Raw genomic sequence first — 144,179 nt, forward strand, 5'->3', positions numbered from 1 at the left:
TTCTAAAATTCTAAAATTCTAAAATTCTAAAATTCTAAAATTCTAAAATTCTAAAATTCTAAAATTCTAAAATTCTAAAATTCTAAAATTCTAAAATTCTAAAATTCTAAAATTCTAAAATTCTAAAATTCTAAAATTCTAAAATTCTAAAATTCTAAAACTCTAAAATTCTAAAATTCTAAAATTCTGAAATTCTAAAATTCTAAAATTCTAAAATTCTAAAATTCTAAAATTCTAAAATTCTAAAATTCTAAAATTCATAAATTCTTAAATTCATAAATTCTAAAATTCTAAAATTCTAAAATTCTAAAATTCTAAAATTCTAAAATTCTAAAATTCTAAAATTCTAAAATTCTAAAATTCTAAAATTCTAAAATTCTAAAATTCTAAAATTCTAAAATTCTAAAATTCTAAAATTCTAAAATTCTAAAATTCTAAAATTAAAATTCTAAAATTCTAAAATTCTAAAATTCTAAAATTCTAAAATTCTAAAATTCTAAAATTCTAAAATTCTAAAATTCTAAAATTCTAAAATTCTAAAATTCTAAAATTCTAAAATTCTAAAATTCATAAATTCTTAAATTCATAAATTTTAAAATTCCTGATTTTGAATTCAATTTTTGATAAAAATAGTGTTTTTGAATGTTAGAATTTCGGGTTTTTCGTTAATTTATTTTTTCGAATATCTAAATTTTAGATTTTTAAGCTTTTGTAATTTTGACATGTAATTTCTGAATAAAATAAATACTTTAATATTAAAATTATTATTCACTTCTACATAAATTTTGTTTAGAATTTCCAAATTTATTTTTTTTACTATTGAGTTTTTCCGTCAGTTAATAGATATTTGTATGATAACAGTCAAGTTTATTTTCACTCTGGTTTCTTTCATTTCCGTGTGGATCAATTGGACAGCGCACTGGACTCACAATCCAGAGGTTGCTGGTTGGTACTAGAAATGGTGGCCGACAGCTATAAAGACAATTTCTGTTTTTACCGAGGTTTTTACTCATTTCGACCAAAAAACTATATCTGTCCATTTAATTTCAAAATTCTGCATGAGATTTGGCGGGAATTTTCAATATTATTATATGTAAACGTTTATGAGTTTCAGTCGCATACAAAAAGGAAAATTCTTGATATATATTTGAATTTTAATACATAATTCAAAAATGTTTAAATTTTCTGTAATGATTTGCTTATATCAAAAATAGGTGGTTGATTATTTTTTATTTAAAAAATACTTAATAATGATAAAAAACGCAATTTTTCAATTTAATAAAGTCGTTTTGAATTAAAGTACTGATTTTTTCAATATTCATTCAAATTTGAAAATCAAAATAAATGCAACTTCAACCAAACAAAGACAAATAATTCTAAAAATCGCTGAAAACATTAGCCACCGGCAGCTCGGGGACTTCTCGAGCACCTATCTTGGCTACTCGACGGATCCCCGATGAACTTTTTCTTCGCTGAATGAACTCGAAGGCTAATTTAGCTTTAGCTTTGCTACCCGCGGTGCGAAAGTTGGGGTGCAAACATGTCGGGAGCAAATCGGATGAACTCTTTTAAAAATTTGAAAATGATATTTTATTGATGTAAGTAAACAATTTGGACATATAATGCAATTGGAAGCATGTTCTATCATGCTAGAATGTAGTTTTATTGATTCCGATCAACAAAACGGCTAGAATTTGAAAACAAATAAATTAGATCCCCGCGGTGGGCTTGATTCGGTTGCCAAATTAGCTCCCAGCGGTGCGAAAACGTGCATTAGGTACGGAGCAAAGCTAAAACTGGGGATCCAACCGATAGGTTTGTCACGCAATTAGATCTCTGCGGTGGAGATGCCCTTAGAGCGGCAGTGCAGGCCAAGTGCGAATGATGCTGATGATACCTCTTCAGTTGACGCTCAGGCGAGGAACATCCTGGAAGGAGCGTCACTGACTACGTCCGTAGTCCTGTTTGATCATTCTTGATCAAGACAGTATAGCTCTGGTTCCTTGCAAGTGTCCTATTTTCTTACCTCCACGTTGGCTTGGTTTTCATGATGACCTAGCTGGTGGCCTGTGGAAACGGCTCGTAAACCATTGACCGCCGCAGGTCAGAATCGAGACGGCTAAAAGAAAGGGGCGCGCCAATGTGGGACAGGGAAGTAATTTGTGATTGAAGACGGTATTGTTTTGATTCGCACTATGTTGAGTCAACTGCTGTGGATGTACCTGAAACATCGCACAACGGGGTTTCTCTTCTCTTAATTCTCAGCTACCACCTATCTTCTGTTTATTTTGTTTCACTGATTTTCTAGCGCGACTTCTGTTTACTATCCTCCATTTGATTTCGATTTTACTTTCATGATTCTCTTATTTCTCAACGCTTTTCCACTCTATTTACTAATTGATGCTGCTGTAACAAACTGTCTGTTTTCTCTAAATTTGGCAGCGATGTCAATTTTGTTTATCTTTATTTATCTGTTTGAATAATTTTTCATCTGCCCTATAAATTGCACTTAACATAATCTAAGCTTGTTTGTTACATCTATTTATTAACTAATGTTACGATGGGAAAGAGGTTTCGGAGTCACCAAGTCTCGACAGCAGGCGTTTTGATAGTGCCAGCTTCAAGCTGTAGGAAGTAGTTTTATTAGATGAATTCAAGGTTTGTACAATAAATTTAATTCTTACAGTTTTAGTGCACCGTAGGGGCGATTTGGAACGTGGGTCAATGTCTACTAGGATGTAACAAAAATGACTTTTTGGCGGGCATTCAGGGGTTTGTTCCGGTGGGCATACTGAGCCTAAATCCCAAATATGAGCATGATTGGACGTAACAGGAGCTGGCGCTCCGCCCTTCAATTTTAAATGGGATTTAACCCGTAAAAAAAGATTTTTTCAAAAATGTCACTTTTTGAGCATTTTGGCCACAATGCGTTTACCAAAACATCACTGGCTTGTAGGCCAGAGCATCATTGGTGCATTGGAGTATTTGAATCCTGGCTCGGTACAGACCTTCAAAGTTTGGCATTTTTTCGAAAAATCGGCCCCGGCAAAAAAGATATGCGTCGCACCTCGCGACGCCCGAGACGCCATTTGATTTTGCTGGGACCGATTTTTCGAAAAAATGCCAAACTTTGAAGGTCTGTACCGAGCTCCAGGATGCTCCAAACTTCAATGTTATATATACCAAAAGATGCGCAAGGATCTGGCCTACAAGCCAGTGATGTTTTTGGTAAACGCATTGGTGGCCAAAATGCCTCAAAAAGTGACATTTTTGAAAAAATCTTTTTTTACGGGTTAAATCCCATTTAAAATTGAAGGGCGGAGCGCCAGCTCCTGTTACGTCCAATCATGCTCATATTTGGGATTTGGGCTCAGTATGCCCACCTGAACATACCCCTGAATGCCCGCCAAAAAGTCATTTTTGTTACACTCTAATGTCTACCGTAGAACTAGCGATCGACTTGTGAATAAACTTTTTATGTTTACTTTCGCTCGGCTTCTGATCGTCGATCGCGTGACAGCTGAAGCTTCGGGTCCGTGGGACCATCGGCATCTGGGGTACCTTGCAGCGTCGCGATTGAATTGACGGCGGACTACGTCGCAACAACTAATGTTAATTTTTTTTATCTACTTCATAAATTACTATCTTTCTTTTACTATTGATTCTTTAAATAGTATATTTCTATCACTGTACATTGTTTTCAATCTTCACCCTTTTCTTCTAACAAGTGAGGTTTGAGCCCTTACTCAATTTAACACAAATATTACAATTGTACTTTTGAAAAACTTTTATAAAATGCTTAGGACCAAATATTGTAACAAAACACCGCGACAAAAGAAATAGCAGCATATAAACACGACTCAACACTAGGAAAGATTTCTGGTAAAAACAATACACAGTAAAATAACAACTAATTTTTGAACTCAAACTAAAAATAAAACAGTTTTTGTTTTAAAGAAAATTGATAGGCACACTATAAATGGTTAGGCGCTTTTACTTACATCAAACCCTACGTAATGTACCACCCCCGGCCGAGTTAAAATGCGTAACCGGAAAAGAAGGTGTGCACGCCTGGCACGAACACTCAAAGCGTGTTCTAGCGTGTTGCTCGTACCGACTCAGAGCAAGGGTGAGATGTAGGTGTAAGGGCAGTGCGTGTTCGTCGGGAACCTGGTGCATAAGATCGCTCAAGGCCCGTTCTTACACTGAAAAAAAAAAAAAATGCGAATTGCGAATGCAGCGACAGAACAAAATTTCGTCAAAATTAATTTAGGCCTTTGCAAATATTTTTTGAAGTTAATGTCCCTCGATTCTGACCAAAAAAATAAAAAAATAAAAGTTTAAAAAATTGAAATTACAGGCCACGGTTTCAACATTTGAAGGAAAAAAGTGTTTTTAAATGCATTATTTGGAAAGATTAGTATCAAAAAAAAAAATTTGTTGGAAAAAAAAGTTCAAAAAAATATAAAGATGAGAAATTTTTTATTAATTTGAGTGATTTGCTCATACAATATTTGAGAATATATTTCATAATTTTTTAAATTATGTTTTGCATTGTTTTTTATTTTTCTCAGTATTTATTTGCTTATTTTTAATTTGTAAAATCAAATTTTATATTCTGAAAACATATTTTTTCGTAAAATTCCTTCACTAATATTTTTTTTTGTTTTTGTCTGAAAAAAAAAAATTGTTTCTCATTACCAAAGCTTTAAGACGATTTAAAATGTAAACAACACCGCACAGTGTTCGGAATTGCAAAATTAAGTGGAATAAATTGATAACTCCTTTATTTGACGTCCCAGCTAAATGGTGTCTTCCGAAGAGTTGTTGTACTTGATAAGGGCTATCTTTTGAAGTTATTGACATACAGGGTGACGACATTCCAGGGTGTCAAACAAAAACTAACTTTGTTGGATGACGTTGTAGGGCTTTGATGTCATCTGCAAAGTTGTAGAGGAGAAAATTTTATGAAAGTTTGTCGAAGGCGCCAAATTTGTAGCTCTTAATCTACTCGAGATATACGCCATTTTTGCAAAAATGGTCCAAAAAAGCACTTTTTTGGTGATAACTCAAAATGTTTGCATTTTAGCGGCCTACTATGTTCTGAAGAGTTGCTTATAATATAAAATTACACATATTTGCCGAAGACAGCAAAATGTTTTGAGCTTTTATTGAGGAGTTATAACCATTTTGAAGTGATTTTGAGCTTATTTTCAAGTTGCCATGTTTTCAAATGGCGCATTTTGGCGCAAAACCCAACAATGCACCTGAAAGTACACACTTTCAATTACATTTCCTGAAAATTTCTCCGTGTCTATCGGTGTCTATTTTTAGATATCTCAATTTGAATTTGACGGTTTTTAATCAATTTATTTATAATTGTCAAGCAAAATCTTATTTAAAACGAGGTAATAATCGGTAAATTGAAGGGTAAATTGATCGATTTTTACGGAAAATACATTGTCTATTAAAAAAACGACAACCTTTCTAAAGTGACCAAATATAAAAGGAAATATTTAATTTTAAATACGAACAATTATTTAAAATTTTAACTAACATTATTTTTGGGCTAAACATGTTTTTATTCATAATTTTAGAATGTTTGTCATAATTTAAGCATAGACAATGTATTTCCAATAAAAATCGATCAATTTACCCTTCATTTCAGCGATTATTACCACGTTTTCAATAAGATTTTGCTAAAAAATTATAAATAAATTGATTAAAAACCGTCAAATTCAAAATGAGATATATTAAAATAGACACCGATAGAAACGGAGATATTTTAAGGAAATGTAGTTGAAAGTGTGTACTTTCAGGTGCATTGTTGGGTTTTGCGCCAAAATCGGCCATTTTGAAAACATAGCAACTTGAAAATAAGCTCAAAATCACTTCAAAATGGTTATAACTCCTCAATAAAGGCTCAAAACATTTTGCTGTCTTCGGCAAAGATGTGTAATTTTATATTATAAGCAACTCTTCCGAACATAGTAGGCCGCTAATATGCAAACATTTTGAGTTATCACCAAAAAAGTGCTTTTTTGGACCATTTTTGCAAAAATGGCGTATATCTCGAGTAGATTAAGAGCTACAAATTTGGTGCCTTGGACCAACTTTCATAATTTTTTTTTCCTCTACAACTTTGCAAAAGACACCAAAGCCCTACAACGTCATCCAACAAAGTTAGTTTTTGGTTGACACCCTGGAAGGTCGTCACCCTGTATGTCAATAACTTCAAAAGATAGCCCTTATCAAGTACAACAACTCTTCGGAAGACACCATTTGGCTAGGACGTCAAATAAAGGAGTTATCAATTTATTCCACTTAATTTTGCCATTCCGAACACTGTGCACCGGTTTAGCTAAAACTGAAAATGTAATGTGCTATGAAAAAACATTTTTTTCTTGAAAAAATAATGCTGGTCTTATTGGTGAAAATTTACAACAGTTTTCCAATTTCAAAATTCTAGTATTTTGAAGAAGAGTTTGCAAATTTCAATGCACGAAGTTGATTATAAAAGCGGTATACGCACTTCGGAAGGAATCGGTCAAGAATTTTTTTTTTTCAAATTTTCTTTACCTGATTTGTGAGCACCTACGACAACTAAATTGTTTATTTTTTACTCTTTGGTCTGACAGTCTTGGTCTGACGTTTTTGGTCTGACAGTTTTATCATGGATTTTGGTCTGGACAAGGCGAGGGATAGGACACAGCTCCCTCTTGCTCAAAATATGACCATAATTTGTCTACAATTTGGCTGATTGTGATTCACAGACTAATTAACGTGCAAATCGTGCTTGCCATTTCATTAGGGCACATAACTTTTTTAACCAAAAGTGTGTCCCTTTCACACCTTATGTAAACTGTCATTTGAGTGGAAGGGATACACTATTGTTTACAAAAGTTATGTGCCCTTTTGAAATGTTAGGCTCCAAATAACGTATAGTTGGACATTTTTTTAGTCCTGAAGGTATGACCACAGACAAACAGACGGGACACTCGAATGCCGAACCATCGTCCTTCTAAAACGGTTATTTCAAATGCAATTTTGTTTCGGCATCCACTCACCCGGCGCTGATGGCGCTGCTGTCGTGACAGCTCGCCCGTCTTTTCTCAGTGTGTGATGTGTGTTTTAAATTGAGCGTGAGCACGTGTGAGGCAGCAAATGAAAACAAAACAATTATGATGGAATTCAGGAATTCTAACGATGATCCACAATCCAGGCTTTGCTGGACAAGATTGGGGCAGTCTTGATCAGGGTCATTTGAGCAGCTGACTAACGAGGACATACCTTTGCCCCACTATTAACCCGGGAGGCCTCCTCAACAGCCCGCCGATGTTGAGGCTGCTGCTGAGGCGCCCGATACTGCGGAGGAAGCCGGATCCTATGGTGGAGTCATCTCCTTCGGAGCAACCTGATGCTTATCCCTCGTGGACTGCTGCTCAGATTGCTGGCGATGTTGCGTCTATCGTGGGCGCCACTCAATCTTCTTCTACAGTTAAGTTTCTTTGATTTTGTTTCGAAGTATGATTTTGTGGTAGCGTTTTTTGGAATCTTTGCGACTTTTTGCTTTTGTTGTTTGGGGCAACTTAACTGCTTCGTAGACACGTTCCCGCGGATGTTTCCAAATACTCATCATGGGGACCAATTCTGGTAGATTTGAATTGGATTTTCCACTACTGGTGTTTTCGTGACCAGGGGTATCGAGATTTCGGTGGAGGAGGAATCTTCGACAGAACTTGGAAGCAACGGGAGGACCAGTTTTTTAGTCTCTGTCGTTGCGGTTGTGGTGCGTCGTTGCTGATGCTGCCGCATGATTTGGCACATGAAGTTCTGCCATTGGAAACGGAACCAACCGTGGAACCGACCCACCGTCATCTTCGGCCATCGGTGTTTATTTTTATGTTTTTCATCGGGTACTGACTGGACGATCAGCAACAACAAAATTATACCGAACAGCTGTTAATGTTTACAATCGTTAAGGCTTGATTGTCTCACGCATACACTGACATGACACATGACAGTAATGGGTTTGTATTGGTATGTTTGGGCTGCGCTTCGGCATGAGCTCACCAGGCAGCGCTGGCGTCGCCGTGATTTGGCGGTTTGATGAAGGACGATGGATTTCAAAAATAATTTGTATGGAGTGTCACGTTTGTCTGTGGTATGACTTAAACTTCATTATACAACGGTCCAATCTTTAACGTGTATTTATTTTGAGAAGCTCTTCTAGAACTCCTTTAACTTTGTGCCACTTGAGCGCCCCTTCTTTGATGAAAAAATAAAATTAGCATGAAGTATGAATTTTCAAAACCACTTCAGTAGAAATATAATTGACTTTGGTTATTTGAAATTCTATTTTATAATTCGGCGCCCTTTCTTTTTCAAATATTTAATGAGGATGTTATAGCTGACATGAAAATTTTGTACAATCATCGATTTAGGCGCCCCCAAGGGCTGGCGCCCGTGGCGGTCGGCAACCGCGCCAACCCCTAGGTACGGCGCTGGTCTTGGGTAAATACGATCCATCAGGCTCAAAATGGTTAAACGATATGGTCTGTTGATAATTTCCTTTTATTCCTTTCCTTCCAGTCTTCCTCCGCTGTCCCCTCCACCGTCCCGCACGCTGGTAGATCCGCGGCTGATCAAGGGCGCCCACCGCAAGCCGCCAAGTATAATCGACACAAATCAAGACTCCCCAGCACTCAGCTCGATGCCGCAAAGTCCAGCTTCGCAGTGCTCGTTCTCCAACAATCGGGCGGCCTCCGACGACGAAAGCGAGTCTTTCACCAGGAACCTTATTCGGTTGCGCATCGGTCCCGTACCCGGTCACTCGAGCTCAAGCTCAATACACGCCGCCAAGCAGAAGCCCCGCCGCCTCCAGCCGTACCCGAAGAGCCCGAAGCTTCGACCTCCTCCGACAGTGCCCATGGCACGGCAGTACTCGTTTCAAACGCTTTACCTTGGTCCCGAACCGCCGTCGGCGCCGACCACCCTATGGAAGGATCCGCTCATTTACCCGGTGGACGCGTGTAAGTACATCGAGCAGCGCTTGCAGCCGGTTCTTTGCGAGGCAAGACTGCCCACGCTGCAGACAACGTACGGCAATCCGTGCTGGTTTGTCTCGTTGAAGGCGGCGTTCAAACTGCTGTTAGATTTTACCGGGGATGTTGGGGAGAAACAGGGCACAGCGAACATGGCGGTGCCACGTTACCCGCAGTTCTCGCAGGAGTTTTCGCCGATTGCCGCTCCCGACGGTGCGAATCACTTTGTCGACGACGAGGATGATGGTGAGCGGGGACATGACAGCGGGTCGGACGTGCCGGATGATTAAAACGTCCATTCGCCACATATTATTCATTGCTGTGCAATTTTTATATATTTTCTATCACTTCATGGAATAAAATGAAACTCGGGCATCGAAAGTTACTGCAAACGGGTTCAATTGGAAGAGCTTTTTAAAAATTCCAATCTCATAATCGATCATTGATATTCAATTGGCGCCGCATTCCCTAGTCGTCCCATTTTGGCTAAGATATTAAATATTGCAACTTAATTATTTTCAGATACCAGAAACGTACCATTCAGCGAATTCTGAAAGTTGCAACTCTTTAGGCTAGTCTCCATAAAGTGTCAGCCATCTTAGCCTGTATAAAATAAAAAAAATATTAACACTTTTTATGTTTAGTTAAAAAAACGGACAAGAAATGTTCAGTGTTTGTATTCTTTACAAGTTGTGAAATAGTTGAGAAATGTATTTTAGTATAAAGCTCGATATATAAATAGCAAAAAAACTGAAAACCTCTATGATCATGTAAATAATCCGCGCTCACGATCGACTGATGATGCCGGCAACATAATAACCACGTCGCTTCGACGCTCGCAATCGACTGTAATTGGGTCCTAAAATGAAGCTTAGATTGCTGATATTATTGTTTACAGCGATAAAGCTTATTTTTCTGAGTACAATGACCCTTTGTACGACCACAAAGAGTTTAAAATGGATTTTTAAATCAATTTTGAAAAATTAACCACGCAGTCCTTCTTGACAGAAAAGCTCCTACTTGACAGCTCGTTCCAAAGGGATCATAGTTAATCCATCAAAAAAATGTTGTCTTGCAAAAAAAAAAATGCATTAAAATAAAAAAAAGTGATCAGAATTAGTATTTATTCGTGTTTTTTTACCGTTGTACATAAAAATTGACATAGGGCTTTAGTACCCAATTTACATGTTACAATAACTTTGACAAACACAACCAGCTGCGTGCCTTCCGATCAACGGTGATAAAGAAAGGACTGATTTTATCAGCAATAGGGTCCTAAAGCTCTGTGAAAATTTTTATGTACAGCGGTTAAAACACGATTTAAAACCATTTCTGATCACTTTTTTTCATTTTAATGCAAAAAAATTAAATTGACAAGACAACATTTTTTAGATGTACCAACTATGGAACCCTTGGAACGAGCTGTCAAGTCAAACCTTATCTGTCAAGAAGGATCTTGAACAGCCCTCTGTCACTGCCGCCATGTTTATGAAACCAAAACATTCGATAACGAACATCAAGAAAACAAAGAAGAAAACCACGGTGTCTACTGTCAGATTTTGAAAAATAAACAAAGTGCAGAGACGTTTTTTAAATTATATTCTTTTTCACACGTTACACTTGCTGCATGTCCAGGACTCTTTAAAAAGTGTTACTACCGAGTGGAAATTTTCGATCCCCGGTCCCAGATTTTTCCGGTCGAATCGGATTTTTGCTTTAAATTGGTTAAAACTACTCCTGCTTCTTTGGCTGCTCATCCTGCCATCCGATTCAAGAGCTCCTTCGATTCCGGCCTCATACACACACATAATATGTCCGGAAATCTGCCCTAGATAAACAGGACCACTCGCGTGACCACTTCAACCGAATTTTGTAAAAAAATGACACCAAAATATTATTTTTGGTTAACCTCTTTCGCGTTCGCCATTTCCCTATTTTGATGTAAACAATCAGAATACACCAATACTACTTCATCCAAAGCTTTGTTGATGGTGGGCTCTTCACACATACTTATGCACATTCTCTATCTAATGCATTGTTTATGGTGGGCTCTTCACACATACTAATGCGTGGGCTCTTCGAGGTTTTGGTGACTGTCAAACGTTCCAGACGTTTACAGTGGTGCCAGAGGGCTGATCTTGAAGTCAATTTCTCAAAATTGATTTAAAAATCCTTGGCGGTCGTACAAAGGGTCATTTTACTAAGAAAAAGAAGCTTTATCGTTGTGAACAATAATATCCCAAATTTAAGCATCATTTTAGGACCCAATTCTCTACCAAAACCGGAAATGGATTTTAATTGTACAGTAGTTGTTCGGTAACTGGGCTGAGAACGTAGCCCAGTCACCGAATGGTGCTCGTTAACTGGGCTGAACAAAAAATAACGAGGAACCACCGATGAATATTTTCCAGATGAAATATAAAAATAAAAGTTACTTAAATTTCTTTACAATACATACTTTTCATATTTCATATTGAAATTAAACAAAAGTTTTTTTTTATTTATTGAATATGATTTTTGCATCCATCAGGGATGGAATAATCGCGAAAAAATCAATTTCACTTGCGATCTTTCTCCACCCGCGAAAGAGAGAGGAGGCAAATCACGCAAAAGAAAATCGCTCCCTAATTTCGCAAAAAAAAAAAAAAATCAATCTGCTGATGATTTTTATGAATTTCCTTGTCAGCACCACTCAAAAATATTTATTTCACTTTGTTTACACACATTGCCCAACTGCAAAATGTGACAGGTCGTTTTTCGACGTGTGACGTTACACTTGCAAGTGTAGTAGTGAAAAAGAATTTCCGCAGAATAATCAAGATGATGAATTTTTTAGATTCTTTTTACCGATCTTTCGTACGCGAGAGAGGAGAGCCATGCTTCCTTCGGATTTTTTCTCTTGATGAAGTTCCAAAGATTTTCTTTTGATGATGATTATTCCATCGCTGGCATCCATTAACCCAGGGGTGACCAAAGTATGGCCCGCGGGCCAAACGTGGCCCGCGAACCCATTTTGAATGATCAAGTTAAATGGCCCGTTGACCATCTGTAGAATGATTTAAAACTTTTTCAAAATTAAACTTTATTTTAAATTTTTAGTGCTAATCTGTTTTTGTTTTTTTTTTGTTAGTATTTAACTAATGATTTATTCTTTTTTTATCCTAATTTTACGATACAAAAATATGTTTTTCATAAATCTTTCTAATTGAAACTTTTTTCACACGTTTCAATGTGAGTGAAACTCGTGGTGAAACTAGTAAATATTGTCAAAATATTCATGAAATATTTTTGGAAATGTAAATTATACGTTCAAAATTGACTTAGACATAAAACTGGGAGGGCCTCGTGGCGCGGTGGTTAGCGGCTTCGGCTGCCGATCCCTAAGTTACTATGGGGCGTGGGTTTGATTCCCGCCTTATCCTTCTGGCCTTCTATCGGATGAGGAAGTTAAATGTTGGTCCATTTGCGTAAAAGAGGTTTTGGGTGACATAGAAACCGTTTTGATTGCTTTGCTTTTTTTTTATAAAACTGTAATAATTGCAAAAATATAGGCATTACATATTAATTTAAAAGTCATTATGACCATTTCAAAAAACTGAGCCTTAAACTTACTTTGCACTTAGAAACATTCCACCTCGGGATTCGAACTCATGACAATTCGATAACGAAACTGATTGAATACCACTTTGTTGCGACGGAGAGCGTCCGAAGCAGTCCCTTGTTCTGCGTCAGTGTCAGTTTTTTTATGTATTGTTTGACTGGTGCCCGTGCTGTCGCTTGAAATTGAATAAAGTTGAAAACTATCTGAGCAAGTGGGAGCACGGGCGCAGCTGGACAGGTCAGCTGCGTAAAAACACCAAATCTGTGAGTAAATGTAATATTGTGAACTGTTGAATGTTATTAATTAGGAAATAAACATTTTCAGTTTTGTAGCATGTGGAAAATAAAAGAGTTTTATTTTGCCCTGCTTATGAAATCGGTGCACGGAGGAGCATCTTCCCGCCTGTCTCAACACACTTGATTCAGGCAGATTTTTAAATCGGAGGAATAAGGCGGTTGCAAATATTTTTCAAAGCTTTTGTTTTTTAAGTGCAATCAGCTGAAATCCATTTAAAATGCATTCCTCTGTGTTTAGAACCATTTTGGGCATGCTCGGGTTTATTCAAAAATAATTTGAATTTTAGTAAACATTCGATTTGCAACAAAAAGTGTTTTTCGCAAAAATATAATTTCTTCGTCGAATCTTACATATTTTGAAAATTTTGATTGTAAATCTAAGTCTATTTTTCTAACATTTGCCAACAATTTTTTTATTGAAATGTTGAATATTCTGGCTTGTATTTTAAATTTTTATATTTCTTTATTTTTTTTTGCCTCCCCTCGACTATGGCCAGAATTAAGGGACAAAATCTTTTTTAAATATTTGCATCGGCCATATTGGTGGAAAAAAAATTGAACCATTTTTCATGAGTGTAACAATTCAAAGATAAAATTATGACGTAGCATAAATTGTTCTGATGTTATGCCATCATTTTCAAAATATAGACAATGCTTAAAATTCAAATGAAAACACAAGTACATTCAACTAAATACCATTTTTAAAATACTCAAAACAATTATTTCAACAAAACTGATGGAAAACTGTCATGTTACGTTTTCTATTACTTTTAAATAACGAAAATGTTAAAAAAAAAACAGAAATTTAAACAAAAACTTCAAGTAATAGATGTATTTTCTTAGTTTTTACATTTATATAACGTAAATTCTTAACATTAATAACCAATTTTATACATACGGCCCGCAAGCTCATTTGAGCTTCAAAATTGGCCCGGCATCCAAAAACTTTGAGCACCCCTGCATTAACCGCTCGGTCATTTTGGTTTGTTTTGGTTTGTTGACGTTTGTCTGCTTTTTAACTGGGCTACGGCCCAGTTATCGAGCGCCCAGTTAAACAACGCCCAGTTACCGAACAACTACTGTATTTTTTATTTGGCTCAAACTTTGTGGGGGCCTTCCCTATGACCAAAGAAGCTATTTTGTGTCATTGGTTCACCCCTGGGCGATGAATAGAGAAAATGCGTACGTGATTTTCGAATGATCCCACTTTGTTAACATCTACAAAGTAGGAGGCTGTTCAAACACAAGCATGACTTTTTAAATGAGCTGTTTTATAATCAGTGGAATGTGTCTTATTTTTTCTAGTTCTAGATTTTTTTTGCTGGAAAATTGTGTGTGTTTTCAAGTTTCGATCGTTTAGAAGAGGTTTTTCCTTTTTACGGGTGACGAAGAACTGTGACAAAAGTGTCATTCTGTGATGTCGCAGATAAATTCCCTGGCTGATTTTGGAATCCTGCAGCTCTTCCTGATCTAGCGAAAAAAAAATCGCTAATTCTAGTGAAGCTGATCCACAAAATAGAGAAGATTTCCACTAAACCTGTAGATTTACAAACGGTATCCTCGACGGTATCAAACAATAAAAACAGCTTTTAGATGGATACAACCGCATCGACTCCATAAACAACTTCCATTCATAGTTATACAAAATTACGATCTCGCCTTCAACTTTCTTAAGATTTCTTGACTTCAACTCCAGGTCCTCAAAAGCCACACATTTTTCATTCTTGCAAAAAAAAAAACATTTTTTAATGATCGATAACAATACTCTTTACTTTTGGCGAACAGTAAATTGGTTCCACTTTGACAGTTCAAAATTGAGGCCGTTTTGCGAACCACTATTCAGCACCCAGGTTCACCCATACAAGTCTCTTATACAATTTTGGCAGCTGTCCATGAGAGTGACAAGAAAAATTGAAAATTTTGGAAAATCTGAAGAGATACCCCCTGGTTCGATTCTTTAGGCAATAACTGTGCCAATTTTGAGCCAAATCGGTTAAGGTTAAGGTGGTAGATGGTGTCCTTCACTTTTGGGGCAATGAAGGTTCTGAATTCAGGGTCCAGAAATAGTAAATTGAAATGAAAAAAAAAATCACTATATGTAAAATGCTTTTTTGATTGAAACATTTTGAATCAAGATTTGAATGTTTTTCTAAAACAAACATGGCCGCCAAATGGCCGATTGTGGATGATGCCTTCCAGAGCCTTAAAGGGTAGCTTTTTATCGTTGAACTTTATATGGAAAAAAACCCCTAAAATGTATGGGGAAAAACATCGCTTCAAGGTTTTGGCAGCAGATGTTGCAGGTCTCGCCCATTTCAAAAGGGCCAAACATTCAATATTACGCCCTTTTGAAATGTTAGTCTTGAATAATTTTATTGCGAAAATATTTTTTTTCGAAAAGATCGGAAAATTTCACGAATGTTTCATATTTTAACATTGAAAATCGGACCATTAGTTGCTGAGATATCGACATTAGAAACTGTTTGGGTTGTTTGTTTGGGTGAGGCCGTTGCATCTCAGCAACCAGAGGTCCAATCTTCAATGTCTCTTGGACAACTTTATAGAAAAGTTCACTAATGGTCACTACTTTTAAAAATCGAAAAACTGGCTATAACTTGAAAACGGAGCCCTTTGTCAAAAAAATCTGTAGACTTTTCGATTGCAAACTAAATTTTACATAAAAAACAGATAATTTTTTTAATATGAAATTTAGATTTTTTAAATAAAAAAATCGGCAATTTTTTTCTTCCGTGTTTCTTTTTTTTCTCAATAGTCTTCCACAATACCTACAACTTTGCCAAAAACACCAAATTGATCAGAAAATTCACTCAAAATTTACAAATTTTTGAATATTCACGTACCATTTTTGTATGGACAGCTGCCAAAATGTATGGAGACTTGTTTGGGTGAACCAATGACACAAAATAGCTTCTTTGGTCATAGGGAAGGTCCCAACAAAGTTTGAGCCAAATAAAAAAAAATACTAAAAAATGCTCTAAATCGACCGATTTTGTAGAGAACTGCTCAGCTAACCAATAAAACGGACGCCGAAAACAGTAACAATCCTGCCGAGCAACAACCACGCTGCCCCGCTGCCCGCAATCGATTCTCAATTAGAACAATCACTCACTCTATGCAGCACACGACCAACGACACAAAAGAAATGAAAATTAAAACGACAAAACAGAACTGGGCGTACTCAAAGGCAGCGCAATGATGGTCCTATCCGCACAAGCAAGAAAGAAATAGGAAATCTCAGGATTTAAAACGAATTTTGGTGATCTGTGAAGGTCATTAGGGTGAGTCATTGAGAGCTGCACAAAATGGCGTCCTTAATCCAAAATTAATTTAGCCAAGAATTGAAGTGCGACAAGATAGCGCGATCACGACGATGCATACAATAAATGTTACTTGCATAAGAATGTGTAATATGGAGAACGTAAAAAAGTAAAACACATAAGTACGTTTTTGAATATTTTATTCCTTTTTGCACATCGGTCCGTTTCTTTAAAACTCTCCGCGTTGTTTTCTCCGTTGAACTAATCATACATTTTATCGTTCATAAACATTGAACATGCGTTTGCTTTATCTTGGGGTGTTCCCTCCTTCTCTTGAGATCATTCGAGTAACTCCATTTTTTTTTTCATTCTTGTTCGCACCTTTCGAGCATTTGTAACTTTCTTCGACTATTTGATGTGTGTGTGTGTGTGTGGTGAGTGTTGCACATGTATAACTTGTTCCTACTGATAGACGTTTTTGTTCCGTTAAAACTACGCTACATTACACTACACAACATGATGGTGATGATGACGATCGATGAACATTTTTCACATAAAGACACATTCATCGTGGCTGACTGACACATGTATTGGTTTGCTTCACTGTATTTTTACTTTTTTTATTTTGGTTAAAAACATCACAGTTATTCAAAAGGCAATATGAAAAACGAGTAGAAACTGGTCTGGCCTTTGAATATGAAAACATATGAATTTTAAGACAATTGCTTTTTCCTAGCTTTGGTTTCGAAAATAGTTGTTTTTTTTTAGCTTTTTCATTGTTCAATACAACAATAATTGGGGATAACACTTTCTCAAATAGCTGCCTTGATGCATAAGGTTTCGAATGAAACTGATATACGATATTTCAACAAATGATTTACAATTTAGGAAGTTTCACCATGACTAGCTAAAATAGTTGTATATCTATTATGTTACCTTACATTTTCACAGTATCTATTGTTTTGAGTTTCGGTAAATACATTTCCTATAATCCTTACTTTTTATTGCATGAAATATCAAATTTATTGTTTTTTTTTGCAGTATTTGCACATGTGATGATGGTTGAAGACTATTTCTCTCCTTGGTTGAATAAATAAAACATGACTATATTTATACTTTTAGAAGAAAAACCATGGATTTGATAAGATTTTTAAAAATATTTTCAGTAATCTTCAGAAAAAATTTAACATTTTGGGACATCGTTTCCTTTTTATGATATTGAGTTTTTGTTTAAATCTTCAAACCTTTACTACAAAGTCACTTTTCAAATACAGGGAAATCATTTCGACTCACTTGAACAAATTAAATTAGTTTTGCACATTCATGTTTTAAAACACAAGATGCACATTTTGTGTCCCATTTTATTGTTCAGTAGTATAGTTTGTTTCGTCTCTAAATGTATTTGTTTGGACTTGATCACATTGATTACATGTACGACTAGTTTAGTTTTACCTTTTTTTGTTTAGCTACATTTACACAGTTTTTACGCACACTTTCGGTTTGTGATCACCACATGCATACGATGGACACTTAGGATTTGCTTCCATGTTTTGCTTAATTTTTACCCAAATATTTTTCTGACGGTGTCTTTTCAGCTTTACATACAAGATTCGTTGAATTGGTCGACTCAGGTTTAAGAAGATTCATTCAAACCGCTTTCAAGTAATGGCACGAATCTCCGGAAACTCTATTCGATTTACTCTTTTGTTGGTTAATCCGTTTCAAAAAATCCTTGTTGAGGAACCTAACCTTCTACTGTATGTGTGACAAAGTGTTCATTTTTGGGGAAGCATTGTGGCTAGAAATGATCAACCGATCGTAACATTCACTTTCAAACTGATGGGAACAACTTTCTCAGCCCACGTGTTGGTGAAACCTTCGTCCTCACTAGCCAGAACAAAAGATAAGCAGACCAAACGTTGTTCGCAAAATGTTACCGTATCTGAATCAATATTCAAAATTGCGATCTGGTTGTCTATGTCCTGGAAGAAACTTTTCGCCCGGAAATACTTGTGGGTGGAACTGAAAACAAAAGAGAACGAGGACTCTTCCCAATGGATTTTGCCGGCAGCGGCTTATACCTGGAATTTGTCGATGATGGATTTAGTGAAAGTTGACTGTTTGGAAACAGTGGTTTACCAGCGTAACCGTAACACAGCCTCCGGGGGGGTTGTTTTGCAAATTTAATATCCTCGCAAAAGTGATTGCTGCTTCTCGGGGTGAACTTGAACTTAAAGTTTGTCTTTTGGTGGATAATCTTTGAAGTAGAATTATTTTCCACAGCTTGACTCGTTAGTTCAATACTTTCAAAGGCTACCGATGTCAAGGAGAACACTTAATGAGTTTGAAACAGAAGCTTGCCTGACATTTCGAGCTCAATCGGGTAAGACCGTGGGGGATCACAATGGGGCTGAAGTTTAAAAATATCAATATAACCGTAACTTTCGGAAGGCCACACTTAAGTCTGTTGTACGGGCATTGTTATTAATGAGTTCGAAATGAAATGTACGGTACGGTACGGTATATTAGGGTTCCCAGAAAAAATGAACCCTAGCTCCACAAGCGGTAATCGGTTTTTGGGTTATTTTAAGCATCTGTGCAAATTGGTTTAGATTAACCCATTGATACCCGAGCCTGAAGTTGGCGAAAAAAGGTTTTTCATATTGCCAATTTTGCACCTAATTCGACGCACAGCCAGAAAATATTCACACCTCAAATATGCACACATCAGAATGCACCAACCGTCCCCTAACATGACAGTTTTCGTGAGTTGCGCGTATCCACCGACAGATGGCAAGTGGACCCCGTCGGAGTACGCCCATCAAATACGCAACTCGAAATTTGCATAGGAAACATTTTTTTTCGTGACGGCTTTTGTGTCACGCTCACTTCAGCAGTTCTAGACTAATATTTGAACGTGGCGTATCTCTAAACAAGTTTTTAAAGAAAATGATTCCACATTGCTTATTTTGTCGTTTTAAACCAAAACAAGGCAAAAACTATATTTAATTAAACTATTCGCCATTTAAAAAAAAATGGCTAGATAATATCGAAGGCTGCCATCTTAGGCCCACTGGGCCCACAAAACGGGGTACGCTCAGTTTGTATGGGAGCTGTCAACATGCTCTCGGGCTGGAATGCACACCCCCTCTCCACCCCGCTTGCCTACTATGGTGGGTGTCTAGGATAAAAGCTATCATCGATTTGAAGCAAAGCTTTCGGGTGTGTGTCTCAAACAGTTTTTTCTACTGTAGTTTGAGGTGTGCACATTTGTGAAGAGCTTTCTACAACTTGCTCGAATGTCAAAAAAAAATCTTTGCAATCTGCAATACAAAAATGACTTTTTTTAAATCGCTAATAACATTTTGGGATCAAGTTTTACAGCTTTGGCATGAGCATGAGCATGAGAGACCACCCATGGTTGTCCTTCTCCGTTGCTGAACAGAACCGTAATATCCTTTCAGCACTACTGATCATAGGCTTCGACTATCAAGTGGTATTTCCCTTATCAACAGCATGTATGAATGCGCTGAAAAGATAAAACACCATGATTTCCAGAACAAGATCAGTTGCGAATAGGTAACAGTCATTGGCCACCAACTGCGCCCGCCATGTCAGTTTGTAGATCTCGATTTTAAGGGACGGAAATGTTAGTTAGCGCAGGTTGCTACTAGGGCAGCTGATTTACTCTGTCCTTACACCCCACGAGCGCCAGGAACCTGAAAATTGTTTAGTAGGATAGGGTGTTTGGTCAGGATTCATCATAGAAGATGATGATGCGACCCAAAATCATAGTGTATGTTGAAAGGTATTATATTTTATTCTCAAGGCAAACAATCGGTTGCTGCGCATGAGACATTTCCCGTTTAACTGTTGTTAAATTTTAAATAAAATGGTTTAATCTTAGACAGCCGGCTGTAGAAAGATATAACCAATTAATATTTATTTATAAAATGAGGTGTTAAACGCAAGGCTGCAATGGTAGCGTAGTCTGATTTTTAATTATATAATCATTTAGTTCATGAATTTGTTACGGAATAGACGCGACGAACTTTATCATCAAGTGCCTTCCGATCTTCTTTCTGTTAGCTAGATAAGGTATTGATTTTCGTTGCCTCTCGAGCTACGATGCTATGGAGAGGGCTTAACACACAAACAACCGACGTCGAGCCCTCCGAGCTACAGAGCTATGGGAAGGTCTTTTCAACACAAAAAAGACTCGCGCACCACACGACGTTCTTGATGAATCAAAATAATTTTGTTACGCGATAAACCTAACGAACTCGGATCGTTTTTATCGAAAACTAGGGTATATGGCCCTATTTTGGACCTACTATGCAAAGCGTCAACATATTTGGCATAGTTCTCAGGAACGGTCTAACTAATTTGGCTCGTTTCAGGATTGTTTTGTGCCTTAATTTATGCTTAACAAAGTGTACTATTGAAAATTTAAAATAATTTAACCATTCCATTGTAATAAGCATTTCAAGTAAAACATTTTTTGGATGCTTTTTGGACTTATTGAATGTATTTTGGAGACATCGCTGAACCCATTTTGGACCCACACTCTGATTGGTTGAAATTTGGACAACTCGAATTGCGGCGTGCGGCGGCAACACGCACACTTACAAAAACTCGGTTTGATAAACCAAAGGGCCTATCCACGATTATAATTTGGAAAATATTTATTTCAGAAATTAAACAATTATGATGAAACAATGGATTTGAATTTGAAAACGTGTTTTAATCATATTGAATGGAAACTCACGCATCTTTAGCAGGTCTCTGTCCTATTTACAATTTGCATATTCTTATGACCTAATTGTTCAAGCATTAGAACATTAAAGGCAACCCGTTATTACTCGCAATAAAAACACCTTATCTTAAAATTAAATGAATTAAGCTACATAACAAGTTACAATGAAAAAAGGTTCTAAATTTTACGCAGAGCTTATGTTCAAATATTATTAAACAATCAAGAAATTTTAAAGGGAGATTATAGCTTGTAACTTGGTGTGAAACTTTCTCATCTGTCATGTTAAACTTTACAGTTGCTTGACAAAAAGTTTAACTACACAATGTAAAATTTGAAAAAAAATCTTTGTTTGACTACCAGGGTGCCTTTGATAGTCATAGTTTGTCTTGTTAAAAGCAGATTTGAGGTTTTCAAACATTATTTTTACTTCGAACTTACCATCACTTAGGTTGTTGATATAATTTTTAAGAAAATCATTTATGTCAATACTTAGTTAATTATGTTTATAAACTTTTTAATATGATACATATAAATTTTAGGTAATATTGTTAAAAATTCAGAACTTTGCCTGAAATTCGATGAAACTAGTTTTGTTTATTGAATTATGGATTTGAATTACATGTATAACTGAATTTAAAGAATGAATCAAAAGTTTTCACATTTTATATGAAATTTGTTTTACTGGAAATGCCTTTAAATTATGAGATTTTATAAAGTTATGTATCAAAAACAAATAATATTTAATAATATTTATATTACTTATTTTACCTTTTCCTAGTACCCTTTTCCTAGCAGAAGATTGTCCGAAGAATCCGAAAATGCATTCCGTTTTACGATTCAAAATCAAATCATGTTCATTGAAAAAATCATGACACGTTGAGAAGATGAAAATAATGCTATTTATCAACATTTTCTTAGTTATAGTTAACTAACTTTCTAAACTTTTCAAAATTTCATGAAAAGTTCTTCATGAGGTACTTTGAGCACTTCTCTACCACGGTCAGTATGATTCCATACCATTCCGTACGTATTCAAATTTTACTCTTCATTTTGCGGAAAAATATCAAACCTATGAAAGTCACTGTCTGTCTCAAATCATAAAATTCATAATGTTAACATCGCATTAACCTCTTATGCTTATTTTTTTCGAAGATTTTTATTTTTCTAGCTGGTTTAATTGTGTTTCTAACATGATTGACACGGTAAAATTTAAAAGTGTAATTTATTATAAACCAACGCTGCCAATTGTGAAAAAAATCGTTATACCTGTATTTTTAAAAATTATATGCAGATAAATATGCCAAAAATCATATATATTTTCCGTATGTATATTTCTCTGATTAGTTAGCAATACGTCTTAAAAGCCATCACGATCTCCGACACATTTTTGATTTTTTTTTCTGAACCAAACCAAATTTTGTTTGTTTTCCAGTAAAGAGCATTTAAAAGACATGCAGATGATAATTCAAAGCATTTTTTATTTATAATTCGTAAATTGATCGAGAACTAATCAAAAAATTGATTTGTTTACAACTAGCACTTAGGATCTTTTTAAAACTAACTCAAGATTTTTTTAAATTTAATTCATACGACTTTTTCAAAAACCACTCTTAAGCGATGTTGACAGCGTCTGTCACGGTGACAGCTGACGATTTAATGAACTAGACCCTTTAGGTTTTTCAATCGTTTCCCCTTCAATTCCAACAGAGTAGCCAGTTTGCATTTTCTGAAGCAAAAATTAAAAATATATGCGGCTAAATTGGTGATAATGATGTTAAGACAAAAATAAATCAACATCAGTTCAAATTTTGGGATACATTGCAATCGGTCCTAACAATCATCTAAATCTCTAGCTTCAATTTGCATTTTTATCGTTTAAAAAACATATTTTCATTGTTTCTGTTAATCATTTGCTTTTAAAAGCTTAGATTTCATTCAAATAATTACAGTAAAGAAATTCAATTCAAAATATTAAATTAAAAAATTTCAATCAATTTCAATGAAATATCGAAATAAATTGATAAACAAAACTGGCAACACCTTGTTATGCATGTGTTGGTGATAGCCTTGAACCGACGTCAAAGTAGCTCCAAAAACTGATCCAACGCGGCTGATTTGAAAAAATATTTTGAAATGAGTTTTTTTCGATAATAGAATAGTTATTTCAATGGTTTAGTGACGGAAAACAAGAAAGAATTAAATAAGCAACAGTTACATTGCTCGGAAACCGGACGAAATTGCTTGGTGTCAGTGCAAAACAGAAAAAATCATCAAGGTGTCGCGAGCCAAATCTGATAAGCAACGAGGCTGGAATTTTTGGACCTAATCGATGTGCTAGGAAAATGAAAGGAAGTTCGAATGGCGTTGGAAAAAGTGGCTGAAAAAGCGGAAATAATCAAAAATGTTAACATTTTTGGAAGAGGTAAGATACAAAACGATCCTGCCTACACTTTCTGTTGGTTGGATTCAGTGAATTCGTACTTTAAAAGCCTGAACTACCTCGATTAATAAAAATAGGTCCAAAATAGGTACTAGGTCCAAAATAGGATCATATGCCCTATATCACAATTCACGATAAAAATGCGAAACAAAAGGCACACACAAAAAAAATCACTTTTCACTCCGAATTTTTTTTACGACCATGCGCTCCCTTTGCCAATTATGCACTGATGACGCTGCATTTTCGGAGGGTAATCTTCTCCTCGAAGCGCACACTTCACGACAAAAATGCGAAACAAAAGGCACACACAAAAAAATCACTTTTCACTCCGAATTTTTTTTACGACCACGCGCTCCCTTTGCCAATTATGCACTCTCAAGTTTTACAGCTTTGGCATGTTCTACAAAGTTGTAGAGCATTAAATTTTCAATATAAATCTCACTTTTGAAATTTGTTGAAGTAGTCCACTCGGCAGACAACATGGTGTCGATTTCTGGAAAAGTCAGGGAAAACCTGGAATTGTCAGGGAATTTTATTTGACCTGGAAAAGTCAGGGAAAGTCAGGGAATTTTAAGCTGGGTCAGGGAATTTTGATGCTCTTAAAAATATTACTACAAAATTTCATTTCTTTTTGTAAATTCGCCCTTGATGATGTATTTGAATGTCTTCCAGGCCAAACTTTGCAACATTGATAATATTTATTTTTTTATATTGGTCAGTCCGGAAGGAACGCGAAACTCCATATAAAAAAGGTTATGAAAAGGGTCACGAAAAAAGGAACAGCAACGAAAAATTGCATTTGGCATTACTTTGTGCGTTGCTTGTTTGCAGTATGTTTAGGTTTAAAAATCAAATAATTAATATTTGCTTTGGATTTGCGTTCAACTGAAAAATAAATATTACTAGCGCACACAGGGTGGGACAATATGAGGTAGTTGCCCCACCATCCTCAGAGATTTGTTCTAAAATTTGTCGTATGTTCAACATATAGAGACCATAGAGAAAATCATACATTTTGTCAGAAAAATTGAATGATTAAAAAATCAAAAGTAAAAAAAATCGAACATTTGAAAATTTTAAAAAATATAAAATTCAAAGATTCTAAATTTTTAAAATTTCTAATTCTAATATTTTTTGAATTGTTGATTTCTTAAATTTTTAAATTTTTATCCTAAAATTCTAAAAAAATTGTAAGGTTAGAATTTTTTTCTAAATTTCACATTATTCGTTATCTAAATTCTTATTTATCTCGAAATTAAACTGAACTATGATTTAAAAATGATCCAAAGTTATCTAATTTTGTGTAATCTAAAATGTACGCAAAAAAAAAAAATGGAAAAAAATTAAAGAATTAAATTCAAGAATTAAAGAAATTAAACAAAAATTAATGGAGGGGTTGTTACGGACGGCGCGAATTTGGCGCGGATTTCGCGCAGCAGCAATTTTAATTAAAAAAATTATAGAGAGATAAAATTACTTTCAACTTATAAAGAAAAATATTATCAAGAATCAGGATAATGTTTTTTTTCGTTGAGTGTAAAAACTTCGATTTCTTATTAATTGAATTTTCTTCTGAAAATTTTTGTTTGTATTTTCTCAATAAGAAACGTCGAAAGATGTTGTTGAGGATTTCCTAAATAAATGTATTACTACACTCAACTCATTTTTAAACATACTGACTCTGAATATTTAATTTCTTTTAAGTTTAAGTAATGTTTTTTACCCTTATTTAGTATTATTTTATACTGGATACATTCAATTTTAATCTTGTGAATCTTAATCATAATTTAAACTTTTCCTGAAGATACAGATATTAGCATGTAACAAAAATTATTATTGGGGCATGCTCCAGCGGGTGTAGTGTGTTTATATCCCAAATATGAGCTTCATTGGACGTAACAGAAGCATACATACCAATCAGCTTAGAACACCATACGCGGTGCCCGTGCTGTATCAAGAAGGTTGTTCCATGTTGCTCGGTTCTGGGCTGCAGCTCGCCAGTCTCCTAGGTTGCAGATCTTTCTTAGGTCCGCCTCGATCTGATTTCCCCATCGTGCACGCTGTGCTCCTGCTCTTCGGCCTGTGTCGCCATCGGGTCGCGCGCGGTCAAAGAGCATCCTGACAGGATGGTCTTCGTCCATCCTCGCGGCATGGCCGGCCCACCTGAGCCTCCCGATTCTCGCCAGGGTAACGATTGTCGGTTCTCCCAGCAGCGCGTGCAGTTCATGGTTCATGCGCCTTCGCCACTCGTTCTGAGCTGTACGTACTCCACCGTAGATCGTTCGCAGCACATTCCGTTCGAAAACTCCAAGGGCTCGTTCGTCCTCTTGCCGCAGCGTCCAGGTCTCATGGCCATAGAGGGCAACCGGTCTAATCAGTGTCTTGTACAGGGTCAGCTTCGTGGCGCGTTGCACTCGATCAGATGTCAAGGTTTTCCGTAATCCAAAGTAGGCGCGATTCGCGGAGTGGATACGAGTCCGGATCTCTAAGCTGGTGTCGTTGTCGGCCGTTACCAGCGATCCCAAGTACACGAATTCGCTCACCTCCTCCAGCACATCACCATCCACAGCTAAAGGGGTGAGTCTTGGGGGGTCAACGTCCTTTGAGCCCCTCCCTTTCATGTACTTTGTTTTCGTCGTATTCATGGCCAATCCAATCCGTCTTGCTTGCGTCTTTAAGGCGGTGTAAACCCTTTTCACCGTCTCTAGGTCTCTTGCTATAATGTCAATGTCGTCCGCATAAGCAAGAAGTTGGACTGTCCTGTTGCAAATCGTGCCTCTCGTGTCTATACCCGCTCTTCGCACAACTCCCTCAAGTCCGATGTTAAACAGCGCATTGGATAAGCCGTCACCTTGTCGTAACCCTTGGTGCGATTGGAAGGGTCCGCTAGCTCCCTGCCACTCGCACGTGACACATCACACGATCCAAGGTAGCCTTGATCAGCCGAGTCAGTTTGTCCGGAAATCCGTTCTCGTGCATGATCTGCCATAGCTGTTCGCGGTCGACTGTATCGTACGCTGCCTTGAAATCGATGAAGATGTGATGTGTGGGCACGTTGTACTCACGACATTTCTCGAGGATCTGCCGGAGCGAGAAAATTTGGTCCGTGGTGGCCCGAGCGCCAGTAAACCCCGCTTGATAGGGGCCCACGAACCTCCGTGCGTACGGTGTCAGCAGACGGCAGAGGATCTGGGAGAGGATTTTATAGGCCGCGTTGATAAGCGTGATGGCGCGGTAGTTGCCGCAGTCCAGCTTATCGCCCTTTTTGTAGATGGGACACACGACACCATCCATCCATTCTTCTGGTAGTTTCTCCTCCTCCAGATCTTAGAAATCACCAAGTGGATCGCCCTCGCCAACTGCTCTCCTCCATATTTGAAGAGCTCACCGGGTAACCGATCTTTACCGGCGGCCCTGTTGTTCTTCAGCTGCCTGATCTCCTTCTTCACCGTCTCCAGATCAGGTGCCGGGAACTGTTGGTCAGCAGCGGGCGGTCAAGTTGGGTTTCAAAGCCGTCTCCATGCGCTACATCGCCGTTGAGGTGCTCGTTGAAGAACTGCTGCCACCTGTTCAACACCTCGCCTTTGTCCATAAGAAGGTTTCCCTCGGCGTCCCGACAAGTGTTGGCTTGCGGCGCATAGCCTTTGCGGGACCGGTTAACCTTCTCGTAGAACTTTCGCGTCTCGTTCTGCCGGAACAGCTGCTCCATTTCGGCGCGATCGCGATCTTCCAGCTGGCGCTTCTTGAGCTTGAAGACCGTTCTCTGCTGTTTCAGCGCTTGTTTGTATCTGGCCACGTTCTCATCAGTTGCGGCTCTCAGCTTCACCGCGTAAGCTGCTTTCCAACTCGGACCGTACTACCTAGCGCGGCTTCAGCGGCACTGCCGATGGCCGAGCAAATTCTGCTCCATCCATCGTTGAGCGAGGCAGCGCCGAGTTCCTCCTCCGTTGGCAGGCTCGCTTCCAGCTGCTGCACGTAGTGCTGAGCCGCAGCCGTGTCCTGCAGCCGCTCGGTGTTGAACGGCGGTGGGAGCCGGCTCCGTCGTCGACAGCTTTGAGTGCATGCTTGCACCCACCAGGTAGTGGTCCGAGTGGATGTCCGCACCGCGGTACGTGCGGATGTTCCGTATGTCCGAGAAGAATCGGCCGTCGATGAGGACGTGGTCGATTTGTGTTTTTGTTCGTTGGTTAGGCGATGTCCAGGTGACTTTGTGGATGTCTTTCCGGGGGAAGAATGTGCTCCGTACCACCATACCGCGGGAGGCTGCGAAGTTGATGCACCGCTGGCCGTTGTCGTTCGTGACGGTGTGCAGGCTGTTCGGCCCGATCACCGGCTTGTACATCTCCTCCCTTCCTATGCGGGCGTTCATATCTCCGATGACGATCTTGACGTCCCTCTGCGGGCAGCTGTCGAACTTCTGCTCCAGCTTCGCGTAGAACGCTTCCTTCTCGGCATCGGATGATTCCTCGTGTGGGCAATGTACGTTGAAGATGTGATAGTTGAAGAAACGGCCTTTAATCCTCAACCTACACATCCGGTCGTCGATCGGCTCCCAATCTATCACACGACTCCGCATCTTGCCCAACACTATGAAGCCGGTTCCCAGCTTGTTTTCGGCTCCGCCGCTCTGGTACATGGTGAGCTCCAAAGCATCATCCTCCCACATCTTCGCTCCCTTCCAGCACATCTCCTGCAGTGCTACAACATCGAAGTTGCGGGGTTTGAGCTCGTTCAACAGAGCGTACTCATACCCATCGAAACGTAACGATCTGCAGTTCCATGTTCCGAGTTTCCAATCGGTGTCCTTTTCGTGCCTAGGTCTATGCCGTTTGTTCCGGATCCTTATTCCTTCTTGATTGTTCGTAATGTTTTTGGTTTCGGTATGCAGCCGGATTGGGGCTGCGATACCTAGTCTCGGGGTGGGGCTGCCACCTTGAAGCTACCGAGACCCAGCTCCGGTTTTCTCTCGACACCGTAACAGAAGCTGACCTCCGCTTTTGAATTTTAGATGGGATTCAACCAGTAGAAATATTTTTTTTAATTTAAACATTCTTGACAAAAAAAAAAACAAAACATTAAAAAAATACAGCTCCAACATTCAAAATTAAATTATTCAGATTTTAAGAAAAAAAAATTAGGAAAAATAGTATTAAAAAACAAAAAAAAACATATTTAAAAAATATAAAAGATCCGAAATTTTCAAATTGAAAACTAAAAAATCAGAAAAAAATCAAAAATATCAATAATTAAAAATAATTCAAGAGAACAAAAAACTTATTTTCTTTAATGCTTAAATTCTTAAATTCTTAAATTCTTAAATTCCTAGGTTCTTGAATGCTGCCATTTTTGTAACCATCTTAGATTACAGAAAACCTGATAAAATTTGAAGTATTTTTGGAGTTTTTTTTTCGGCTAGAGAAATTTTGAGAAGAAGATGTAGGAAAATTTGCTTCGATTTTTCTTAGTGACGCTTTCGTAAGATCATCGAGTATGAACTGTATCTTAAATTTAAAATCTCAAATCGAGGATTTATTACAATTTTTAAATTTCATTATTTTTCTTTATTTATATTTGATTTAGTTTTAAGATCTTAATTTCTAAATGTTGAATTTTTTTATTTTTTTTTTGTCAATATGTTTGTTTTGGCTTTTATCTCTAGTTTACCTAATTCTAGCAAAAATATATTTTCAGCGTTGCAAGATTCTGCGTTCTGAGATTAATAAAAAGTGAATTTATTATGATACTCTTTTGTATGTTTATCGCATAATTATTTTTCTTAAAATGACGCGGATTTTGCGCTGATTGGGTTTTGGAATGGCGCGGATTTTTGTTTTATTTCTCCGTAACAACCCTGAATAAAAGAATTTGAGAATTCAAGAATTTATAAAATATGGTCTCTTTGAAAAAGTTGTTTCAACTTTTATTAAGATACAGCATCCGAGATTTCATTGGGATTGTACAACTACATTTTACATATTTTTCCCAATCAACATTCAAGGGCTTACAAGGAGGAGTTCCCGTGGTCAGATCGAGCTTAAATTTGGAATCTATTCCAAAACACCCAAATATCTAAGTTTGAGAAATAATGACTTTTTGAAAAGCTCGAGCAGGTTGTTTTTTTTATATATAAAATGTTTTGATCTTGTGAATGATCGTCTGTAGGCTCTGGTCAAGATAGATAACATTTTTTTTTAAATTTTATAGCAAAAATATTTTTTTGTAAAATTATTTAAGATTATGTTTTCTTCAAATATCCAGAAAACCGTTTACTTTAAATACAAACATTGTTGAAAAAGACCTAGATCTATTTTAAAACCTTAAACATGTACTTGAAAAATTCACATTTAATTTTACATACATTTTTCCTAGTTTTCCAGTTTTTTTTTAATCTTTCTTAAGGTTCTGTAAAATTACTTAGTTTTGCATCGGGCTAATTCGTTTAAAAAATCCGGCAAAAGGCCTCAATTTTAAAATTAAACTTGATTTTTTTCTATTAAAATCAAATTTTCAATTGATTTTTTTTTGAAAACTTTTAATTTTAAATTTTCTTTAGGAAATGAAGTGAAATTAACTAATCGCAATTTGAAATTCGGAAATTTGAAATTTGCAACAATTTTGATTATTAATTATTTCTAGAGTTTTTTTGAAAAGGTCCAATAAACTATTGTGTTTCATATGTTTATAGGCCCTTTTAAAAAAACTCTAGATTTTTTGTTAAAGGGCAACATTTAAAATGACATCAAAAGATTTAGAAACATAGGACATTTGTATGGTTGCTCATTTTGGATGTTCGATAAGAAAAAATGATTGCCAAAATAAAAAAAAGTTTTTTTTAGTTTTTTGTAGAATCCATCGTTGAAAAAATAAAAAAAAAAAGTCATTGAAGTTTTTCAATATCTTAAATTTCCAATATTCAAAAAGGAAAATGCATGAAACCATAAAAACGCTCTAAACAATGTGTTAGTTAAAAATAGAAAAAAAATGGTGGTCTGGAGAGGTCAGGGAAAAGTCAGGGAATTTTATTTTGGGATTTGGATCCACACCATGCGTAAGAAAACTGAGTTTTTCATATACATTTTTTCGATTTTTTCCATACAAACTGCACGTTCTAGTATTAACGATTTTGCTCATATTTGGCACAGAGTCCTAAAATAGCTCAAGGAACAATATTCAGCTTGTGAAGCGAAATTTTGAGGAAAAGTCCCATATTCGGGTGATTCGGCAAGTTGATTTGTCTTGGAAATCTTCTACCGTAAAAATCACTATCAACAACTACCAAGCGTCTTCATCAAAATGTTTCAACGTTAATACTGTGATGGAGAAGCTTGGTTGTTAAATTTTCCAAAGAAATGTGCTTTGCTACAATTCAAAAATATTTTTCGTGGAAGCTCTTGTTTGATTTAGTTTTCAATATAGCGCATACAATTCATAGAAAAAAAAAAACAGTAAACTGCCAACGGCGATATTTGGAAGTAACGAGATTTGAAACGAAATACCCGAGAAAAGTGTAGAAAACAAATTGTACGGTTCAATCATATCAAATGTGAAATTATTGCGAATTTCAAAGGTCAGATGTGATTGATGGATTTTATTTACCGTAGAATTTTGCACATTCCAACGAACTCCAACCGCGGAGGCAAATGTTTGCATTTTCCGTTTATTTAAGTTCGCTGATTTCATTCCAGCCATTATGCTTCCCGCGAAATGCTGTTTATCCTGAACTCGGGTTTCAAGTTGTAAAATGTGTGTTGGTGTAGGACTAATCACATGCACACAATGTTTGTTCGACTCTCGATGGGGGGTGGTGGTAAATTAATCGAACTCAGCGCTGGCCGGTCGCGATTAATTCAGCTACGTTTCCGATCATAACTCGTGGCACTCGCGCTTTCCCCAGTGGCCGTGGCTGTTTCCGGCGCGCTGGGGGCTCGTGTACGAGTACATGTTGTAGCCGGGGATGATGTGCACCCGGACGTCGGCCGTCGGTCGGTTGCCGTCGGTTCGCTGCCTCCGCGAGACGGCCACCGTCGTCTTGCAGCAGCAGTAGTTGAACAGGCTGATGTACGCGCTGCGGAAGTGTCGATTGGTCAGACAGTAGATCACATTGTGGAAGCAGGACTTGGACAGCCCGATCCAGGCCGTGTTGTAAAACACCCGGTTGGGGACGCTCTTGGTCGTTCCGTACGCCAGGATGATGCAGAACGGCAACCAAAACAGCACGAAGATCAGGAAGCTGTAAAAGTTGGTCCGCACCAGCGACAGGTCCCACGTGTACGCCAGGTTTGGCTTAAAGTTGGGCAGGCTCATGTTTCGCTTGACGTCCACGATGATCCGGATGTGGGTGAGGAAGGTCAGCAGCAGTGGCATCAGCACCACCAGTCCCACCCAGCCGGCTTCCGACGGGACGATGTGGTTCGACTTCCGGTCGCAGTAATCGAAGCTAATGTCGTACACGAACTGCATTCCCGAGGCGAGACAGGACACGAACCAGATCAGCAGCAGAATCACGGTCACGTTCGTCCGGTTGAACCAGCTGGGCTCGTTCTGGGCCGTACACAGCCGGAAGTAGTTCTCGATGGACATGATCTGGAATGGTTGGCGAGTGTTGATTAGTGGGAGGGTTAATCGAAAGAAGCTAAATTTGAGACCACACAGCTATGACTTTTTTTTCTGATGCTCACACCGAAAGTGATGACTTTACATTTATGGTTTAGCACATCGACTGATTGTACATTATGCTTGACTAGTATGATTCAGTAGACACCTAAACGTTGAATATGATATGTTTCAGTACATCAAGACATAAGCGTAACTAGCAATTCATGACATGAACACATAGGAAAAATAAATCTCTTTAACCAAAATTTTATTTTCAATCAATAAGAATATCATCAATTCGAAAAAATTTGCTTTTTGACACAAGTGCTGAACTTTCCAGCACACAAATAAGTCTTATAAAAAACAGCACATATGCACGCTCATTTTTGGTTAGGAAAGGAGACTATTTTGGCGATTTGAAAACATTTTTTGAGAACAAATATCCATTTTCAAATAAATCGCTAAAAAAATATTTTGACAAATTCACTTAAGATGGGACAAACAAACTTGCACACGATAAATATAACGATAGCCAGCAATCAGTCGAGTTTAGATATTAATTTAGAATGAACAGAAGTTGTCTATCCGGATGGCATAAACTTTGAAAATATTTGCAATGACCATACTTAAAAAAAAATCAAATTTCATCGGCCGTTGCTACTTTTTTAAAAGCTTAATTTCCTTAACACAACAATATTTAAACTTAAGGGGTTACATACATGTAGAAAATCACAAAATTTTATATTACAGATTATTTTATAAATTCACTCAAAACATGATTTTTAATCACTCCTGAAAGTTTCATGAAGATATTAAATGATTAAACTGAGTAAGAGACGATTTAAGTTCAAAATTTTGCCATGCGCAAAGCGGGCTGTCAAACTTTGTTGGCGTTTTTCTCTAAACCCCGAGTTGATTTACGGGTGCCACTAGAGCGTCCAATTTCCCGTCCCGGGAAAAAATTTCCCGGGAATTCCCGGGATTTCCCGAAAAAAAATATTTCCCGTTTCCCGGGAAATTTGTAAATTTCCCGGGAATTCCCGAAATTCAAGCGGAATGTTCTGAACTTTTTTTTTTGAAAATGCTCTGAAAAAATAATAAATGATTTTGTTCAATTAAATGTATTGTTTGGATTATATATAACTTATCAGATTATCAGAAATTATGCCTTTAAGGCAACTGGGAATAGATCTTGTTTAATGAGTATTAAATTATTACAATTTGGTAAGCTTTCAACAGATTGATGTAATTTAATCAAAACAATATTAACTCCTTACCTCCAAATTAAAATTGAGATTTTTATACGTTTTTGTTTACCATGATCAAATGAGATGAAAATCGAATTTGTGCAAAAAGAATTAATTCAATTGGTTGAATACCTAGTTCTAAAGAAATTACAATTTGAAGTTAAAGAATTATGAAGCACTGATGCAACTACAGGTGTTAGAGGGTTAAATGTGAAAAATCGAAGACTTTTTGTGGATTGATGTTAGTTTATCGTGTAATTTAAATTATGCAACATGATAATACAAAAAAAAATATTGATAAATTACCTTCTATTGCTTGTTCTTAAAAAAATTCAAGAATATATTCAAAGCTTGCTCAAATATTTGAAAACATTGGGTTGTTTGGAGTAAAACCAACACTAAAAAGCTTTACCATTTGTTCAAGAGCTGGAACCAGTATTTGTCATGAAAAACATAATTTCTGCTTGTTTTTTTCTAATTTCAATAAACTGGTCACAGAGGCATGTTTAAAATTTCTCATCAAAAATACCAAAATACATTTTCATGTATTTGAACGATTTTTTACATGCAGTCAAGCTGTTAATTGATCTTCACACTTATTTAAACCATTAATGTTGATTTCCTATACAATTTTGTTGCTTAATATTTATTAAAACCAAGACCATAACAATTTTCAATAAACTTAAAATTTCCCGGGAATTCCCGGGATTTCCCGGGAAATTTGCTGAAAATTTCCCGTTTCCCGGGAAATTTATAACCCCGGGAAATTGGACGCTCTACACGATATCTCGAGATGGGATGGACCAAATTGGCTGAAATTTCAGGTGAAGACTCTCAAGATGTATCCCGTGTGCATGACGAAGCCCAATTTTTAAAATTAGCTTTTTAAAAAAATACAAAAATCAAAAACAAACGGTTTTTAATATGAAAAACACAAAAATATAACACAAACTTTTTGAAAATCGGGCTTTGTCATGCACACGGAATCGGTTTAACGAGTATTCACCAAAATTTTGAGCCGATTTGGTCAAGACTGTGTTGAGATATCGTGGCACCCGTTTTTTGAAACTGCTAACTTAAAATTGCTATATCTCGGCAACGATGCAATCAAATATCTTCAAATTTGTTTTGAAAGTAGGTGAAAATGTATATTTTAATGCCATGAAAAAAGAATTTAAAAAAAGTTGAAGTGTGTGCTCATAATAACCTCTGACTTTTTTGCCAATATACATGTATGTAATCCTTTAATCAATGAGTAGGGGAGAGTGGGGAGACTTGATCCCTTTTTTTGTATCGCACATAACTCTGTCAATTTCTCACAAAACTATGAACTTTTTGCATGAATTGAAAGCTTAAGGGCATTTCATCAGAAAAACTCTTCGAATCATGCCAAGCGTTTTAAAAAAATATTTTAAACCGGCATTTTCAAAATGTTGGGGGTAATTTGATCCCCCTTTCAACATTTTGAAGAAATCTTAAGCAAAATGATTTTTATTCATCCAAACTTTTTATTTTCTATAAATTACAGCAATTGCACATTAAACATGTACGTTTGTGTTCAAAATATAACAAGTTTAGCAAGCAAAATATTTAAAAACTTAAAATTTTCTTTTTTAGGCAAAATTGGGCATGTTTACAATTGCTGGAAATTTTTGTTTTCAAAAGAAAACTTTTTAGAAAAATGTGTGTAACTCAATCTAAACATTTTTTAATTTTTTTTCCTTTGTTTTCTACAATGAGTTTTACTCAATTTAGCACAACTTTCTAGAACTAAGCTAATTGTTTTACCCACATGCTGACGAGATACAGGCTTGGTATCAAGTGTCCCCGGGGATCAAATCTCCCCACTCTCCCCTAATGATAAAATTTATTGAGATGAAAATTGGATTCAAATCTCCTTTACAAAAAAAAAAAAAAAACACTTTTTGCGTTGTTGTGCACCTTATTCAAATTAAAAAAAAAAAAATGATTTTAAACACACACAAAATTAAAAAAATCTTATTTTAAAAATATTTGCAGCGGTTTTTATCCTCAGTTTAATTTATAAGTAAAATGTAAAATAAGATTTATTAAAATAAAACTTTATCTCCGAATAGTTGTTCTGAAAAAAAACACTTGTTTTTGCCTATTTATTTATTTAAAAATCTATTTTCATCAAGTTCATTAATGATGAAAAGCTTCAATTTGAAGTAAACACAGTATAAACTGTTTTAAATTTAAATTTAGTCTTTTTGTGTATTTTTAACCAACAATCCAAGTTTTTTCATATATTTCATATTTTTACGAAATTGGTAATTTTGTTTTCTTGCGCCAGATTCCAGTTTAATGATTATTTGAGTTTATCGATTTAGAATTGATTATTATTAAAATTAAATTCCGACATAAAGAAATTTGAAACTAAAAAACTTTTTTTAAATACAGAGTAAAAATCCAAATAATACTTTGTAAAAGAAACATTTTATTGCAAAAGTAATTAAAAAGTACAAAATGTTTCTAATAATATTTGTGTGATATTATTAAAAAATTGATCTAAATCTTATTTTTTTATTTTTTTCAATTTAGATACTCATTTTATTCATTGAAAATTTCATGCACAGCCTAAAGAGGCCAATCATAGAATTATTTTGAAAAGCCGTTGCGGGCCGGATGAAATGGCTTCACGAGCCTGATCCGGCCTGCGGGACGGTCGTTGGGCAAGCCTGCTCTAAAGACATACCCCGTGTGCATGGCGAAGCCCGATTTTGAAATTTTGCTTTTTGAAAAAAATACAAAAATCAAAAACTAACGATTTTTTTAATGAAAAACATAAAAATATTTTTATCTTTTTTAAAAATAAACTTTTTGAAAATCGGCCATCGTCATGAAAACGGAACTTGTTTAACGAGTCTTCACCAAAATTTTGAGCCGATTTGCTCAAAACAGTGTTGAGATATCGTGGAACCCGTTTTTTTTTCAAACTGCAAACATCAAATAGCTATATCTCGGCGAAGACACAACCAAATGTGTTCAAATTTATTTCATTGATAGATGAAAATGTATATTTTATTGTCTGAAAACAGATTTGAAAAAAAGTTTTTGCGTGTGCTCAAATCAACCTTTGAAGCATATGCCGATTTACATGTATGTAATCCCTTAAATGGGATTCAACCCGTTACATCGGTGCATTTTTTTTGCAGTTTTGAGCACCTTAACAATTTTTGCATTTTTCAAAAAACTTTATAAGATCATATTTCAAGTCGGAGGGAAAAATTTGCCGAAAAGTGCGAAAAGATTTGCCAACTATCAACATGAGCGTCGCGACGCCTATCTCAATCTTTTCTGCAAGAGTGACAAGTGCTCTCAGAAGAGAATGAAGAAAAAGTTGAGGTTTTCAGCGGAGGTGTTATTAACTTTTTAAATGTTCAATTCTGTACTCATGTGATTTTTACCTATTGTGACGAAACTCACTTATTATCACCAAAAAAAACGTGCTAAACAAAGTGATACTTTTCGACACTGTTTTGGTTTTGCAAATTGTGAAAAATGTTGTAAGCAACTCGTTACAAAATTCGATGTTATAAGGACTTGCCGTATTTTAAAACTCGTGCTGGAAAATCTTCATTTTGCAACTTATGGCATAAAGTACTATTACTTGGTCTACAAGGTAGTTTTATATGGGTTTTGGAATAATATTAAAGAAAGCGTGGAAATTTAGGTATACTTTTTTTAGTGTTAAAATTTTGGCAACATTATTTGTTTTAAAATTGAGCCAAAAACATTCTCTGATCTGTTTAAACAAATCTCACTTTGAATTGCACTAGTTACGCTTATAGTATATGCTAGATAAGATAGTAGACACCTATAGTTTTCACTGCTATACATTTATTTAGTCCCTGAAATCTAAAAATGTTTTATCGCCTAACGCTTACCTTGCCTTTCTAAACGGAAAACCAATTGTCCTAAACAGTTTTGAAACCCAATTCAATCTACTCGTGCAAATTTAGCATTCCATTTTCAAAAGAACTCAGCAAAATTGGTACATATTCACTATACTCTACACTACCAAGAGGATATAGCAAACTAAAACGAATCATTTACTAAAACTACGCATAAATAGAGCATATCTAAATTTAGATACATATAGTGCAAATCCTACAAACGCATCACACATACGAAAACACATACACACAAAGGACAACAACTCGAGTAGGGCTGGTGAGGGGGCAGGGAGTGGGGTTTTCTGTTCCAAAACCGCTCCAATACTTACTGCTAGGGTTAAAATGCTAACCAAAAACGAGCAAGCAGCTAGAAACCACTGAAATTTGCATACTTCCGTGTCCGAATTGTCGATGCCAGCGAGGAGCACTATGGTGGAGGCTGGCATCACTACGCTAGTGATTAGTAAATCTGCGAGCGCTATGTTCACTATGAATGCGTTACCTGTCGGAACGGGAGGGAGGAACGGGGGAGAGGACATGTATATTATAGAGTGTGGTAGGTATACGGTACAGAGATAGAAAGAGAGTGAGTTAGTGGATATAGTGAGAGTTTAAGAAAGTCCCGGTTTAGCCCCTTTAAACATTTGGAAAATTTTAAACAATTTTAGTTTAATTTTTTCCAGCAGAAAATTAAAGTGAATTTCAACTATGCAAAGCATCGAGAGTAAAACGCAGCAGTTTACGAGCAGCAAGATAACCCCCACACCGCGTATAATTGCATAATTCATCACTGAATTACTCTGACTATAATGTGTGGACTGTCAACTGGCCACCCTCTTGTACATTTTGGTCGCAGCAACGAAACAAGAAAGCTCAGCAACGACAAACATCATTTAGTCACGTTCGTCCTGGGCGCTGGTGGTGTCCTGTCGGTGGTTGCGTTGAGCAACGCAATTATAATTGTGGAAATATTCATTCTGTCACTGTACTATTGCTGGCGCGACACCGAGCTGGGATTGTTGCATCAGTTATGCTGGCTAAGCAGCTTTTTAGTGGGTGTTGGTGGTTGTGTGGTTTGAAGAATGAAATGAATGTGGATGGTTAAAGCTGTTTTGTACCTGAGGGATTCTCTGCATTTTCCTCAATACTAACACATATATTTTTTTTAAATACTTGTTTTTGATGAATAATTTTTTGAGTTTTAAACATAAAATGAGCAAATCTCTGGATTTTTGCAAAAAAAAAACATTGATTTTAATTTTTAGATTTGAATAAAATCGATTCATCATGTCGAAGTCCACGAGTGGTTTCTCGAGAAGGGATTTATGATCGATTTGGTGTCTTCAGAAAAGTTGTAGGGTATTTGTCCTCATTTTGGGCCTACTAAGCCGAGCGCACTTTTTATTTGATGTATTCTCAAAGGCTGCTATAGGCAGCCTTGCTTTTATTACATGAATAAGTAGGTTTCTTAATGCTAATGCTCTAACTTAATCACATTTTTGACGAAAATACTTTATATTTCTGTATAAGCCCGAGAAACTGAAACATTTTTTGTCCCTATTTTGGGGATATTGCTTCTAGCATACGACTTTCTTTGTACATATTTTCGGCCTACCTCCTGATTGGTTGAAATCTCGAAGCACGTGGCGAACTTTTTTGACGTACGGTTCAGCTCCAGCTCGTACAGTACAGCCGCACAAATTCGGTCGACAAACATGCTCAATCATTGTGATGTTTTAAGCCACAAATCAACATTAGAACGATTGATTTCACTTGCATTACGTGCATAATTAGCTAGGACATGATTTATATCATTCTTTCAGAGTTTTGAACATAATTAAACATTTGTTGCGTAGCCAAACAACAAGCCCGTAATATGCAAGAAAGACTGTAACTTGTGAAAAGCGCACACACACTGTCACAATTTGTAGAAGTGTCAAATGGACTGAATATGGAGCCATTCTCTCCGAAATGGACTAAATTATTAATCAGTTATTTTATTGATTTGGTGGCAGTTTGGTGATTGTTTTTTCAACGGGATTGTGCAACCCACCAAAAAACATATTGCCGGTGGTTGGAGATTCGGGAGACGGCTCTCATTCGTTTGCTGAGCGATGAAAGACGTGACGCTGAGTGTCAACAAGCGGTAAGCTAAAGTGGTGAAAATTTTCGTCCTAATGGGCAAATAGCGATTTGCCAAGAAAAAAGTGAAGAGTGCTATTTTTATTGCTTTATTTCCAATTTAGAAGGAAAAAGTAAATTATTCTTACCCACCAAAATGAAGATAATGACTGCACGTATCATTAGCAATTGGCAGATTCTTGCCAGATTTGGTGAAATGCTCAATTTCGTTGAATTAAGTTTGGTAGACCCAAAATAGATACTAGGCCCAAAATAGGGACATATACCCTAGTTCTAGTCGAAACTTTTCACAAAGTCGAAAGTTGACAAAGTTGACCACCTCGATTTTTTTATTTATGACATGTTTTAGTAGACAAAATGCAAACTTTTGAGCTATTGGGTTTGACAGACGTTTTGTTTTAACCTGGATATGATTTTTGGAATTAAGTGTTTTTTGGAATATGCTCACAAAAAATGAAGTTTTTTCTAGTTGTAAAATTTAATTCTAAATCTTAGTAAGTATCTTTGTAAAATTTCCTAATGTGCACCGTTTGAATTCATGTTTGAGTTTATAGCCATTTAAGATTGAATGAGAGCAGTTCTCTAGGATTTCGGTCATTCGATTTTTTTTGTATTTTTTAATCCGACTGAAACTTTTTTGGTGCCTTCGGTATGCTCCAGCCATTTTGCATCACATGTCCATTTTCCACAAATTTCACTGTCCATAAAATTTAGAACAAAAATCTGTATCTTTGTTGTGTTTTTGATCATTTGTATCTTCAAGTTGTAGGTATGATATGGACTACACTAGAAATAATTTACGTAATTTGTGATTTTTATTTTAACTTTGTCACAAACTTGATTTAAAAAACATTTTTTTTAATTTTTTTTTTTTGATATGTTTTTGACAAATGCCACTTTCAGCAGTTGTGCAAAATACGGACCGTTACTTTGTTTTTAAAATACGATTTTCGCATCGCGTCGCTCAACTTCGTTTTTCATGTAAATTTGCAATCGCTTTGTGAATTTTGACAGTGCACCGTTTTCGTTACGCCGCAGTTTTTTGCGCTTTGTTTTCATTTTTGCATTATGTTTCCCAGTTTTGAAAATATTTTAAAGCTGAAAATTCTCTATATTTTGCTTATTCGGACTTTGTTGATACGACCTTTGTTGCTGAGATATTGCAATGCAGGTTTAAACAGAAAATTGATGATTTTAAGTCTACCCAAACAACCCACCATTTTCTATCGTCAATATCTTATACTTTGGCCGATTTTCAATGTAATATGAAACATTTGAGATTTTCCATCTTTTCGAAAATATTTTCAAAATTTCAAATCAAGACTAACATTTCAAAAGGCCAAACATTCAATATTACGCCCTTTTAAAATGTTAGTCTTGATTTGAAAATTTTGAAAATATTTTTTCGAAAGATCGAAAATTTCACAATTGTTTCATATATTAACATTGAAAATCGGACCATTAGTTGCTGAGATATTGACGATAGAAAATGGTGGGTTGTTTGGTGAAACTTAGAAAACATCAATTTTCCTGTTTTTAAACCTTTGCATTGCAATATCTCAGCAACTAAAGGTCGTATCAACAAAGTCCGAATAAGCAAAATATAGAGAATTTTCTCAGCTTTTCAAAAATATTTTTTTTCAAAACTGGGCAAACATGTACCATTTTAAATGAAAATGCGACTATTTTCAAAAAGTCACTAATATGGCTATAACTTGAAAACGGTGCACTTTATCAAAATTTCACTAAAGTACTTTTGATTGCAAATTTAATTTTACATCGAAAAATGAAGTTGAAAATTTACGACCAAAATTTCGATTTTTTGAAAATCATTGATTAAAAATTCATAACTCGGTCAATGATTTTTGCACAACCTGAAATTTCTGAAAAGTTGGCATTTTATGTCCTCTAAACATATCAAAAATAAAAATTAAAATAGTGTTTTTTGTAATCAAGTTTTAGTGACAAAGTTAAATAAAAATCACCAAATTTTTTTACCGTGTATTATTTTTTCTAGTAGTCCGTATCCATACCTACAACTTTGCCGAAGACACCAAATCGATCAAAATTCCTTCAAAAGACAAGTGATTTGAATTTTCATACATCATTTTTGTATGGACATGCAAATTTGTATGGAAAATTATATGGACAAACTAATGATGCAAAATGGCTTCTTTGGGCATACCGAAGGCACCAAAAAAGTTTCAGTCGGATTAAAAAATACAAAAATTAAAATTGAAGAAAAAAGACCGATTTCGTAGAGAATTGCTCATGATTTAATTAATACAGTGAGACCTCTTTTTACGCAGTGCATTCAGTTTTTCTTATTTATCGATTTCTCTGGAACGACGCAACATTTTCGTAATATTTTAAAAGCAATTTGTAGGTTTTGTGCAGACCTTCAAAACGCTTTTTGAAGCTTTCAAATATCCGTAGTAACATTTCAATAGGGCGGATCTGCATTTGTTAACAAGCAACTAATTTCGCTCAAGTGACAGTTCACGTTTGGTTCACGTCAAGTAAGAGGGGGATAGACTGCTTGTTTACAAACGCAGATTCGCCCTGTTGAATTGTTACTACTTTTTTTTTGTTTTTTTTTAAAGTAAAGAGCAAAATACAAATACTACGGAAATATCGTATGGTTTTAGAGAAATCGACGAAACAAAAAGCGTAACGCCACCGCGTAAAAAGAGGTTTCTCTGTAATTGTATTTTTTAAATTTAGGAATAAAGTGTCCATCTTTGTCGAAAAACCATCATTCTAACAAGGTCTTGGTATGGTCTTGTAAAGAGTGAAAATGAAAAAAATGTCCTTTCTAACTGCCCCTCAATGATATCGTGGAAAACATTGTTAAAATTCTCAATGTTAACGAATAAAACTTGAAATATTTTAGAGTTTTAAAATCACGACTTCAATTTTAAAAGAGCTAAAATAATATTGTTTTGCCCAAAAATTGGGACTTTCGTATATTAAACTCATTTTTTTTTGTCAAATTCGAGTGATTGAAAGTAATTAAAAAAATGAGAGTTTTTATGGTGGGAATATTTTTTCCTGAATAGTCCTAATCATAATCAACAGCTTTGTTCAAGACACCAGGCTGATATGCAAATCTTTTCTCGATTTACAGATTTTTGAATATTATCATAGCACTTTTCAATGGACTGCCCCCAAATTTGTATGGAACCTTGTATAAAAAAGGGAAGTTGGTCGAGCTTTCCGGTGAAAATATTTTTGAGAATTGAAAATTAAATTTCCTAATAGTTTGTCTTTGTACACTTTTTGATACGATGCAACCGTTTCGAGATACAGCAATCTTTAAATATTCAGCATTATTTGAATACCGTCAGTGGGGGTGAAATTGGGTCTGGAGTGTGAGATTGAGTCATAGTGATTTTTAACGGATTTTACAATTTCTCAGGTTTTTCTCAATGAAACTAAATTTTGTTGATAGGGTTGTGTAGGAGACATCTTAAGATGAGTTAGCTGAAAAAATTTCGTTCCTAAAACAAATCCTGTCATTTAGGCAGCTGTCAAAAGTTGAGGTACGTTTTTGGCCAAAAATTATCTCATGAAAAATCAACTTTTTAATGTTTTTGTAGGAATTGCTCGAAAAGTACCTAAATGTTTGAAAATCTCTACATAAAATGTTGTAGCAGTACGATTCCCTCGAATAAGGAACATTGCTGGATTACTTGTTTTATCATATCTTTATATTTGAGCATCATTTTAGTTCCATATAATGACCCAATGTCACCCGCTCTAAACGGTGATATTGGGCCAATGTTCAAACGATTGGCATTCAAGGAAGAGTTCATCAAATTCCGCCATATTTTGGGAAAGTGTCCTATAAACACATTAGCTTATAGGACCTTTAAAAAAACTCTAGAAATTGTATCTAAACAATCCTGTTTTGAGCTGGAATTACTTTATAGTTACTTCTACAGTAATAAATATAATATCGGGCAACTGGTTGTCAAATTATCATAAAAAGAAAATTTGGTTTATCTTTTAAATAGTTATATAAAAATTTACAAGTCATCATATTCATTCACTGAACACAATTTGATCCTAAAAATAATTTGATCCTATAAAAATATAAAGATTCTAGATTTAGAAAGCCAAGATAGCGGCCGTTATGGCGCCGGTAGAATATTGTAAACATTTTCTTTGAAAGTGTAATGGGCATTTAACCACTCAAACGAGTCACTGCACAGGAATATGACTCGCAGAGCCTCCTTGGATAACTATATGATTCGTTGTATAAACTACTAATTGGGGCTATGAAAGGCATCATTCCCGATCGGCCATTTGGCGGCCATGTTTGTTTTATAAAAACATTCAGATCTTGAATCAGAATTAATCAAAAAAGGGGCTTCTTTGTGTTGTTTGTAGAAACATTTCACATAAAGTGATTAATTTTTCATTTCCCTTTACTATTTCTGGACCCCGAATTCAGAACCATAATTGCCCCAAGAGTGAAAGACACCATCTACGACCTTAAGTGTTTATTATAGTGTCTATCTGACTCTTTCAACTAATTTAAAATTAAAACTTATCAACATTCATCAAGCAGATGTTATCTGCAGCGGTTTAAACGTAGAAGAAGAAGATGAAGGAAAAATGAATAATTTACTGATTCAAAGGGGCCAACTGCAACGCTGAGTTGGGACAGCGCCGGAAGACGAAATTTCGTCTACATTTCGGGTTGAGCCATTTGGACTGGAGTTGCATGATGCTGCTGGTGCATTTCAATAGCGAGAGAGAAGATGTCAATGCCAATGCAAAAACTGGCACATCTCTAATGGACGGGATGATAGTGGCCAAGAGCTGGAGAGGGCTTAGTGGCCAGAGGACTATCTAGAGCGGAAAAGTGAGCGGGAAAATTATTCAAAGTTCGAGTTGGACAGGAAGGAAGAAGTTTCTAGCGCAGCTACTTTTTCGTTCAAGCTCTCTTATGGCGGCGAGCGAGTGTTGTTGAAAGACGAACGGAAATGATGAAACTTTTAGTGTAGAGAGTAAAAGACAAAAGCTGTACTAATCACTTTGTTTCTATAGGTGTGGCAGCGCTTTCAAAAAACTTTTCTCATAAAAGTAACGAGAGCAGACAAAGAGTTGAAAAAGGAAGGAAAAGAGAATAAAGAAAAACTCACGCACCAATTTGAAGAATATTGAGAGAGAAAGGTAAGAAAAACTCGCCAACTTCCGTTTGATTGTTGACGTTTCGGCGCACTTGCTTACCTGCCTTCTTGAGGTGGTCCTCAATCATGACGGACGAAATCATAAACACGTTGCCGACGCTCCCGATGACGGAGAGGCTGGCCAGCAGCAGCAGTCGCGCCAGCCGGGGCCACTCCGTCGACAGTGTCACCGGTGAGACGTCCTCCTGGTGCTTGCTGCCGCCGCCGGAAGTGCCTCCGCCGTGCTTGGACATCAACGCTAATGGAGTTATCGGCAGTGACAGTGATGGCCGGAGCAGCAAATCAGTGCCATTTTCGCCACCAACCTCGTCGACGCCGTAATTGGTGGCACTTGTTGCGAGTCCGTCGGTACTTCCGGCGGCCACTAGTCCAAGGATCGAAACGACCGCCAGTGTCCGGGTCAGTGATGCACTGGCCATAATTTTTTTTTGTGTGTGTTGATTTCTTTTTTGTTTTGTTTAGCCTAGGACAAGTGGCACAATAGTGGCCGGTTTATGGCCTTTGGACAATGGCCGGTGACGTTGATGATGATGGCGAGGCAATGGCAGCTAGTGTGAAGGGAAATGGACCGTTTTTGACGCCACCCTTCTCCCTTGGTTGCTGAGGGTGTCCTGTGAAATGATTGCCTAGTGGAAGGGGGAAAAAAAGGTAGAGAAAAAGAAAGCGTTAATATAATTATACCTGTCAGACCAAGTTAATCAGATTAGGGTCTTCTCGCTATAAGAATATCATTCTGAGATAGAGTTTAAACGAGTGTGTTCTGTCAAGTATCTTGACGCTGTAATGATTTATTGTGTAACTTAATACTTAATAATGATTACCATCTGATAAACACGTTTTGGTAAGAAAATCTGAAAAAAAACCCTTAGGTGAGTTTTCCGTCCACTAACAGGTAAATGAACACCAAAAAGGGTAAACTGTTGCTAACGTAATCTAGAACGGACGACGACGATCAAGCTCGAAGCAGACAACACCGAATGAACACGATTGCCGTGTCACATTAGGTTAATGTTGTCTTGTTATTTCTGTGAGGGCAGGGCCGTAGCCAGGATTTTTGTTCGGGGGGGGCTTGGGTGCAAAAATTCAAGGAGTATAAAAATCAGCAAATCATTTATACCATCACTTGGTTTGTGGTATAATTATTGAGATGAATTGTAAAATTTTAATGTAATGTATGCAAAAAAGTTTTCGAAGATTTTCATATTAAGTTATCAATGTATTTATTGAAGAAACTCGTTCGTCATTTTTTTCTTTATTTTAACAGCTAGTTTGTATTAAAGGAGTAGAGAAAGTGTTTTTTTTAACATTTTCTTGAATTGTTTAATTGTAATCCAATTACGTGATAAACGTCGCTAAATTTAAAATATACTTAACTTGAATCAAATTTTTGAAAGCATAAATTTTTTTTAAAGAAATATCGATTTATCTAACCATAAGTATTATGTTTTCTGTATTTTATACTGAGAGAAATTTTAAACCGTCTGGATTTACATTTTCAGCTGTGTGATAATTGTGATGGTTTATCTAACATTTTTCATTTTTTCTAGCACAACATAAAACTCATAACTGAAATATTTGTTTTTCTTAAAATTTTATAAACAAACTTAAACAATGTTTTATTTTAATTGTTCTAAGCTATTGAAGCCATTTCATATTTTGCGAAGCTCCTGGTGCTCTCAAAAATAAATAATTTTAATGAAATACAAAAATATAATCGTTGAAATTTCAGCTTCTGAAGTGTCTCCATGGCAACAAAAAAAAATTACGTCGAATCTCAAGTTTACATTAACTGAGTTTACATGTGATTCATTTTTTCCGTGTCGAGTAAATTCACATTTTTTTCTGTGTAGGCCTATAATAAATATATATTTGAAGAAAAAAAATCAGTCCCTGTGTTTAATTTTAATGTGTTAAAAAATTCAGATAAAATGTATTAAATTAATTTTTAACGCCAAAATATTCACTGGAAGAGTTGTTAATAATGCATATGTAACCATTTTTAAATGCATATGTAACCGTTAAAATTTTCCTCGATTGCATCAAACATTAAAACGAATCATGTTTAACTTTAATATTCCGACTAAACGCCATTTTCAAATTCATTACTCATTGTATTCTGAAAATTGGTCCAGAATTTGAGCAAAAATAAAATTTTAAAACATGACAAAAAAATTTAATCAGATCTCAATTCTAAAGATAATTTTTTAATAAAATTTTAATCTATATACATGTTTAATAATTTAGGATTGTAACCATTTATTAAAATCGATGTTTGTTCAAGCAATATCTTGACTCTAGGAACAAAATCCTGCACATTTTATGGTTTAGAAATTTTATATTTACGAAACCTTGATAAATTAAAAATAAAGAAAACTTTATGTAAGAATTCATAAATTGATTAGTTTTATCCTGTAAATCTAATCTTAGTCTGCACTTGAATTCAAACATACCAATATTCGAAGCATCAAAAAAATAAGATTATTAAAACATAATTTATTGAAATGATTGAAAATTATTTTTTGAATATCTTTATTTAAAAATGATAAAAAATGTTTTTTTTTATAATTTAAGGATTTTTTTAGTTGTAATTATTTTATATTTTTTTATGTATTTGATTTTTTCATTTTTGGAATTTCTGATTTTGGAAATTATCGTGTGTAATTATTATCTTAAATTTTGTTTTAAAAGTAAAGAATACTTTATGTAAGAATTCTTAAATCAATTACATTTTTCCTGTAAATCAAATCTTAGTCTGAATTTTGCTACAAGAACTATATTTTACTTTCAAACGAAAATTTTAAAAAATGTGCTGTAGTACGGAGACTCTTAAAACTCCATACAAAAAAATCTCAAGGAACGGTCAAGAAAAGGATTACGAAAAGACTTCTCTTAAGCGGTATGCAGCTGAAAAGGAACAGAAACAAAAAGCGTCGTTTGATATTTCTTCGGGAGCAATATGTGTTGATGAGATTTTGATTTGTTTATTTGGATGCGACTGAAAATAACGTTTGAAAATAATGTATTCGCTTAAATAATATTGAAGAATTGCCTCATGAAGCTGACTATCAAAACGCTGAATCTTAAAATGCTGAAATAAGGGAAAAGCCATTACAAAAATCACTTAATTTTCTGGTGAATATAAATTAATTTTGGAATACTAGAATTCAAACATAAAAATATTTAAAGCATCCAAAAATTAAGATTGAAAAAACATAATTTATTGGATTTTGAATAACTTAATTTTAAAATGATATTTTTTTTAGTTTAGGATAAGTATCAATTATTTTATTAATTTTTCAGTTTTAGATTGTTTAATTTTTGGAATTTCTGATTTTTTTATATTATTCTGTTGAATTGTTATCTTAAATTTTTTATGTTTTTATTATTTTTATTTTTGATTTCTGGCATTTCTTTGTCTTATACCAAAAAAATTTAAATCAAAAATTATGAAAATTTAGAAATTTGAAAGTGTAAAATTTTTAAATCTTCAATTAGCCGTTGCGAATATTATTCTGAAGTTTATGTCACTAAACTCTGACCAAAGTTGAGAGGGTTACAAATCAAAACTACAAGCTATGGTTTTATTATTTTAAAAGTGTTCAAAACACACTTTAAATCAGTACAGTTGTTTTGCATCATTAGTTTTCAAAATATCTAGCTGATGGCGAAATCCTTTTTTCGTGAGAAAAAACTTTCCGCGGTTCCGCGACATGTTAAAAAATTCTAAATATTTTTAAACGAGCTCAAACATGTCGTATATGAAAGCAGGAAAAACATTTCAAATTTGTTTTCCGGACCGACCTGGTCGCTGGTCCTAAAAAGACTTAATCGAAATAAGTTATTTCCATTAAAATTGTGAAGCTATTTTTTTTAAATATTGTATTTGCTCTCTGTTTTTTGGTCCATTTTGGAAAGGTGGCAACATAAACTTTGGAAAATATTTACAATTGATATTCAAAAATAAGAAATTATAAAAAATAAAGAAATTTTAAAATTTTCAAAATGCAAATTCTAATCTGTAAAATCCAAAAAAATAGAAATTAAATAGTTTAAAAATGAATTATTGATCAGAAATTATATAATTTGAAAGTGATGTTTAATTAATTTAATTTCTGAGTTTTTGAATCCAAGCTTAAATTTTTTTAACGTTTTGAATATTTTTATCATTTTATTTCTTCCTTTAAAAATCGCAAGCTCATGCACAAAGTGAAAATTAGTTGATAATAAGTATTCACTTATTTGATCTTCCGATTTTTGATATATTAAATAAAAATTGGAGATTGGCCACGGTGGAAACTAAAAAATGTGACCAAAAGAAAGCATTTTGGACGAGTGGTTTCGGAAAAAAGGTTTACGAAAAAGTAATAAAAAAATACACACAGATATTTCTCAAGCATTTTTGTCTCAGGTCTTAGATATGTAACTAACCATATTCTTAAAACCAAAACGATAAAATTAGAATTGTATTTCTGATAATAGTCAAAATTCACTCAAATGTTTTTCATATTAAATGCTTTCGTTTTTGAAAACAAAATCTAAATATTTTTGAGAAATTATGATAAATTTTGAAAAATGTAGAGAAAAAACATGTATTAACAGTTTAAAGGTTTTAATGCAAATAAAGGAGGGCTATTAATTTTACAATCCAAATTCGACTAGCCGAAGCCTCGATTATCCAAAGTTTCGATTATCCGAAGTTCGAAGGACTTCGGATAACCGAATCAGGAACAAATGAAATCGGCATGTTTTATTTGCTTGTTTTTAACATCAAATTCGGCATCTGTTTTTTTAATGGTCCAATACACCAAGTTTTTGCTTTTTGGGTGTTTTTTAATACCCCTGACGGTTTCAAAAGCACCCAAAAAGCAGAAACTGGAAATTTGGTTTATTAGACCTTTAAAAAAAAACACCAGAAATATTTCTTGACCTCCATTTTGACCGCCACATTGAATCCAAAAATTCTAAATTATTTTATGGTTCTTCATGGGTCATACTTAAGTTCTACAATCAAAAATAAGACAACAAGATCTAAGGATTTTTGCTGTCCCTATTCAGACTGTAGTCCCGATTCGCCCCAGGTGACGGTAATTAGTTCTATGTAGCCCTTAAGAGCAGGGCCGGAAATTGCTATTTTCGAAGGTTAATAACTTTTTAGGAAAAAACCCAAAAAAATAAGGTGTCTTCGGGAAAGTTTTTCCAAATTTAAAGAAGATATTAGTTCTGAAAATTGATAAGAACTGGATAGTTATTGCGCCTTCCATTGGTCAAAAACTGAAAAAGTTGCTTTTCTCCATACAATTTGACGATTTTGCCCAAACTTGGTGGTCAGTGGTCAGAAAAAGCTCAAATTTTGGAATTTAGGCTAGTGATGCGTAAATCTTTGATTTCAGGGGATAGCCCCAAGTAAGCCCAGATTTGGACCATCCTAACCAATGTAATGCTAAAACTACAAGATAAATGAGATGTTACTGAATGGAACAATGTTCAAATCTGCAGCTCAATTTTTAAATATCCAAATTTTGGATCCATAATCTACAAAAACTGAGCCTGGCAATGGACAGGCAAATTACTCAGTTTGATCAATCAATTCTTGAAATTACAAATTATTTCTGGGAAGAGAACACACAATCATTGATTTAAGATTTTTTTAAGGTAGTTCAATTTTAAAAAAATTGGAAAAAATTTCGGGGGGGGCTGCAGCCCGGAAGCCCCCCCCCCTGGCTACGGGCCTGTGTGAGGGGTTCTATAATAGAGGGGGCGCTTTATCGCACCATGTTTAGGTGGTTGTTCAAGCGGTTATTGTGTGTGTGGTAACAAGCGATTATGTTAGCACGATTTGATAGCATTTACAAGCCATTCGCATTAGCGGCTTTTCGGTGGAGACGCGTGGTGTTTAAGGTTTTTCTTAAGGAAGAAGCAGTTCTATACAGCGATTTTTCAGTGTCTTTAAAGTCTATCAAAAAAAGGAGCAATGACAGTAAAAGCTTAATTAAAACGCGCGAAAGGGTGAAAGAAAAGTGCTGAAATATTTAATTAACTTCACTTCGTTTTGGCACACAAAGTTAGTCATGTCAGCAGGACAGAATGGCAGGCAAGCTCGCTTTCTTACCGATGACAAGCAAAAGTTCGCGTCATTGCATTTTACTTTTGATGTGAAGATCGAAAAAAACTTTCATCTTCTGCAGCAGATGTGCCAAAATGCAAAGTGATGTAAGCGCCAAGTTGGGATTGCCAAATTATGTTCTTAACGAAAAAAAATGCCAGGAATGCAGGGATGTTCAAAGTTTTTGAATGGCGGGCCAAATTTGTAGCTCACATAAGCTCACATAACTTGCGGGTCAAATGTGAAAATGGTTGATTGAAAAAAAAAAGAAATAACGTTTTTAATGAAATTTCGGATAAATATATCAATCAGAAGAAGTTTTTTGAAATTTCATTAACATTCATCTGACATTTTCATCATTAAAGTAGAAAAGACAAATTTTCCAACAGGTCGGCGGAGAATTACCCAGTAGAGATTTTCAAACATTTGCATTTTTTCTAGGAGCGAGATTTTTTCACCTAAGTCATCTTAAGATGTCCCCTACACAACTCTTTTTACGGCACTCAGTTTCATTGAGAAAAAACGTGAGAAATGGTAAAATAAAAAAAAAATCACTTTGACTCAAGCTCACCTTCCAGACCCCAATGTCACCCCCCACTGATATGAATGATGAATGATGAATGTATGAAATAACTTGAAATTAGAATAAATCAAAAATTCCTTCGATTTCGGTGAAGATTTTTTTAGGTACATTGTTTTGCAATAATAATCCGCCATGGCGTGCAATATAAAATAAATATTGCTCTTAAACTACGCGCTGGAAAAGCATCCCGGTGCCAGCATCCTTAATCATTCTGTACGTGCTGTAGGTGGACCTCGAAGTCTGGAGGTGGCGTTCAATCAGTGATGGTTCGCGTGGGTGTTAACCCAGGTGAGAGCAAACATGCTCGTGGTATTAAATATCGAATCGGGTTAGTATTCTGCCCACGTGGAAATATGCGGTTCTCCGCGTTATTTATAATAAAAATCTGCATTTTATGAAATTAACATAAATAATCAAAATAATCTGTGATGCATTATAAATATAGATTGCGCACCAGGCGTCTCCATCGGATTAATTTGCAAACACTTTCGTTGAATGAACTTTTAATGCGCAATCAAAATTCACCTCATAAAAGGTAAACCATCCAACTTCCCCCTCTCCCCCCACTTATCACCCCCGGCTACACCGTCGGGTCGATTGCGAAATGAGGATTAATGGTTATTATTTTCGGAGATAATAAAAAGATGGCAACACTGCCCCCTGCCGGCAGCAACGGGGCCGACTCGGGACGACCACTCAAAGTGGCCACACAATGAATCGGGGAAAATAAATCCCATTCATTTACCCGAGATCCCCGAAAGTATTTCACCATATAATGGGATTGCCTGCGGGTGGGAACGGTATTTTTTTTTGTACTTTTTTCGACATCCTGTCGCTGTCGTTCTATCATCCAGTGTTCATTAATCGATGAAACTGCAAGTTATTTCCTTTTTATTCTGACTAAAGTCATCTATAACCGATGCCCCGTGGAGCGTGTGACGAGATAACATGGGGCCTTGTTTTCTGGGGTGAACGATAACGGAAGAACATTAAAGCACATAAATAAAAAAACGGTAGGGCTGGTAAAAATATTTTGAAAAGTTTTCGTTTATAATTAAAATGACTTTTCAACTTTCAACTATTTTGATATAGTTTGCCAGTTTCAAAAAATGCATTTTGAGTTAACAAAAGAAGCCCTCCAAAAGCGAATAGCTGAGAAAATGATCTATAATTGAATTTAAAGACATTGTTGATCAGACAGCTGGTTACTGATATATTGCCTCATTTAACATTTGTTACAGAATGATTTTTTTTTCAAGTTTACTTAATTAGCACTCATTTGTCGCCTTCTATCGGATGGGGAAGTAAAACGTCGGTCCATTTGCGTAAAAGAGGTTTTGCGTGACCCAACACACATAACCTTCGGACGCCTAGAAATGAGCAGAATCTTGCAACAGAGAGGGTCGTTAAAGTGGATTGCTTTGCTTTTTTGTAATTTGACGCTATCTAGGAAGGTATTGGTTCGATTTTCAATGTCAAAAAATATACTTTTGTGAATTTTCTTTACTTTTAATTGAAAATCCATGTTCCTTGACCTTTATTAATGTTAGACTTTTTTTTTGAAAAATCAAAATTATTTTTGTTGAAATGGACAGAAAACTTTTCAATAGTTTCATTATTTAACATTTAGAAATCGAACCGTCGTTTTCGTGAAATCGTAAGTTAAATTATAAGACTTAATTAGGTGATACTGTGATACTAACTCATTTGCCTATAATGTAAACATGTATAATTTTCGATTGCGAATTGGATTTTGCATCACACCATTAATTCTAAATTTTGTAAGACAATATGTCAGTGTCATTTCTCCATTCTTATCAATTTGACTAATTTTCATCAGAATATCAAGTGACGAATGACATCTCTAGGTTATAGCACAGAGAACAGATGTATATCATTGAACAAACAGCATTGAAAAACGTGTGTAAAAATTCAAACCAAAATACGTTGAAAAGAGCTAGGGTGTGCACCATCCGCCTAGATAGCGCCCCTTCCAAAATCATGATGGCCTACAGTAGCAGAACGTTGGACCATCTAATCACTGCATAAAACATTCCGTACGAACGACATCAGACCAATGTCTGACTGCCCTTCATCAGAGGGTTGTAATTTTACGCGCCAAAGAAGGTAAACAAAACGAAATCGGACATAACATGTGTAAAGGGACTATTTTAAGTTGTCGCTTGAAAAATAATTTATGAATGAATTTTCTGTTATGTTTTCGTTAATGTTAATGCATTTTTGCATTATTTTTAGTCAACTGGAATTATACAGAAGTGACTTTAATGTTATAACGAGATTAACATTTATTTTCTTTCGAAATTATTGAGCATTTTGAATTGTTAAGTCAAGTATTCTCAGCCGCGACGGTGGCGCCGTCAAGCGTAACCTGCACACTCTAATTTCTTTGATGCAAGATTGTATGCAACGCATTTTTTTAGTTTACACGGTTTACACACAAGTTAGAACCAAGATGTACATCTGTTATCTGTGGTTATAGTCACGTTAATAACATAAACAACAACAACATCAAAATATCTGAGATCCGGCCTCCAAAAAGTGCATAAACAACACTTAAGTGCTTATAACTTTTGATAGGGTTGCTAGATCTTCAATGTCTTAAACGCGTTGGAAAGATCTTTCAAATACCTTTCTGAAAATGTATAACATGACGGGTTTTCTTACAATACCACCCTTATTAAAATCTTCCGAACTTTAGTCAAAATCGTTTTTTTAGCGTAACTTTTGAAGTACTTAACTAAACTGCACATTTTTTTATGGTGACTTATGGGACCCAAAGACGGATCGAATGAGGCCAAAATGGACAAAATCAGTTCTGCCAGTCTCGAGATAATCGAGTGACCATTTTTTGATCAACATCCCACACACAGACATTTGCTCGAATTTGATTCTGAGTCGATAGGTATACATGAAGGTGGGTCTAGGAGGTCTAATTGAGAAGTTCATTTTTCCAGTCATTTTATAGCCTTTCCTCAGTAAGGTGAGGAAGGCAAAACTAATCACGAAAAATGGCTTCTTTGACATAAGAAAGGCATGCATAAAAAATCTCTACTAAATAATCTTGAAAAAATGAAAATTTTTAGATTCTAAAACCAGTGATTTGAATAAAGAAAAGGAGCTTTAAAGTTTGCAGTCATTATTTTCTTTTGATTGGTTTTAAAAGCTTGCCAATACACGGATATAAATCCTATTAGCTAATCCGGTAAATCAATGTTGTCGATTATGTAAACAGTGAGATCTAGAGTTTTTTTAAAGGTCCTATCTCGGATTAGTTTTCAAATAGCCGTAAGAGCCATTGGTAAACAAAGTACTTTTTGCATCGGTATTCGACCTACTTACGAAAAACCAACATCAAAAATGCTCGAGATTGTTCATCTACACGTCCTTCAAGTGCCCCATACTTGAAATAAATGAAATTTTGTTTCATTTTCGAGAAAAACGAAAATTAGTGTCAGAGGTCGGAGTGTCTCTTACGGCTTTTTGAAAACTCACCCGAGCTATAAACTATTGTGTTTTACATGTTTATTGGACCTTTTAAAAAAACTCTACAAATGTTCCCAAAATCGTCAATTTTCGGATGTTAACAAACAATGCAGTCGATTGTGAAAACATTTATAATGGAATTGGAAAACATGTTAAAGATGGGGTAACCATGAGACATGTGTTTTGCTCTAATTTATACGGTTACCCAGGTTACCCTCCTTCTGGGTCAAAAACTCGAAATTACTGCGATGTTATAGATATCGGGAAAACTTCAATGTTTATAATTTCGGAAATATAGATTTACCAGATCTGCTCATAAGATTTCTATCCAGGTAGTTTTGGGATTGATCGTAAAGCAAACGAATTCTATCGGCGATAAGTTATCGATGATAACCCATTTAAGGGGTTCCATACCGTAATCTGGGGTGAATCGGGACTACAGCCTGAATAGGGACAGCAGTTTTTAGAGCACTTAAAGCTTTTAAATTTGGAAATGGATGTACACATTTTGTTGGCCTGAGTCTATTCTAACCGAAACCAACCAGAAAAATCAAAGTATTGTGCTCCAACATGGTTAAAACTGCTGTCCCAATTCGCCCCATGTGTCCCGATTGACCCCAGTTTACGGTACATGTAAATCTGTCCAAAATGTTTGAGGTTGGTTTGAGCACACACTTAAATTTTTATTAACAGTCCGGACCCGGTGCCTGCAATTCCCGTTACAGTTTACATGAAATTCCAATAAAATTGTAACAGAAAAATCAGACATCGGGTTCAGACTATTAATTCTGTTTTCAGGGCAAAATATACATTTCATCTATCAACAAAATAAATTTGTAGACATTTGGTTGTATCATTGCCGAGATATAGCTATTTTATGTTAGCAGTTAAAAAAAAGGTGCCACGATATCTCGACACTGCTTTGACCAAATCGGCTCAAAATTTTTGTGAAGACTTGATAATCTGGTTCCGTGTGCATGACAAATTCCGATTTTCAAAAAATATGAAAAATTATTCAATTCTAATTTTATATTTTTTGAAAAAGCAAAATTTAAAAATCTGGCTTTGTCATGCACGCGGGATATGCCTTGAGAGTCTTCGCCTGAAATTCCAGCCAATTTGGTCCATCCTATCTCGAGATATCGTGGCACCCGTAAATCAACTCGGTGTTTAGAGAAAAACGCTCACAAAATTTGACAGTTCGCTTTGCGCATGGCAACATTTTGAGCTTAAATCATCTTCTAATCAGTCCAAACATGAAATATCTTCATGAAACTTTCAGAAGTGTTTGAAAATCAACATTTTGATGGTTTTAATAAATTTTCCTGTAATATGAAATTTTGTCATTTTCCACATGTAACTTCTTAAAAGGAACTTATAAATAAAAGATATACCCCTTCCCAGATGTAATATTACCATGATTTTCTTTTCTTTGTATGTGATAATTTTCTCTAGCTTGGCAGTTTAGGTGTGAGGTAGCATAATCTTCTCTTACTCAATAAATTTCTTCGACCGACGAGAAAGGACATTTTACACATAAAGCTCAGAATAAAAGGGATAATAATACAAAAGGGAGAAAATAAAAAAACGCGAGTCTCCCCCGTTCGGTCACCGGACAATCACGATGATGATGTGACCTGCGGTGAAAATTCACCCACTACTCGCTGGTACAGTCGAAGAAACTCACACCAAAAAAATAAGAAAAGAAAATGCTTGGTGATTATGATAAGGGTTAAAGAGGGTCATGCTTCTTGAATTGAGGGAAAAAATATTATCACGTTCAACTACCGGCATTTTCGTTTTATGGCCCAACTGTGGTTAGGTTTGCTTTGATTCGAGCGTGCATAATCGCAGATCTAACACTGGCTTTAAAAAGGTTTTGAGTAGATTTTTAAGCAATCCTGAAATACTTTGCAGGGATGCAAGTCGAAGGATGAACTAAAGTGTCATTCCACCAGAACAAGATGATGTAATCAAAGTCTAAAATAATCTGTAGATTATCTGATAGATTTCTACTAAGTGGACAGGTCTACCGTAGCATTACAAAACCAGAAACTGTAATTTCCGCAACTTGATGCGACTATCTAAACTAAGACCATCATTAACTCACCCCAGAAGCGTTGACGAACTGCTGCTAAATCTGCTCGGACCTGACCATCGTGCAAATCTCAGCATTTTCCTGAGCCAAAGCTAACCGAGCTGTTATCCGATGCTCTCTAGGACAAACCCCAGCTGCAAGATAGTACTGAATCACATGCCACAATTTGCATTGCAGATATTCAACATTTCAAATTCTCCCCGAGTTTGCTCTGCGTGGGAGGAAGTCTGCTGCGTTGGCTGCAGCGTCGACGGTGTGTTGCAAATCACAAAAGTGGGAAATTGCTCCACACGTTGCATCAGCAAAACCAGAACCAGGTCCGTTGGCAGTCGAAAGTGATGGCGTGGAAATGGCAATCACACATTCAACAATAAATAATTGAAACGGTTGAGAGGCGTTCGAGAAACAGCTGGCTAATTGATTCGTTTTAATTCAACTAAAGTTTATTTAAACAGTTTTGAAGCGAAAAAATGCGGAATCGTATGGGCGTACTGAACCTGAATTTCATTGAAAAGTCATATTAAAATGTCGATTTTTTCAGCACTCGTCGCATATATCCTACTTGGGAATGTAGTCGGGAAAATTCTCATGATAGTAAAACCAAGCAAATGTGGTCTCAAAACTTCTGTTTTTTGCTCATCAAATAGAGCAAAGTTGGCGAAAAAAAAGTCCATTCAAATAGGAACCTTCTTGTCTGGCTTTTCTTTTACTTGCGCGCAGAATTATAGTCGCGTCTTCTCTTTAAACAAAACCAGCAGCGTCGGCGGCGTCGTTCTACTGATGACGCCATAAAAGTAAAGCCATCAATCCGATCTGGGTGGCGCGGCGGGTATTTGCACGTGCGCGTCGGTGGAGAAAAACAGAGGGACATTTTAAGTTAAACGGGGCGTTCATAAATCATTCCCTCTCTCTGGTATCCCTGCAGGGATGCTGACGATATTTTTTTCAAAGTTGGCACAGTAAAAAAATGAACAATGTAAATCAAGCCTGAATGATTAATTCGTTGTTTCCGATTCATTAAAAACAGAACTTTTTCAAAGTGCATTTTTGGTTTTTTCAGTGTCAAAAAAGCCCAGATTTAAAGGTAAGGCTGGTTTTTCTCACTTGTTGAAGTTTGTCTTTCTTATTTTTTTACCATCGGTCAAGATGACGTAACAAATCCTGGGATTTGGCGATACCGTTTGGGAGAAAGACAACTGGGGTGGCAAGCACACAATTATCCAGGTGTTTGTCTGCGTCATTGCCGAGCTTTGCACATAGATTACATGCAATGTTGCTGAGCAATTTCAAGGATGACAGATCGGATACACTGCTGGCGACATTAGGTGGAAGGATCTTTGCAAGAGCTTGTGAAACCAAAAAGTAAATAGCTTGTGCAAAGTGTGACCATTTGGACTGCACCAGATTGGATGTCCTCTAATCTCTGGTTTCTGGCGTCACTGAATGGTTTCGACGAAGAGTAAACTGCAACAGAGGTTGAATGGTTAGGGAAATTTGAAAATTTCCCGGGAATTTCCGAAGTTCAAGCCGAGATAAAAAATTTCTCTACTTTTGTGCAACAAATGTTTTGAAAATTAAAAAATAGTAATGCGGGAACTTTAATGATTTTATTCATTTCAATCTACTGTTCATATTGAACTAATCAGTTTCTGTAAATTTTACGTCAAGATTTATTTCAGATAATTTTAATTTCTGTAGCATTTATAACTGGGAATAGATTTTGATATTTGTTGGGCAACAAAATTTACCCAATTGTGGAATGGAAAAAAAACATTGACCATTAATTTGCTCTTTTGTACAATTTTGATGTAAATTATTAATCGGAAGCAGGATCAGAATAATTTTCGACACATTACAAATATGTAAATTTATACTTTGACCCAGAGCTGAGCTGAAAAACACTTAAAGTCTTTATAAAAATATTATAATCTAATATTTTTGTTTTTTTTTTCACATGGTGTTCTGATGAATATCCAAACCTTGGATGAACTGTGCTCAAAGTATCCGACCTGTCAAATCCTCAACCCGTATATGAGCAACTCTCTACCAAAACCGGAAATGGTTTTTATTTGTATTTTTTGATTTGGCTCAAACTTTTTGGGGCCCTTCTCTATGACCAAAGAAGCTATTTTGTGTCATTGGTTCACCCATACAAGTCTCCATACAATTTTGGCAGCTGTCCATACAAAAATGGTACGTAAATATTCAAACAGCTGTAACTTTTGATTGAATTTACTGATCAATTTGGTGTCTTCGGCAAAGTTTTAGGTATTGTTGAAGGGTAATTCTCCACCAACTCACACGAAATCGGAAAAAGTTGCCCCGACCCCTCTTCGATTTGCGTGAAACTTTGCTCTAAGGGGTTATTTTGGTTCCTGATCACGAATCCGAGGTACATTTATCGATATCTCGTGACGGTGGGGCGGTACGATCCTTTTCATTTTTCTGGTTTTTTACTAAGACACGTTTTTCAGTTATTTGTAGCTCACAACCGTGAAGAGATAGAAATTTGGTGTCAAAGGGACTTTGGTGTAAAATTAGACGCCCGATTTGATGGTGTACTCAAAATTCCGAAAAAACGTATTTTTCATCAAAAAAAGTTAAAAAATAGTTTTTAAAATCGTTGCCATTTCCCATTACTCAACTGTAAAAAATTGTGAGACATGTGAATGGAAAATTTAATGTACTATTCGAATACTTTTCGAAGGGTCATTTTTTCATTTAGAAATTTTTTTTTCATTTCAAAATTACGTGTTTTTTCCTAACTTTGCAGGGTTACATTTTAGGGGGTAACAATGTTGGAAAAAGTTGTAGAGCAGACAAAAACAAAAACTTTGATAAATAGACATAAGGAGTTTGCAGTTTGAGTTTGCGTGAGGAATTCACGAGTTATCAGAATTTTACAAAAAAGTTTGACCAGTTTTCGAATTTTTAACTCCAAAAATTCAATCGTGTGCTTTTGAAAGTATTTTTTTCGGAATGTTCAGCTAATTTTGCACAAGAATGATCCCTTGGACGATTGTTGTGGCTTGTGCACTGCTTGTGTGTGGGGATTTTTTGAAAATAACAAAAAAAAAAACCCGGATACACTCACTCATCACAAAAATATTTTTTTTGAAAAAAAAAATCAGATTCTCGCAATGCACGAGTCACAACAATCGCCAAGGGGTCATTCTTATGCAAAATTAGCTGAGCTTTCCGAAAAAAATACTTTCTAAAGCACTTGATTAAGTTTTGGGGGGTTAAAAATTCGAAAAACTGGTCAAAAATCGTCAAAATCATGACTTTTTCAAAAAACTTTTTTGTAATATTCTGTTAACTCGCGAAGAATACATGCAAACCCCTTATGTATATGTATATATCAAAATTTTGGTTTTTGTCTGTTGTACAACTTTGTAGAATATTGTTATACTCTTAAATGTAACCCTGCAAAGTAAAAAAAACACGCAATTTTAAAATGAAAAAAAAAAAATGTTCTAAATGAAAAAATGACCCTTCTGGGTTACACCAGATTCGAAAAGTACATTAAATTTCCCATAAAATGACATGTCTCACGATTTTTCACAGTTGAGTGACGGGAAATGGCAGCGATTTTAAAACTATTTTTTAACTTTTTTGATGAAAAATACGTGTTTTCGGAATTTGAGTACGCCATCAAATCGGGCGTCTAATTTTACACCAAAGTCCATTTGACACCAAATTTCTATCTCTTCACGGTTGCGAGCTACAAATCACTGAAAACGTGGCTTAGTAAAAAACCAGAAAAATGAAAGGGGTCGTACCGCCCCACCGTCATGAGATATCGAAAAATGGATTCGTGATCAGGGACCAAAATTACCCCTTAGAGCGCGAAAATCGAAGAGGGGTCGGGGCGACTGCTGTGTGAGTTGGCGGAGAATGACCCCGAAGACTATTAGAAAAAAATAGGTACACGAAAAAAATGTCGATTTCTTTTAATTTTTTTTCACAAGAATGAAATTTTCCAAATAACGTATTTTTTTTATTTTTGAGATTTTTTATATGTTTAAGGGAACAAAAACCCGCAGCTTTTGAGCTATAGAGTATGGTCAAAAAATTTACCACCGAGTTATGATTTTTTTAAAAAGAGTGATTTTTGGAAAAAATCGAAATTTTACACCAAAATAAAATTTGACCTCAATATTTTATGTAAAATTGAATTTGCAATCGAAAAGGGCTTAAATAAGGGCTTCGTTTTCAAGATATAGCCACCGAAAGTTTGATTTCAACGAAATACTTGCAGTTTTTCGATTTTTTAAAGTAGAGAACATGAGTGACCATTTCTAAAAATATTTTTTTTTAATAGTTCAGAAAATTTGCTATGAAATTGTCAAACAGACATTGAAGGTTGGACCTTTGGTTGCTGAGATACAGCGGATAAAAGAAAAATCTCACTATTTAAAAAAATCGAAATACTGCAAATATTTCGTTAAAATCAAACTTTCGGTGGCTATATCTTGAAAACGGAGCCGTTTAACTAAAAAATTGTAAATTACTTTTCGATTGCAAATTCAATTTTACCTAAAAAAATAAGTGTCAATTAAAAAGTCGGATTTTTTTCCGTGTATCTATTTTTTTCTCAATTGCCTCAACAATACCTACAATTTTGCCGAAGACTCCAAATTGATCAGAAAATTCACTCAAAAGTTGCAGCTGTTTAAATATTTACGTACCATTTTTGTATGGGTGAACCAATGACACAAAATAGCTTCTTTGGTCACAGGAAAGGCCCCCACAAAGATTGAGCCAAATAAAAAAAATATAAAAAATAAAAATGGTTGAAATCGGCCAATTTCGTAGAGGATTACCCATATCTTTAAAATAAGTTTTTTTTTACATATTTTTTTCATGTTTCCCAGTCGGGATTAAAGCGACAAGAATTTCACTCCTAATCAAGTTGAAGGTGCTAAACTTTTAAGAAACTCGTTTTCTTCATTCCCACTTTTATCCCATATCAAAAAATACAAAAAAGCCCCAAATTACCGAAACTGCTCGGACCATCACCGGGGGGGGTCATTTCGGTAAATAAAGCTATTAAAAGGGTCCTTGTTAGAGGAAACGGTTCACGGTACCTGCCGACTTGTGTTGTCATGATGTCAACTTTTGGTCTCCCTCTGGTACAACGGGAGATGACGACGAGCTCTACTTTCACAGCAGAGGCAGCGCTCACGGTGGACGGTCGGTTATCCCGCGGCGAGGCACTGAATATAAAGTCAAGGACTTGATGCAAAGAAGCTGGCAGGAAAATCACATTTGCCAATTTTACCCCTGCTGGGAGAACGCAATTCATGGATTTTTCTTGAAGGAAGAAAGTAAACTGTTACGTTGAGTTTTTTTTTGAAAATTTGTGTTAGTATGCGAGCTAATATGAAACTTTGGGAATATTAAAATAAAGTTGTAAAATTACATTACACATTTTCAAACAAAGTACAAACCAACTCAAGTTACAGTCACAAGCAAGCAATCATAAACTCTTTTCTGGGAAAATGTGGATTTTCTACTGGCGAAAGTACACAATCCCTAACCGTCTGGCCGGTTCAGAGAAGTATATTGCACCGCACCGCACATGTACGTATGAATGTTCCATTTCACGCATGAATCCTTGCCAATGGATCCAGCTAGGCCATGGGGTATGCTGGGAAGATGATGTTGTTACCCGATTTATGACCCGCAGTGCACGGGTTAGTGGCACCAATGGTGCTGGGTTGTTTGGCCGACGGAACGAGATGGCCATGGGTGATGGTTACCAACTACGTGACCTTTCGTGTGGTAGAGGGCTGAATTTGGTTCTAGGAGTCAGAAAACAAGTAATTTCATAAATAGGATTTAAACTTTCCTCTGAATTTCATTATGTTAGGTAGAAACATTTTGCATTTTGTCCTAGTTTAGCATACCAAATTGCAGTTGATTTTAAAACAAATATCAACTTTTTCCACAATAGGGTAATCCACCTTACAGGACTACATCCGTCGTCCACTAACTGTGGCGGCCGATGAAAACCAACCAACTGTGAAACTATCCCGGCCAAGAAAAACCACTCATCTTCTTTATTTCGCCGTACGACCTGCCAAAAACCTCCCAGTAACCATTAGCACGGGTCCTTTTGCAACAACAAAAAGGTCGACATCCCCTGAGTTGTGGGACAGGATCACCACCGAAAGCTGATGTATATTTCTATGCCTCAGCTGACCTACAGGATGATGGTGTGGTTTGGATGTTTAGGCATTGGCATGCTCTTTTTCCGGTTGGGTTACCACACGGCCATCGTCGTCACCGGGTTGCCAAGTGTTGATCTCCCCTCCCGGTGGACTCACCCGAGATAATGAAACCCATTTTTGACGAAATGTTTTATTGTGGATAAATTAACGGCAATGAGCGGAGAAGCGTAGTTCTCTGCAAAATTGTATGAAAATGGTAAGGAAAAAACTTTTTGTAATGTATAAAAATAACTGTTTTCGTTTTTTACCTTTGGAAGGCAGGTATTCGGAGGGTAGCCCCGAGTAAGCCCGGATTTGGACCACCCTACAGTGTCTACGTGGTTTATTGATGGCTCCTTACCATAAATGTCAAATATTCAAAAACAGAAAGTTGAGAAAAATGCAAGGCTAATTTGTCCCACCCAAACTGAAACTGAAAATTGCACATTGCGCACATTTTGTATGGAATTTTTCAGTTTGATTATGATTTTCACAAAAAAATGTAGTTGTAGTTGAACTGAAAAATTAGTATGGGGAGGTATGGGAACTCAGCAAAGTGCGATTTTGAGTTACAGTGTATAAAGTTTCGTGGCTGTAGGATTTTGTGGCAGTGCGTGGCCGAATGGTTACGCTGTCCGCTTTGTAAGCGGATGATTCTGGGTTCGATTCCCATCTGCTGCAACCTTTCATCGGATGAGGACAATACACCAAACCAAGCCTACTCCGGTGGAATCGCTGGCGGCGGTTGGACTCGCAATCCAAAGGTCGGGGGGTGGAAGGTTCCTTGGAGTAAAAGAGGTTTGAGTGCTCTCCCCATCCAAGCCTTCGGACTCCTAGGTTCGAGCAGAAACTTGCAATAGAGACCACAAAAGACGCGGGGGTCGTTAATGTGGATGGTTTGATTTTTTTTTTGATTTTGGCTGTAGGATTTTGTGAAAAAGTGAGGTTTTATCAAGTTTTTTAGAACGAAGTACATATTTTTTAAGATTGCCTGAAAATTCGTATGCTTGAGAGCAAGACTGCTTCCTGTATGGAATATTTTTTTATAGAAAAAAACTGTTTTGTATGGAGCATGAAATGTTGCCAAAATCGTAAACTTAAATGTGTAAATGGTAATTTTTTTCATAATTCGACAACATTGTTGTTCTAAATCGGAAAAAAAATGTTGACGATTTTGAAAACATTTCAATGCTTACAAATTCAACAACATAGAGTTACCGGATTACCTATCAGGAATTCTATCCGTGTGGACAATCGTCGACCACCTCCCTCCCCCTTACCCTAAAGCGTCCACGTGGTTTATAAATGGTCTTAGTTTGAGTAGTAATTGCAGCTACCATGCTAGAAGCTTATAACAAAGCACAATCTAACATTTGGAGAACCATGCAGTACACTGAGCCAAGACCATCTGAACAGTCGTGGATTAATTTGAACTTTTTCAATAATTCAATACTTTCTCTTCACAAAAACTGGAAGATATCAGCTCAAAGATCATAAAACTTCAAAATTCCTAGATGAAAATCGATTTTTAAGAAAGTTTCCATGTATGGATGAATTGTTTCCAACAAGATTATCTAAAATTTGAGAACCGAGCCCAAATGTTTCCTTGGCTTCGTATTTTTTGGGACACGCTATGACTATGCTATGCATGCATTGACTAAAAATTAATGAAAAGGCATATGGGACATCCATGCGAGGACGAACAGTATATTACGTTAAAGGTGTTCAATCGTGCTGAAAAAAATATATAACAAGTTGCATGAACTACTATTTTATAATTACAGAACTTCAAGCAGAATTAAGAAAAAGTTTTACTCATATGATGAATGAAATTATATATTTTTTTATTTCTTTGGGGAATGTTTCTGATATAGTTACAATAATCAATTTTTCGAAAGAAACCCAAAGTTTATTTAACATCACTCGATATTTGAATCGCAGAAATAGAACTATTTCTGGAGAATATTTCTGATCTGTTGCACGGAGTCGTTTCACTGAAAGACATAATTTATTTATAGAGTGAAATTTTAATGAAACCATGCGGTGTGGCTCGAGGGCGTCACAGCTTCCGTGGGCAGTAAAGTGTTCCACGAAAATTAATTATGCAGTCGTAAAACGAGGCCATTTTAAACGACCGAGTTGAGGTGACAGTATTTCATTAATTTACGCACGTGGCTTGTCTCTTTCCAGCGGTTAGGCGACGCAACTTTGTCCCTTCCAACCCGCTCCACCAACTAATCAAGTTTACAAAGCACCACAACAGCTGTAATAATCACGATAACCTTCCCAGTATAGAGCCGCCCCGATACACAAAACACAATCGAGACACAAAGTTATGGGTTTCCTTCGAGGGGCAAAAGTTTCCTCTGGGTTGCTGCTGCTGGTGGTTGCTAATATTTACAGACGATAAATTATGTGCCCCGACCTTGATTGTGACGTTCGAAGGAATTCCAGCGGCTCCGAAGGTTCCAAACGGGGGATTTCAGTGGGAACTTTTGGAGTATCCTTCCCGGAATCACACACTGTTTTGAGAGGGAATAGTGTAAAAACATTCGAGTAATTGGCTGGCGAGGTACACCCAAAGGGTTTTCAAGTGAAAGCATTTTACTGTAATTCAAGAAAATATATTTTTTCAACCTTTTTTTGAAAACATTGCTATTTTTTTAAATCACTTGCAAACTTTTAGTATCAAAATCAAAAAGCTGCCCCGCTTTACGGTACTCAAATGCATTTAAAAAATCCTTAAATTTTCATTTCTGCTTTCAAATGCTTAAGGCTCTGGAAGGCATCATTCTCGATCGGCCATTTGGCGGCCATTTTTGTTTTAGAAAAACATTCAAATCTTGGTTCACAATGTTTCAATAAAAAAAAATCATGTTGTTTGTAGAAGCATTTTACATATCGTGATTATATTTCATTTCAATTTACTATTTCTGGACTCTGAATTCAGAACAATCATTGACAGTCATTGCCCCAAGAGTGAAAAACACCTTCTACGACCTTAACAAAAAAAATAATATTATTTTTGTTTTTTTTTGTTAAGGTCGTAGAAGGTGTTTTTCACTCTTGGGGCAATGACTGTCAATGATTGTTCTGAATTCAGAGTCCAGAAATAGTAAATTGAAATGAAATATAATCACGATATGTAAAATGCTTCTACAAACAACATGATTTTTTTTTATTGAAACATTGTGAACCAAGATTTGAATGTTTTTCTAAAACAAAAATGGCCGCCAAATGGCCGATCGAGAATGATGCTTTCCAGAGCCTTAAGCATTTGAAAGCAGAAATGAAAATTTAAGGATTTTTTAAATGCATTTGAGTACCGTAAAGCGGGGTGACTTAGATAGATTTAAGATTTCTCAGCAAAATGAAGAATACCAATTAAATACGTACGGAATATTATGGAAACATACTGTCCATAGTAGAGAAGTAGTACCACGGACGTCCGTGGTAGGGGGTATGGCGACTGTTTACGATCCACACAAAAAAGTTTTTTTTTGTATGGACAATGTCCACGAGGAGGGGGGGGGGGGGGGTGTCCACTTGGTTTATGGATGGTCCCCTAGGAGAAGATTAAATTAGCTTGTAAATTAAAATTTAATGTTTTTTTAAACACAATTTACAATTTATAGGCATTTTCAGTTAAATAAATTTCATATGAAATGTGAAAACTTTTGATAGGTGTCTTGAATTAAGTTTCAAATGCAATGTAAACTGATATTTTGACAGATAAAATAAGTTTAAAAGAATTTCAGGCAATTTTCTGACTTTTCAACAACTTAACCGAAAATTATGTGTATGTGTGTATTAAAAAGCTTATAAACTTAGTTAACTAAACAAAAATATTGATTTTTTTTGTTAAAGAACTATAGCAGTAAAGGTACATTTGACGTTGAAATAATATTTTATCATTTTAAATCTAATTCTGACGAGAAAAACTATGACTTTAAAAATAGTTGATGGACCTTGTGTGGACTACCAAAAACAATAATATTGAGATACACTTTACCAGTTCCAAATGTTCCAAACATGATTTGAAATCCTTTACATACAACCTGCTGCTCCAGATTTCTCAAAGAATGCCACAACTTCCATGGAGACCCATGGTGCTTGAGATCTGTTTCATGTATCAAAATTTAGGATGATTTTTATTCATTGCAAATTTATTATATCGACGTCATCATGCTATCTTGTCGCACTCGCCATTTCGACGTTCCGAGAAAAGCGCGTTTTAATGTTTGACCTTGAATAAACAAAAACGAAAGCACGCAATGTAAACAATAACAAACACGTTTTGTTTGGCTGACCATTATATGCATTGTCCCGAAGTTTGGTTGAAGCTGGTTGCTGGAGTTCCAAGTTATAATTACCGTAAACCGGGGTGACTTTGATAGGATTTCAATTTGTTTTTAGCATATTTTCCAACAGGTAAGGTTTTTCTCAAGATTGTTATTTTTCAAACATGTACTGGGGTAGACTACACAAATCCATGCACTATTTCGGAATAAAAGTTTTTTCAATTATGTTTCAAAAAATAGTTACGTTAAAAATTCTTAGTTTTAATTCCGGGGTTACTTTGATAGTCATATTTTTTCTTGTTAAAATCATATTTAAGATGTTCAAACTTTATTTGTACCCTAAATGTAACATCACTAAAGTAGCTGATATAGTTTTTAAGAAAAAAAAAAAAACAATGTTTATATTTAGTTAACTAAGTATATAAGCTTTTAAGCAAAATACAGTCGATTCTCTGGCTGTCGATCTTCTCGATATCAATAATTCTCCATCTATCGATGAATTCTTCAGTCCCTTCAAACTGCATACTTCAAGTATCTTCATTCCTCAATATTTTCCCTTGCTTGAAGGATCTCTTCCTCGACGGTCCCTTGGATTCTGTTTGCTTTAAAAATCTCTTCCGGTTGTCAATAATTTCACTTTCTCATGGCTTGCATAGACATTTTTCTTGGCGAAACGAAGCTTTGAAGGGTGTTTGACATTAGTTTGTTGTTGTTTGATGGACGTTGCCATGATTATCTCCCATAGCTGGATATCAAGAAAAAAATATTTTCAATCGAGTCTTCATTTTGCATCGTTCTGTAAACTGATGATTCTCTTCCTCGACGGTCCCTTGGATATTGACAACCAGAGAGTCGACTGTACATATAAATTTAAGGTGAAATTGTTAAAAAGTCGAAATTTCACCTAAAATTTGTTAAAACTGGGTTTGTTTATAAAATTATCGATTTATTTTGATTTTTTTACAGAATTTGAAGCACGAATCACAAGTTTTCACATTACAGATGAAATTTATTTAACTGAAATTGCTTATAAATTTGGAGATTTTTTTTAAATGGTGTTTCAAAAACACATATTATTTATTATTTACAAATTTATTTAACATTCATCTAGTGAAAAATTGTCCAAAGAATCCGAAAATGCATTCCGTTTTCCGATTAAAAATCATGTTCATTAAGAAAATCATGACACTTTGAGAAGTTTAAAATAATGACTTTCATCAACATTTTCTTAACTATAGTTAACTAACTATTTAAACTTGTTAAAATTTTATGAAAAGTTCTTCTTGAATTACTTTGAACACTTCTCTACCACGGTCAGTATGTTTCTAAACCATTCCTTACGTATTTTAATTGTACTCTTCATTTTGCGGAAAAATCGCAAACCTATCAAAGTCACCCCGGCTATCAAAGTCACAACGTTTTACGGTACAAATGTTTACGGTAGTTTAACTTGTACGTGCGTCAAACGCGTTCTGACCTAAAATCCCTTTGGCCAATTGTCGCACTTACATCAATTTTCAGGGAGTGACAAGATAGCACGGCAGGATTGAAACTTCTTTCATATGAAAAGTGACAACAAAGCACGGAGTTTTTTTTCTGATTTCGTTGAATATCTCAGGATTGAAATCAAACTTTGAGGATCTGTGAAGGTCAAAAGGTAAGGCATTGTGAGCTGAAAAAATGGCGTGCTTAATAGGGTGGGTACGGATTTTGAAAAATTCTCAGATCAAGTTCTGGTGTAGTTCCCCTTGTAGGGCATACCCAAAGGGACTCTCACACCAAATTTCGGCTCATTTGGTTGAAAACTGGCTTGTCTCAAGCGGGTTCAAGTTTACATGCAAATTACTATGGGAAATTTTGAATTTTCGTTCATTCGCTCTAGAGCGTCCAATTTCCCGTCCCGGGAAAAAAATTCCCGGGAATTCCCGGGATTTCCCGAAAAAAAATATTTCCCGTTTCCCGGGAAATTTGTAAATTTCCCGGGAATTCCCGAAATTCAAACGGAAGTATACATTTTCTTAAATTTTGGAACTATTTTTTTAAAATGCTTTACAAAAATAATGAATGAACAAACTCAACATGATTTTGTTCAATTATATATTTATATATAATTATACAGATTATCAGAAATTATGATATCAGAATTATTTCTGCTAATATTAATTTTTGAAGCAACTGGGAATAGATCTTGCTTAATGAGTATCAAATTATTACAATTAGTTAAGCTTTTAACAGATTGATGTTAATCAATATGAACTCCTTACCTCCAAATTAAAATTGAGATTTTTTTACGATTTTGTTTACCATGATCAAATGAGATGAAAATCGAATTTGTGCTAAAAGACAATTGGTTGAATACCTAGTACTAAACAAATTAAAATTTGAAGTAAAAGAATTATGGAGCACTGGTGCAATAACTGGTGTTAGAGGGTTAAATGTGAAAAAATAGAAGACTTTTTGTGGAAATGATGTTAATTTATCTCAAAAAATGCAAAAATATATTCAAAGCTTGCTCCAAATATTTGAAAACATTGGGTTGTTTGGAGTAAAACCAACACTAAAAAGCTTTACCATTTGTTCAAGAGCTGAAACCAGTATTTGACATGAAAAAAAATAATTTCTGCATGTTTTTTTTCTCATTTCAATAAACTGGTCATAGAGGCAAGTTTTAAAGAAATTTTATGATTGTGGATTATGAATTCATTTTAAAAAAAATATTTCTCATAAAAAATACCAAAATACATTTCTTTTTGTAGTTGAAGGATTTTTTACATGCAGTCATGCTGTTAATTGATCTTCACACTTATTTAAACCATTAATGTTGATGTCCTATACAATTTTGTTGCATAACCAAGATCATTACAATTTTCAATAAATTTCAAATTTCCCGGGAATTCCCGGGATTTCCCGGGAAATTGGCTGAAAATTTCCCGTTTCCCGGGAAATTTGTAACCCCGGGAAATTGGACGCTCTAATTCGCTCCTACAGGCGAGGAGAAAACATGTAGAAACTTCTAGGATGGCCAGAAATGAGCGGAATCGTCTGGAGAACAACTTTTCCTAAGAGACCAGGTCGATTCGTTCAACCCCCATCGAGCTCAACGGCAATACATCCGGGGTTTTCGGAACCAACGGTTTTCCCCAGAAAAGCATCAAATTTTCCTTAGCATGCTATGAATGCTTGATGAACACCGCGACGCCACATGTCAAACAGCTACCATGTGATTTTTAAATTTGCACCATAACCGTTTTTTTCTTATTTGGAGGTTTAGAATACAGCTGAATAGTATCCTGATCACCATGAATGATAATTCTATGGTTCAAAAAGTAATAAAAAGTAATTTTTTATAGGCGATGCTAGTCCACGTGGTAGCTGTTTGACATGTGGCTCCGCGGTGTTCATCTAGCATTCATAGCATGCTAAGGAAAATTTGATGCTTTTCTGGGTAAAACCGTTGGTTCCGAAAACCCCGGATGTATTGCCGTTGAGCTCGATGGGGGTTGAACGAATCGACCTGGTCTTTTAGGGAAAGTTGTTCTCCAGACGATTCCGCTCATTTCTGGCCATCCTAGAAGTTTCTACATGTTTTCGCCTGGCCTGTAGGAGCGAATGAACGAAAATTCAAAATTTCCCATAGTAATTTGCATGTAAACTTGAACCCGCTTGAGACAAGCCAGTTTTCAACCAAATGAGCTGAAATTTGGTGTGAGAGTCCCTTTGGGTATGCCCTACAATGGGAACCACACCAGAACTTGATCTGAGAACTTTTCAAAATCCGTACCCACCCTAGTGCTTAACTCATTTTGGCCCAAAATGCACGTACGGCAAGTTAGCACGACGGTGACGATATGTTGATAGATTAAAAAAATGTGTTTAAATTGTCTTTTAAGATACCCGATAAACGTAAAAGACGGTCGCTTCTTTGGGTGTATCCCAGCTATCGCAAGGTCTGACATAACTCGCTTTGCTAAAGGGTAAGCAAAATTGCACTTGGGATTTTTTCTTTTCTAAGGTGAAAGGTGCCTATAAACACAGGCTATTAGCCCTGATGAACTTTTCTTATCGATCCGGAAGTAGCCTATTTGCCTTACTCGCTCTGAAGTAGGTTGTTGAGAATGGATGGAAAGCTCATTCTTATATGTAACGATGTTTTGACATGTAACTCTTATCAAAAGATATCATTATTTCGATTTGATCGTAAGAAGTTACATATGACTCAGTAAAACTTAAGAAATTGCAATAAAATTCAAATGTCCATGTAATTTTAAATGTTTTAGCGAGTTCAACAAAAATTGCAACTTGATTGCAAACTATTTTCTTTCAAAAAAGGAATCAAAATACTAGCTATAAACCTCTAATCATACTATGTAGACTCCACAGGCAGTAATCAACACTCCAAGCACGCACGGCGTACTAAATAAACTATACACTTTCATTCTACTCATTGATTGCTCTACTTTCCAACTTTCAAGCACCCTTTCACCGTGTGTATGACGGGACGTCCGCCGAAGAAATTGTTGCTCATCGATTTTTGTTTCCTCCTCCAAGCTTCTTTCAAGTAGTTTCTTGGTTCCGTTGTACGGGGTGTGAGCTTTCCGGTGTCCGGAGGTAACCGCTGCTGCCATTGCCATCGACACCGGGCATCAATTATACATGGACCAAATGGTCAGTTTCACTGGGTCGTTTCATGTTTGAGTGATCTCATGAAAGGGTGTAGTAGGAATATGTAAAAAGTTCTTTTAAATATCGTTTAATTTATGAAGTAGTTATGATCATGCTTTAAATGGCAGTTTAGAAGCTATAAATATTATTCATTTTAAGAATTATATTAAAATTTCTAAATAAAACCTAACATTTAAACTCATTTTCCTTGAAAAACCCTTATCCAAACAGCAAACAGCTCAGGAGAGCTTCTTATGTATATAAGAGAAAACAGTTTTCTTACATTTTCGTGTAATCGTAGACCACTCTATCAATTCTGTTGAACTATTGATGATGTTATTGCATTTGTTGATGTACAGTCTTAAATTAATTACCATTTTAGTTCCATCAACGTAAGTATTAGTTGCAAAACGTGTTCCGCATCAAAGCATATCTATGATCCTGAAAAAGGTGTGCCACGTTGATGATGATACAAAGAACAGGCAACTCAACGGTGGCACTAAATTGCCTTTGGGAAAACCACCGAGTTGGCATCGTATTTCCTCTCTTCGCGAGAGTAGGTGGGGTTCTCATAAGGTGTAATTGTAAGTCACAAATTGGCTTGTATCTCATTGGCTTGAAAAACTCATTTTTTATAATTACAATTTTCATATCTTGAGTGTGATTATAAAAAAGAGGCTATGCTTTTGTAGTTTATTTCAAAATTAAGTCCCCACTCACTTTAACCCTCTCAAGCCTGAATTTTCGAAAAAATATTTTTCTGGTTGATGATAGGAAAATGATCCTGAGGACCATACTAAATTAAAGGCTAGGCCTGAAAGGGTTAAGATGCTACCTATGTAAAGTTTCAAATTGGAATTCAAATTATACCCGACCCTGGTTCAACCTTAATTAACTACATATTGACTCTAGGAGGCTCTTGTACGTATACTCAAACACACACACTCTAACACTTGGTAAGTGTGTGGCAAAGTGCGGGTGCGAGGTCGCAGAAAATTGAATAAAAGCTTATTGCTTTCGAGTTTTCCATGGCATCGCACCTCTGCTCCACCATCCGCAGGAGGGGATCACGGGAAATCAAAGTTTGGTCATTGGATTTAAACATTGGCCCCGAGCGGATTAATTAAAATTCGTACACGATACAATTAACTCCCACGTGAAGCACGATTCGGGCGGCAAGAGCGAGAGAGAGAGTAAGTGGTTCATCGTGGCAGGAGTGTGTACGGATTGTAATCATATTAATTAACTTTCAACAAACGATGGGTTATTTATGTGCACTGTTTTGAGAGCGTGATTGTATTGCAATGTTTATAAATAAACGATTTTAATGGAAAATCAGAACGCCGTAATTGATCAAACCACATGAATGTTATTCATATCAAACCTGAAATGAAACTATGGAAACCTATAGAATGTACTTGTTGGGCGTCACTAAAAGGATTCCTTGAAAATTATGTACTAAATCTGTCAATTATTATATTAAGAAAAAAAAGTCTTTCACATTACACATTGTCGCATTGCACAGTTAACAAAATCATGGTAATCTTACATCTGGAAAGGGGTACATTTTTTATTTCAGAAAAAATGTAAAATTTTGCCATTGAAAATGTGTAATTTTACCACTTTGCTGGTGTAACGTTACCTTTTCAGATTAAATTGAGGTAAAATTACATGATAGAAGCGGTAAAATTCAACCTTCCAAATTTTAACAATGTTTTACTGTGTACTTTGAGCAAATGACTCTAGTTTCCATATTGGACCAAAGCGAATGAATTACGTTGATTCCGTTTTGTTTAAATTAGACCTCATTGTCATTTGCTGGGAGATTATGATCATGTTCAGAATTCAGACCAAAATTCAACACCAATTTTATTAGTCATATTTTCCTGATTTTTTACGAATAGATGGTCCAGAGAATGAACATCTATGTTTCGCGTCAGATATTTTTTCTCGGTGGTCCCATCTCAAAACTATTACATATTTTAACTACCGTCAGTGGGGTTGAGATTGGGTCAAAGTGATTTTTACGGATTTAACATTTCTCAGGTTCTTCTCATTGGCACTAAATTCTGTTAAGGGGTTACATACATGTAAATCGGCAAAAATGTCAGAGGTTGGTTTGAGCACACACTTAAACATTTTTTAAATCTGTTTTCAGGGCATTAGAATATATATTTTCAACCACTATCAAAATAAATTTTAAGACATTTGGTTGTATAATTGCCGAGATATAGCTATTTTAAGTTAGCAGTTTTAAAAACGGGTGCCACGATATCTCAACATTTCTTCGACCAAATCGGCTCGAAATTTTGGTGAAGACTTGTTAAACTGCCCACCATTGAAAAAACGGCTAATATCCACTTTTGGCAAAAACGAGATATTAGCACAGGGTGGTAGAGGATGTTCCAACGCATCTTCAGAATCTTTAATTTCACTAAAAATAATGTTTAGATTTGGCTGCCGATGCGAAAAACCAAACGGCTAATATGCCACTCTTATGGGAAATTGCCTTAACGGAGATTTGATGACAAACACTTAAACGCGTTTTTCTCGGAATACTTGATTTGGCATAATAGCCGAATATTCAATTATGGGCAGTAAACTGGTCCTGTGTGCATGACGAAGGCTATTTTCAAAAAGTTTATTTAAAAAAAAGATAAAAATATTTTTCTGTTTTTCATACAAAAAATCGCCAGTTTTTGATTTTTTTTTAAATTCAAAATTTCAAAATCAGGCTTCGTCATGCACACGGGACATGTCTTGGGAGTCTTCACCCTAAATTTCAGCCAATTTGGTCCATCCCATGTCGAGATATCGTGGCACCCGTAAATCAACTCGGTGGTCAGAGGAAAACGCTCACAAAGTTTGACAGCCCGCTTTGCGCATGGCAAAATTTTGTGCGTAAATCGTCTCTTACTCAGTTTAATCATGAAATATTTATCTTCATGAAACTTTCAGGAGTGATTGAAAATCATCTTTCGAGTGGATTTAATTAATTTTCTGAAATATGAAATTTTGTGTTTTTCTACATGTATGTAACCCTTTAAAAGGATTGTGTAAGAGAAATCTTAAGATAACTCAGCTGATAAAAATCTAGTTCCTAGAACAAATCCTGTTCTGTCCTGTAATTTTGGCAGCTGTCTAAAGTTGAGGTACGTTTTTGGTCAACTTTTTAATATTTTTGCTGTAACTAATAGAAAAGTACACAGTAAAAAATTGTGTAAATTTGGAAGGTGTAATTTTGTAATGTTGAATACTACCTCATTTATGATGTAATTTTACATCAATTTAGACTGAAAAAGTGACATTACATTAGAAAAGTGGTAAAATTGCACATTTTCAGAGGTAAAATTACACATTTTTCTGTCATAAAAGATGTACCCCTTCCCAGTTGTAATTTTACCACGTTTTTTACTGTGTACCCAAATGTTTGAAAATCTCTACTTCTAACATTGTAGTAGGGTAGGGTAGTCATAAATGAGACACTTTTGGTTTTCAACTTTCGAAGATTTTTCTCATTTTTCATCAGCATGTTTTAATGAGCTTTTTGTTGCATTTTCTTTCTTTTAATGTGTTCTAACACTGACCAAAATATGAGATCGATCCGACATCTACAGCCAGATTTATTCAATTGTCTCATTGTAGACGCACTTGGCAGGAACAATGAGACAGCTGCACAGCTAAAAAAGTAGTAATCCAGCTGCGTGTAAAAGGCCTGGGTGTAAAATAAACTTTGCATTATTTTATGAAATTCTGTGTAATATTATACCCTGAAATATGTAGCCCATCAGTATGGGAAACCTACTTAACCGGAATGTCAAGCTCATATATGCGTTTATCCTTACAGCTTTTCATCGGTCATGTCTTGGGAGTCTTCACCCTAAATTTCAGCCAATTTGGTCCATCCCATGTCGAGATATCGTGGCACCCGTAAATCAACTCGGTGGTCAGAGGAAAACGCTCACAAAGTTTGACAGCCCGCTTTGCGCATGGCAAAATTTTGTGCGTAAATCGTCTCTTACTCAGTTTAATCATGAAATATTTATCTTCATGAAACTTTCAGGAGTGATTGAAAATCATCTTTCGAGTGGATTTAATTAATTTTCTGAAATATGAAATTTTGTGTTTTTTCTACATGTATGTAACCCTTTAAAAGGATTGTGTAAGAGAAATCTTAAGATAACTCAGCTGATAAAAATCTAGTTCCTAGAACAAATCCTGTTCTGTCCTGTAATTTTGGCAGCTGTCTAAAGTTGAGGTACGTTTTTGGTCAACTTTTTAATATTTTTGCTGTAACTAATAGAAAAGTACACAGTAAAAAATTGTGTAAATTTGGAAGGTGTAATTTTGTAATGTTGAATACTACCTCATTTATGATGTAATTTTACATCAATTTAGACTGAAAAAGTGACATTACATTAGAAAAGTGGTAAAATTGCACATTTTCAGAGGTAAAATTACACATTTTTCTGTCATAAAAGATGTACCCCTTCCCAGTTGTAATTTTACCACGTTTTTTACTGTGTACCCAAATGTTTGAAAATCTCTACTTCTAACATTGTAGTAGGGTAGGGTAGTCATAAATGAGACACTTTTGGTTTTCAACTTTCGAAGATTTTTCTCATTTTTTCATCAGCATGTTTTAATGAGCTTTTTGTTGCATTTTCTTTCTTTTAATGTGTTCTAACACTGACCAAAATATGAGATCGATCCGACATCTACAGCCAGATTTATTCAATTGTCTCATTGTAGACGCACTTGGCAGGAACAATGAGACAGCTGCACAGCTAAAAAAGTAGTAATCCAGCTGCGTGTAAAAGGCCTGGGTGTAAAATAAACTTTGCATTATTTTATGAAATTCTGTGTAATATTATACCCTGAAATATGTAGCCCATCAGTATGGGAAACCTACTTAACCGGAATGTCAAGCTCATATATGCGTTTATCCTTACAGCTTTTCATCGGTCTGATGGCCGAGTGGGCTAAGGCGCCAGTCCTTACTGTTGGTGCTGGGTTTGAATCCCGTCGGTTGCAACTTTTTTTTGTGTTTGCAAAAAATGTACATGCAGTGTGTAATATTAAGTGTTTATTTTGACGAAGGTGATGTGCATGCTTTTGCATGCGATTTTACCATCGGATTTTTTGCTGTGTGGGGAACAATGAGACACACTACGAAAATCAAGATTTTTCTAGTAAAACATCATGTTTTTGTATTGTTCCATTGCAGGTAACTTTCCTTGAACATTTTAGAGCAATTTTGCCAACATGAAACTTTAATTAACAAGAGTTATACTAAAAAGTATTTAAATTTTGTAAAATCCGTATATTTATACCAAATAACTTTGTATTTTTGGTTAAATGAAGTTAAAACTCAATAAATATGCCAAAAATCACTTTTAATTCATGTTTTGAAAGATTTCCATAGATTTTGAAAAGTTTAATGAAGAAAACTCAAAGTGTATCATTGTTACCCATGAGCTGAAATGAGTGGGGAACAATGAGACAGTCCTGGACACTGGGTATATTCTAAATTTTGGCCAAACTTAATGAAAGGACATTGTAGCCCAACTCAATCCCTATGGAACGTCGAAAGAAATTTGAAGAAATATTAGTTTTGGTGTTAATGGCAGCCTACGAGCGAAAAAGTAATTTTTGTCCATAATTTACTTTTACATCCCAGAATCAAACATTTATGAATAACTTTTCAAGGAAGCGTCCATAACCAAAGCCACTATAATGGCAGACGTGTATCCAGTAGACACACCTTTCCACCAAATATGAGCCTGATTGGTTGAAGCTACGACTTGTGAGAGCCATTTTATCATTGTTCCCCGTGTCTCATTGATGACTACTCTACCCTATGTCAATACGATTCCCTCGAGCAGGAAACACTATTGTATGACTTGTGTTGACCCTATCTTTGTATTTGAGCATTATTTTAGTTTCATTTGACCCAAATCCTCTAAGGGGTGAGATTGGGTCAATTTCCAAACGATTGGCATTTTAGGTAGAGTTCATAAAATTCCGCCATATTTTGGGAAAATGTTAATAATAAACTTTCAAAGAACAATTCTTCATTAAAAGATGTTCGATGTTATTTAAATTGTTTTTGTTATTGAGAAACTACGAGAGGTGTATCGTTTTTTTTCTCTCTAATGCCAACTAGTTAGGAAAACCAGCAAGCTTAGTACAAGAAATCACAGAGGCATCGATTAACAAAAAAATTCTATTATTTTTAAAATTTTATTAGCCTAAAAAAATCTGCAATTGATTGCAATCAGAATAATTTCTCAATCAAATGTAAAGAGTGTCCTACAAATCTGACACAAACACCAACACTACAACTGTCAAGTATCAGGTCGGCAACAGAACGCGCCACAAAACATTGCGTGATCTACTTGACCTCAATTTTTCACGCTCCTTCCGTCGCCAGTGGAGCATTTCCAATTTCCCATTCGTGGTGGTTGACGACGAAGTGGAAATGGTGGAAAATTAATTAGAAATCATCAGCGTCGCTTTCCTCTGGATATGTTTGAAACGAGAGAAGTTTAAAGGAAAATCAGCGTCACACTTAAGTGGCAATTACGGGGGAACAGGATAAGGAAATCGTTCCAGTAAGTGTAAGTTGTTCGATAAGTTCTGTTTGGATTTAGTTATTTGAGAAAAGGAACAAATAAAGAGTGCATCTTTCTATTGTATGTTGTCATATTTATGCCGATATAAATGAGCTACATTAGAAAGCATGATTTGCCAAATTATCAACCCCTTAGAATCGATTCCGTAACTCACCTGTTCCAACCCCATGTCGCAAACAAAAACGGTCCATTATTTATTCCATTACCGATTCAGGGGACCAAGTCAATCAATTTCTCCTCATAAAAATCATTTACCGGTATCGGTAAGCTTCTACAAAGCCGGATGTGCCAGCGTTCGATCGGTACACCACGTTCCTCAATAATCATAGTCATTTATCATCGTTTAGGAAAGGAATGAAACGAACGACCCGGATCTGGAATCAGCTTCACCGTGGTAGCTGAATCAGAAATCGGTAGATTGAACAATCGTCTTTTTGTTTCGCGAGATTTTAGTTTTCGTATTTTCATAACTGTGCTCAAAATACTGGTATTATGAAAAAAAAAAAACAATCCGAGCCCAAAAATTTTAAACCATGTTTGAAGTATTTTTCTAAACACTGTAATCAGCAATGTTATGGAAGTCTTATCTGTTTTAAAAACGTTTTACAAGTATCTTGAGTTAGCTTGTAATGGAGGCTTCTGTTTGATTTTTTGTTAAAATCAACCAAAAAATGTTTATGAAGGTGTTTTCAACATTCTTAGTTGAAACACAAAATTTTAATGATACTTTCAACAGTAAAAAATAAAAAAAATATATCTATTTACTTTATACTTATGACAATATGACTTTTGAGGCATGCAACAGTAATTTGTAGTACATTTCCGATTTTAAATCATGTTTTGTATCTATATTTCTGGTTAATGGTTAAATCCCGGTGATATTTCCTTAAACATCCTTTATTCATAAAAATGCAATAACAATCATAAACCTGCAAAAAATTTGGTAGTAACAGCTAAATCAGAGCAGACACGTCATATAATATGTAATAATCTATTAATTGAAGTAAAATTTTCATTTATATACGGTTTTATAATTCTAACTACTGAACAAATTCCACAGGTTCAAAACACCGTTAAATTATAATTTAAGACATGTTTAGCAATTTGCAACATTCTATAAATTTGTTTCTTGTCTTATTTTGCCCATTTTGATGAGTAAAAGACACATTAAACACATCATTTGACTAGTTTTCTTAACTGTTTTTAAAAAGTTTTCAATAAATGATGAAGGATTTTTAGAAAAAAAACTTAAAATAAAGATATCTCAGAAATTTTTCGATGAAACATTTCGCTCTTAGAAGCATAGGAAAGCTGAGAAAATTTCCTAGAAGACACATTTGAAAGTAGCGATGACTATTTTTTCTCCCCCTTCCGCCGTGGAGTTTTACAGCTTTGGTATGTTCTACGAAGTTGTGAAGCATAAATTTTCAATCTCACTTTTGGGAACATTTGGCCGGAACTCACTTATATGTATGAAAACTATGTCCGACCTACAGTGGGATAGGTTATCGAAAGACCTTCCAAATTACTCAAAAATATTGACGATCTGGCAACCCTATCTTAAGTTAACATTATTTAAGTGATATTTATTTACCAAAAGGCTTCAATCTTGGTATATTTTGTTACATAAAACATATTTGGTGCTAGATGTTAATTATTTCATGATTTTTTTGTGACCCATTTTTTGTAAGGGGCACTAACCACATAGGAGAAATCCTCTGAGATTTCGGTAATTGTTTTTTTAAATCTGGCTGAAACTTTTTTGGTGCCTTCGAATTAGCCATTTAAGCAATAATTAGTTTATCCATATGATTTTTCATACAAATTTGGCAGCTATCCATACAAAAATGATTAACAGTCAAGTTACTAAGCCCCGTTTTAGCGTTACAGGGATTTTCAACAAGCTGTAACTTGGTGAAAATTACATGAAATATTAACTTCATATATACCATTGGCTTCGAAAATTAATCAAATTTAATATAAAAATATTTAATATGGTGGTTCAGGGGGGCGGGTCCCCGGGAAAAAAAACAGCGTTACATGGAATTCAAGGGCCCAGAGCACATCGTAAAATAACCCAAAATACCAACTTATATAGGTTTTTGGAAAGGGGAGAACCTCTACTTTAAGGGAAAAATATTTAAAACATGTTAAAAATATTTAAACAATTTAAAAAAAATGTTATCGTAACTATTTTTACAATAGCAATATTCATTTGAACTATAAAGCCAAATTTTGAAGAAATATGGTCATGCGACATATCAAAATTCATGAAATTATTCCAGGAATCGATTTTTGAGCGATTTTTGATTCGGTTGAACCGGTAAAATAACCGGTACCAATTGAACCGATTCCGGGGTTGTATCACTAACCATGTCATGCGACGTGTCAAAACTCTTCAAATTACCTCAACAATCTTTTCGTGACAAATTTGAACCGATTCAATTGAACCGGTTCAAATAAAAAAAAAATCAAAGAAAATTCAAAAATCTGTTTCTTTTGAAGGAATATTTTGAAATTTTTTAAATCATGACTAACACGTCAAAAGGGCCAAATATTCAATATTACGCCCTTTTAATCGTCTGTGAATAAACTATAAACATCTATTTTCCCGAAAAGTACTGAAGGCCGTTGTCACAAGGTAGCATATAAGTGACGAGATGAAACTTCAAGAATAAAGTTTTTTGAGAAGCTGTGATCGAACGTCAAATTGCAGATGAGCCAATGATGCTGGATGGAAAAACAGGCTAATCCATTTTTTTTTACCTCGGGATTCGAACTCGCAATCTATGCATTGCAAATTCAAGTACCGTAAACCGGGGTGACTTTGATAGGATTTCAATTTATTTTTGGAATATTTTCCAATTGGTAAGGCTTGTCTTGAGATTATTATTTTTAAAACATGTACTGGGGTAGCCTACACATGGTCCATATACCATTTTTGAAAAAAAAAAGTTTTTTCAATAGTGTTTTAAAAAATAGTTACGTTAAAAATTTATATTTTGAATTCCGGGGTGACTTTGATAGTCATAGTTTTTCTAGGAAAAAATCAATGTTTATATTTAGTTAATAAAGTTTATAAGCTTTTTAACAAAATACATATAAATTTTAGGTAAAATTGTTTAAAAGTCAGAATTTTGCCTGAAATTCGTTAAAACTTGTTATGTTTATAAAATTATCGATTAATATTGCATTTATAACTGAATTAGAAGCAAAAATCAAAAGTTTTCACATTTTATATGAAATTTGTTCAACTGAAAATGCCTATGAAACAAGAGATTTTTATTTATTTATGTTTCAAAAACACATAATATTTATTATTTACAAACTTCTTCAACCTTCTCCTTGTGGAAAATTGTCCAAAGAATCCGAAAATGCATTCCGTTTTCAGATTCAAAATTATGTTTGTTGAGAAAAACATGACACTTTGGGAAAATTTAAATAATGTTTTTCATCAACATTTTCTTAATTATAGTTAACTAACTTTTTAAACTTTTAAAAATTTTATGAAAGGTTTTTTTGGGGTACTTTGAACACTTCTCTACCACGGTCAGTATGTTTCAATACCATTCCGTACGTATTTAAGTTGTACTCTTCATTTTTCGGAAAAATCTCAAACCTATCAAAGTCACCCCGGCTATCAAAGTCACCCCGTTTTACGGTACTGATCGTTTGAGCCACCGAGGAAAACTTACAACTCTGCTCTTAAAGCAGCGTTCCGGGCATGGCGATACAATTTGCCAATTATCATTATTACTCACATTATAATGTTACCATATACTGCTTCGTATTTACATGCACACATATATACTTGTAACAAAAATGCTTTCATGCTTGAGGTGTAAAGAGAAAACTTCCTCGGAAGGTCAATATGCCAACAGCGCCGTCGACGGCCAGCCAGTCAATGTTAGGCATCATAAAAGGAATAATTTATGCTATTCCACTCGCGCCGGAACGACGCACGTCATTGTAGCCGTTATAGCAACACAAACACACACACACACACACACACAAGCACAAACACAAGTGTATTGTTTGCACTTCTATTTTCAGTTCAACTCCTCACCTCACCTCACCTCACACAAGGAGGCCAAACCAAACAGGAAACTTTTGCGCGCTCGCTGGCCCGGTTCGAACAAAATTTATGTACATTGTCACACGCGTGGCGAAAAGTTTGCCACCCCCTTCTCACTCGCTCACGCAAATAATGGTACAATTTGGGTTTCGTGTCACGTACGCATACAGTATGTAAAAAAAGTATTTACACCCCTTGAGCACTATGCACATTTTGTGATGAAACATGTAAAAAATTTAAAGTTTGACAGGAACCTAGTACTACGTTTTGTTCAGAAACTCATGCCAAACATTTTGCTACAAACAGCTCATGAAAAGATGATTTCTATAAAAAGTTATATAACAAATACTATTACGAAAATAAAAAAGGTGCAAAAAAAGTTTGTACACCTTTCGAAAAATTATCATAAATAATGTTATTTGTTGACAAATCACCATAAATCCAGTCTCCCAACTCCAAATAGGCATCCTTGACTGATTAAAAAAATAATTTGGATTGAATACAAAGTTTACTAACTACTTAGTATAAAAGTTTATATAACTCTGGAAATTCTATATAAAACTTATCTAAACTTAATTTTGCAAACTTTTAATTCAACTAAATGTCAATATATTACCATATAATTGCTAAATAAACATTTTGGAGTGGGTATAACACCGTTTTGGGGGTATTTGTATCGATAGAATAGATTTTTCGTTGGAATTTCGTACCAACCCGGAATTACGTCGTCGGAAAATCCGCCGGCATCCGAACCGGTCCACAATTCTTAAGTCAACCTATGTTGCATCGGAAAGGGCATAAAATTTCCGATCTTTTGATACCCATACATCTAGGTTTTCTATCAAACCCACGATTTTAAATACCTAGGTAAAAACGTTGTTATGGTTTTGTTTGAGCAATCTGCCAAAAATGTATGGAATTTCGTAATTTTTGTTCTCGTGGATCAAACTTACTTTTTGCCCAGGTATTTAAAGACGTGGGTTTTATAGAAAACCTAGATGTATGGGTATCAAAAGATCGGAAATTTTATGCCCTTTCCGATGCAACATAGGTTGACTTAAGAATTGTGGACCGGTTCGGATGCCGGCGGATTTTCCGACGACGTAATTCCGGGTTGGTACGAAATTCCAACGAAAAATCTATTCTATCGATACAAATACCCCCAAAACGGTGTTATACCCACTCCAAAATGTTTATTTAGCAATTATATGGTAATATATTGACATTTAGTTGAATTAAAAGTTTGCAAAATTAAGTTTAGATAAGTTTTATATAGAATTTCCAGAGTTATATAAACTTTTATACTAAGTAGTTAGTAAACTTTGTATTCAATCCAAATTATTTTTTTAATCAGTCAAGGATGCCTATTTGGAGTTGGGAGACTGGATTTATGGTGATTTGTCAACAAATAACATTATTTATGATAATTTTTCGAAAGGTGTACAAACTTTTTTTGCACCTTTTTTATTTTCGTAATAGTATTTGTTATATAACTTTTTATAGAAATCATCTTTTCATGAGTTTTTTGTAGCAAAATGTCTGGCATGAGTTTCTGAACAAAACGTAGTACTAGGTTTCTGTCAACATTAAATTGTTTAGATGTTTCATCACAATATGTGCATAGTGCCCAAGGGGTGTAAATACTTTTTTTACATACTGTACCTCTCCAGAAATGGCAGAGCAGAGCGAACGGTGGTGAGCTTTTGGTGAAAGATTTTTCTCGCGAGGCTTTTGTCTTTCGTGTGGCAATGGCGAGGGGATCCAAATTGGAAGTTATTTTCGGCAGTGTTGATCATCATTTGCATTTCCTCGGTTTCCCCGTATACAGAATGTGAAATTAATATTATTCTTATTATATATTATACGATACACATAATTAGTTCTTAAAATAGTATTTTCTTAAATTTGTACATATTTTAACAAAAATATTCAGCAATGTCCCTCGGATCTAGCAAAGGTTCAACATTAGGATGACCAAAGTTGGCTTGAGTTCAGTTTTGGAGTTTCTTTGACCGAGCGGTAAATTTTGCAATGTTCATCACACTTAATTTAAGTAACTCGAATACGGTACTTTATTACACTCAAAGTACAGGGTCGAGGAGACAGTTCTCTAAAATTCATTGAAAGCCTTATGCTACACTCGAGAGAATAATGCCTGCAACAAAACAAATCTGCTCTGACCTGACTTTCTTTGTCACCAAGCTGTGGTGGCCGTGGCAGTTAAGTCATTGAGATAGTCTATAAGATGTCCTTGGTATGAATTTCGTAGTGAACTATTTTGAAAATGAATTCGAGGGCATAGTTCTTTCGACCATCTCAAGCTTTTTTTTATATTAAACTTATTTTTAATTAGGTCCTCTTAGGTCCTACGACCAGACTAGGACCGAGGATCGATCAACTTCTAATATATAATACACATTAAAAACAACTCCTTAGACTGCATACTTGGAGATCATGTAACTGACGAGGGTCTTGCAGTTCTTGAACCTGCCGATATACTCTGAGAGAATGTTTCACAGCTCAGCCAAACTGTAGAGTACCTCACCGACGTCCTCCTCCGTGGCTCCACCGCACTATGTGGTATTTCCATACACACTAAAAAATTTGGAATATTACATTTTTAATGGAAGCGCTCATTTGACGTAATATTTGTTCATGTAAATGAGCAATTCTCTACGAAATCGGTCTTTTTTCTTCAATTTTAATTTTTGTATTTTTTAATCCGACTGAAACTTTTTTGGTGGCTTCGGTATGCCCAAAGAAGCCATTTTGCATCATTAGTTTGTCCATATAATTTTCCATACAAATTTGGCAGCTGTCCATACAAAAATGATATGTGAAAATTCAAAAATCTGTATCTTTTGAAGGAATTTTTTGATCGATTTGGTGTCTTCGGCAAAGTTGTAGGTATGGATATGGACTACACTGGAAAAAAATGATACACGGTAAAAAAAATTTGGTGATTTTTTTATTTAACTTTTTATCACTAAAACTTGATTTGCAAAAAAACACTATTTTTAATTTTTTTTATTTTTTGATATGTTTTAGAGGACATAAAATGCCAACTTTTCAGAAATTTTCAGGTTGTGCAAAAAATCTTTGAGCGAGTTATGAATTTTTTAATCAATACTGATTTTTTCAAAAAATCGAAATATTGGTCGCAAAAATTTTTCATCTTCATTTTTCGATGTAAAATCAAATTTGCAATCGAAAAGTACTTTAGTAAAATTTTGATAAAGTGCACCGTTTTCAAGATAAATCCATTTTTAGGTGACTTTTTTGAAAATAGTCGCAGTTTTTCATTTTTTAAATTAGTGCACATGTTTGCACACTTTTGGAAAAAATATTTTTGAAAAGCTGAGAAAATTCTCTATATTTTGCTTCTTCGGACTTTGTTGATACGACCTTTAGTTGCTGAGATATTGCAATGCAAAGGTTTAAAAACAGGAAAATTGATGTTTTCTAAGTCTCACCCAAACAACCCACCATTTTCTAATGTCGATATCTCAGCAACTAATGGTCCGATTTTCAATGTTAATATATGAAACATTTGTGAAATTTTCCGATCTCTTCGAAAAAAATATTTTCAAAAATTTCAAATCAAGACTAACATTTCAAAAGGGCCAAACGTTCAATATTACGCCCTTGTAAAATGTTAGTCTTGAATTGAAAATTTTGAAAATATTGCCTTTGCCAAACATTACATTATGCGAAATCTAATAAAGCATAAAGTTTAACCTAATATTACATTAAATTTGATGCACATAACTAGAGCGTGTTTTTAGATGTAATTAGAGGGTGACGAGCGGGAATTCCCGGGAAAAATTTCCCGGGAAATCGACCATTTTTGGACCTCTCGATTCCCGGGAAATTTGGTCGAGAGTCCCGGGAAATTTTATACTTATAAATATCGAAGCAAAATTTTATAAAATAATCAGAAAAACATTTGAAAACTCGAAATGGTTTAGAACATTGGATGTTAACTTGTCGAAAATTCCAATAATTATAATTGAGAGAAGCTTAAATAATGTGGAACCCACCATTTTCCTTATAGCATACTTAGCAGTTACATCCCAGAAATAAAATATATTTTTTAAAAGTTTTTTTTTATCTTTTAATATAGGGGAACCTCTTTTCAAAAAAATAAATTTCCATTTCCTCTCTCGAGCATAGCAATTTTATTTTTGATGTCAATAAGTCATTTTGTGTTTCGCATCAATCTCAATATTAGGATATATTTTGGAAGAAATTTGGTTGGCAATCTGTAAAGATTGCCTTAATCTTTGTTAAGGTCCGGTACTTGTGAACATTCGGGTTTTCCTGGTAAATATTAATATATCTTCAATGAATATTTTCAGCTGACCTTAAAAAAATAAAATTGTTGCAAAAATCCCGATAGTGGGAAATAATTCAGCAATTCTATTTGAAAAGAACCTGAACCGAAAAAAAATTCTCCGATCGGCCTCAAAATTTGTCTGGGGGTTCCTGGGCCAAAATTAAAAGACCCGTATTTTTGTTTGCCATTAGGGTGACCTACATCGTTCAAAGTTGGTTCGAAAAATGGCAATTTTCGTCATTTTTCGCAAAAACCACTTTTTTCAAAAAAAAAAAACATACCTCCGCGTAATTTCATCTGCTTTTAGCTGTTTTAGACGCAAAAGAAAGATGATTAGTTTGGCTATTTGGGGAAAATAGCAAGAAGTTTCAAAAATCTAACTTAACATTTCAAAAAGTCGTCTAAAAACTTAAAATTACTTTTTGACTGTGTCTGGACCAAAGAGCCTATGTTTGAAAATATGATTATCGGATTCCTCAGAAAATTTTACATTACTTGTAAAAATTGGCGATGTCGAACCGTACGTTTCCGAGACATGATATTTTGAAAATAAAAAATGAGTTTTAAGACGCGCCACGCGCAAAAACAGAAATATGACGAAAACGAGAAAAAATCAACTTTTTTCACTAAAACTGCGATAAATTTAAAATTTTGGCGATGACCTACATGTTTGGGTATCAAAAGTTGCGTATAATACGCATTGCCAACGTATTACCAATTACGAAAATTGGAAACAAACTAATGTATGACCTTTCCTTTTAAAATTATTGGTACTATTGTCTTAGTAAAAAAAACTCCCGGGTCCCGGGAATTCCCGGGAAATGGCCAAATTCAACTCTCGATACCCGGGAAATTCAAAATCTCGAGAATCGTCACCCTCTAGATGTAATATTACATAAAATAAAACAGAATATAACGCGCCTTTTTCGTACCACGTTTGCCGAATTTGTTGTGCAAAAAAGTGACAGCCATATTGAAAATCGTGAGAGTAACTGTGACTGGAGATTTTCTCCTCAATTATTGGCGATATTTTATCAGAACTTGCATCAAACGACTATCAGGAACATTTACAAGCGGTAAGCAAAGGTAAATATACTATATTTACGTAAAAATCGGATCGATTAAACCTCAACTAACTCGGGCTCTCATTACAGGTGGTGCTTTGTTTACTTTCTTTCAGACATTTTCTAGAAAGCCGGTTGACCAGGAACCAAGTTGTGGACGGCGTGGCCCTGCAGTTTTCAAAGCGGACTATCCGGTCAAATGAAACAGTGTCTCGAAAAGTGGAAGATTCAGTGAAAAGTGTGTGGTGTGGTGAAGGTGCTAAGTTTGAAGCAGAATGGCAGGTTCCTTTCAGCAGGGTGGCCAACAATATCTGGTGAATGGACGCAATAAAAATACAAAGTGATTTCAAACTAATAAAGAAAAAAGCCAGAAAATTGTTGTGGTTGTGAATGAAATAAATGTGTATTTAATAGCGTGTCCCAAAAAACACGAAGTCGAGGAAATCAATGTGGTCAGTTCTCAAATGATAGATAATCATGTTAGAAACAACTCTCTCATATATGAAAACTTTCGCAAAAATCGTTTACCATGTTCCCTGGGCATTTTTTTGAAAAAAGTCATTTTTTTCGACAATTTCACAAAATCTGCTTAGAAAAAATGAAAAAATGCCTCTGTGTTCTCTTGTACTAAGCTTGCTAGTTTACCTATCTAGTTAGCATAAGAGAACATTGAGTTATCGATTTGTTTTTTGTTTATTTGTATCCATGGAAACGCAGCAAACGTGCATCGGTTGGCTTAAATGCAAAATGCTCTAATCATGAGTTATTTACTAAAAGTAATTCATTGATTTAGCACGTAGTGTGCCATGATAAAACAACACCAGGTAGCCTAAGTATTAGAGGATGAGCTAATTATGTTTAAAAACAGATGCGATATAGCCTCACTTTAAATTAGGGTTTAGTTTCCTTTAATATTGTATGCCAAAGATAGTTAATTTCAACAATTTCAGAAATTCGATATTCTTTCCTTACAAAAACTGGAATATCTCAGCTCAGAACTGATGAAACTTCAAAGTAGCTTAGACAAAAATCTTCAGCGGAAAATTTCCTACAAGATGCAAGTATTCTTACAGATGAGGAATTTTTTGTGTCCAATACCGAGGGAAAAGATTGAAAAAAAGTATAGCAAAAACTCGTATTTTTCGACGTAAAAGCTACCGGGAAAGTGAAAACATGGTTTTAATTGGCCAAATCGATATACTAACTTGTTTATTGAACCACAGACCATCATTTTATAGTGTAGCCTACATGAAATTTAAAGATTTTTCATTTTTTCTAAGCAAATTTTGTGAAATTGTCGAAAAAAATTGCTTTTTTCAAAAAAATGCCCAGGGAACATGGTAAACGATTTTTGCGAAAGTTTTCATGTATGAGAGAGTTGTTTCTAACATGATTATCTATCATTTGAGAATTGAGCACATTGATTTCCTCGACTTCGTGTTTTTTGGGACACGCTAGTATTTAATTATAATGAGGTTAAATAAAAAACATCGATTTTGGACAAGCTAAAAATGTGTGTGTTCGTCTAATTAGAAACTGTCATTTCCAATAAGAATGTCGTCCCACCAAAATTGGGTTAGATGTAATTTTACATCGATTGGTGGGTTGGATCGTGTAATTTTAAATTTGACGTAATTTTACATCTTATTTGATGCTCCTATTATGTGCATCTAATTTAACGGAAAATTACACGATTTTTTCGTAGTGTGTAGAAGCGAGCGGCCAAAAATATTTTTTTGCTTTTTTGTGATTTGTTTGTGTTGTTTGTACTTACTGTAATGAAAACAAATGGAATTTGATATTTTTTCAAAAAAAGCTTAATTTTCGATTTTTCGGCCACATGCATTAATGTGGTGAATTTTAATATTCTTGCTCTGTCTATTTGATGCACGGAATGGCGGTTTATTGTATGTTACAGTTTCTGATTTACGTTCAACCCCCCTCCCCTTCCCCTTGAGTTAAAATCCACCTCTCTTTGAAGAGCCCCCCCCTCCCCCTGCAAAAAAAAAACGATTTTTGCGGTGTTTTAGAATTTTAGACGGTTTATGGAGCATTGTATGGGTTCTCGTCCACGTTTTTTGTTGATCCACTTGATAAATTCACGTTTTCCACGATAAATTCTTCACTATGTTACCGATTGTCAAAAGATTACTCAAAATATGAACTTCTTCTATGGGCTTTTGTATACCTCGTTTTAAAGCTACAGAACAACATGCGTAGTTTTTCCTCTGTGGATTTTCCCTGAGTTGATCATGTGGGGTTCAGCAATGTTGTAATTCTTACAAATATACTCGAAAGCAGTTCTCACGTTTTCAGAATAGTGCTTCGTTACATCGTACAGGGACACTACGGTATTATTATCCATTCTTTCAAAAGAACACAACAACGAACTAATATGAATATTCGACGAATCGTTCCTGTAAAATACTTAGAATAGGAATTTCTAATTTTATTAAACGTACTTAGGGTACCAACAAAGTCATGAATATCAAATCAATTTCAAAACATACATAGCAGGTACGTCATTTCTGCCTCCGCAGGTAAATAATGTGATTTTAACCAAGCGTATACGCGAAATCATTAATTTTCTTGCATGAATCAAAATGTTCAAAATGGCATAACTCAAAAAGTGCACATAAGTGCACTTTGAAATTTGGAGACAAGTTAGGACATGGTTCAAATTTTAAGCTGCAAAATTTTCAGATCGCACAAATGCACACAAAAAAAGTACTCCATTAACAAAGTTGAAAAAAACTAAATTTTTAATAAAGGTCCACTTTTTTTATTTTTAGCCTGTAAAAGCATGCTCCGTAAATATATTTTTTTAAGTTGAATCAATTCCCTTTCTAAATATATATATAATGATGCAGGAAAAAAATAAAAAAAACAGCTCCACATTACAACTATGAAAAATAATAATTTTTTGTCAAAAAACATGTTTTTTCTTTCCATTTTCGCCTTTGAAGGCCTGCCATTCAGGGAATTTTGAACTTACAACCTTCAAACTCCGAATATTTCTTAGTTAGAAGGTTTATTATCCAAAAAAATACCAACAAAAATAATTAAAGTGTGTCGGTTTTTTGATTTCTGGCCGCCTGAAGCCCCAAAGTGCACCGTCACGGGAGCCACTGCGTCCTTCGCTGCTTCCTGCCGGTCGAGGGCGATCCTTCGATTTTTCGTCCGGAACTGAGCCCGGCAGCGGCTTGAACGCCGAAACTGCTGAACTCTGCTTCTCTTCTGCTCCTTCCGTACCGGTGATTTTGGTTTCGACGCCCGCTGCTGCCGTCGGATGAAATCCGTCTTGTGGATGTTGCACACAGCTGCAAGCAGTTCTTTCACTGGGTCACGTTCGGTCGCATGTTCCGGTAGTCATCCCAAAGCAAAGCAATCCACTTTCACGACCCCCGGGTCTTTTGTGGTCTCTGTTGCAAGTTTCTGATCATTTCTAGGCGTTTGAAGGTTATAAGTGGTGAGTCACTTAAAACCTCTTTTACGCAAATGGACCTACGTTTTACTTCCCCATTTGATAGAAGACCAGGTGGATAAGGCAGGAATCGAATCCGCGCCCCATAGCAACTAAGGGATCGGCAGCCGTAGTCGCTAACCACCGCGCCACGAGGCCCTACCGGTAGTCATCCAACCGGATGTGAAATCTTCTCAAGGTTGATTTCACTCAGCTGCTTTAGGTTGGTGTACCCCATGGGGAACGTAACTTCTAGCCTGTTAATTTGGCTCTGTACAAGTTACGAGTGAAACACACAGCCTTAAATTCCATTTAACATTGTTCTTAAATTTATATCAGTTTTCACCAAATTATTCCGATCTAAATGACCGATTCTTAGCGAAGCTACACCAAAATGTCACATTTTTCAATTTTCAATGTGATTTTTAATATGAAAAAAATCATTTTTATTATGATGCAATATTTGCAATGTGCTTTAAATGCGTTTTCTTACCTTAAAAGCCAAGGACATTGACCAAAAGTGGTCTGCAAGCCATTGTACGGGAGAGGAGTTTTTTCATAAATCTGCTCCTTTCGTTGTCCCGTCACGAAAAGAAATGGCTGGCAAAAACTCAAATTTCATCCAATTCTTTCAGTTCAAGGAGCAAAAGATTCGTTTTTTAATTTGTGATAATGTGTAGAAGAGCAAAAGTTTTTAAAAATCAAACTGGCAAAACTGTGGCGATTTTTGTAGTGTGCCTTTTAAAAGTCCAGTTTTACGATGTTGTCCCGTCACGCTACATTTTTATTTCAGGGGAAGCACAGGTACTATATGGTTCATTCTGCATGATATTTCTTTGTAGGAAAATCAATTATCTTTCCAAATATGTAACAACATTGGGGGGTTTCTTCTTTTATTTTGCCACTACAGCCAAAACGCTGAAAAAAACTTGGAATTTTTTTGAAAAGGAGCTGAAGAATCGGTCAAATAAATTAATATAAAGATAATATCTGTTGCATGTACGCTCCTGTCCTTTTCTCCAGGTAGTCTAATATCTCTTCAGCTGGATTGCTTCATAAGAAGATATCTCTCTTTTTTGCTTTCTTACAGAACCTCTGCAAAAAATAGAATTGCAAAAATTGGGAACAGCTGTTTTAGCTTTGTTACTGTACAATATTTGGATATTTTTGATAAGTTTAGGATAGAACAAACACAGAACATCTAAACATGTACATCCCTGTTCTAGAAACGCCAATCTAGAAACGCTTTTCTATTCAATAACCAATGATTGAGTTTTAATCAGCGCGTTTTATCCCATCAGGTTTTCAATCTGTCTAGAAGTCATTAAAAGCCACGAAATACGCCACCACGCTTCGTAAAATTGACCTTCCGCTTTTCGCGCGCGTTGCGTTGCTAGAAAATAACGGTACACTAAATGTCACACCGTCTAACCGTTTCCGGCTATTTCCGGTCGAGCAAACCGCGCGCCGCTCACGCACCATTGGAGCGCGTGAACAAGTCAAACAAAAGCACACAGAGGACCGTCCTTTACCTACGACACGCCAAAATCGGCTACCACGTACTAAGCAGTCGCGTGTAGCATTCGAAGGATGTTTCTCTGTGGAAAAGTCCACCACGCCAAGCTTCGGGACGATCCCATCATTTGCTAATTTATATTTATGGGCGCTTGCTTCTCGCGTGGGCGTCGCGCGCCGGTGCGTGAGTCATGGCAGGTCGTAATAGGATATTGGATAGAGTAAGTATCCTCGCAGTATAAATTGTCTGTCGTCGGCGTTGTTTACTTTTTCCACGGCAATATGCCACAGAAGAGACCGTTTTATATATGGAATTTAAAGCTGCTTGAATGGCGAGAGTAAAATTTTGTTTATTTTCTTTCATTTAACGAGATTTTTTTATCATTAATGATCACAATCCTCTAAGAGCAAAGCAGTTTGCTATTTATACATAGTGCTTTAAAATATTACTTAATTCAAGTAAGATTAATATCAAAAGACCTCCGATTTAGCTAAAATTGGATTTAGTAGTTTGTTGACGACAGGCGTCTCCAGCAAAATGAAGTTGAAACAAAATTCAATGGAAACGCATGGTGTTTTAGGTTGGGTAAGTAATCCTGAGATCCATATATTCTAATATAATCCTGTTAATAGATAGATTTCTTCCATTTATGAGTACCTAACCATTTATGAGTAGGCTAACTATTTATTAACTATTAACTATTTATTTTAAATTGGTTGCTTTTTTTTTAGAGCGTCCAATTTCCCGGGGTTACAAATTTCCCGGGAAACGGGAAATTTTCAACCAATTTCCCGGAAAATCCTGGGAATTCCCGGGAAATTTGAATTTATTGAAAATTGTTTTGATCTTGGTTCTGCTGCAACTAAGTTGTTTAGAACAGCGACTGAAAGGCTAAAACAAGTGTGAAGATCAATTAACAGCTTAACTGCATATAAAAAATCATAAAACTGCAAGAAAATGTATTTTTTTTTCTTATTTTATAAACTGCAATAGCAAAAAATAATGTCATTTTTTTTATTAGCAAGGAAATTAGACAGTGAGTAGTGGAACAGCATCTAATTCCGTCGTACCTCTTATGTTGGCGTTCAATTACAACTCATTGAAGGCGATTTCAACTGAAATAGAGCGATAAATAGCTCAATAAGAAGTGAGCAAGCAAGTTACTTTTAAAAGTTTGGAAAATTAATTGTTTAAATAGAAAAAAATAGCAAATTGGATGGTGTTAGGAGCGAGTGCTTAACCTGCGAAACCTACGAGAATTTCCCCTAAAATGAATCTATACTCCACAATCATACAAATTATTTTCTTGCCTCTGTGACCAGTAAAAGAGCGCGGTTTGATACAAAAAAAAAAAAAAAAACATGCAGAAATTATGTTTTTCATGACAAATAACTTTCCTAAAAAAAGTCATAATGGTTTCAGTACATGGACAAAATGGCAAAGCAAACATCAAACTTCTCTTGTTTGTTTACTTCAAACAAGTCAATGTTTCCAACATTTGAAATAAACATCATGTCACAATCAGTCTGACATGTTTTAATATTTAACCTTCTAACACCCATTGTTACACCAGTGCTCCATTTTTCTTTTACTACATATTGTAATTTCTTGTATAGCAGGTATTTAACGAATTGAAATAATTCTTCTTGCACAGAACTATTTAAAAAAAAATAGGATACCAATTTGATTTTCAACTGATTAGATCATGGTAAACAAAAACGTAAAAATTCTCAATTTAATATATTTTTCATTAAGTAACTCCAAATATTCTTGAAAAAGCTTACTTAATTTTCCCGTAGCTTCAAAAATTAATATTATCCTATATCAAAATGTCTGATAATCTGATTAATTGTATATGAGCTATAAATTAAATGTAATTCAACAAAATCATCTTCATTTATTTTTCTCTGAGCATCTGAAAAAAATGGTTCCAAAAAGTATAGAAAATGTGTACTTTTGCTTAAATTTCGGGAATTCCCGGGAAATTTACAAATTTCCCGGGAAACGGGATGTATATTTTTTCGGGAAATCCCGGGAATTCCCGGGACGGGAAATTGGACGCTCTACTTTTTTTTCTTAACTTCAAGGAATTTATTGAAGCAATCTCGGGTTAGTTTACAATAGCACCTATGTGCCATTTATAAACAACAATCAACAAATTTTGAAAAAAATCCGCTCAAAACTGCACAGCTAAAACAGTAGTAATCCAGCTGCGTTTAAAAGGCTTGGGTGTAAAATAAATTTTGCATTACTTCATGAAATTCTGTGTAATGTGTTTGCAAAAATTGTACATGGAGTGTGTAATATTAAGTGTTTATTTTGACAAAGGTGATGTGCTTTTGCATGCGATTTTACCATCGGATTTTTTGCTGTGCGTAATGAATTGGTTGAAGGAACTTAAAACTTAAAGCCTACGAAATTCGATTTATTACAAAAAATTGAATTTCATTCCTGGAGGTCGTGATAGCTGATAGGACTAATTGCAAACCAAACTGAGTAATAATTTAAGAAAAAATAAACAAAGCAACTATGAAAAAATATTATCATGTTATGTACTCCTTTTTCGAGCAAATTTCCACAAACAGCATTTCCACGTCTAAGAATTAGGAGAAACTAAATCAAAAGTGGTCCGATTTGGGTCAAATTAGGGCTGGAAGTTTCTTGATTATTAGGGTGGTCAAAAAATTGTGTTTTTCGACGAAGTATCGCAAAACCATAACCCCGCAACGGCTCTACAGATTTTGCAAAATTTCAAAATGGAGAGTAGTTGGGCTTTTAGGTTAAAAATACCATGTAGTTTTATTTTTAAATTTAGCTGAATGGACTATGCGTATGTCAAATGGAAACATTATTAGTTGATATGAAGGTTCCGTTTCAAAATGAATTTGAAGAAGAAATATTTAAAACATTGCAAGGATCATTTATTTTTGGTTATTGAGCATTTTCAAAATAACATGTCTATGATTTTTTTTTTACAAATTTTCACCTGCATCCTTTCTGTTTTAAGTACGAGTGTAGTGTGCAGAGTTATAAATCAATGGACCACCCTTTTCCTGCCTTATAAAAACAATCAAAAGTTATGAAATTTTGGTTAAATTGATTATGACGCTCCTGGTAGGTTCACAAATTACGTTTAATGCAACATTAGTTGATTTTTTAGTTGTTTTGATGCTGACTTGTAAAAATAGTGTCTTATTTCAACATATTAAACCTATTTTCTAAAATGTTTGTTTGGTAAGTGACTATTTTCATAAAAGTGGTCTAACTTCATGGAAACTATGTTAGAAAGGTCCCTTTAATCATTTATCATCTCCCTTCAACGTCCATTCTGCCCCCTGCCCCTATCGCTTTGTGAACATGTGTCGGTTCAGGTTTTCAGAACTTTTTTGATCAGCTTGAAACTCAACTTTGTCATCCATCCAAAATATACTAAAAGGGAAAAATTTGAAAAAAAATCCTTGAATAATCATAAGCTTCCTGACTAATCGTTTAATTTCAAATATCAATCCACAAAATGAGACCGTAGCACCAGTAACAAAGTATCACATTCCTCTGTTGTTTAACTTTCCTAAATATACCTATTAGGGTGTTTCATCCAAACAAAAAAGTTCTCAGAATCAGGCAAACCGTGGTTCCCCTAGTAGAGGATACCCATAGGGACTCTCATGCCAAATATCAGTCCATTTGGTTGAGAATTGGCCTGTCCCCAGCGGTTTAAAGTTTACGTGGAAATTACTATGGGATTTTTGTGCTTTTCGTTCAATCGTTCCTACAGGTCTGGGGACAACATGGATTCACTCGGAATAAAGACAGGTGTGTAGGGGATGGTCCAAGGAACAATTTCCAGAAGGAATTAGGTTGTCCATTCTGTCCCCAAGGTGCGCATTGGATCGACGTCCAGTGTCTCCAGAATCAACGATTCACCCTTCAAATCTACGCATTGTCCTTAGTATGCTATGACGGCTAGCTGAAAATTGCGACGCCCCATGTCAGACGGTGAACACGTGGAGAAGCATCGATTGCATTTACAGAGCATTAACTCAAGTTTTGGCTCAGAAACATACTTTAAAGTAATAAAATTATAATTTTTGATGCTCCTGCAATAATTTGAACTTTTCCAAAAAACGTAACATGATGATTTTTAGATAATAATGCAATCGATGCTTCTACACGTGTTCACCGTCTGACATGGGGCGTCGCAATTTTCAGCTAGCCGTCATAGCATACTAAGGACAATGCGTAGATTTGAAGGGTGAATCGTTGATTCTGGAGACACTGGACGTCGATCCAATGCGCACCTTGGGGACAGAATGGACAACCCTAATTCCTTCTGGAATTTGTTCCTTGGACCATCCCCTACACACCTGTCTTTATTCCGAGTGAATCCATGTTGTCCCCAGACCTGTAGGAACGATTGAACGAAAAGCACAAAAATCCCATAGTAATTTCCATGTAAACTTTAAACCGCTGGGGACAGACCAATTCTCAACCAAATGGGCTAATATTTGGCATGAGAGTCCCTATGGGTATCCTCTACTAGGGGAACATCGGTTTGCCTGATTCTGAGAACTTTTTTGTTTGGATGAAACACCCTAATACCTATCTTCTCAAAAGTTTCGCCCTCCTCTGGACTAAGTCTCGCGGGAAAAGCAGCAGCAGCCGTCGCCAGACTGACTTTTCCTTCGAAGGAAACGACGTCGACGACGAAAACAATATGTTATAAATTATGGTTTGTCATGCAACGACGACGTGTCTCCTAACCCCCTTCCCGCTCACACACCGGTAATCACCCACCCTATCCAGGGGTTGGGTGGATGAATTTATTTTTAGACTTCAACTCAAGTGGGGGTGGAGGTCCGGTTTAGACGATCCTTATATTTATTAGTGAAAGGGGTGGCAGATCGTCGTATTGGTGAGAGGACTTACTTGCTTCAAGTGCACACCGCTCTGGAAGATTGAATCGTTTTGCTGGCCGCTCCTTGGGGTCTCCGGATATTCCGGTTGTCCACTGCACAGCACACCCTAGCCCTGTAGGTAGAGTCCCATCGCCACTTTGGCCACTGCTGGTGGTTGTATTGGTTGCACCACTGGAATCGACATAGCTCACACACTGCACTTTTTTCGGCGAGAGAGAGAGAGAGAGAGAATATTCAATTTCGAGATATTCACTTCCAACAGTCGTCGTCGTCGTATTCGTCGTAATTGAATTTTTATCCTGCCGGAAGTTAGGGAAATGTATGTGTGTGACAGTCCCGTCACCACTTACACGAGTTGGAGCGAAATAGCTGCACCACTACGGAAGGAAAGAAAAGAACACTTGTTAGCGCACCACTTTGCTTATCTTCTTCCGGCGCTACATATGTGTGGGAGTGTCAACACTTGACAGCTCCAAAGACCACTTCCGGTTAACGGACGAGTTCTCGAAGCCAATTTAAACTTCTTCACTAAACTGTTTTAACAAAATTATCACTCAACTATCAACCCATTAGATTCTTCACCGTCAAAGACCCAGAATTGGTCGGGAGCCGTCGAAAGGACCTGACCTCACACTAGGGGTGCTGGAATCGGTTTGAGTGGGCAAAACTCGTTTCCGTACTGAACGAGGTGAACTCTGCTGGCGATGATGACGATGGTCGTCCTTAGCAAGTGGATTGGAAGGTTAGAGTTTTCAGAGAGAGAGAGAGAGAATGAGCTGGCAAGAGAACGAACCATAGAGAGCAAGAGAGGAAGCACACAAGAGTTGGAAACACATTGATGAACGGAACGGGAATGTCCTTCCGGCGTCCCGGGTGGGATGGTGTGGGAAGTGGAAAACGCACGGTGGGTCTTGAAATATTCTTAATTTCACTTTAAATATCAAAATAAGCAGAAGAAAATCAAAGGGAATTTGAAATAATTGATATATTATTTAAAAATAATTAATTTGAAAATAATTGACTTTTAAACATTTAAATTTTGACTTTAAAAAATATTTGCATCGGCCTAGTAGAACCACGAAAAAAATATTTTTTGTTGTCTTTTTTGATTATTGAGCTTGGAAATCGAACTTAAATATGCTTAAATATTTTTCAATTCTCAAGCTTAAATAACTACTCTGATCTACACCATTTAGAACGAATTAAAATATATTTTAAACAATATATTCATCGTTTATGAAACTGGTATTAGCCTACTTGATACAGCATTCGATGCTGTCGTGCTATATTGGGGGCAGCCAGGGGGGCAGAATGGGCCACCCTTGGATTTGGGCTTTAGAATAGGTTTAGACCAACTATAAGGTAAGGGTCTTATAAAAATCGTCAAATAACATCATCACACCGAAAACGACGTTTGAATTCATTGTATTTTTCGAATTATCAGCAAAAATGTAATTTTTTTGACAAAACCACACAAATTTGTTGATTTTATAATTTTTCTGATGCTTATTTGTAAAAATAGTGTCTTATTTCGACATTTTTACACTATTTTCAAAAATGTTTGTTTTTTTAAGTGACTATTTTTAAAAAATGTCATCAAACTTCATGGAAACTATGTTCGAAAGGTGCCTCAAGTCATTTCTTATCACCCTTAAACATTGAATTAGATGCAATGGCTTGTTTTCTAAGGTGGCCCCCTACCACTACCGTAGGCTTAGAGTCCACGAAATTATCAAAATCAACTTTTGTCTGCAAGGAGGATGGGCTTTGAAAAAAAAATTGGGATTTCAATAATTTTTTTAAACCTAAATATACAAAAGCTGTGAGAAAATGTCAAACCAATCATGGAGCTTTATGACACATCTTCAAGTACTTCAAAAGACCTTTCAAATGCAACCAACAAAAACCACCGTTTTACCCAACTTCCCTTTATCGTAGAGGGCTCATATGTATAGAGCATGAGTTCATCTCATGTATAGACAAACAAACGCTGAAAACAAAAATCAAATTATTCACTCTACAGCATTGCCTTGACGTTCTCCATTGCGAGATTCCTAATAAAACTAGGTGTCCGAAGCAGCGATGGAAGAATCATCATCAAAAGAAAATCATTGGATGTTCATCAAGAGAAAAATACGAAGGGAGCATGGCTCTCCTCTCTCGCTCACGAAATATCGGTAAAAGGAATCTAAAAAAGTCGTATCTTGATTATTCGGCGGAACACTTATTCACTACTACACTTGCAAGTGTAACGTCACATGTCGAAAAATTACCTGTCTTATTTTGTAGATGGGCAATGTGTGTAAATAAAGTGAAACAAATACTTTTAAGAGGTGCTGACAAGGAAATTCACAAAAAATCATCAGCAGATTGATTTTCTTGAAGAATTTCGGGAGCGATTATCATTTGCGTGATTTGCCTCCTCTCTCTTTCGCGGGTGAAGAAAGTTCACTAGCGAAATTTATTTTTTTTGCGATTATTCCATCCCTGGTCCGAAGGCTTGATTGTTGAGGCAATTGCAAACCTCTTTTTTACACTTAAGCTTCTCTCATCCACCCCGGGATCCGAACTGACGACCTTTGGATTGTTAGTCAAACTGCCTACCAGCGACTCTACCGAGACAGTACCCAAGACGACTCCTACACCTAGAGCTAACCTCTAGGTTAGACCGGGGCCAACATTTACTTCCCCGTCCGACGGAAGGCGTGGTCAGACAAATCTCGTCTCGAAAAATGCCACTGGAACCTTCTGGGATCGAACCCATGCCGACTGGGTGAGAGGCCTTAAAAAACTAAAATAGCTAAATAAACAACACCACCGTGCATTCCGATTCTTGCTCTCTCTAAGCCGCCGCGTTTGTTGACACCGGAGATCCCCTCGGCTTGTTAGAGTTCGAATTCGTGTTATATTTTCTTTACACAGCACAGCACACAGAAACACACAGAAATATGAGAATATTGAATTCAACATGCATCGTCTTCGTCCACCGAAGGAAACTCCCTCCACTCGATGGTTCTTTTTTTTCTGCGTGGGCGTTTTGACCAAACGACTTCCTCCCCACTCCGATATAAGTTTGCACTAATAGTTTCTTCCAGGTTTCAACGGACACGTTCAGATTGCACCCAAGGGGACGCTAAATATTCCTTGCTGTCCACTCAGCTCACGCAACTTACACTAATTTGGTCTGAAGGGTTTCCACTTCAGAAGGACACTTCCCAAGGTGGCACGCTCGACGGAGGGTCTACGGGTTCGTGCCACCCCTTAAACTGGAGATGTTGACCACTCTCGAAGAAAACCTGTGAACAACTGACTCGCTGACTTGGATTGGACGAAAGCCAGAAATTTCAAACAACAACAACAGGTACCTTTCCTAACGCGAAAGCACTCTCTTGGAATGATAAAAGAGAACAGTGAGCGTGAGAGCGAGAAAGCCTCAATGGTGAAAGCTTTTCTTCTTCCTACGGAGGAGATGCGCTTTACTCGGGAAAGCTCGTTTTTCATTAAACCGGCTGACGGAAGGAAACACTTTTGCTTTTGCTCTCCCATTCGGGAGCAAGTTGCACTCTTTACAATATTAAAATACGAACTTATGAAGAGTGGGCTAGTAGGTGCGAAGTGGAATGCTCTTTTTGTTTGTATTGTTGAGAATGTTATTTTCAAGTTTGAATCGTTACTTGAATATTTAAATGCTTTGATTATCTTTGGGACTACCCTCACGTGGTTTATGGATGGCACCTTTACATTATACACCTGAGCCAAAAGCAAATTTGATTCACCAGCTTAAAAATTACAGAAAGTCTTCATTTTCCTGGTTGCTAAAACGAAACCATAACAAACTCAAAACACAAAAAAGTCGTATGGTTCGATTGATGTCCCCCAGGGCACTGGCCACTCCGGGTGTGGCCACTATCCTACCAATGTGGTCCCAACCCCATTGCCCCAAATCATTCTGGTTTTCCGGTGACCGTCCTAACAATCTTCATTAGAACAAAATTCCTCCCAATTTGGTGCACAAACTGTGTCTTTCAAACTTTTGAGCCATAGAGAAACATGGTCAAAAAATCTGCCGCCGAGTTATGAATTTTTGAAAAAATAGTGATTTTTGGAAAAAATCGAAATTTTATGCAAAAAAAAAGTTTGCCCACACATAAGGCTACGAGTCATATAGAAAAAAAAAATATTTCTTTCAGGTTTCTAGAACAAAGTACTGGATAGGGTAGGGTAGTCATCAATGAGACACTTTTGGTTTTCAACTTTCAACGATTTTTCTAATTTTTCCATTAGCATGTTTTAATGAGCTTTTAGTTGCATTATCATTCTTTTAATGTGTTCTAACATTGACAAAAATATGAGATCGATCCGACATCTACAGCCAGAGTTATTCAACTGTCTCATTGTAGACGCACTTGGCAGGAACAATGAGACAGCTGGGGAACAATGAGACACTCTACGAAAATCAACATTTTTCTAGCAAAACATCATGTTTTTGTATTGTTCCATTGCAGGTGACTTGCCTTGAACATTTTAGAGCAATTTTGCCAACATGAAACTTTTTATAACAAAAGTTACACTAAAAAGTATTTCAATTTTGTAAAATCCATATATTAATACCAAATAACTTTGTATTTTTGGTTAAATGAAGTTTAAACTCTATAAATATGCCAAAAATCATTTTTAATTCATGTTTTGAAAGATTTCCATAGATTTTGAAAAGTTTATTGAAGAAAAATCAAAGTGTCTCATTGTTACCCATGGGCTGAAATGAGTGGGGAACAATGAGACAGCCCTGGATTCTGAGTATATTCTAAATTTTGGCCAAATCTAATGAAAGGACATTGTAGCCCAACTTAATCCCTATAGAACGTCGAAAGAAATTTTAAGAATTATTAGTTTTGGTGTAAATGGCAGCCTACGAGCGAAAAAGTTTTTTTTGTCCATAATTTACTTTTACACACCAGAATAAAACATTTATGAATTGCTTTTCAAGGGAGCGTCCATAACCAAAGCCACTAATATGGCAGACGTGTATCTAGTAGACACACCTTTCCCCCAAATATGAGCCTGATTGGTTGAAACTACGACTTGTGAGAGCCATTTTATCATTGTTCCCCGTGTCTCATTGATGACTACTCTACCCTACTATTGGTTTAACTGGAGAGCTCACGATTTTGAACCAAACTGCATCATTAACTCAAATGTGATAAAAAACATATGAGCGATTCTCTACGAAATCGGTCTTTTTTCTTCAATTTTAATTTTTGTATTTTTTTATCCGGCTGAAACTTTTTCGGTGCCTTCGGTATGCTCAAAGAAGCCATTTTGCATCATGAGTTTGTCCATATAATTTTCCATACAAATTTGGCAGCTATCCATACAAAAATGATGTATGAAAATTCAAAAATCTGTATCTTTTGAAGGAATTTTTTGATCGATTTGGTGTCTTCGGCAAAGTTGTAGGTATGGATACGGACTACACTGGAAAAAATAATACACGGAAAAAAATTTGGTGAGTTTTTTATTTAACTCGATGTAAAATTGAATTTGCAATCAAAAAGTACTTTAATGAAATTTTGATAAAATGCACCGTTTTCAAGTTATAGCCATTTTTATGTTACTTTTTTGAAAATAGTCGCAGTTTTTCATTTTTTTTAAATAAGTGCACAAAATATTTTTGAAAAGCTGAGAAAATTCTCTATATTTTGCTTCTTCGGACTTTGTTGATACGACCTTTAGTTGCTGAGATATTGCAATGCAAAGTTTTAAAAACAAGAAAATTGATGTTTTCTAAGTCTCACCCCACCCCACCCCACCACCAGTCTCAGCCCACCATTTTTCAATGCCGATACCTCAGCAACTAATGGTCCGATTTTCAATGTTAAAATATGAAACATTTGTGAAATTTTCCGATCTTTTCGAAAACAATATTTTCAAAATTTTAAAATCAAGACTAACATTTCAAAAAGGCCATACATTCAATATTACGCCCTTTTAAAATGTTAGTCTTGATTTGAAAATTTTGAAAATATTGTTTTCGAAAAGATCGGAAAATTTCACAAATGTTTCTTATTTTAACATTGAAAATCGGACCATTAGTTGCTGAGATATCGACATTGAAAAATGGTCGTATCAACAAAGTCCGAAGAAGCAAAATATAGAGAATTTTCTCAGCTTTTCAAACATATTTTTTTCAAAAGTGGGCAAACATGTGCACTAATTTCAAAAAAATTAAAAACTGCGACTATTTTCAAAAAAGTCTCTGAAATATGGATTTAACTTGAAAACGGTGCATTTTATCAAAATTTCAGTAAAGTACTTTTTGATTGCAAATTTAATTTTACATTGAAAAATGAAGTTGAAAAATTTTTACGACCAATATTTCAATTTTTTTGAAAAAATCAGTATTGATTTAAAAATTCATAACTCGGTCAATGATTTTTTGCACAACCTGGAAATTTTTGAAAAGTTGACATTTTATGTCCTCTAAAATATATAAAAAAGAAAAAATAAAAAAAATAAAAACAGTGTTTTTTTTGTAAATCGAGTTTTCGTGATAAAAAGTTAAATAAAAAATCACCAATTTTTTTTACCGTGTATAATTTTTTTCCAGTGTAGTCCGTATCCATAACTACAACTTTGCTGAAGACACCAAATCGATCAAAAAATTCCTTCAAAAGATACAGATCTTTGAATTTTCATACATCATTTTTGTATGGCCAGCTGCCAAATTTGTATGGAAAATTATATATACTTTGCAGGGTTATTTTTTAGAGTGTAACAATGTTCTACAAAGTTGTAGAGCAGACAATTACAAAAATTTTGATATATATACATAAGGGGTTTGCTTATAAACATCACAAGTTATCGCGATTTTACGAAAAAAAGTTTTGAAAAAGTTACTTTTTGCGTTTCTCTTTGTTTCGTCGTCCGTGTCTGTCGCGGGTGACCATGAACGGCCATGATCGATGACGACCAACTTTTTTAAAACTTTTTTTCGTAAAATCGTGATAACTTGTGATGTTTATAAGCAAACCCCTTATGTATATATATCAAAATTTTTGTAATTGTCTGCTCTACAACTTTGTAGAACATTGTTACACTCTAAAAAATAACCCTGCAAAGTTAGAAAAAACACGAAATTTTAAAATGAAAAATTTTGTTCTAAATGAAAAATGACCCTTCTGGGACAATGTAGATTCGAAAAGTACATTAAATTTCCCATAAAATGACATGTTCCAAAATTTTTTACAGTCGAGTAACGGAAAATGGGAGAATTTTTAAAACTTTTTTATTGTTTTTTTCGATGAAAAATACGTTTTTTCGGAATTCTGAGTACGTCATCAAATCGGGCGTCTAATTTTACATAAAAGTCCCTTTGATGCCAAATTTCTATCTCATCACCGTTTCAGGCTGCAAATTATTGAAAAACACCTCTTTTTTCGCATGTTCAAAAATGGAAGGGGTCGTACCGCCCCTCCGTCACGAGATATCAAAAAAACGGACCTCGGATTCGTGATCAGGGACAAAAGTTACCCCTTAGGACAAAGTTTCACGCAAATCGAAGAGGGGTCGGGGCAACTTTTCCCGATTTCGTGTGAGTTGGTAGAGAATTACCCATATGGACAAACTCATGATGCAAAATGGCTTCTTTGGGCATACCGAAGGCACCAAAAAAGTTTCAGTCGGATTAAAAAATACCAAAAAAAATCGAATGACCGAAATCTTAGAGAATTGCTCATATGTGACAATTATACGAACAGGGGACGACGAACCCGTCCTAATCGACAGAATAAAATTTAAGTGAATTCCCTATGACCAGTAAATAACATTTTAAATTTAGGGTATAAATCGTATGGAATCATCTTAAGCAACCATGCGTTCCCACGTTTATCTATGGGGTAGCAAAAATAAAGGGGTGCGCATGATTGCTTAAAATGATTTCATATCATTCAAAATTAGAACCCTCGGGAATTTCCGGAATTTCCACACCAGTGTAGGTTATTGGAGAGGTAAAGTTGATTGTAAATATGCCATATGTTTTTTTTTTATCAAATTATTGAATAAAAAGTGAAACAGGGATTCGCTTACATTCAAAAGAAGCTTTGAATGCATTGAAGCGAATCAGATTACATCAAACTTTACTAAAATGTTAGTAATTTCAAGATTTTCAATGATTTTTCACTCCTCGCGTTAGTAATCTTTTGATGAAATTTTTATCAGTTTTTGTTGAAATTCACGTTTTTACACATGAGTTAAAAATACTAAAAAAAATAGGTAATATTAAACTACGTATACGAGGAATGATGTTGAAAATGAACCCTGCTGATTTGACAGCAAACCATACGGGTTTTAGTGTAAAAAGTGGAAAAAATACTCCCACTGGAACTAAAAACATAAGCAATAAGAAAACTCACTCTAACAGCTTGTATTTTTTTCTTTCAGTGTATTTTGTTTAAGACTAGGTAGGTAGGTATCGTTCTCGGTCGGCCATTTGGCGGCCATGTTTGTTTTAGAAAAAATATTCAAATCTTGATTTAGAATGTTTCAATCAAAAAAAGGTTTTCTTTATATTTTTATTGGTTAACTATTTCTGTAACCTGAATTCAGAAACCACATTGACAGTCATTGCCACAAGAGACTTTAAGTTTGTCAAATATCTGATGAATGTGTCATTGGACAGTTCAGGATGAAATACCTCTGATTTGAAACACACAAAAAAAAATCAAAATCAAATATGTTGAAAGTCAAAAAACGTCTAAACAAAAGATTTTGTATGCATGGACTCTTTCTAGCAATAAAAAACCATTTTCAATTTCAAGATCACAAATTTATTTGTGCAACACGACGTAATGCTTCGTTTCGTTGGATCATTTGGTTTGTAATGGGAGAAGGACGATGAACCACACATTTTTCTTTAACATCAAGCTCGATTAAAGTCTCTCGTTTGAACCTACACAAAGTGACAATACTTTATTTACAGTGGTTCGCTCTCAACGGTTCAGTTTTGGCGGAAAATAGTTTTCATTAGACATCGAGTTTCGCTTATTACGTATAGTTACTTTTTCTTTACTGGTTGCTTAAAGTCTAATTACGTTGTTATTGAACTGGAAACCACGGAGATAGCATACTGAGGATTGTGCTGTAGAAGCAGGAACATGAGTGTGAGATTTAAGTTAACTTGGTTTGAGAAAACGTTTAATTTGCTTGATTTTCCAAAAAATAGACCAGAGCTGGTTTGAAGCACTCATCTGAACGCTAAAAGCAAGCCTTCAAATTGAAGGAAAATAATTATCAAACTCACGCTATTTAGCTGTAGTTGTTATGAATTTGCTTGGATTTGAATTTGAATTTGAAATCATAAATTGATGCGTGCTTCAATTCCTTCCTCTTTCTGACAATGTTTTCATAAATTCCCGTAAAATGGGTTCGACAGTTTTTTTATATTTGAAATACGTGACATATATTCCATGGAAACATTACAAAAAAGTAAACAAATCTGTTGAGAAAATGCTCGCTTTGTGCTGGGTTAGAGTTTGAAACTGTTTATTTCATAATTACACTGAGTTAATCGTTTCCTATTTACAATTGCGTTTTTTCCAATGATTAATTCTTCAATGCTGATCACAGCGATTGCCAAACAATTCTAAAGTTTGTTCCTTTCCGCCTCGTTGTTAGCTATCTTAAATTCTATCGTTAGTATTTGGACCTCACTCGTACCGGAACAATTCGCGTTTTTTCTTTGTTGCAAATATTTCTTAATCCTACAAAGAACCGTCTTACTAAACCTAGCCTTACGGGAGATTGTTGCTACCTATCGCAGTTGTTTTCCGAAATTATCGTCTCTTTTCGTGTCATTTAGGGTAACCACACATTGCTTCGATAATTTGATTGTACTGGTACAGTGCTTCTTGTTTGCTTGTTTTGTTATTTTTTTTTTCGTTCTGATAACGCTTTGAAACCAATTGGATAGTGAATGGGCGATTTGTTGATGGAAACCGATTATTCTTGATAGTTGATGGCAAGGGGTTTCCAGCATCGTGTCAGACTGGTCACTAATCCGGAATTACTTGGAATTTGAGCAAGTAATTCTGTAATTCCGGATTTACTGAGTAATTCCAGAGTAATCCTGGTAATTCCTAATAATCCCAGTAATCCTGGTAATTCCATGATTCTTGTTTGTGAAAACATACTTCAGAAAATAATAAAATAATAAAAAATAACTGTTAAAAAGATAATTTCGATAAACCTTTTATAATTCTATTTATTGCCTATTAATTTTCATGTATGAAACCAAAGTTACAGCTAGTACGGGATCATTCGGATTTTGAGTAAGTAATTCAGTAATTCCAGAATTACTCCGCAATTCTGCAGTAATTCCTATAATTCTGGAATTACCTAGTAGTTCCGTAGTAATTCGAATAATTCCATAGTTACTCAGTAATTCGTGTATTTCCCATTAATTCAAGTAACTACTAGTAATTCTAAGTTTTCTTTATATTAGTTATGTTTTTAAAATCAAACTATTAGCACAATACTATTAAAATCAATCTAAACAAAGATAGCACTTTTAGATAGTTTTGAAGATTTTTTTTGTTCTTTGTTGTGCTTTGAATTTTAAATGCACTCGAACGCCAAAATCAGTTTTCAAAATGATGTTGATATTTACCCAATTGTTCGATGATTTCCAAGCAGGACGTCTAATTTTCCCAGGTTTTGAGTTTCCCGGAAAACGGGAAAATATTTATTTATTCCCGGAAGTTTTTAGTTTTTGAAAAAGTCATAAAATCTATGTTTTCTTTATATTTGTTATGTTTGTCAAGCTTTAAATTTATAGAATTAGCTCAATACTATTAATATCAATCTAAAGAAGGATAGCAGTTTTTAGATAGCTTAACATTCCAACGCCTAAGGCTCCAAAAAAGTTGGAACGGTAACTTCAACTCGCTGGTTCTCGGGCATAACTCAACCAATCAAGATGATTCTTCTTTCCAGTGATTTGTTAGATGTTTAGATGATTATAGAACTTTGCAGAACTTAATTCGATCAAATCTGTAACTTTTGCGATCAAAAACATCGTTCCAACTTTTTTTTTCGCTTGTAAAAAAAATCGCCAAAAATTCCGCGGCGGCAGTCGTTTTAAAAAAGGTGGAACGATGTTTTTGATCGCAAAAATTACAGAATTGATCGAATTAAGTTCTGCACAATTTTAGGATCTAGACATTCTTACAAATCACTGGAAACAAGAATTGTCCCGATTGGTTGAGTAATGCCCGAGAACCAGTGAGTTGAAGTTACTGTTCCTCCATTTTTGGGAGGCTTGGGCGTCTGTGTAAGTTGGACATGCGTTGGGCGTTCCAGTGTTAAACAAATTTTTGCTGTTCTCTGTTGTGCTTTGAATTTTATATGCACCACATTTCTAATTCAAATTAAATAAGTATCTTATAAATATTTATTTTTTATTTATTTCTATATGACATGAATAAAACAACTTGAAAATTGATTTAAGATGTCTAAAATCAAAAATGACAACAAATTAAATGGTACCAATTTATGTAAATTTTAGAAAACTTTAAACTTATTAATTGTAATACTAATGTTATTTCCAGGCCAAATTATGATTTTTGTTTAATTTCGGAAATTCCCCGTACAACATATAAAAAACCCGGGAATTTTGTGCCGGGAATTCCCGGGATGGACGTACCACAGAGTAACACAGAGCGGGCAGTTCGAAGAAATGTCATTTTATTTTTTGGCTCCATAAGGTTTGCTTTTATAAGGTTTGCTGGTAGCAGGCGTGCGATATACCACAAAGTGGAACTAAAAATCAAATGGCAGTAGTGACTCTGTCTTACTCTGTGGACGTACTATTGCCAAGCACGTGGTTTTGTGCATTTGACAGCTGTCATTCGATCCAATTCTCAATATGCTGGAAGCTAGGCAGTAATTCCAAGTTATTTTTATAAATTTGAGCAATTCTGCGTGGTTTCTGGAAATCCCAAGTAATTCTGGGAAATCAAAGTAATTCATGACATATTGCCAGTAATCCTGGTAATTCCATTTAGACTGGTCAGTAATCCTTGATGCTGGAAACCCCTTGGTTGATGGACCGTGCTTTAGGGTTTAAACTTGCGCCAGGGTCTGTGGCTTTATTTGGCTTGTTGCAATTTGTTTTGATGCAAAAACGATTGCATTTCTTTGGTTGCTTTTTCTTGAAAATCCGTTGGATTCCGAAATTTTGCTTGAAAAAATATTGTTTGGTTTTAAAAACGTTATTCGGTTCAGTTTGGCATGCTAAACAGTACTACAGGAAAAAATCTAGTGAAATTTGAACAGAAAATGACAAAATTTCCACTTTTCCGAAAAACGGCAAACATAATCCGATTTTTGTTCTAACTATTTTTTGATAGCTGGAAAATCCACATTACCCAAACCTTACCTTATCTAATATACACACCTTGATGTGCGACAAAACGTCGAAATACCACTGTTAATCTTTGTTCAGTCCCTGGAACATTTAATTTAGTGGAATTAAATAATCTTTGCTGAATTTAGTAACGATATTTAGGGTAGAATTTCGAAAGCACCATTTGACAAGAACGCATGATCATTTCTGGAGTGTGTTTTGAAATTGTCCAATGAACAAAATTTTATTTTTCTGCTTTTTTGGGTGTTTTCGAATACCTCAGACTTAATGTGGTTACACCCAAACAAAAAATGAAAATTGTGTTTATTGGACCATTTTATTTAGAAAAAGACTTTAGATTTTGTCAATGATTGAAACGCAAATATGGTATAAATTTTGAGACACATTTGATTTAGAACAAGAAAGTTGAGTCCCTCAATGTGCAATCGTCCGTCGCTGTTTCATTTTGGTGCCAAAATCGTCTTATCTTGTCGCACGTGGATTTTGGACTATATTATGTCAAGGACGTAATTTTTTGCATCTTTCAATGCCTCAATTTTGGACCTTAACCAATCCCAAAAATTCATAAACGCAACCCTTAAAACTCCGTAAATAATATCATTCTTCAAATGAAATGAAGTTCCGATAGGAATTTTGACACATCCTGCATGTGCGACAACTTAGCAGAGGGAATTTCAGTCAGAGTCCATTTGGTCACTCTTGCATGAACGTCCACTATTTACATTTTTGATTATAACTGAGGACTCCAGCAGCCAAACGTATCTGTCATTGTTTACATTGCGTGTGTTTGTTTTTGTTTATTCAAGATCAAACAGTAAAACGTGCTTCTCTCTAAATGTCAAAAGAACACACGACAAGATATCACGATCACGTCAAAATGTTACGTTTTGCCTCTCTGCAGTCTGCTCTAAACCGGGGCCACCGAAGAAGCAGCTGGCAACGCCTGCAGCGGAACGCCAAAGTCATAATCCAGCCACGGGTTAAAATCACAACCGCTTGAAATGACTGAGAAAATGTCTCCCTGCCAAAGCACGCCGGACGCTCCACCACCCAGCACCGACGACGGAGGCGCATGGTCGTTGGCGAGCAAATCCAGCGAGGAACGATTTTCGTGCTCTCCCAAAAGCGCGAAATCCAGCGATGCCGGTGAATGCGCCGGAAAGTCCTCGATTCCGGACAACAAACTCATCAGCTGATCATCCGTAGTGGATCGTGACTTGCGGAAGAGGTTGACGTTTGGAGGACTATCCTGCAGGATTGGTCCCTCCAGGTTGGCGTAGGGCGAACCATGAAAGGACTCACCGCTTGCCAACGGCAATGCTGTCTGTTCTTCATCCGGCGTCGATGACCGGTGAGGCATTTGCAACGACAAACCAGACAGAATGTCCCCATGGCCGCAAAATATTTCCACAAACACAGTCTGGTTGGACACGTGCTTCCGCAGGTAGTAATCCTCCCGGTCCGTTCGTAACCTAACGTGGAACCGCTTGGCGGAGCTCAACTTTCTGAAGGCTGTCATAAAGTTTCGTCTCGCCCGGTCACCGTACAGGCGCAAGTTTTTCGAAATTTTCAAACTGACACCCTGGGGAAACAACTTTTTCGTCTTCCCAACGATCTCGGGAGGAGTTTGCGGCTCCAGGGAGCCGGTGTCATCGTCGGTGGGCGTCGGAGGAGGAGTGTTGAAGACGGTTTCCATCAGCGAGGTGGGCGGACTGCATACAATCGAAGTGGTTTCAAAGCAATTATCATACAAACTATCGAGATAATTCGGCGTTTCCTTCTCGAATGTTGAAGCACCGTTCATGATTGGCATTTTGGAGCACTCTGTACCAGTACCAGTTCCGGGTGGAGTCGATTCGACGTCGTCGTCTTCGCTGTCCAGGACGATGATTGAGGTGGATTCCGTTTTAATGATTTCCACGTCGTCCGCGTCTTTGTCTTCGCTGGGAATCCTCGGTGAGGTGGGTATCTAAAACAAGAAAAGGCAGCTGTTATTCATTGAATTGAATTGATTCCAAAAACCAAGTGAAGTGTGAAATTGGTGTTGGAATTGAATTAAAGCATGTGTAGTTTTATTTTATGACCTGACTGAACAATGACATGATAATCCCTAAGTTGACACGATTTTACACTTCACTTGTTTCCTTATAGCTCCTGTTATGTTTTTAAAACTATGCTTTACAGGTATGAGCTTTGGGTTTGTCTGTGCACAGAAAAAAAAATCATGGTAATATTACATCTGGGAAGGGGTACATCTTTTATGTCAGAAAAAAGGTGTAATTTTACCTCTGAAAATGTGTAATTTTACCATTTTTCTGGTGTAATGTCACTTTTTCAGTCTAAATTGAGGTAAAATTACATCATAAAAGAGGTAATATTCAACCTTCCAAAATTACAGCTTCCAAATTTACATTATTTTTTTCTGTGTGGTTGTGATAACTTTTCATCACGTTGTGAACAATTCACTAGCAAAATTTTCGTAAGACATGAGAAAATAAAATATTGATCATGATTTGATAATATAAGTAGTTCTAAGCATTCTAAACAAAAGTTATTTCTGCGACAAAAGGGGACTAGACGTCCTCTTACTTCTTTCAAATATTTTTTATTGACCAATGCGGTATTCGGGGAAAAATAAACCACCGAAATTCGTTGGTTAAGTTCATTATTGCTCAGATTCAAACATTTTTTAAATGAAATTAATTATTAAAAAAATTATTAAATTTGACAGATTTGATACAAATTCAATTTTTTCGATTTATCAGCTACCAAAATTGGAAAAAAAGCAAAACCACAAACTCTTAATATCAGCTGATGTGTGAGGAAATCCGAAATGACCGAGAGCATTGTCCTCTTGGGGTTCATTATCAAAAAAATCACTTAAAAAAAGTGTCGCTATCGAGAATCGAACTAAAGGCCTTTGACATATCGAACCACGCCTTTGCCGTATCGGCCACCAAGGTTTTAATCTATTCTAATCTAATCTAACCCAAAGGCAGCGAAACATGATGAAGCATGCTGAAAAGTCTTGTGATTAGATTATGCCCCAAGCACTATTCCTGTCAATATTAATAAGGCGTCATCCATAAAGTACGTCACGCTCTACCCGGGCAGACGGTAATAACAAAATTCATGCCATTTCAATAACAAATACTGTTAAAATAACAAAAAAAATTATTAATTCTTCTTGAAAAATCCATTTTTGCATAAGGGTTTAATAACAGTTTATGTTATCATAACAAAATTTGTTATTGGTCTGATATTGGTAGACAGCCAGAACAACTTTGCAATAACATTTTTTGTTATGGAAGAATACCTCCAACTGTTATTGGGATGATCGGATTAGTTGTTAAAATAACAAAAAATAATAACAAAGATTTGTTCGAAAAATAACTAAAAATGTGATTAGTCTGTTATTACAATAACAATCCAATAACAAAAAAATCATAACGACGAATAACAAATCTTGTTATAAATAACATAAAATGTTATTGGCATATTATTTTCAAATATCAGAAAATGTTATTCCCAAGTTATTACCGTCTGCTCGGGTAGGGGGGGGAGGGGGGGTTGTCGCAAGTGTGACAAAGTGTGACAAGGGGGAGAGAGGGGGTACGTGAGACTGTGACGTCACGCTAGACTATTTATTTAATATCGAACTTTTTTTTTAAATATAGCTTTAAAAATTTAATGATAGATAACTTTTACTCATAAATCAAACACGATTCAAGGCTGATAGATTTAATATGCTTCAATAAACTGTGATGGTGATTTTTATCACTACAACATTGAACAAAATTTAAAAAAATCAAACGCAACCTGTAAAAATTAAAAACATTCTCGAATGAATTCCGAATTTCAAAATCATCCTTTTTAAAAATCATGCCACACAGTAAAAAAATGTGTAAATTTCGAAGCTGTGATTTCTGAAGGTTGAATTTTACAGATTTATTGATGTAAATTTACCTCAATTTAGACTCAAAAAGTGTCATTACACCAGAAAAGTGGTAAAATTACTCATTTTCAGAGGTAAAATTACACATTTTTTCTGACATAAAAGATGTACCCCTTCCCAGATGTAATATTAGCATGATTTTTTTACTGTGTAAAATTGTACAAAAAACAAGATAGTGCGGAGGGGGGGTCCGACAAAACGTGACGTACTTTCTGAGGGGGGGTCAGAGCCAGCGTGACAAAGTGTGACATAGGGGGGAGGGGGGTTAATTTTGGCCGATTTTAGCGTGACATACTTTATGGATGACGCCTAATTGCAGTACATCCGAGAACACCCGAGAATGTATTGCAAAAATTAAAGCGGCCAGCCCTACTACGTTGTGTTTACCGCAGAGAGGATTCTGTGAACGGATCACATTTCACAGAATCTACAGGGGAGGAAGGATGCGTGGACATACCGTACCAAACGTACCCTTTGCCGTATCGGCCACCATGGTTCGATAACTAAGTGACGGTCATTTGTCCACGCAATCGGATGAACTGTTTCAATGAGCGAATGAACACGATTTGTTGTTTTTGTAAGCACGAGAGGGCTATACCCTCGAAAAATAGTACTTTCCTCTCGTTTCAATCTTAAATTGTGGTTTATTTAATGTTTTGCAAATTATCCACAAATTTATATATTTCAATCAAGGTAAGTTTTTGAATCTGTTAAAATACAGAAAAGGCAAAACACTAAAAGCGTAGAAGATTTACACATTTGTAGAGGTCAAATTACACATATTTTGTGACTTAAAAGATGTACCCATTTCAAGATGTAATATTACCAACATTTTTTCACTATATACCTAATTAGCAATCGACCGTCTTATTATTGCCAAGCAGCGTTAAAGTTCAATGAAAAAAGTTCTGTTGGTGTTAGTATTAATAATGCATAAAACGTATTTAAAATCAAGTCAGATAGATTCAAGACTGCAAACGTCTTTCATCAATGTTAAATGCAAACCCGAATCGCGATCCATAATTGCTTGCCAAAAACGGTGTTCCGCGAAATCGTTTGAAGTCTTTCGTTTCAATTTGCAATCCAAAAATTTCAAATTGAACTTTTATTTGTATTACGAGCCTCATATCTATGCTTTAAATAAGCTTCCGTCGGTAGTCAACCACACATCGAAATTTGATACTGCATCAAACAAACCAGAAATGGTCTGTGTGCTGCGCTTTGGATTTGGGTAATTCTCCGCCAACTCACACAGCAGTTGCCCCGACCCCTCTTCGATTTGCGTGAAACTTTGTCCTAAGGGGTAACTTTTGTTCCTGATCACGAGTCCGAGGTCCGTTTTTTGATATCTCGTGACGGAGGGGCGGTACGACCCCTTCCATTTTTAAACATACGAAAAAAGATGTGTTTTTCAATAATTTGCAGCCTGAAACGGTGATGAGATAGAAATTTGGTGTCAAAGGGACTTTTATGTAAAATTAGACGCCCGATTTGATGGCGTACTCAGAATTCCGAAAAAACGTATTTTTCATCGAAAAAAACACTAATTTTTTTTTAAAAATTCTCCCATTTTCCGTTACTCGACTGTAAAAAATTTTGAAACATGTCATTTTATGGAAAATTTAATGTTCTTTTCGAATCTACATTGACCCAGAAGGGTATTTTTTTCATTTAGAACAAAATTTTTCATTTTAAAATTTCGCGTTTTTTCTATCTTTGCAGGGTTATTTTTTAGAGTGTAACAATGTTCTACAAAGTTGTAGAGCAGACAATTACAAAAAATTTGATATGTAGACATAAGGGGTTTGCTTATAAACATCACGAGTTATCGCGATTTTACGAAAAAAAGTTTTCAAAAAGTTACTTTTGCGTTTCTCTTTGTTTCGTCGTCCGTGTCTGTCGCGGGTGACCATGAACGGCCATGATCGGTGACGATCAACTTTTTCAAAACTTTTTTTCGTAAAATCGCGATAACTCGTGATGTTTATAAGCAAACCCCTTATGTCCATATATCAAAATTTTTGTAATTGTCTGTTCTACAACTTTGTAGAATATTGTTACACTCTAAAAAATAACCCTGCAAAGTTAGAAAAAACACAAAATTTTAAAATGATTTTTTTTTTCTAAGTGAAAAATGACCCTTCTCGGTCAATGTAGATTCGAAAAGTACATTAAATTCCCCATAAAATGACATGTTCCAAAATTTTTTAACAGTCGAGTAACGGAAAATGGGAGAATTTTTATAAAGTTTTTAGTGTTTTTTTCGATGAAAAATACGTTTTTTCGGAATTCTGAGTACGCCATCAAATCGGGCGTCTAATTTAACATAAAAGTCCCTTTGACACCAAATTTCTATCTCATCACCGTTTCAGGCTGCAAATTATTGAAAAACACATCTTTTTTCGTATGTTTAAAAATGGAAGGGGTCGTACCGCCCCTCCGTCACAAGATATCAAAAAACGGACCTCGGACTCGTGATCAGGAACAAAAGTTACCCCTTAGGACAAAGTTTCACGCAAATCGAAGAGGGGTCGGGGCAACTTTTCCCGATTTCGTGTGAGTTGGTAGAGAATTACCCATTTGCGTGACCAGACAATTTTCTTTGAAGTTTGCTTTACCACCAGCCTTGCCACCAGCGCAGCATTGACAGCATGTCTTGGAGCGTTTTTAATTTGAAATACTCATTACCACTATTTAGAAATTCTGCTGGTAGAAGTCATTGAAACATTCAATTAATTAAACGACTGTTAGCTTATAACATACACTCGTACAAACATAATGTAACGATATCAAATTAATTAAATGTATGTAGCTCTTTGTGCTTGTGAAATTGTGAACGTTGCCCAGTAACACGGGTATGAATCTTCAAGCAATTTCAATATGGCGACTCGTATCAGAAGAAAGTGAATCATTTTCGCTAGTTCTCACTGTTCTGTGTTCTGCGTGCACGTCCGCAAACATCGACCACACACATACTAACACAAAGCGCCACCAAGAGGCAAAAGGTGATTACGAATATGTTTGACACTTTCGTTAAAAATATGCAGTTTTGCAAAAACAAATTACAAAACCAACTTTTAAGTGTAGTTTGACTGTCAAACTTGTAATTCGTTGCTGTGGCAGTGCGTGACCGAATGGTTACGCTGTCCGCTTTGTAAGCGGATGATTCTGGGTTCGATTCCCATCTGCTCCAACCTTCCATCAGATGAGGAAGTAAAATGTCGGTCCCGGCCTTGGTTGTTAGGCCTTTAAGTCCCAGGTGTAGGAATCGTCTCCATGCCATAAGTACAAACAACACACCAAACCAAATCTACTCCGGTGGAATCGCTGGCGGCGGTTGGACTCGCAATCCGAAGGTCGTCAGTTCAAACACTGGGGTGAAAGGTTCCTTGGAGTAGAAAGAGGTTTGGGGTCAAGCCTTCGGACTCCTAGGTTCGAGCAGAAACTTGCAATAGGGACCACAAAAGACCCGGGGGTCGTTAATGTGGATGGTTTGATTTTTTTTATTGTTTGAAAATTTGTTAAAAATAATAAGTTTTTTTTGCAGCACCCATTTTGGACGGACATTTCTGTTGTCACCTTCTCACCTTCAAGGAACGATTGGCAATTAATAATTTCACAGTGTAATAAACAGGACAGCTACCACCACGTGGCGCCACTGTTCCGAATGAGAAAATGATACAGGTTTTTCAGACGAGTTTCAATCCCGTGCCAGTAACTATGGCTGCAGGACTCTAATGAGATATGTAAGCGTGCAATTAGGGAGCACAGAGAGAGGGGGTAATATGCACTCCCGGGGTAAAATGCAACCTCTGCTTTTCTCGGTATTGAGAAGAATTTTCCGGGAAAAATCATAGAAATTGGAAGCTTAACATTGCAAAACTATGCTGGAAAAATTAGAGCATCGTAGTATAAAAACAGGTTAAGTTATTAGCAAAACTTTGAAATGTTGTGTTTTCATCTAATTTTTATTGAACTTTCAAAATGATTTTTGAGCCATATAAAAAGCATTTATTCATATTTTAAGTGTTGATTTATATAGTTTTTGCCATAATCCTCATTATTCATTAGATAGATGAGTCCAAAAAAAAAAAATTAGTAAAAAGTATTTTTAATTAAATTTTCTACAAAAAGCGTGATAGGGGCAAAATGCACCGCTGTGATGCTCCTTTGTAAAAACAGCGATGTCATCTAGTGGTGACTAGTGAAAACAGCTTAACCCGGTGCATTTTGAGCCGTTGTTGTTGTTGTTGCCCCGCATGGTTAATTGAAATGAATCAAAAATGTTTTTAGAAATTTGATATTTTCGATCAATTTTGAGGTTTTTAAAGATTTTTTTCACATGAATGACGAAGAATATTAGTTGTTTTGTAACATCGAATAAAATTCTTCCATAGAAATGCTGTTATAGTCGGGAAATCACAGTTTTCCCTTAGGGGGTGCATATTGTCGAAGGGACTTAATCTTCAAAAAAAAATCAAACAGGTGCAACGGCCTGTATTTATTTAAAATATTTTAAGTTTTTTTAAATAAGGCAAATAAATGTTCCAAAAATATTCTAAAATGTTGACTATTGGACATACACTGTTGAAAGCGGGCTCGTGCACTACCCCCTGGTACCGTCCTTCAGTGACTGATGTGCTGATGTGTCGAAAATCGATCAATACAATTCATAATTACATTCTCGTAGATGCATGAATATTGTCGAAATAGTTATCCCATTTCACTCCATGTGAAGGCTTTAAAAGTTTGAGCTAATTTATTCTACATGCATAGAACTTGTCATCACTCCAAAGCTACGTAAATCATACTGCAAACAAAGTTTCGTGTAAAATTTCCAAACAAGCATACACAAGCAACTAGTTTGTTTTTTCAGCATTGGTTGTTCTACAAAGCCTCATGCATTACCTCACTTATGTGCCACAACAGGGATAGAGTACACACACGCTCTAACAATAACACACTCACCGGCTCCGGGTTTCCTCGGTTGATTCGTTCGTCGCTGCAAATGGCCAAAAAGCGCAAACATAGTTCCTGGATGTTGTCCCGGACGTGCCTGGAGTTCAGCAGGGCTCTGTGGAAGTCGTGACGTGAAGAAAGGACAGGTGTCAGAGAAAATCACTTGCAATTTAAAACTTTCTTCCCTCCTTCAATGGTTTATTCATAAACAATGTGCACAGCGGTGGTGGAACTAGAACAAGGTGGTATGGCGGCGGAAATAATTTAAAACCCTGATTTAATTAATGTAATTTTCAGGTTGTTTGAACATAGTGGGCACCGCATTTTTATTTTTTAACGTCATTGAAAACACCACACAATTATAAAACGATTGGTAAAGTTCCCACGTCGTGCAAAACGATTGGAAATTTAAGTAGATGTCTGTATATTGGATATAGTGTCAATATGGGATTTATCAGCCCCCTCAAATTTGGGATAGTTTTGCTGAGTCCCCTATTGGTGCATGAAAATTCACTTTTCAGGATCTTGTTTTTTTTTATGAAACTATTCGCGAAAGAAAAAGCTGGGTAATTCTCCATCAACTCACACAGCAGTTGCCCCGACCCCTCTTCGATTTGCGTGAAACTTTGCCCTAAGGGGTAACTTTTGTTCCTGATCACGAATCTGAGGTCCATTTTTTGATATCTCGTGACGGAGGGGCGGTACGACCCCTTCCATTTTTGAACATGCGAAAAAAGAGGTGTTTTTCAATAATTTGCAGCCTGAAACGGTGATGAGATAGAAATTTGGTGTCAAAGGGACTTTTATGTAAAATTAGACGCCCGATTTGATGGCGTACTCAGAATTCCAAAAAAACGTATTTTTCATCGAAAAAAATACTAAAACAGTTTTAAAAATTCTCCCATTTTCCGTTACTCGACTGTAAAAAAATTTGAAACATGTCTGTTGGAACCCTAACGTCTCTAGTGTTCCACGGTCTAATTCTAAGTAAACAAAGAACCCCTCGCCAAAGCAGTGTGGTGAATAACTCATTGTCACCACACACAAAACAAACACAACGTAGGGAAGTATTGTTATTTGTTACGAATTCAATCTGTGATAATTAACCTGTAAGCAAAAGTGAAAATAAACGATCTCTTCTAATCCAACCTCCGAGAAGGCAAGTTGCCTCTCTCGGAGCACCTGAAACCCTTGAGTTTTACTTACCTGGAGGTCTGGTCCGCCGCTACTTACCGTCCGCTGGAGTTGTCCGCTGCTGCATCGATGGGATCCTGGAACCTGAAAAGAAACGGTGGGTCGTCCGAAGTTTTCTGAGTCGGCTCCCTGGCCGAACATTGGTGCCGTGACCAGGATGGTCAAGCCGGAGGTCCACTGCCATCGTTTTTCACCGGTAACTATCGCCATCGCAGAAGGAATCCAGCTTCAAAATGGCTCCGTCGCCATCAGTATTTAGTGTTGAGAAGAGCCAAGTTTTGTCCGTGTAATTGTTCTTCCGCAAGGCCAAAACACATGTGCGTAGCACAAAATGGCTGCTTCAACAATTTTTCTAGTTTAGCTTGTGACCCAGAAAACAAATTTAGAAATTAGGAGAGCAATTTAAAAACATTCGTTTTTGGTGGGGAGTATGTTGGAACCCTAACGTCTCTAGTGTTCCACGGTCTAATTCTAAGTAAACAAAGAACCCCTCGCCAAAGCAGTGTGGTGAATAACTCATTGTCACCACACACAAAACAAACACAACGTAGGGAAGTATTGTTATTTGTTACGAATTCAATCTGTGATAATTAACCTGTAAGCAAAAGTGAAAATAAACGATCTCTTCTAATCCAACCTCCGAGAAGGCAAGTTGCCTCTCTCGGAGCACCTGAAACCCTTGAGTTTTACTTACCTGGAAGTCTGGTCCGCCGCTACTTACCGTCCGCTGCTGCATCGATGGGATCCTGGAACCTGAAAAGAAACGGTGGGTCGTCCGCAGTTTTCTGAGTCGGCCCCCTGGCCGAACAATGTCATTTTATGGAAAATTTAATGTACTTTTCGAATCTACATTGACCCAGAAGGGTCATTTTTTCATTTAGAACAAAATTTTTCATTTTAAAATTTCGTGTTTTTTCTAACTTTGCAGGGTTATATTTTAGAGTGTAACAATGTTCTACAAAGTTATAGAGCACAATTATAAAAATTTTGATATATAGATATAAGGGGTTTGCTTATAAACATCACGAGTTATCGCGATTTTACGAAAAAAAAGTTTTGAAAAAGTTAGTCGTCATCGATCATGGCCGTTCATGGTCACCCGCGACAGACACGGACGACGAAACAAAGAGAAACTCAAAAAATAACTTTTTCAAAACTTTTTTTTCGTAAAATCGCGATAATTCGTGATGTTTATAAGCAAACCCCTTATGTTTATAAATAAAAAAAAAATTAATTGTCTGCTCTACAACTTTGTAGAACATTGTTACACTCTAAAAAATAACCCAGCAAAGTTAGAAAAAACACGGAATTTTGAAATGAAAAATTTTGTTCTAAATGAAAAAATGACCCTTCTCGGTCAATGTAGATTCGAAAAGTACATTAAATTTCCCATAAAATGACATGTTTCAAAAATTTTTACAGTCGAGTAACGGAAAATGGGAGAATTTTTAAAACTTTTTTAGTGTTTTTTTCAATGAAAAATACGTTTTTTCGAAATTCTGAGTACGCCATCAAATCGGGCGTCTAATTTTACATAAAAGTCCCTATGAGACCAAATTTCTATCTCATCACCGTTTCAGGCTGCAAATTTTTGAAAAACACCTCTTTTTTCGCATGTTCAAAAATGGAAGGGGTCGTACCGCCCCTCCGTCACGAGATATCAAAAAACGGACCTCGGACTCGTGATCAGGGACAAAAGTTACCCCTTAGGACAAAGTTTCACGCAAATCGAAGAGGGGTCGGGGCAACTTTTCCGGATTTCGTGTGAGTTGGTAGAGAATTACCCAGCTATCAGAACAAATTTCAAACACTTTCTTGAAAATCTAAATTTCATAAATCATGTTACCCTTGTGCCTTTCTTTCCACAAATTTATCCAATTACAGCAAATCCACCAACCACAGTCAAGCAACAACTCTTACCTCGTAACGCTAGCTTTCGCGGCACCTGTCGGTTGTCCACTCGAGCTCCCCCGGGCATTAATGAAGCTACCCCCATTACTGGCCACCCGCGGAAACAATGCCTTCAGTGCCAACTCCCTGCGCTTAATAGCCCGGGGAAAATCGTACGGGAGCGTCGACAGGGCAATTCCATCGATTCGGTCCCAATGGCCGGCGGGGTCCCCGGGCCGATACAATTGCTTCCAGCGGACGTAGCACAACAGCAGCCGGCCGTAGCATTCCACGTTGGTCGGAGGGTGGCTCCTGGTGTCACAATCGCGGTCATTTGCGCCCAGGAAACGCTCGTAAACCGGTCCCAAGATGGCTTCACAGTCCGGGCACGTTTCCACCCTCAGCAAGGTCAACGCTATGAATTCCTCATCGCGCCGGAATATCAATCGCAGACTGCTGATGATGGCGTTCGATTCGTGCTGGAGCTGGGTACGACTCGGACCGGCGTTGGCCGGATTGTCCCCCACTGTGGCACGTTGCTGCAGCAGCAGATTGCATTTGCGCTGGATGAAATCGGCCAGTGCGTCGATGTTGATGTAATTGCTCTTGATTTCCAGCGTGGACTGCAATTAGAAAAAAGTGGAACCGGAACACGGTTTGAAGGGGGAGGGTTGCGAAAATAGACAGATGTTTTGAAACCCAGCCCCACAAAAACAAGTCTGCGCGGGGAAAAAATAATCCGTTTTAGGATGCATATTGCGCGTAGCACTGATTGCGACTGTGTTTTTCAAACGTTTTTTTTTCACCAACTTTTTACGAACTAACGAGGGTAACCAATCGTGCGGTCCCAGCGGGACTTGTTTTTATACATTTGCGTATTTTATGGAGTCTCTTTGGTTGTGTGTTTCTGGTTAAAAGGATCCCTCAAAAGCTCTACAAATTCAACAGGTGTGACAGGATTATAAAGAATTATGCAGAAATTTTCACACGAAACACAGTTTTATGATTTCATATTACCAGTGAAAGTTGTTTGTGCTGTGAGAAGATTATGTTTCATTTTGGCGATGCATATTAAAACAAAGTAATGAACATTTGGAACAGAAAAGGAAACAATGGGTATTGTCATCTGGGGTGAATCGGGACACATGAGACGAATTCGGACATCTGTTTAAGCCTTGTCACAGCACTATATTCGTTTGTTTTTAATTTCATGGTGTTGCATGTTTTGAAAATTGCTGTCCTTATTTATAATGTAGTCCTGATTCACCTCAAATAACATAAATGCGTTATTGATATTTTTGTTTGAATAGAAATTCTAGGGGAAGTATGCGTATTCTAATCAAAGACCTATCTTCGCCTTCGCCTTATCAGCAACAGCACTGCCTCGAGTAAGCACACTCATTTATGCCATTTACTGTCCAAAAAGATCAAATTAAATGCCCTTTTGATCATAATTTATATTTTAGGAGAGCATTTCTCATCACTTTGATTGTACACACAGTGACTCACGAGATAAGCACTCAACCGCTTATTTTTAATTAAATTAAATATGTTGAAATTAATTTTTTTTTAATAATAATTACATTTCTTTTACATGCTAAGTGGTATGGCTTAAGGCTCTTTATCTTTATTTTTATTTTTTTGTTTTATTATTAACAGCTAATATTTATTTTATTTACTTCAAATGAGCAGTTCTCTACGGAATCGGTCTTTTTTCTTTAATTTTAATTTTTGTATTTTTAATCCGACTGATACTTTTTTGGTGCCTTCGGTATGCCCAAAGAAGCCATTTTGCATCATTAGCTGTCCATATAATTTTCCATAAAAATTTGGCAGCTGATATGTGATATGTTAAAATTCAAAAATCTGTATCTTTTGAAGGAATTTTTGGATCGATTTGGTGTTTTCGGCAAAGTTATAGGTATGGACTACACTGACAAAAATTATACACGGTAAAAAAATTTCGTGTTTTTAATTTCACTTTTGTAACTAAAACTTGATTTGCAAAAACACAATTTGAATTTTTTTATTTTGTATCTCGGCAACTAAGGGGCGTATCAACAAAGTCCAAAAAAGCAAAATATAGAGAATTTTCTCAGCTTTTCAAAAATATTTTTCCAAGAGTGGGCAAACATGGGCACCATTTAAAAAAAAAATAAATTACTGCAACTATTTTGAAAAAAGTTACATTAAAATGGCAATAACTTGAAAACGGTGCACCTTATCAAAATTTCATTTAAGTGCTTTTTGATTGCAAATTCAATTTTACAACGAAAAATGAAATTGGAAAATTTTGGTGAACAATATTTCGATTTTTTGAAAAAAATCTGTATTTATTCAAAAAATCATAACTCGGCCAAAGATTTTTTGTCCATCCTGGAAATTTCTAAAAAGTTGGCATTTGATGTCCTCTAAAACATATCAAAAAGCCGCCGGATTAAAAAATACAAAAAAAAATCGAATGACCGAAATCTCAGTTGTAAAGAGCGAGTTGTGGCGCTATAACCACGGCAAATAGTGTCCAGGGCATTCGTGGAAATACAATGTCCCATCCCAGAGGGTCCCGGAGTACCAAACCTTCTTAGCATGGTGCTCCCAACGAATACAATCAAAATCTCGGAGCGTATGGTGGTGTGTCCCCACGCTTCTTCCTCCCCTGTCGATTCAGAATTGTGTTGTTGTTCGAACACTCAGTGCTCAAACTCAACCCAATTACGAGTCATCTCTGCGATACGGCTTTACGCAGTAGGCCTGGCCGCTTTAACGATTGTGATGTTTCAATGCATTTCGATGCAATGGCGCACTACAAATGTTAATAAATGACAAGAAGAGTGCTAGGCGTCATCTAACCTAAGGCACTCTCCAGGATCCCTTCGAAAGATTGGCTGCGCTAGGGTCTGATTAGATTAGATTAGAATGACCGAAATCTCAGTTGTAATCCTTTCTGTCAGGTAGCAGAATTTTGAGTTCATCAGCATACAAGCGAAAGGTAGCTCGTAAAGCAGACAATTTCGCACCGAAACCGATGACGATGTTTTCACAAAAATGGGTGGCAGCTTTTCCCGTCGTTCAACTTCTTCTTTCTCGCTCACGTCCACAGGGAGGGTAGCGAACTGGTTTCCAGACGAATTTTGAGCGTCCTTGCTCAAACTGCCTGGCTTTGCAGGCATCATTAAGACACGATCGCTTATTATGCTGAAAATGGGTATATTTCCCCTACGTTGTTCAAACCTCCCTTCCAAATTCCCCCGTCGGGCGTCTGTGCCTTGGAGCACAGTGTGAAAATATACATTCTCAGATATTTTTGATTGTACCGGGCAACAGTCTAAATTTGATTTAATTGTCTAAGAATATTGAATTTATCATTGTGGCATTTCATACCGCGTGGTACAGACCCGTAATGCAATGCTATGCTATGCTACAGCAATTATGCCCTGCAATGGAAGTGTACATTTACCAGTTTACATCACATTCTTTTTAATTATAGCCATTACAGAAGAAATGTAGTTTCTCACATGCATACAAATCCGAGTAGGACAATTATAATTTTCTAGGAAGTATAAGTATTAGGGTGGGTACGGATTTTGAAAAGTTCTCAGATTAAGTTCTGGTGTGGTTCCCCTTGTAGGGCATACCCATAGGGACTCTCACGCCAAATTTCAGCTCATTTGGCTGAAAACTGGCTTGTCTCAAGCTGGTTCAAGTTTACATGGAAATTACCATGGGAAATTTTGAATTTTCATTCATTCGCTGCTACAGGCCTGGGGAAAACATGTAGAAACTGCTAGGATAGCCAGAAATGAGCGGAATCGTCTGGAGAACAACTTTCCCCAGAAAAGCATTAAATTTTCCTTAGCATGCTATGAATGTTTGATGAACACCGCGACGCCACATGTCAAACAGCTACCACGTTATTGTAAAATTTGCCCCATAATAGTTCTTTTTTTCATATTTGGAGGTTTAGAATACAGCTAAATAGTATCAGGATCACCATAAATGATAATTCTATAGTTCAAAAAGTAATAAAAAGATTTTTTTTATAGGCGATGCTAGTCCACGTGGTAGCTGTTTGACATGTGGCGTCGCGGTGTTCATCAAGCATTCATAGCATGCTAAGGAAAATTTGAGAACTTTTCAAAATCCGTACCCACCCTATTATGTATCCCAATTTCAAATACTTTTTTCCCCAACCATCAATGCGAAAATTGCTCGTTTTAATTATGACACTTTTCTTTGTTCGCCTTTGAAACCTAGTAGCAAACATATCCTTTTTTTCTCGTCCAACAAAGTGCACTCAACTACATCTCACACCTTGAGCATTTTTCTCTCGGGCCGTTTAAAGTGGAATCCAATTAATTGAGCTTTCCAAAACAGATCGAACACTTGCAATGTTCAGCATGCAGTTGCAGAGCATGAGAGCCATCCGGTAACGCCAGAGGCATTTACGGATATTGAAGGAAGAAAAAAAAAGTACGAAAGCAGAGTTAATTCTACCCCATCCCTTGGGTCATTTGCGCTCGTTAATTACGCAGGGCATCAAAAGTGATTGAAACTTTTCATCGCATGTTTGCAGACGCAATCAGCGCTGTTAAAATCCACTTGTTAAATGTTGGCTCTGGCATGCCATCTTTCCACTCGTTTACGATATGTTTTTTTTTTGCAATCCAGCTTAAATGTTCAATCAATTTCCTACATTTAGCTATCGCTCAATCTGTCAAACTTAATTCCTGCGCCAAGAACAATATTTGAAAATTGGAATTTGATTGCTCTGATTAGCTGATAATGCAATCACAGGGTGGGTCTCGTGGCGCAGGGGTAGCGGCTTCGGCTGCCGATCCCGATGATGCTATGAGACGCGGGTTCGATTCCCGCCTTATCCACTGAGCTTCTATCGGATGGTGAAGTAAAACGTCGGTCCCGGTTTCTCCTGTCTCGTCAGAGGCGCTGGAGCAGAAATCCCACGTTAGAGGAAGGCCATGCCCCGGGGGGCGTAGTGCCAATAGTTTCGTTTTGCAATAACAGGTTTTACACAGTGAATTTTGAAAAATTTACAGCTCGTTCCAAGGGGAACGTTGTTGATCCATCGTAAAATGTTGGCTTGTCAATTTTTTTTTGGCTTAGAATAAAAAGCTTGTTTTCGCCGTTGTACACCCAAAGATAAAGACCAAGCGGATAGAGGAAAGTACTGTTTGGCGAGAGTATAAACCTCAAATCGTGTTCATTCGGTCATTGAAACAGTTCATCCCATTGAGTGGCTTTTATGGACAAAATGACCTCCACTTTGTCACCGAACCATGGTGGCCGATTCGGCAAAGGCGCGGATCAATACGTCAAAGGTCTTGGGTTCGAGTCTTTTTTTAAGGGTGAACTTTTTGGAAAATGAATCCACGAGTAAAGTACTCTCGGTAATTTACCATTTGACTACCTAACCATTCGATTTCAACCCTGATATATTTAAAAACCTCGTGCAATGTTGTCCCTCTTCATTTGAAAAAAAAAAAAAAAAATGAACCGATTATGCTATCTTGAATCTTGACACACTCTGAACATTGTTGCAAGTGCGACAACTGGCCAAAGGGATTTAAATCGGACGCGTTTGACTCACGTATATGCCCGACTACTGTGAACATTTCCAACCAAATTCAACACAACCTTGGGACAAATCGTGTTTGTTATCGTTTACATTGCGTGCTCTAATTTATGTTTATTCAAAACGCGTTTTTCTTGGAACGTTATAAAACTACGAAAGCACGGTCACGTCAAAATGACTTGATTAGAGTCTTAAGTGCCATTTTTGGCTTGACGGTTTTTGTCGAGCTGGTGGAAATGACTGCAAAAGTTCTGTAATCTACAGAATATTAGATAAGGATTTGTTACTGAAGGACCCAGATTATGTTGTTTTAATAACGAAATGAAATTTCAGAGATTTTTTCGAAAAAATAACTCAGTTTGATAGTAACAAAAACTTATTATAAAATACATTTTACCTCAAACTGAATTATTTTTTTAGTTTTCATTATCTTTTTTGTTCTTTATAATTTAAAATGGAAGATATTGTAAAATTCAAAAACTACATTTAGTATGGTAGCGTGAGTTGAAAATGGATAATTTGCGCTAATGGATTTGAATAGATTTATTAATAAATGATAACCCATATCCAGAGGTATTGCAGCTGAGGTCAGCTTGGATATGTGACAGCGTGAACAGGACGCTTCTGATTTGGCAGGTATAAGCGATTTCATGTAGTGATATTTACCCGCAGACAAAATTGCTTGTTTGGTCGATAGCCATTGACATGTGTGAATAAATGATGAAGCATGGTTTTACACTATTTGAACTGTGGTGTACGCTGAAACTGTGTGATGTGTCAAAAGCTTTCAATGATTTTTAGCCGACTTTGATTTTTATAAATTTCAGCTATAAGAAGAAACAATCAAATCATGCAGATGAGAAAAGAAAACCAAAAACTCGACATAATTACTATGGAAGTGCCAAAATATAGCAGAGAACTTAATTAAACCAAAATAAAGTTGTGAAAAAGCTCATTTTAATATGATGGTTATACTTTGCTGCATCGCACTTCGTCATTATCTCTCTTGAAAGTCAGTATCACATTGTTGACATAAAAAAACGAGTTTCATTCTTTTTTCGACCCAGTCGTACCTAGAGAATATAAAAAAAGTTAACTGATGGTGGTCCACAAGCCATGGAAACCGATCGATTAATTACACCTCGTTAGCGTTGGTTAGTGTGGCTGGTTGATTTTTTTTTCGTTGGTTTTCCTTCATGTGAAATAATATGAACAAAAAATTAAATAAAAACTTACTACAATTTAACCCAGTTGACTGTAATGGTTGATTGAAGTTCTTGGGCTGCAGGCGCACCGTGATTGATGCCCCTTTTTCGTTGCACCATGGTTGATTGAAGATTCGGTTCAACCTGCAGCGAACCGTTTTGTTACGGTTCCGATTCCACCCGCCCGCGGGGACATCCCGCGGATTGATGGATGACCTGCGTTTTGTTCTCACTTCGCGATGCAACGCTCGCCCCGAACCTGCTAAGGGGGAGGAGGAAAAAGTATTTGATTTGATTGCATTTACTAGAGTTTTATTGATTCCATCACCATTATTTGAGCAAGCATTAAATGTGGTTCTTGGGTTTTTTTTTACGATTTCCCGCTTACCGGAAATTCGTTTTCGCAAATACACACACATATTTTTAGGGTTGAACAACCTATACACTGCCTTTAAACTATATTTTTACCCACATCAGCATTAGAACACAATTACGTACATTCACCCTAACCTACCCCAACAAAGAGCATCCCCGGGCAAGACAGCTGTATGGCGTTTCAGTTTTGTACGGATGGAATTTATTTTACCCAGCAGAGGGCAATAAAGAAAAATGCAGGAGGTTAGTGGGAAAAATTGAAACCTTTCACCGTGTTCTTGCTCAGCGATGGCTGGACTGCACAAGAAAACATCATGACACGCGGTTACGGCCCGACGGTGAAATGTGGTCTCTGATGATGGAGTTGATAGGTTTTCACCGATGCTGTTCCGGAAATAATTGCGCATTGATGGACATTGACGAGCGCCTGCCGGAGGAGCTTTGTAGTGGTTGGCAAAAATTTAAACATTTTGCCTCGAACATGATTTTTGATTTCATTTTGTTTATTTAGCATCAAAGAAGTTCTTTTTATATAACCAAAAGTTAACAAAGACTTCCAAAAAAGTGTCCACGTGGTTTATGGATATTCCCTGTTGAATGTTTTTCAATATAAACTTAAAAATGAATATATGAGCATCACCATGATTATATTGATGTATTGTTTTTCAAAATATTCGCTTTATGAAATTTTTTTAAAGATGTACACAAAAATGAGCCTCTTTCGTACCTATTTTCCATTTTAAAGTTTATTGATAATCTATAGGTTTATGTGATTATTTTACATATTTTACATCATAATAACATGGGTCATTCTTCGCCAACTCACACAGCAGTTGCCCCGACCCCTCTTTTAAATATCTCGTGACGAAGAGGCTGTTTTCTTTTTCTGTTTCCGTTAGCCGATTTAGCGTTCAAACGCTTCACCGACGTAACGACCAAATCTTCAGAAGATTTGCGTTTACCTTTGTTTTTGGCGCATTTTGCAAGCAAAGTTCTCTTAAAAAGATGGCTTCGTTTGTAAAATACAACAAAATTTCAGGTGGGGTTAGTCTTGAAAAGACTGTTTAGAATTTTGGAAAATAACTCAGGTAGCAGGGCTGCGGAGTCGGGTCATATTTCAAACGACTCTGACTCCGACTCCGACTCCGGCTTTCTCAGATTAGCTGACTCCGACTCCGACTCCGGCTCCGGCTTTGAACAAATGGTTGGCTCCGACTCCGGCCTACCAACTCTAGCCGACTCCGACTCCGACTCCAGCTTTCAACAAATGGTTGGCTCCGACTCCGACTCCGACTCCGACTCCACATGTTTTTAAATGTTTCAAAAGTTAGTTAACTATTATTAGTCAATTATTTTCAAAACATTGATAAGTAGGATTTTTTAAATACTCTCTAAGCGTCATGTTTTTCTCAAGAAAAATAAGTTAAGTAAAATTAAAGTAAAGTAAATTAACGGAAAAAAGTTTCTAGGTTCCAAGCTCTATACGTTATGGAAACAGAAATCAAAAAATATCTTCAGTTTTAGAGGCATTTTGAGAAGAACAGTTTTGTAAGTAAATTTGGATTTACTTGCTTAACCTCAAATTTGAAAATATTTTTTTCAAAGCTAATAAATTTAAATATTAAATTGTTATTTTTGAATGAATAACTAAAAGAAATCTGGCCTTAATGATCTATTGAACATTAAAATTCAATTTGCTCACTTTCAAGCTGACATTTGTAAGAAGCACAGTGACAGGCATCTTATTTTTTAAATGACAATTTTAAACGAAGTTTTTTTTTGTTTTTTTTTTTTTAAGACGTACATGGACATCACGCCATGGCTGAAAGAGATTATTATTGCAAATCAATGTATCTAAACAATTTCTTCGTGGAAAGAACGCTTAAGATGTCCTTTTCAAATATCTGCGACATGGAAAATATTTTAACCTGGAAATTTTTAATTTATTTCAATTTTAAAATTTTATATACTTTAAAAAGAAGGTGCACGATACTTCGTGAATCTTCACCTAAAACGAAGCTTTATGGATGATCTTGCGCCTCCATCAAAATATATGAAAAAACTTAAAATATAATATAAAACAAATATCCACATGTAAAATATTTTCTAGGTCACAAATATTTATTTTTTTAAGGTACATTGATTAGCAATGATTATCACATTCCGTCATATTGGCGTAAGACATACAGTATGAAAAAATTCGTACCAGTTGATAATATTTTGATTCCTTTGTTTTTTGCCTTCCTCACCTCACTGAGGCAAGGCTATAAAATCACTCGAAAATTGAACTTCTTAAATACGACTCCTAGATATACCTTCACGTATACCTATCGACTCAGAATCAAATTCTGAACAAATGTCTGTGGGGATGTGTGTAGACATGATTTTTTTTCCACACGATTTTCTCAGAACTGGCTGAACCGATTTTGGCCGGGTCAGCCTCATTCGATTCGTTTTGGGGTCCCATAAGACCCTATTAAAATTTATTCTGTTTAGTAATGTATTTAAAAAGTTATGCTAAGAAAAAGATATTTGTATCTACAAAAAAGGGTGATTTTTTGCATAACCTCAAAAAGGCCGGGTCTTTTTGTTTACGTGCGAGAGTCGCGCCAGATGCGAAACGCCCGGTTGCCACATTGCTTCGAATGAAAGTCTGCAGGTTTTCGGAAAAGTCTGTATCAGGTATATATATTTTTTTCATTAACTTATTTTCATTATAACTTTGTAAATATGAGGAAGGCACCAACCACCTAATGGTGGATTAAGAAACGTTTTATTTATAATATTTGAAAAATAAATTAAAATCCTTTATTTTGTTCTATACATTTTTTATAAGTTCAATTTTGTGCTGAATTCTTGAGATTTGTTCAACGATAATTTGCAACGATATCAAAATAGTTTACCTAAAATCAACATCAACAATCAATGATTGTTTCAAATTTGTTGCAACTACTTTTCACATTTTTTGTTAGTTTAAATTATTTTAAATGCAACACTTTGATTTTCTTGTACTCAGCTATAAACAAAATGCGCATGTTGAGTTCCAAGTAAGAGATTGTTATTATCGTTGATTATTTGTTACAAAAGTTAAACTGTCAGTGACTCTTTTTCGATCTGCAAAAACAGTGATTACTATCTCAAAAAAAAAAAATCAAATTATTCGCTCTACAGCATTGCCTTGGCATTCTCGATTGCGAGATTCCTACTCGAAACTAGGTATCCGAAGGCTTGATTGTTGAGGCAATTGCAAACCTCTTTTTACACCTTAGCTTCCATCCACCCCGGGATTCGAACTGACGACCTTTGGATTGTTAGTCCAACTGCCTACCAGCGACTCCACCAGGAGAGGACCCAGGGAGACGACTCCTACACCTGGACTGAGCTAACGACCTAACCTTTTTTAGGTTAGTCCGGGGCCAACATTTACTTCCCGTCCGACGGAAGGCGTGATCAGACAAATCTCGTCTCAAAATTTGCCACCGGGACCTTCTGGGATCGAACCCAGGCCGACTGGGTGAGAGGCAATCGCGCTTACCCCAACACCACGTTCCCGATTACTATTTATAATCTTTTAATGTACCTCGTAATTTTTTCCTAAAAAATGATTTAACTTAAAACCTCTAAGACATTCGCTAGCGGGGTAAAAGATGACTTGTGTGTACTTTTTTCAGAAATAACTGGATGAAATTTTGTCAAATTTGAATTGAAAGGGCACATAAATATAGTCTGACTACACAACCAATATTTTTTTATTTTTTTTTGTTGAATTATGATACTACATACTTGAATAAGAGATTATCATTTAGTGATTATAATGTAATAACACAATTAGAGCTTTTCAATCACAATAAAAAGCTTCAAATACATAATGGCATCTGATAAATCAATTAAAAATATAAGTTGTTTTGTAAATTGAGCTGTTATATAGGAAATAGGTACTGACCACTAAAAAAAAAAACAAATTTTTTGTTGAATTTAAGATAGCTCCGGCTCCGACTCCGACTCCAGCTCATAAAATTTAGCCAACTCCGGCTCCGACTCCGACTCCAGCTGTTCGAGTTTTGACGACTCCGACTCCAGGTCCCCGGCTCCGACTCTGACTCCACAGCCCTGTGAGGTAGTCTTTAAAAAAGATTGTGAATTTTGTTTGAAATAACTCTGAGCTTAGGTAGTAAAAACAACCGCAGCTCTAGTGTCCGATCACCTCGAAGGTTCGCAAGACACTGGTGGTGGAACGATGTTAAATAGCAATGATTACAAGCAACCCTCTTATGCTTATATACTAAAATGTTTGTTATTGTTTGTTCTACCACTTTGTATATAACATTTCAAATTTCAAAATGAAAAAATACTTTCTAAATAAAAAAATGACTCTTCTGGGTTGTTGCAGATAAGAAAAGTACACTAAATTACCCAATTGATGACATGTGCTTTAAAATATCCCGTTAATTGACGAAAAATGGGAGAATTTCTGTAAGTTTTTTTTTGTATTTTTTTCGATGAAAATTAGATTTTTTTCAGAATTCTGAGTACGCCATCAAATCGGGCGTCCAATTTTACATCAAAGTCTTTTTGGCACCAAACTTTCAAACCATCACCATTTCAGGCTGCAAATCATTCACAGAAAAAAAAGATGAATTTTGGAATGTTGAAAATTTGGTAGGTTGAATATTACCTCTTTTTTTGAGTAATATTACATAAAAATGTGTAAAAATGTAAACTTGATGAACATTCATCAAAAACTGATGAAAATTCATCATTTTCTGGGGTAAAATTAATCATTATTTTGCCACAAAAGCTGTCACCATTTCCTGATGAATATTACCATCATTTTTTTTTCTGTGTTGAAATACACGCTTTTTTAATCGAATGTTCACAAATAGAAGTGGTTCTAGAGGAGGCAACCTTTTCCGATTTCGTGTGAGTTGACGGAAAATTGACCTTTTTTGAAATATTCAAAGTGTACGTTTTTCCGGCGACCTCAAAGTTCATGCTTTCCCTCGAGTTGAGTCTGCGCAGATTTTTTGTTGGTTGTTGTTGGTTGTACAAATTTTCTTTAGACATTTGAAAATGTCTAGTTTCAGAAAAAATGTGTGGTATTTAAATAGGTGTTCGAAAAAAAGTTGATTTTTGTGTTTGTCTCCAAAGTATCCATCAAAACAAACCAAAAAATGAGGAAATGTCAAATTTATCTGAAATGTAAAACAATCTTAAATTGTAAAACAAAATTATTATTACTCTTCTCATTGAAAAGTGCCAGCGACAAAATTGGGCGAAAAGTTCATCGCCCGGAGATCGCGAGTTGGCGCGAGCGAATGAACACCGCGAAAAAAGATTCGGGGGTGCATTGGGGTTAAATGATTATTTCGTTATTCGGTTTAATTAGAAAATAATTATTTTTTCGTAAATATCGCTACTTTGATGCGATGTAATTAATTTTTACAGTAAATTAGGCATTGTTATATCAAATTTGACCTTTCAAACGCACTAGAATGGCCAAATTTTAAAACAACAATGTCTGCCAATTTGACCATTTTACCCCCAATTCCCCTTGTAGAACAAAAGAAAAGTTCATCCGCGGACTGTCAGCAGCGCGCTGTTTTGTTTGCTAGATCAACATTTGGAAATGTCGAACGTTGAAGGAAATCGCTCAAAAAATGGAAAATAACCGATTTCAAATGTTTTGGCCGCAAATGAAAGGTAAGGGCGGCTAATTTTTGATTCCGATCTGTAAAACTTGCTCTGGCGAGGGTTCTGGGCACTGCGGCAATCGATTTGAACGGCGGGTTGCTTCCGGTTGCATTTAATTTGCGGAGAAGGTTTTTCAATCCACCAGGAGCTTATTCGGGGGCAACAGTTTCGGTAATCCGGAACTTCTGGTAAGTTTAATATTTGCAGTGTTTAGCATGAAAAACAAACTAAGACTAACCACTTTTTTCGAAAAATCATAACTCCTCGCCATTTTAACCGATTTCAATGGTCTTATACGCAAATGAAAGGTAATAAGTTAGCCTTTCAAAGAAAAATAGTAGGAAGTTTCTAAAATCTAGCCTAACATATGAAAATGGCGTATGAAACTTTGAAATGCCGTTTTGACGGTGTCTGGACCAAAGAGCCTATGTCTGGAAATATTTTTATCGGATTCCTCGGACATTTTTACATGACATACTAAAAACAGGGAGGAGTTCATTAACAGGATTCCAAGATATGATTTTTTGAAAATAAAATCCGTGTTTTTTGACGCGCCGCTCGCAAAAACCGGAGAATGACGAAATTGGCAAAAAATCATCTTTTTTCACTAAAACTGCGATAACTTCAAAATTTTAACGATGACCTATACATGTCTGGGTACCAAAAGTTGCGTCTTTTAATTAAAACAATTTTGATCCCCAAACATCCATAGGTCATCGCTGAAATTTATAAGTAATCGCAGTTTTAGTGAAAAAAGTTGATTTTTTGCCAATTTCGGCATTCTCCGGTTTTTGCGCGCGGCGCGTCAAAAAACACGGATTTTATTTTCAAAAAATCATAACTCGGAATCCTGTTAGGGACCATCCATAAACCACGTGGACAATTTAGGGGGGGGGGGGGTATGGCGATTGTGTGACAATTGTTCACGAGGGAGGGGTTTGGGTTTTCCAAAAAAGTGTCCACGTAGTTTGTGGATGGTCCCTTAATGAACTCCTCCCATTTTTTGGTATGTTACGTAAAAATGTCCGGGAAATCCGCTAAAAATATTTCCAGACATAAGCTCTTTGATTCAGACACCGTGAAAACGGCATTTTAAAGTTTCATACGCCCTTTTCATATGTTAGGCTAGATTTTTGAATCTTCTTACTATTTTTCTTATCACCAACTTATCACCTTTCAATTGCGTATAAGACAATTCAAATCGGTTAAAATGGCGAGGAGTTATGATTTTTCGAAAAATTGGCTTTTGCGAAAATCGACGAAAATTTCAATTTTTCAGACCACCCTAACACGGCGTAGGTCACCGTAATGGCCAAACAAAAAAATACGGGTCGAATTATTTCGGCCAGGGAACCCTCAGAAAAATTTTGAGCCCGATCCGAGCACTTTTGTTTTTTTCGTGGGGAATTGCTGCATATAGACCTCCATTGATGACGCATGATCTCAGGGGGTACCGGAAAACAAACCCCGTAATGGCGGACAATAGGGTCCTAAAGCCCTAAGTCAATTGTTATGTTCAACGGTAAAAACAGATTAAAAACCATCTCTGATCACTTTTTTCATTTAAATGCAAAAAATAGGACAGGACAACATTTTTTTTCGATGAATCCACTAAGGTCCGCGAAGAACGAGCTGTGAAGTAGGACCTTTTTGTCAAGAAGGGACGCGATTTTTTTTTTCAAATTTCGATTTAAAAATCGATTTTCAATCTTTCTCGGTCGTACAAAGTGTCATTGTACTCAGAAATATAAGCTTTATCGTTGTGAACAATAATATCACAAATTTAAGCTTCACTTTAGGACCCAATTGAAACATATCAAACGAAATATTTGAAACCAAACCTGCTCAACAACATACAAACAGAAAAATGAGGCGTTATTTTGTATTCAATAGTCTAAGTTTGTTTTTCATGTTAAACACTGCAAATATTAAACTTACCAGAAGTTCCGGATTACCGAAACTGTTGCCCCCGAATAAGCCCCTGGTGGATTGAAAAACCTTCTCCGCAAATTAAATGCAACCGGAAGCAACCCGCCGTTCAAATCGATTGCCGCAGTGCCCAGAACCCTCGCCAGAGCAAGTTTTACAGATCGGAATCAAAAATTAGCCACCCTTACCTTTCATTTGCGGCCAAAACATTTGAAATCGGTTATTTTCCATTTTTGAGCGATTTCCTTCAACGTTCGACATTTCCAAATGTTGATCTAGCAAACAAAACAGCGCGCTGCTGACAGTCCGCGGATGAACTTTTCTTTGTTCTACAAGGAGAATTGGGGTAAAATGGTCAAATTGGCAAACATTGTTGTTTTAAAATTTGGCCATTCTAGTGCGTTTGAAAGGTCAAATTTGATATAACAATGCCTAATTTACTGTAAAAATTAATTACATCGCATCAAAGTAGCGATATTTACGAAAAAATAATTATTTTCTAATTAAACCGAATAAAGAAATAATCATTTAACCCCAATGCACCCCCGAATCTTTTTTCGCGGTGTTCATTCGCTCGCGCCAACTCGCGATCTCCGGGCGATGAACTTTTCGCCCAATTTTGTCGCTGGCACTTTTCAATGAGAAGAGTAATAAAACTGAATTTGATAAAGGTTAAAATTATTTCAACTTATCAGCAAAATGCAAAACCATATCACTTCGCCAGTGCACAAATAAGGATTAGGATGTGATTTAATCACATCCAACAACTAATTTTGACAACGCTTGAACGAGTCAGTTGGTACAGGTAACATTGCTGAAATTTCACTAATTGGTAGAAATGATAACATCGACAGCGAGTCGAATCAGTCGCTATCATGCGGTGAAGGTTCGAAAATTTCCAACCTTACCATATTGATGGCGCTGCGAAATAATGAGTAACCAGTTTAATAATTCAGCGAACCACTCGACGCCATGAGAACGTTTCCGATTTCGCATATTAAATTCAATTTTCTGAACTTCTATGTAATTGAATATTGTGCCACAAAATATAAATTTTTTCTAGGTACAATTTCTCCATGAAGGTCATTAGCTTTTAAGTTGCTTTCAAAATTCGTTGGGATATGAAAAGTTTATTTTTTCTTTTAATACTGTGTAGAAAATTTATTGTGAATGGAGTGGACGCGATTTCTTCTTTTTGGTACAGCTATTCAAACGATTGTGAATCTTTAAATTAAACATTAAAACTGAAGTATCATTGCTCGCCACACATCTCATCGATTATTGTCGACTCGATTGAGTTCATCACACATTGTCAACCACTTGTGAATTTCCGCGTCTGAACTATTCAGCGAACCGCATACCAGAAATTCCGGGCCGTGCACCCATTCGGGTGGATGAAGTCATTACCACCGTCATCCGACATTTCTGGCCCGCAACAGGCACCACGAACCTGCTCAATTGGGGGCATTTGCGTTGGAAAAGCCACCAAAAAATGAGTGTTTGGCTCACCACATCGGTGATTGCATTTGGTTCATGAACCTTACGTATTTTGTATTTTTTTTTCAAATTGATTTGGATTAATCATTTGCTGCTGAAAATGTGTGTGTATTTGCGGTTTTCATTACAACTTCTATAAAAGATTGAAAAAGTTTTTGTTTGAAATTTATTATACCTCAAGTATCTCACACTATCCAATCCAAGAATGACTTACCAGTTTTGGTTGTGGTTGCTGAAGCTGAAACCTTTTCTCGTATTCACGGAAGAAGATGGCGCAAAGTTGCTCGATTTCCATCAAATCCTTCGCCAGCAGAAATCTGTTTTGGTAGTGGACAAGTAAGGGTGGAAAAAATACTCGATAAATGGTGTTTGCAGCTGGGTTCGAAGTAGTTTGGCAGGAATTTAATAAAATGTAAGATGTTTCAGGGAGGAAGCTATTTATCAACGCAAGAATGTGGACAGTATTTTTCTAAAGCTTTTCGGATAAACATTTCCCAGATTCCCATCACGATGGATTCCACAAAAATCGTAAATATTTACAACAGTATCGTCATTCAGCATGAACTTGCACGATGCACCAGGAATGCATAAGCTCACTTTTTTAAGTTCCTGATGTATTCATCAGTCTGTATTTGACCGTTTGGCTGATGGATTTTTGTTTAGACCACAACCATGCCATCGTCATCATCGTCACCATCAGATTCCACTAATGGATGTATATTTTGTGTAGGTGACATTTACTAATGGTTGTTAGCCAGATGAAAAAAAAATGAATACCATCCTGAATAGTGAATCGAGAAAGAGAGAGAGAGAGCTGGGACATTATGGTTTTATGAATGAAACCAGATTCTTGCCATAAATCTTGTGCACGTCACAGACATTTCTTCTTTTGAATATGGAAAGTGTTACGGTAAACGTCTTGTGATTAGTTCTCTCCTCAAAATTGCTAGCAAATAAGAACCACAATGCTACAACAAATTGCATTCAAATTGCAAATTTTATGCAGTAGCTATAAAAGCTCAGAAATGCATTTTTAGATGGTCCCCCTGTATGTTTAATGTTTAATGTTTAATGTTTAATGTTTAATGTTTAATGTTTAATGTTTAATGTTTAATGTTTAATGTTTAATGTTTAATGTTTAATGTTTAATGTTTAATGTTTAATGTTTAATGTTTAATGTTTAATGTTTAATGTTTAATGTTTAATGTTTAATGTTTAATGTTTAATGTTTAATGTTTAATGTTTAATGTTTAATGTTTAATGTTTAATGTTTAATGTTTAATGTTTAATGTTTAATGTTTAATGTTTAATGTTTAATGTTTAATGTTTAATGTTTAATGTTTAATGTTTAATGTTTAATGTTTAATGTTTAATGTTTAATGTTTAATGTTTAATGTTTAATGTTTAATGTTTAATGTTTAATGTTTAATGTTTAATGTTTAATGTTTAATGTTTAATGTTTAATGTTTAATGTTTAATGTTTAATGTTTAATGTTTAATGTTTAATGTTTAATGTTTAATGTTTAATGTTTAATGTTTAATGTTTAATGTTTAATGTTTAATGTTTAATGTTTAATGTTTAATGTTTAATGTTTAATGTTTAATGTTTAATGTTTAATGTTTAATGTTTAATGTTTAATGTTTAATGTTTAATGTTTAATGTTTAATGTTTAATGTTTAATGTTTAATGTTTAATGTTTAATGTTTAATGTTTAATGTTTAATGTTTAATGTTTAATGTTTAATGTTTAATGTTTAATGTTTAATGTTTAATGTTTAATGTTTAATGTTTAATGTTTAATGTTTAATGTTTAATGTTTAATGTTTAATGTTTAATGTTTAATGTTTAATGTTTAATGTTTAATGTTTAATGTTTAATGTTTAATGTTTAATGTTTAATGTTTAATGTTTAATGTTTAATGTTTAATGTTTAATGTTTAATGTTTAATGTTTAATGTTTAATGTTTAATGTTTAATGTTTAATGTTTAATGTTTAATGTTTAATGTTTAATGTTTAATGTTTAATGTTTAATGTTTAATGTTTAATGTTTAATGTTTAATGTTTAATGTTTAATGTTTAATGTTTAATGTTTAATGTTTAATGTTTAATGTTTAATGTTTAATGTTTAATGTTTAATGTTTAATGTTTAATGTTTAATGTTTAATGTTTAATGTTTAATGTTTAATGTTTAATGTTTAATGTTTAATGTTTAATGTTTAATGTTTAATGTTTAATGTTTAATGTTTAATGTTTAATGTTTAATGTTTAATGTTTAATGTTTAATGTTTAATGTTTAATGTTTAATGTTTAATGTTTAATGTTTAATGTTTAATGTTTAATGTTTAATGTTTAATGTTTAATGTTTAATGTTTAATGTTTAATGTTTAATGTTTAATGTTTAATGTTTAATGTTTAATGTTTAATGTTTAATGTTTAATGTTTAATGTTTAATGTTTAATGTTTAATGTTTAATGTTTAATGTTTAATGTTTAATGTTTAATGTTTAATGTTTAATGTTTAATGTTTAATGTTTAATGTTTAATGTTTAATGTTTAATGTTTAATGTTTAATGTTTAATGTTTAATGTTTAATGTTTAATGTTTAATGTTTAATGTTTAATGTTTAATGTTTAATGTTTAATGTTTAATGTTTAATGTTTAATGTTTAATGTTTAATGTTTAATGTTTAATGTTTAATGTTTAATGTTTAATGTTTAATGTTTAATGTTTAATGTTTAATGTTTAATGTTTAATGTTTAATGTTTAATGTTTAATGTTTAATGTTTAATGTTTAATGTTTAATGTTTAATGTTTAATGTTTAATGTTTAATGTTTAATGTTTAATGTTTAATGTTTAATGTTTAATGTTTAATGTTTAATGTTTAATGTTTAATGTTTAATGTTTAATGTTTAATGTTTAATGTTTAATGTTTAATGTTTAATGTTTAATGTTTAATGTTTAATGTTTAATGTTTAATGTTTAATGTTTAATGTTTAATGTTTAATGTTTAATGTTTAATGTTTAATGTTTAATGTTTAATGTTTAATGTTTAATGTTTAATGTTTAATGTTTAATGTTTAATGTTTAATGTTTAATGTTTAATGTTTAATGTTTAATGTTTAATGTTTAATGTTTAATGTTTAATGTTTAATGTTTAATGTTTAATGTTTAATGTTTAATGTTTAATGTTTAATGTTTAATGTTTAATGTTTAATGTTTAATGTTTAATGTTTAATGTTTAATGTTTAATGTTTAATGTTTAATGTTTAATGTTTAATGTTTAATGTTTAATGTTTAATGTTTAATGTTTAATGTTTAATGTTTAATGTTTAATGTTTAATGTTTAATGTTTAATGTTTAATGTTTAATGTTTAATGTTTAATGTTTAATGGTTAATGTTTAATGTTTAATGTTTAATGTTTAATGTTTAATGTTTAATGTTTAATGTTTAATGTTTAATGTTTAATGTTTAATGTTTAATGTTTAATGTTTAATGTTTAATGTTTAATGTTTAATGTTTAATGTTTAATGTTTAATGTTTAATGTTTAATGTTTAATGTTTAATGTTTAATGTTTAATGTTTAATGTTTAATGTTTAATGTTTAATGTTTAATGTTTAATGTTTAATGTTTAATGTTTAATGTTTAATGTTTAATGTTTAATGTTTAATGTTTAATGTTTAATGTTTAATGTTTAATGTTTAATGTTTAATGTTTAATGTTTAATGTTTAATGTTTAATGTTTAATGTTTAATGTTTAATGTTTAATGTTTAATGTTTAATGTTTAATGTTTAATGTTTAATGTTTAATGTTTAATGTTTAATGTTTAATGTTTAATGTTTAATGTTTAATGTTTAATGTTTAATGTTTAATGTTTAATGTTTAATGTTTAATGTTTAATGTTTAATGTTTAATGTTTAATGTTTAATGTTTAATGTTTAATGTTTAATGTTTAATGTTTAATGTTTAATGTTTAATGTTTAATGTTTAATGTTTAATGTTTAATGTTTAATGTTTAATGTTTAATGTTTAATGTTTAATGTTTAATGTTTAATGTTTAATGTTTAATGTTTAATGTTTAATGTTTAATGTTTAATGTTTAATGTTTAATGTTTAATGTTTAATGTTTAATGTTTAATGTTTAATGTTTAATGTTTAATGTTTAATGTTTAATGTTTAATGTTTAATGTTTAATGTTTAATGTTTAATGTTTAATGTTTAATGTTTAATGTTTAATGTTTAATGTTTAATGTTTAATGTTTAATGTTTAATGTTTAATGTTTAATGTTTAATGTTTAATGTTTAATGTTTAATGTTTAATGTTTAATGTTTAATGTTTAATGTATAATGTTTAATGTTTAATGTTTAATGTTTAATGTTTAATGTTTAATGTTTAATGTTTAATGTTTAATGTTTAATGTTTAATGTTTAATGTTTAATGTTTAATGTTTAATGTTTAATGTTTAATGTTTAATGTTTAATGTTTAATGTTTAATGTTTAATGTTTAATGTTTAATGTTTAATGTTTAATGTTTAATGTTTAATGTTTAATGTTTAATGTTTAATGTTTAATGTTTAATGTTTAATGTTTAATGTTTAATGTTTAATGTTTAATGTTTAATGTTTAATGTTTAATGTTTAATGTTTAATGTTTAATGTTTAATGTTTAATGTTTAATGTTTAATGTTTAATGTTTAATGTTTAATGTTTAATGTTTAATGTTTAATGTTTAATGTTTAATGTTTAATGTTTAATGTTTAATGTTTAATGTTTAATGTTTAATGTTTAATGTTTAATGTTTAATGTTTAATGTTTAATGTTTAATGTTTAATGTTTAATGTTTAATGTTTAATGTTTAATGTTTAATGTTTAATGTTTAATGTTTAATGTTTAATGTTTAATGTTTAATGTTTAATGGTTAATGTTTAATGTTTAATGTTTAATGTTTAATGGTTAATGTTTAATGTTTAATGTTTAATGTTTAATGTTTAATGTTTAATGTTTAATATTTCATGTTTAATGTTTAATGTTTCATGTTTAATGTTTAATGTTTAATGTTTAATGTTTAATGTTTAATGTTTAATGTTTAATGTTTAATGTTTCATGATTGGGTATGATTTAAAGTCGATTCAAAAACTGATCCTAACCAAGACAACAAATCTCACCTGGTTTCATCGGCGTGCCCTTTCGCTGCCGTGCTGCTCAACCGGGGCAGCATCCTCACGAACGGCAGGTCCTGCTTGGTCCGGACCGGCGGGCACCGAACCGGAAGTATCTTGATGGCTAACGCGTTGATGGCTTCCTTATCACGCCGAGCCGGAACCATCGCCTTCCATTTTTTATAGCAAAGCAACAGTCGCACGTAGTCCATGATGCTGGTGGCCACCACCTTTGGACCTGGGCCAGGTCCAGTGGAAGGTGGCCGTCTTGTCAGGATTTGCTCAAACACCGGATACATTAGGCCACGGCACCACCCCGGCCACGGGAT

The 144,179-nt window shown here is 35.4% G+C and overlaps 3 protein-coding genes across 18 annotated transcripts in view; 1 reads left to right on the top strand and 2 right to left on the bottom strand.

Moving 5' to 3' along the window:
* LOC119770162 overlaps nt 1–9,445 on the top strand; it is a 15,660-nt gene extending 6,215 nt beyond the window's left edge. Inside the window, exon 4 of the mRNA XM_038264573.1 lies at nt 8,593–9,445. Coding sequence (XP_038120501.1) covers nt 8,593–9,334 — 742 coding nt within the window. The 3' untranslated portion in view covers nt 9,335–9,445. The remainder of the gene's footprint in view (nt 1–8,592) is intronic.
* A 21,538-nt stretch (nt 9,446–30,983) lies between these two features.
* On the bottom strand, nt 30,984–101,292 carry LOC6044903 (melatonin receptor type 1B-A). Of its 16 annotated transcripts, none has more exons than XM_038264359.1 (6): nt 101,159–101,292; nt 98,336–98,362; nt 97,996–98,179; nt 44,555–45,140; nt 37,504–37,676; nt 30,984–31,998 (listed from the first exon to the last, which is right to left on the bottom strand). In XM_038264359.1, the coding sequence occupies exons 4-6, from the start codon at nt 44,931–44,933 to the stop codon at nt 31,279–31,281; spliced, it is 1,272 nt and encodes a 423-aa protein (XP_038120287.1). In that variant the 5' UTR covers nt 44,934–45,140; nt 97,996–98,179; nt 98,336–98,362; nt 101,159–101,292; the 3' UTR covers nt 30,984–31,278. The 16 variants fall into 16 exon arrangements, with proteins under 16 accessions (XP_038120287.1, XP_038120285.1, XP_038120278.1 ...); XM_038264357.1 differs by having other exon boundaries at nt 97,996–98,184; XM_038264350.1 differs by adding an exon at nt 56,815–56,936 and having other exon boundaries at nt 97,996–98,362.
* An 8,265-nt stretch (nt 101,293–109,557) lies between these two features.
* Nucleotides 109,558–144,179, bottom strand: part of LOC6044900 — a 93,491-nt gene continuing 58,869 nt past the window's right edge. Inside the window, 6 exon segments of the mRNA XM_038260416.1 lie at nt 109,558–112,375; nt 119,330–119,435; nt 122,435–123,027; nt 138,906–139,008; nt 143,857–144,165; nt 144,167–144,179. The exon segment at nt 144,167–144,179 is cut by the window's right edge and continues 199 nt beyond it. Coding sequence (XP_038116344.1) covers nt 111,314–112,375; nt 119,330–119,435; nt 122,435–123,027; nt 138,906–139,008; nt 143,857–144,165; nt 144,167–144,179 — 2,186 coding nt within the window. The 3' untranslated portion in view covers nt 109,558–111,313.

This window comes from Culex quinquefasciatus, chromosome 3 (assembly GCF_015732765.1).
Source record: "Culex quinquefasciatus strain JHB chromosome 3, VPISU_Cqui_1.0_pri_paternal, whole genome shotgun sequence".
Classification (NCBI taxonomy): domain Eukaryota; kingdom Metazoa; phylum Arthropoda; class Insecta; order Diptera; family Culicidae; genus Culex; species Culex quinquefasciatus.

Coding starts and splice junctions, on each gene's coding strand:
- LOC6044903 (XM_038264359.1), bottom strand. CDS start 44,933: ATGGCCAGTGCATCACTGACCCGGACACTGGCGGTCGTTTCGATCCTT. Junction 37,677..44,554: donor GGACCACCTCAAGAAGGCAG/GTAAGCAAGTGC, acceptor CCGTTCCGACAG/GTAACGCATTCATAGTGAAC. Junction 31,999..37,503: donor TTAGCATTTTAACCCTAGCA/GTAAGTATTGGA, acceptor CAACCATTCCAG/ATCATGTCCATCGAGAACTA.